Source organism: Myxocyprinus asiaticus, chromosome 12, assembly GCF_019703515.2.
Source record: "Myxocyprinus asiaticus isolate MX2 ecotype Aquarium Trade chromosome 12, UBuf_Myxa_2, whole genome shotgun sequence".
Classification (NCBI taxonomy): domain Eukaryota; kingdom Metazoa; phylum Chordata; class Actinopteri; order Cypriniformes; family Catostomidae; genus Myxocyprinus; species Myxocyprinus asiaticus.
Genome location: NC_059355.1, coordinates 4,587,063 through 4,731,241, shown reverse-complemented (window position 1 = coordinate 4,731,241; position 144,179 = coordinate 4,587,063). Strand labels below are relative to the sequence as shown.

Sequence of the window (144,179 nt, the reverse complement as noted above, 5' to 3'; positions counted from 1 at the left end):
GTGGCCCTTTTAAGAACCAGAGTTTTGCGACACCTGCTTTTCGGCACTCCTCGTATTGCGCATGTGTGCTGGTTAGAGACGTGAGAACATACTTTGTGCAAGAGAGCTCCCAGTTTTATTAAGTGGTTGAGAATTCTAGGGAAAATATTTTTTACACAAAATGCTGATAAATTGCATTAAATATGTGTTCTGAAGAGTTGTATGTTAAAATTGAATGTTTGTTATAGATCGTTTTTGAAGGATGCATATGAATTGCATGTGTGGAGTTTGACCACGTTTTGCATACATGCAAGGATGGGTATGTAAATTTAGTATTAATCATATTTTATTTACTGATTTATAGCCCAGAGTGTTTTCCAATTAAGTGAAAATGTGAAATGAGAATTTTATTGTTTTAAACTGTTATGCATGTCCTTAAAGCCTGGTTAAAAATGCATAAAATGCTTTGAGTGACTTAAGAATGTGTTAAATGCATAAAAAGCTTTAAGTGATTTAAGCAAGTACTTAAATGTATGAAATGTTGTGAATGATATAAAGATGTATTTTTTGCACATTAGGCTAGCATAGGAGAAAGCATATTGACATTGAAAAAATACACACTGTCAAAAAAATGGTTATTTCATACTTCCCATACTTCCATTTGTGTTATTTCATACTGTAGTTTTGATGGTTTAATATTATTCTAAAATATGGAAAATGGTAATGAAAAAGAATTAGTAGGTGTGTTCAAACTTTTCACTGATATAATAAGCTTTAGAGTGTATACAGATGGGTCATGGATACTGTAACATGATTCTTTTGAATTATATTGGGATAACAAAGAAGTGGGATAGGTCATGCCTTGATTCTTGAATTGTAGCAGTTACTGTTTATGTCAATGTCAAAAAGGAATATAGAGTGGAACAGATTTTACATTTGGATAAAGAAACTTATTGTTCATGATGGATGTCCTGGTGCCTCCAATCAAAGGGAAAATTCTCCTTTCATTGTAAAATCACATGACAAGACATGAAATACTGTAATTCATGTGACAAGGCACTTTTTATATACCGACTGTGTTCTGGGAACAAATGCTTGGCAGATTGTCCTTTAAATCCTGAAAGTGCATCTCTGTTGAGAGAAAATTAAAGTTGAGTGATATACATGTGATGAGACCACCTGGAGGATTTGTCACAATCACAGTATGTCAGGCCCGTTGAAGCACAAATTACTCCTAGTTTTTTTTTTTTTTTTACGCTGACACAGTCTGATTATAGCTCTTCCACATCTGGGATACTGACAGACACAGGTGTTTGCACTCATCAAACTGGCTTTAACTTCTTTAATTATTGCCCTTGAGCTCTGACCGCAGTCCAGAGCTGGGTTTTGTGAAACATAAAAACTAAATTTTAAGCATTTTAACAGCACGTAGTGTATGAATATTCAATGTACAAGAAATATACATGAGGATGTTAAGAAGAACTGTTTGTGTTTCAATCATTGCCAACATTTTCACCTATTTTGCTTGTGAAATAGCTACTAGATAGCCAGCTAGCTAGCATATGGAAGGTTTTGCTGTGTTTATGCGTTTGGCATGTGTACATGTGACCATGATTGACTGGAATGCACTGAGGTCTGAAGTGGGAAATTTCAGCTCGGTTATTCCCACCTCCGACTTCGTCTAGAACGCAGCATAAGTCAGATGGAATTTATGTCTCAGGTGACAGGCTAAAAAAATTTGCTCCAGATATTACAGACCTATTTGGCATACAGGGCCATGACACTTTTATTTACTCTGGTGCAGCAGATGGTTTTGCAATATTTTCCAAACTTTATTTGGCACTGAAATCCGTACCAACTGTTGGCCAGAATTCAGTTAGATTATGCACGTTACCTATTTGCCAATGACTAACAAAGACAAGATATCCTTGAATATTCTTGAATGTTTTTATGTCATCTTTTTAATTTTTCCAACAGTCCTTCTGTAGTATTTTGAAAAAAAAAAAAAGCTTATTATGTGTGGGTGAGAAAAGCATGTGGCTCTTTTGAATTTGGTATTGATTCCATGAAATGTCCAAAAACACTTGAATCGAATGATCTGGTGCATCCCTATGTTGAGAGTAAAAATGCTCTCTCATGTTTGAGAGTGGAGTGATTGCTTTGCTTCAGTCCTTTTGATTCTCTCCTGGCCTCCTCTTTCCTCCCTTGAGTGATGATTAGCATGCTCGCTAATGCCTGCTAATGCACTTCTCTTCACTCAAGCCCCTTATCCTTCTCGCTCCTGCGTGGCTCTAAATAAAGACGTATTATTGAGCTCACAATATCACCCTGACAATCATTGGCCAGCGCTATCGTTCCATTAGCGTCGACAACAATAGGCAGGAGCCGTCTAATTCACCGATCACAAGGCATCAGGGCACTCGTCAATGGATCATAGCCCTAATGGTGATCTCAGCCTCTGAGCTCAATATCAAGTTGGCATTTGTGATTCAGAGCTAATGGAAACTTTGCTCGATCTGACCGAGGAAAGACTGCAAGGTGATTAGGCTGACCTCAGGAAGCAAGCAAGCAGGCTACAACCAAGGAGGTCTGAATGCCTGAAGAGAGCTGTCCGTTAGCATTCACCTCAATGGTAGTTGATCGGCTGAAACATGTCCCCACGGAAGTATGCGACCAGCATGCTGACATCTTTGCTCATAGTCAGTCAGTTCTGGCCCAATGTTTCTAAACCACACATAAGCCAACAATGCCATGTGACCAAATACTTTTGAGATGCAGGAAAATAGCATCCTAACAGTGCTGTTTGGCTGATGGCACATCTTCACAAGTGACTTTTGGCTACTGCCGGTGCATGAGCGGTGATGCCACAGGCAGCAGACAGGGAAAAGTCAGTTTAATGCTTTGTGTTATTTCCTATTTTCCTATTAAGTATTTCCTGTTGAAACAGAAAGTTTTGGCAGGACATTTCAAAGTGCTCATCCCTGTTTTTTTAAATAAGCTAATAGGCTATAGTTTGACAAAATATGTGTAGGCAAGATGAGTCATCAATATATATATATATATATATATATATATATATATATATATATATATATATATATATATATATATTAAATGTGAATGTATGCTAAATGTTGTTTTGTCTATTTTTGGAAGTAAACTAGCATACACGTAGATGGCTTCAAAGCCAAAGACATGGCCTGAAAGACAGAAAACTAGTATTTTGATTTCATGGGGTGTTTAAGAGCATTCCAAAAATCAGTCAGTAGTAAAACATCTAGGGGTCTATTTTCATGTATGCGCAACGACCGTGCACAGCGTCTTATCCAATTGCCGTGAGAGCACTAATTCTAATTGCAGTTTTTGTGCCAGCATAAAGGGCAAGTCGGCATGGGTGGGTGAGTTTGTGCTATTGTGGGTGTATGCGTGCAAACTGTGGGTGTATTGTATGGTAATGAAGTGCCGCAAATCGCAATTTGCTATTTTCCTGAGAAATAGGTCGTTGCATTAAGATGTTTGAAAACCCCGTCTTAACTCAGAGCAAAGTTTAAACTCAGTTCCTGCATTTGAAGTTTGGAAATTACACCAGCAGGTGACAATAAATTTCATGTCCAAACTCTGAAAATATAGTGGAACATCAAATTATGTCCCTGACGAACAGAGTTATAGCCATCTTATATGAAACAAAAACCTGAGATTTGTGTTAAACAATCTATAGGTCATAGTTTATTTTTCAATTACATTTATGCATTTGGCAGACACTTTTATCCAAAGCAACTTACAGTGCACTTATTACAGGGACAGTCCCCCTGGAACAACCTGGAGTTAAGTGCCTTGCTCAAGGACACAAGGCTGTGGGAATTGAACCAACAACCTTCTGATTACCATTTATGTGCTTTAGCCCACTACACCACCACCACTCAATTATTGATATTATATTTAAATTTACAATTGTATTTATGGTCTAATTTGTAGACCTAAAGGTATTTTTCCACCTGTTGTCATAGAGTTGTTTTTAAGTCACTGCAAAATGGGCCAGTGGAAGAAGTTGGAGAGAGTAAAATGTTTGGAATTGGTAGGCTATGATTTTTTTGACCACTTCATTATTTTGATTCTATTTTCGTTTTGTTTGTAGTGTAATTTTAATTTAGAAATATTTTTGGTTTAATTGTTTTGTGTTTAATAAATAAATTTTTCAAAATCAAAATCGACCAGAAGATGTGAAGTGTGTGCAGATACAATCACTGATAATACTAGCCATGATTTGTGTGTCAGTACATGAAAATGATTAATAATACTTACACCCAACACTAATGCAAATGCTCAAATTATATGGCATCAACAGTGGTTCACTTTAAGATTTAGGACGATTGCATTCATATCAGCAGTGAACCACCGTACTATACCTGTATTACATCATTTACAACTAAAAACAACTCACTTTACAACTCACTTTTAGCACCCCTCTTTGTACATGGCTCCCACCAGAAAACTGGAGCTCACACATGCCCATACATTCAAAAACATTTTGTGCTTCAGGCACTGGGGACAGTGGTACCAATTTCGGTAAACACAGACAGAGTTTAGCTGAAAAACGTTCAACTTATTGTTGCTAAATTCAGTCTAATCAGTCTGGGCATCAACCGGCAGTTGACACTAGGTTGTAACAAAGGAGGGTTATAGGTCATGTAAACTTTCATCATATCATTACCACAAAACACCTATACTGGGGCTTTGATTCTTCCAAACCATACTTGAAAAGAAAATAGCTAAGTAGCCAAGTGATGTCTTAAAGCTGAAGTCTGCAACTTTTCTGTGTTAATATACTTTCTCTGATCCCAGTTTAATATGCAGAGAAAACTGCAAATCAGCCATTTTGTTGGTTAAACTGTAAACACTGTGTCTCTGTGGCACAATAAAAATTGAGCGACCCATCCATACTGACACAATAACATTGATTCAACCAATGGCATGAGCTGGGGGCTGGACTTTCTGTTTGTTCGATCAGATAGTGGTTTGAAAAAAAAGAAAGAAAAAAAAATATATATAAATATTTGCAATTCCATTCAGTGGTGCTAGTGGCACAGAAATTACACACTTCAGTTTTAATTCCATTAAGTGTGGACTTTTGGCTGATGACTAAGCTATTCTATGTAGAGTAAATTAGTTTTAAGGTAATAATGGGAAGCGGAAGAGGAAACACTTTTGAAGCTTGGGTTTCCATTGAGGTTATCCTACCAAGTACAACCTAGATAAAATCAATTTAATGTACACTCGGCCATTTCTCACCATAATACAAGTCATTGAGCAAAAGCCAAAGGCGACTTCATCGTCGTCCAGTGAGCCCTGCTGGTAAGTGAAGCAAGCTAATGCAATTATGAACTCAATTAAGTCGCAGTAATAGAGTTTCCATGAACAGACCTGTTAATCTCCTGAGTGAAGTGTCTGACAGTGAGAGAGAATGGAGGGGAGTAGTGCCAAATTGGAGTTAATGGTGACATTAGTTTATAGTGATCATAGCGATTGAGATGTAGAAGAAGGAGAGTTTTCTTTGAGGAAGAAAGGAGCAAGAAGAAAGTCAGAAGTCTGTGTCTAAAAAAATTAAAAATGAAAACCTAAAAAGGAAAAAAAAATCAATAGTAAAAAAAAAAAAAAAAAAAATACATATATATATATATTACAAAACATGAGATCAAATAGTGTACAAAGCACTATTTTTCACATTTTTCTTGCCAGAGATTGGGCAAATTAATAAATGTGAAAATGTAAAAAAATATTTTACAATAAGGTTCCAATTGTTAACATTAGTTAACAACATTATTCAACATGAACTAACAATGAACAATACTGTAACAAGTTCTTAGTTCGGGCAAATGGAGGAGTCAGGAGACAGCGAAGCAGATTCAAGGTCAGTCTTTTAATCTTCAGCTTCACACACAATCAACGGTAACCGTCGATACAGATTAAATAATAACAATGTTCATGACTGTCTCTGGACTTGTCGGTCACTCTCTCTCTCTCTCTCTCTCTGATGCTCTGGCGTGCCTTTTAAGTCTCCCTCCGCCATCACTATAATGAGAGACAGGTTAGTGATAATTATGAGCCAGGTGACGAGCCTTACCGCTCTCCCTCTCCCGCAGACCAACACATGACCACGCCCCCCATGCCACATATACTTTTACAGCATTTATTAATCTCAGTGGTGGAAAGAGTACTGATTTTTTTTTTTCATTAGTAAAAGTACTGCTACTGAAGAAATAATTCACTTGAGTACAAGTACTGAGAAATATTATGACTCAAGTAAGAGTAAATAAGTAGTTTGCCAAAAAACTACTTTATGAAAATTATATTATGTATAGTATATACGCTTCTATTTTTAGAACATGAAGACATTTTTGTTCTTGAAAGAAATTGATACTTCCTTTCACCAAGGATGCATTAAATTGATCAAAAATACTGCCAAACTCATTAATTGTAAATTATTATTATGATTTGAAATAATTGTTTTAAGTGGTATTTATTAAAAAAAAATTTTTTTATCCATGATGGCAAACATATACTGTGTCACCTATTCCTTACAAAAACATTCTAAGGTGCTAATTTGGTACTCAAGAACATTTTCTTATTATTAGAACAATTGAAAATGGTTGTGCCACCATGTGGAAATCACAATACAGTGGGATTTTACCCATTTGCTGAGGTATTGAGTTCTTACAAGCTGCTTTACACTTGCAAGTCAAATTTTGGTTTTAAAAATAGGCAAAAAGAAACACATTTCTCCTGAAATTCTATTATCTTCTTAAGTCTGTTGTTTTAGAGAGATGAAGGCTATTCCATGCATTACTGTTTTGAAAAAATAATCTCTAACCAAGATAGAGAGGGAAGTGGACGGCCAGATGCACAATAAAAATACAAGTAAATCACAGTCTCTAGTTTGAGAAACAGACTCCTCACAGGTCCTAAACTAGCAGCTTCTAAATGCCAAAGACCTGCATTGCTGCAAGAGGATTCTTAGACAAACAGAACATTTTAAGAATACAACATTTATTTAAATAGAAATAGCCATTTGTAACATTATAAATGTCTCTAAATAATCTCTAAACTACATAATGTGCATTGTGACTGAAACACATTCCTATTTCAGGTTTATTCTCATTCATATATGTCCAAGTATTTTGGCTATTAAGTTAACATACTGTACAAAACTAATTTAATGCAATATCATAGAGGAGGAAATGTATCCTCTATGATATTTCAGCAATTATCTAGATATGGTATGAGATTATTAAGCAAACTGTTATCAACTCCTACATGCCAACTGAATAATATAAGGCAAAAATAAAATTTCACACAGTGTTTAGTGAGAGATATGATTGATTCAAACATTAAAAGTGGTTGTTCTGTATATGTATTATTGTATTACAGTTGTAATAATAAAATCTTACTAAACATTATGGTTATTTAACATATTGAGTTATTATTATTAAGTACATTTTAGCATTTGGTTACATTATGTTTTGTGATTATTCATACCTTCTTTATATAATATCCATCCTTTGCACACTTTTGGCCTCTAGCGGTGAGGCTTTTCAGACAGATAAACAGGCAGTTAAGGTAAGTACAGTACAGCACCGTGAGCAAGAGTGTTACCTGCTAGAACAGTTTATTTTGAAAAAGAGGGGCGAACGGTTACAGAATTTAACACGAGATTACAATACCGAACTGATGCGGATTGAAAGAAGCAGAGAGCCCATCTGTGCACGCGATGGTGCAAGGAACCGGATGGCAGGAAAAAAAATTATGTTCAGTGAAAAGTCAAAAGAAGATTGCAATGTATGTAATTGTAACTATATCAGATATTATTAATAAAACATGGGAACTCGCGTGGGCATTTTTTGCCTCCATATTTTGAATTTTTTTTTCATTTCGGTGGCATTTTTGCCCCGAGTCCCTGTTAATTAACGACACTATCGGTATTGTATCTTTCTAAGGTATTTAAAAAGTTTGTTTTAGACATATAGTAGCAAGTAAACAAGATATCCCCTCATATATATTAAACTACATTGTTTTAATGTTTGACATAGTTAAATGTGTTCAGACGGTTCCCTCGTACCTGAATTAACGGCTCCTTTCCAGAATTAAATGAAATATGCAGAAAATTACAGTATTACAGTTCTTGTAAAGTGACAGGGCAGCAAGTCTTGAAGAAGCTAGAGAAGAGAGGACACCGGCGGCAGTTTATGCAAGCTGTTCTGCTCATGATGCTGTGTCCTGCAGACTTCCGTCATGCTGCGCACAGCACGTTTTAGTTTATGAACAGATTTAGTGCTTAGAACTTTCTTCTTCCCAAATATTCAGATATATATATATATATATATATATATATATATATATATATATATATTATTTTATTTTTTTACTTTGTAATTGTGGTGAAATAAAACTGTAGTGAAGATGAATACTTCGTTTTTAATCAACTCAAGTAAAAGTACTATTATTCATTTAGACTTAAAGTAGAAACATGAGAAAAATTTACTCAAGTACTGTAACGAGAGTAGTTGTAATTCATTACTTTCCACTTCTGATTAATCTTAGTTATTACACTGCTCTCTGGAATACTTTATTCTGACTGATCAATGGCGCCATCCAGCGGTCACATATTGCTCTGCAACAACCACACATCGGGGGATTTTGACGTATCAGACTGCTCATCTGGGTTCTGCAAGCCGTCTCGGATCACTGTGCGATCTCTACAAGTAAGCTAATAAAATAATTTCATCTCAAATCAAAGTTTCATGTGCATTTATTTGTTTATTTGGCAAGTAGTCTTGTAACAGGCTGAATAATGAGCAGTCGGACGGTCATTTTCAGAATCAGAATCAGAATCAGCTTTATTGCCAAGTATGCTTACACATACAAGGAATTTGTCTGGGTGACAGAAGCTTCCAGTGCACAAACAATACAAAACAGCAACAAGACAGAGATAATAAAAATAAATAAAAATGTAATAGAAAATAAAGTGTGTATAGAATACACAATAAGACAAAATATATATATATATATATATATATATATATATATATATATATATATATATATATATATATACACTGCATGCCCAATTATTAGGCAAGTGAGTGTTCTGATCTTATCATTATTTCCATGCACATTTTCCAACTCCAAACCATATAAACTTGAATGCTTATTGGATTCAATCATTTTCAGGTGGTATGTATTTGTGTAATGAGGGAGGGTGTGGCGAAAGTGACTAACACGTGTGCATATCAAGGTGTGCATAATTATTAGGCAGCTTCTTTACCTCAGGTAAAATGGGCCAAAAAAGAGATTTAACTGACACTGAAAAGTCAAATATTGTAAAATGCCTTTCAGACGGATGCAACACTCTTGAAATAGCTAAATTATTGAGGCGTGACTACCGGACAATCAAACGTTTTGTTGCGAACAGTCAACTGGGGCGCAAAAAATGCATGGAGAAGAAAAAGTGCAAATTAACTGCAAAAGACTTGAGAAGAATTAAACGTGAAGCTACCAGGAACCCATTATCCTCCATTGCTACCATATTCCAGAACTGCAACCTACCTGGAGTGTCCAGAAGTACAAGGTGTCAAGTGCTTGGAGACATGGACAAGGTCAAGAAGGCTGAAACACGAATACATGAAGACAGATTTTTCAAAGGTTTTATGGACAGATGAAATGAGAGTGACTCTTGATGGACCAGATGGATGGGCCCATGGCTGGATCACTAATGGACACAGGGCACCACTTCGAGTCAGGTGCCAGCAAGGTGGAGAAGGGGTACTGGTATGGGCTGCTATCATTAAGGATGAGGTAGTTGGACCTTTTCGATTTGAAGATGGTCTGAAACTCAACTCTCAAACCTACTGCCAGTTTCTGGAAAATACTTTCTCCAAGTAGTGGTACAGGAAGAAGTCCTCAGCATTCAAGAAGGCCATGATCTTTATGCAGGACAATATTCCATTACATGCATCCAAGTACTCCACTGCTTGGCTAGCCAGCAAGGGCCTCAAAGATGCCCAAATAATGACTTGGCCCCCTTCCTCACCTTACTTAAATCCTCCTGAGAACTTGTGGGCCCTTCTCAAATGTGAGATTTACAGTGAGGGAAGACAATACACCTCTTTGAACAGCATTTGGGAGGCTGTGGTTGCTGCTTCAGCAAAAGTTGATCATGAACAGATCAAGAAACTGACAGACTCCATGGATGGAAGGCTCATGCCAGTTACTGAAAAGAAGGGTGGCTATATTGGTCACTGAATATTTTTGAAAGGCCAAAAACTTTATTTAATTGTCTTTTTGTGTTACTTATTTGTAGCGCCTACTCTAAAAATTGAGAATAAACAATTGAGTTGGAAGAAATTATTTTTGTAATTTAGTTGCCTAATAATTGTGCACACTTATATATTCCCCTGAGAAAGACAAAACTAATTTTTTCTTTGTTAAGCATTCAGGTTTGAGGTTCAATAACATTTTAGATTGACTGAGAGCATTGTGTTTGTTGAACAATAAAATGAATCCTGAGGAATACAATTTGCCTAATAATTGGACACGCAGTGTACATATATATATATATATATATATATATATATATATATATATATATATGTATATATACTCAGCAAAAAAAGAAACGTCCTCTCACTTTCAACTGCTTTTATTTTCAGCAAATTTAACAAGTGTAAATATTTGTATGAACATAAAAAGATTCAACAACTAAGACATAAACTGAACAAGTGTCATATTCATGTGACTAACAGAAATGGAATAATGTGTCCCTGAAAAAAGGGGGGGGTCAAAATCAAAAGTAACAGTCAGTATCTGGTGTGGCCACCAGCTGCATTAAGTACTGCAGTGCATCTCCTTCTCATGGACTGCACCAGATTTGCCAGTTCTTGCTGTGAGATGTTACCCCACTCTTCCACCAAGGCACTTGCAAGTTCCCAGATATTTCTGGGGGGAATGGTCCTAGCCCTCACCCTCCGATCCAACAGGTCCCAGACGTGCTCAATGGGACTGAGATCCGGGCTCTTCGCTGGCAATGGCAGAACACTGACATTTCCCATCTTGCAGGAAATCATGCAAAAAACGAGCAGTATGGATGGAGGCATTGTCATGCTGGAGGGTCATGTCAGGATGAGCCTGCAGGAAGGGTACCACATGAGGGAGGAGGATGTCTTCCCTGTAACACACAGCATTGAGATTGCCTGCAATGACAACAAGCTCAGTCCGATGATGCTGTGACACACCGCCCCAGACCATAACGGACCCTCCACCTCCAAATCGATCCCGATCCAGAGTACAGGCCTCGGTGTAATGCTCATTCCTTCAACGATAAACACGAGTCCGACCATCACCCCTGGTGAGATAAAACCATGACTCGTCAGTGAAGAGCACTTTTTGCCAGTCCTGTCTGGTCCAGCGAAGGTTTGTGCCCATAGGTGACGTTGTTGTCTGGTAAGGACCTGCCTTACAACAGGCCTACAAGCTCTCAGTCCAGCCTCTCTCAGCCTATTGCGGACAGGCTGAGAACTGATGGAGGGATTGTGAATTCCTGGTGTAACTTGGGCAGTTGTTGCCATTCTGTACCTGTCCCGCAGGTGTGATATTCGGATGTACCGATCCTGTGCAGGTGTTGTTACACGTGGTCTGCCACTGCGAGGACGATCAGCTGTCCTTCCTGTCTCCCTGTAGCGCTGTGTTAGGCGTCTCACAGTACGGACATTGCAATTTATTACCCTGGCCACATCTGCAGTTCTCATGCCTCCATGCAGAATGCCTAAGGCACGTTTACGCAAATGAGCAGGGACCCTGGGCATCTTTGGTGTTTTTCAGAGTCAGTAGAAGGGTCTCTTTAGTGTCCGAAGTTTTTATAACTGTGACCTTAATTGCCTACCGTCTGTAAGCTGTTAGTGTCTTAACGACCATTCCACAAGTGCATGTTCATTAATTGTTCATGGTTCGTTGAACAAGCATGGAAAACATTGTTTAAACCCTTTATAATAAAGATCTGTAAAGTTATTTGGATTTTTACAAAATTATCTTTAAAATACAGTGTCCTGAAAAAGGGACGTTTCTTTTTTAGTTGAGTTTACATACACATACACACATATATACATACACACATACACATACATAGCGCAAATCTAAATACAAATCTGTTATATACAGTGCAAGGGAATGTAATGGCAGAAGAGGTTGGATGTGTTGGATAAGTATAGAAAAGATTAGACTGTGAATTGCACATAATTATTGCTCAATGGGGCAGTTTTAACTGTTCATGAGATGGATAGCCTGAGGGAAAAAACTGTTCCTGTGCCTGATGGTTCTGGTGCTCAGAGCTCTGAAGCGTCGGCCAGAAGGCAACAGTTCAAAAAGGTAGTGGGCAGTGTAAGTGGGATTCAGAGTGATTTTTCCAGCCTTTGTCCTCATTCTGGAAGTGTATAGTTCTTGAAGGGAGGGCAGGGGGCAACCAATAATCCTCTCAGCAGTCCGAACTGTCCTTTGTAGTCTTCTGATATCCGATTTCGTAGCTGAACCAAACCAGACAGTTATTGAAATGCAGAGAACAGACTCAATGACTGCTGAGTAGAACTGTATCAGCAGCCTGTGGCAGGTTGAATTTCCTCAGCTGGTGAAGGAAGTACAACCTCTGCTGGGCCTTTTTCACAGCGGAGTCAATGTGGGTCTCCCACTTCAGGTCCTGTGAGATGGTAGTGCCCAGGAACCTGAATAACTCCACTGCTGCCACAGTGCTGTTTAGAATGGTGAGGGGGGTCAGTGTTGGGGTGTTCCTCCAAAAGTCCACAATCATCTCCACCGTTTTGAGCGTGTTCAGCTCCAGGTTGTTTTGACTGCACCAGACAGCCAGCTGTTCAACCTCCCTTCTGTATGCAGACTCATCTTCATCTTGGATGAGGCTGTTGACAGTGGTGTCATCTGCAAACTTCAGGAGCTTGACAGAGGGGTCCTTGGCGATGCAGTCATTGGTGTAGAGGGAGAAGAGTAGTGGGGAGAGCACACATCACTGGGGGGCACCACTGCTGATTGTACAGGTGTTGGAAGTGAATTTCCCCTGTCTCACAAGCTGCTGCCTGTCCATCAGAAAGCTGGTAATCCACTGACAGAGAGATGTGGGAACAGAGAGTTTGTGTAATTTTGTCTGGAATTACACCAAATCTCCAAAAACTCTTTTATCTTTTACAAAATAACACCAACAGAACTCCAATGCAAACAGGAGGTTGTTTTCAGCTGCTGAGCGATTTATTTCATCTCACATAATTACACTATTTCAGAGCAAATCAATGTTTCATGTCCATTTGTTTATTTTTTTATTTGGCAAGTAGTCTTGTAATAGGCTGAATATTGAGGAGTCAGATTTCACAAAATAAATACCAACTGAAGGTTGATTCCAGCTGTTTAGTGATTAATTTCTTCTCATATTACATAATTTCAACGCAAATCAATATTTTATGGCCATGTATTTGTTTATTTGGTTAGTAGCCCTGTACTTAATGTTATGAACTAACATGGACTAAAAATGAACAATTGTATTTTTATTAACTAACATTAACAAAGATTAATAAAAGCTGTAAAAAAATATATTGTTCATTGTTTGTTCATGATACATAATGTATTAACTAATGTTTACGAATGGAACCTTATTGTAAAGTGTTACCAATATTTCTAAATTATGTGAGTTTAAAGCTTTGTTTGGATTGGTTAGCAGAATAAATGATCTGCAAATTCGATTAAACCACATGGAGGGCCAGATTCGGCCCATGGGCTGTAGTGTGTCCACAATTCCAGTATATCTGCACATCTGCACAAGTGTTCATGACACCTTGGTTTTTTCAACAGTCCTTCGGTAGTATTTGGTTAGGAAAAAAAATGCTTATTATGAGTGGGTGAGAAAAGCATGTAGCTCTTTTAAATTTTATTTTGATTAGATGAAAAGACCCCAAACACTCGAATCTGGTCGAATCTAAAAGTTCCTAATTTCAGAACTCCACCACACGCCACTGTATATATTTTGTCTTTTAAATATGAAAAAGTAGGAAACAGAGTTGGGCAGAACAAAGACTGAAAATGATTTATTTAGACTTTCCATTATATGTGCATCTAGACAAAAAAATATATAAAATTGATGTGAAAAATGCAACAAGAAACCTAGATGAGGCATTTAGCAAACAGACAGCTATTGCTTTTGTTTATCTGTTCCTTTTCATAAACCGAGCTTTGTAAAACCACAGTTTAGGCAATGGGAGACTTATAACAAATAAAAAACAACAGCTTCCTCTTAAACCCCAATAGATGTCTAAGAATAGAGCAAAGCCAGAAGACACAGACCAGATCCTTATACGCAATTTCTTGAAGTGAATGAGACTACCAGTGCTTTTACAGACTGGAACAAATAGGTTACTCCATAGCCCAAAGAAATGTCCCATCAGACACCTCTCCCTTGGAGCGGATCACATGATTGGCCACATCTATCACAATGGCTATTCACAGAAATAGCAGTTTGGGTTAATAAAATTCAGACCCTACAGTGATGGAACAGAGGACTTACACAAATACAAAAGCTCACATAATTCTAAACCAGTCCAAAAGACAGTCATGGGACTGACATTTCTCAAGTTAAAAGTGACAAGATGGCTTTTTCCCTTTCTCTCTTTGACTATTGAAATACTATTCTTAGTTGTCATCCTGTTTTCATTCCATACACAAACTGCTCCCCAAGTGTTCCCAAAGACATGCTTGGGGAGCTGTTGCATCAGTAAACTGGATAAGTCATCCTTTTATCTTTTTTTAAATGAAATCTCATGGCAACAGGGGATGCATAGAGAGCATCAATACATTTATGCCAAAACATACATGCACACACACATTTTCTTAGACATCTAAATAAATACATACCACAGACTTATAAAAAAGCTAATAATAAATGCTATAGACTAAACCTAACCACAAACCCCAAGCCTCTAAAAGAAAACTTTAGCATTTTGTGAAAAATAAATAAATAAATAAAATAGAAAACATAATTTAAACATAAGCCTAAAGTTTCCAGAGTATTTCTACATTTCTGCAAATTAAAAAGCAAAAAGCCCATGCTTAAAAAAAAAGATTTAAATAATAAAAATTTCATCACTAAATAAATAAATAGTTTGTTTTTGAAATATTAAGTTATCTCAAGGGAGGCCATTTATTTTACATTATGAGGCACAGATCTCAAGAGGCACAGAGATCTGTCACAACCATCAAAACAATAAGTGACTTTCTCCAGAAAGACGTTAAAGGCAACGGGAGGGAAAAGAGAGTGAATCTGGAAGCCATGGCAACAAAAAATATGATTTAGGTTCCCTGTCATTTTCCCTTCTTATTGAAACATTTTTCAGTGATTCTTATTGGAAATTATGTTTGGAAGGACCCTAAAGGATGGTTACCATGATTTTTCTCCCTTTGAAGGCATCATTTACATTGTCTGGAATGCAGCCATGTCAGTCAAGCGATTACAATAAATAATCAAAATGGAAAATCACTATATTTCAGATGTCATCTGAGGGAATGAATATATCCAATTAGAGAGAATGATTTCAGCTGTTGGTTTAAACTCCTTCCCATCAACACACAGCCTGTACCTCTGGCTCACTGACCATAGTGAGGATAGGCATCATGTTCAATTTGACGTCAATTAAAAAAACAAGGCTGTGAGTGGTGTCTTAAGGTCATAGGTCATGTTTAATTTTCACAACTCATGTTTCCATAGCTTTTGTCCACTGAAAATGTTTGGGAAAGAATTGTTTTTGTTTGTTTTGTTGGCTGAATAATTGACACTAAGGAATACAACCATTGTTCAAAAATTAACACTCACCAGGTGCCAAATGTCAGTAAAACTTGGCTTGAAAGGAAATAAAATGTTAATAAGAGTTACCTGCCAGTGGTCAGTAACTTTATAAGGAACATCAACATAAAACATGTTTAAAAGCTGATGTGTGTGATTTTTATAATATTAAAATCCATTCTTGTGACCCCGCTAAATGCAGAATCAACTATTAGTAAGCTATTTGTAATCACGATTTTCCTCAATGGACAAATTACCACCATAAATTTACCCTCAGGATGCCTAAAGTTTTCCTCTTGAGAATAACGTTTAGAGACGCAAATGTGGAATATTGGAATGTTTTTCTCAATCGCTTTGGCTCAGTTCTCGAATGAGAAGAATTATTTTTTTCAAAACAATAAGTTCAAATCTCTGAACAATTAGTTTCTTGTTCACACCAGATTGGAATTTCTTATTCATTTAAGCAAATTGCACATGTTTTGGCACATGTGTGCGAAAGAGTAAGTACAACTGTCCACAGCTTGCACAATAACTAAATGTACATGGCTTACTGATCGAAACTGCTGAGTTGATTCTCAGTGAAATTGTCATACTCTTCACAACTTCTAAACATTCATTCATTGTGTGAGCCATCACATGCAAAATGATCCATTCAGTTATCAAAATCTGTTAGACATACATGTATATTCCATAAATATCTATGACATGGAATGTTTGTGATGTCTGCTAAATCTCTGGCCAGACCAACAAGAGCGACAGGATGTCCACCAAGAAGATGGGAACTTGTAGTGTTACGTACTGTGAGGAAGTACAATGTATTGTGTTTTTTACAGAACTACCGCAGGTTTTTTCATTGTTGCGGGTTTTTTTTTTTTTTTTTTTTTTTTTGCATGGATGTCATTTTGTGGCAATTTTCTGTTCACTATAGATGACTTTACATGTAAGAAATGTGTAAAAATGGACATGCAAATGTGAATTTTCTGTTTACATGTAACACATTGCTACAAAAATAAATGTGCATATCCTTTTTCTGTGTACTACAGTATTGTACAGTGTTGGCTTTTCCCATTAAACTTTAACCTACTGTTGAAATCAGTTTCTAAAAAGCTCAGTGCGATACACAATAGCATTCAGCTAGACAAAACTGACATTCTTGTATAGTACAGTAAGCAGTCAGTGTCAACAAAAAAGTAGAACAAAAATGAAATTTGTATATAATAAACATTTCCAGGGTTGACTGCCATGGTGAAAAAATATCTAAGCATTTTGACCAGTACGGCTCACACGATGACAAAAAACCCCCAAAAAAACATTTAATTTACTGACACAATAACTAGGTTTTGAAGCATGAATTGTTCACCATGCTTTGGGTGAGTTACTACATTTTGCAGACATGCAATAGAGTTGTGATGTCCCATAAAACAGTTGTGACAATTGCACTTATAGTTTAGATAATGTTAAGACTGTTTCAAAAAATGAGCCAAAGCGACTGAGAGAAACTGTAATATTATTTGCATTCAGCCACCAAAACTAATATATTAGGTATAAAATTAACCCCTCTACAGTCTTCGTTACAGGCTAACACTTTGACCAATTTGACAAATTTGACCAGATATAGAGAAATCATTATTTTTTAAAGGGGTCATGACATGAGGAATCAAATTTTCCTTGATCTTTTGACATATAAGAGGTCATTCTATTAGTTTCAGAACTGAAAACTTCCTCAGTAAAAAGAGAATTTATTCAAACCAAGCTCCAGAAACAGCTCGTTTGGAATTAGAGGAACTTGTGGCATCACAAGGACCAAATACATCTGCATATCACTGTCTCTTCAGCAAGACGTCAACGCCTATTTTTGTCATTGAACCCTTGGCCCCGCCTCAGATCAGCGTGGATTGCTTTTGAACCAGTAAATACATGATTCAAACTTTGCAAAGGAACCGTTATTGAATGAGCATTATTAAAGATGGGGCAGTTTAAAACTTTATTGGACCTGATGCAAATCCATAAGTAAACAGTTTCATTCACAAATATTTCAAATGTCATGACTAGTTAAGGTGCCACTGTGCTTAATGTATTCAGATGCAATGTATTAGGTGTACGTTATGTGTAAACCCTGAAATTTAATTTTATAATGTTGTGGAGCTTGTTGTTCATTTTCTTCCAATTGAGTTTAAAATATGGCTGTATTGGAGGGGCTGTATGATGTTAGCCAATCAGAACAGTGGGCGTTTACATTGAAATCTTAAAGGGCCAGAGAGCTTAATCTGAGAGCTTCAGACAGAGGGACAAAAACAGGGTGGAAAATTATTATATACTATTAAATTATGACTGGTTTGATGGGGAAAAAACTAACATCATAAGTGATAATAAAATGATAAAAAAAAAAAAAAAAAAAAAGAGTATGACTCCTTTAAAGAAAGGTAATAAAACTAGCTTCACTAAAGTAAAAACACAAAACGTATTGATTTATTTTGGAATTTTAAGGTATTTAGAACCTAATTTACCTAAATGACTAAATTATAAAATCCACAAAAAGAAAAAAAAAAAAAAGAAAAAAGACAATTATAACCAGTAGATGGCTGCAGCGAACCACACATGCTGTCTGGTCGCTATAAATGAATATTGTAACAAAGTTAATTTCTAGATATTATCACAAGTTATGAATTTGGATATATATTTATTAAAGATTATTGTCAGTTTAGGTTGTTTTTTTATATTTGCAGTCAAATTTGACCATGGTGTTACAAAGAGAAGACTTAGAGTAAGCATTTTGTTAAAAACCATTTACTTTGCAAACACCAAAATTATATTTAAATTCAGTCAATGAAGTAAATGAAGTATAAAATAAGATAACGAACAGCAAGGTAATGAACAGTAATAAATAAATTGTTTATATAAAAAAAACAGTAATAAACAATAAAGAAGAAGAAAGTCTTGTTTGTAATAAAGTCTTACAATAAATAAAGTCTTGAAAATGACACAGATGCATAAAATGTAGTTAGCATTTTTTTTTTTTTTTTTTTTTTTTTTTTGTGGTTTGAGATGGCAAGTGTAGGAAAAGTCACCAAGCCTTGTACCACTCCGATGAAGGAAACCATTTTTTATAAATAATAAATAAGAAAAATCAAATTGGTCAAAAATCACCAAAGTTAATAAATGTGTTAAATGTGTCTTCTTCAGGTTTTTATGGCAGGTGCAGTTTTCTGGAGAGATGAACACCAGCACTGTTTGTCTTCAATATGGAAGGAAAGAACAGCCATATTATCCCATTGTCATGAGAACAAAATAAAGCCTTGTTTTCATTCATGCCAAATTAAACATAGCATTTACCCTGAATAAAGTGCATTGTAAGGTGTCAGGGTCAAGGGTTAAATATGTTATTTATCCTGTAATAGATGGCTCTTTAAACGTCTTTGCATCTACTGGTGCTAGCCAAAGTGTAAGTTTTCCTCATATCAGTCAGGAGAAATCAGGGTTCATACACACATTTTTACAAACACCTCAGTAACTTTGTCTATTAAATCCCAAAAACTAAATGGACCTACCCCTGTTCTAGTTCTCTTTGATTTAATGTATAATCAATCATTGTTGTACTGTTGTTGTGATATGTTAGGACATCTCAAGGACTGTAATATAAAAATATATATATATATATTAATATATTCAACTGTATTTACATTGTAAACTGTATTTAATTAAAAAAAAAAATGCAAATTAGAAGCATTTTCACAAGTAGACTTTTTTAACTCCATTGTACAGGCCTGTGTCATGTTTTCTTTGCATTTTGTGGTTGCTCTTATCTCTATACTACTATAATGTTGCATCTTATCTCACTATCACTGTGTAATCCCAAATACCAAGTATTGGTATCATTGTAACTCTTTGGCAAACCGTGGCTAATAAACCATCAGAAACTCATGAATACTTTTGGAATTAACACAAACACTCACCAATAAATTGTTTTTTCCAGGGAAAAAGTTCTACAGACACAGCAGGCACTCAAATGTGACTCAGCAAAGCCACTTAAAATCTAATAACCAAGACTCCAACTTCTACACAAAAAGAACTTTATACTTTTCATGCTGCGGTAACATATTATTTTATTTTATTTTCTCTGAGCCAATCAATAAATCTAGGCTATATTTCATGAAACACAATGAAAAATATTTATCCATTACAGATTTTAAACTATTATTCTCTGATTCAAGGCATCTACAGTATATAAAACTAAGTGACGACTCTGACTCTGACACTCTGACACACACACACGCACGCGCACACACACACACACACACACACACACACACACACACACACACACTCTCTCTCTCTCTGTTCCTTAGACAGATAAGCTTTTTATTTATAAGGTCCAAAAAATAAATAAAAAAAATATGCCCTTGTCTATGAATGACTGATATTATTTTCTCATGGTCTGCAGCTTGCATGCTCTAATCTGCCTTGCCTCCCCGAATTGATTTACTCATATTTTTATTTTATTTTTTTTATGAATGTACAGCACTTTGAGCTACCATGTAGTTGGAAAGTGCTTTATAAATAAATGAAATGAATGAATGAAATGAGATGTGTATCCAGTTGAGCCATCTTTGAACACTTCAGTATTATTTTCATGTACCTTCCCCTCCCTCTGCATTTCTGTTGTATTTTTCTTTGTTTTAATTATGGGCAAAATCAGCAGCAGTCATGATCTCAGCATAAATGCCAAGCTTATTCATTCACCTGCCATCAGATGAGTTTTTTTTTTTTCCTTGTACCTTCACTTTATGCCTGACCTGCTTTCATGCAAGAGCTCCACAGATCAGAAGTTGCATTCAGCTTCGACAAGTACCTGTGAAATCCACTGTGGCCTTCAAAATCTTCTCATCTCCCTCAATACTGATGCATCGGCATGAAGAGTTGAAAGCGCTGATAAAGAAAGAGCTCTGTTCCGTGTTTGAATGCAAAAGGCAACTGCTGGTTGGGACTCATTTCACTGAGTAGAGCCCTTTGGAACCTCTAAGCACCCTTTCTAAAAGGTCAACTTTCTGATGAGCAAACAAAATGGAAACCATAAGTTCCTGCGATAACTCTAAATAGTGTCAATGGTTCCTCCAGTAACCTCATTATTATGAAAGGCTTTGAAACACTAATTGAACCTATTGCCCCTGTGTCAATATGGCGGCATTGCTTCCGGAGTGCCGATCTCCCTAGTCAATAAGTATGTGTTCAATCTGTATCGAACAAAATGCGCCCTGTGTTCCGATGATGTGTGCCGTACTACCATACTACTATTTCTGTTATACCTGTGTTTGGCAAAAAAACAAAAAAAAAAAAAACAGCGAGAGTAGTATGGATAGTATGCCATTGTGAACACAGCCATAGCCTCATGAGAGCGGGGCTCATGAATCAAAGTGGTGCCCGATGCATGAATTAATCAGTCTTTTGAGTCGGTTATTCTCAATTAATGTGTCTAACGTGTGCGCTGAATCATTTGAAGCTCTTTGTCACGCAGTAAGAGTAACGAGACCCTTTAGAAGATGAAGATAAAAAACAATGATGAATGAAGTGAATTTTACTTACAATTCATTGAAACAAAACCTGCAACTGCATTCAATTGTTTGTCAGTGATGAAGATCATGTGTGAGTGCAGCCCATGAACGATTGTCTACTGCAGATAGAGATACTTTCTAAATAAGTGTATCAAAACACTCACATGAAAGCACTTAAAAGTATCAAAACCAAACCAATACCAGGTTTTTTGGACATATTCTTTGGCGTAGCCTTCCATACAAATACCATGATATAGGCCTACTGTATATAATAAAAATACCAATGTTTTACCATATTGTACCATTACACTGCCACAGCAGGCTTTTGTGAAAGTTACCTTTGATAAATTTCATCTTGTGCTGTGTAATGAGAAAAGGTGACTAGATGCTTTTTGTCCATTCATTAATGCTACACAATATTATAAGCTACTAAAGAAAATGTTCAAATGATGCTCCTAAAAACAAATCACCAGAAATTGTGGCCCCAGACTCTCTAGTAATGATGAAAGCCTATAAATGTGCCTGCTGTGAAATATACTATAATGGGCATAGATCTTCAGGGCACTGTGCCTTTTTTAAAAAAACATATTAGACCACTTGTCTTGGTTTACGTGCACTTTACATTATAGTTATTCCTATATATAGTGATACCCATTTATAATGCCTACTTAAGAAGCCATAACATGCACTTGCATATTTCTTCCCAACATTGTTATAATTAATGTTTTGCTAGATTGGGCTTATACACATTAGGATGTGTTGTGTAAAATTATTAAAAAAAAAAAACTCTCCAATAATTGTAACTTGGGGGGGGGGGGGGGGTCCTCACCTAGGGTGCCAAATTGGGTAGGACCAGCACTTTTAGGCATAATTCTCCAGCTTCCACCATTTGAGTGCAATGTTTTATGCATGTAAGATTCAGTCATGTATTCTTTAAGCTAATGGTGCTAACGATATCATTGTAAAATTGTCAGCTACAGAGAGTGTAGGAGAAACCACATGTCAAACAAATAATGAGCCAACAACATCTGGAGATAAGGTAGAAGTTCAGCATTAGTTTTGCATTTTTGGACCTGCCAGCTCCAGTTCTACTTACTGTGGATTGTACATGCTGGTGTAAATGCAAGTGCAAGTAAAGTCATTATAGCACAATTTCCCACGTTATCATGAAACCCGATCTGGACCTGATTTTCTGCCTTTTTGAAGGCACCAGAGCCCAACACATTAGAGATTGCTCTTAGTTGGCAAGCATTCATTATACCATATTTTCTTTTTTTTTTTATGTATCTGTTGGGTTCTCATTTCTGGAACAATATACAATACACTTGTTATTTGTAATGGGTCCCCCCCCCCCATCTTTAAGTTAATGTTTTACACTGTAGAAGACAAATGTAGTGCAACAAGTTTTGCAAAAACAATGAAGTGACTGATGAAATAGCACACAGGAACAGATGTAAAGAAACAGGTGCGAAGAAACCACAGCTAGCGTTATACAGGGCCACACTGCACTTGCAATGGCAAATTATGAATACACTTACGAACATAAAATTGGAACCCTTATAAAACCACCCCACTAAATCCCAAATAAATGCCTTACCTTCAGTGAGAAGAACTCTTATACACCAAGCTCACCACATCAACTCACTTCAACTTAATAATATATACAGATTAAGATTGGTACTGTTGAGTTCAGGCACAAGACTAAAAAAAAAGCAAACACGCAGCACAACTCACCAGGGGCCGGTTACACCAGCAAGTTAAAACTTTGCCTAGTTGTGGCGTAAATGGCTACCAAGTCACAATTTACACACTACTAAATATTTGAGCGTTGCACCATTAAACTTAGGTAGGACGTAACCCTACGTATGAACTAAATATTTACGGAAGCCTCTGACCAGGGAGTAACGAATGGAAAAAGCAGACTAATATTTGATGACATCAATGAGCTCATGTTTTGCATGACAGGCTTCAAGCCTTTTGACATACAGTATGATGTTGACAGTTACACATTTACGAGAAAAAAAAAAAAAAACATCTCTTCAGCATGAAACCAATTCTAAAGGTGCAGTTTTCAGGATGCATCACCCAGTGTCAAGTTTCAACACATTCCAAATATGTAGGATATTAAAATGAATAAGTATCTATTTTTCCAGCCTGTTGTATTAGTATTCATTTATCACCCCTTATTTTAGATACAGTTCCTAAGATAGATATATATTATTTATTTCATTATTTACACAGGGCAAATATTTATCAGTCTACTTTTATTATGTATTGTATTTTAATGGGGGATGTAATTTTATTACAGCTGACAGCTACGGGAGCAAACAAGATTTGAAAATCAACCGTAACTAGATCAAATTGAAATTCACAGCTTTTTAACAGTTCAGTGTACAAATTTGAAGGCTGCTTATTGGATAAATACAGGCAAACATCAGATTATGCAACTATGCACCACTTCACAGAGAGCTTATGACCCGCTAGTTAAGTCTTGCCTTAAGAACAGGTGGTGAAACCAAATTAAGCACTGACTTAGTTACAAACTAACTAGTAGTTACTAAGCCCTTAGTGTGAACTTTACGTCCCAACTTAAGTAAAAACTTACGCACAGCTGGTGCAACCCTACCCAGAAGAGAGAGTGAACAAAGTTGAAGCCACGATCCTGCTGCTTCTCTTGCAAACTAAATGCAAGAGAAGCACTGGAAAGTTTACAGGGAAGATGACAAACACAACGTCCTCTTTACGAACACCATTTATCAATCAAATACTTAACGCGCACCAATCACAAGGGAGAGGCACAGGTGTGCTCAATAACAGAGAATTGAGCTTAATATTAGCAACAGCATTTTCTAATAAGAGGCACACACCAAGCGCGCTCAGTAAGGAATGTGCATAGACACTGACAGACATAATAATGATAAAAAAATAAAATAAAAACATATTAAAGCCATCTTATTGGTCACTTATAATTACAATGCATGCAACCTTTCTAACTCATAGTAGCTGAGATAGATACATTTAAAAAATCACTTGTTACATTGGACCATTTAAAATGAACTTGTGAATTTAAAAATGTGCTTAAAAAATCTGACTGGTATCTTAAAGGATATGGTGACCATTTACAAGACCTGCACATGCTGATTGTAGCCTACAGATTAAATTCTAACCTAAAACCTTGATGTAGCCTATCATTCATTTTACCCAAGAATATTACTGCATTAGTCTTTCTAAAGAACAGCATGGCAACATCACTTAAAGTTTGTGGGTAAACCCAGAATGTTCGTGATTATTGACTAATTGAAACATTTGTCATGAGCCTGTTTGTTTATATATTTTAAAATTGCAATTTAAAATGTTGTACTCAAATTTGGTAAATCTTTGGTTGTCTTTAAAAAATTGCATGTCCGCAAAAATTAAAACAGCAAATTATGTTTTATATGTGTGATTATAAGTTATGATACAGTTGCCCCCCTACAAGCACTCCTAGTTTTGTTTATTACATGCAACAAAACCATACAGAGGACACTGGGGCTAGTTGTCACATGGGTAAGATGTCACAAGGACTATAACTACACTCCCTACCACCAAGCAGTCCCATCTCAAAGTCACCCCACTGATTGAGACAATGTTGATGTGTCAGGCTGCCAAGGGTGTAGATTTGGCACGAACATTGGGGGGGTTACATTGTGAAGAATTTACATGTTTCCATTGATCATGGTATAAATATTGGGGGGGGGTTGTACTTGCTTGTTTTGATTATTGGGGGGGGTTACCTCCCCCCCCATCCCCCTGGAATCTATGACCCTGCAGGCAGCTCAAACATACAGGGCCACAGTGTTTACACTTTTCATCCATACTGTCTTGTGAGTTTGTGTGTGAGCAGGTGAATGTGTGGGAAGTTTGAGACACACTCTGTCCGATTTGTCTTTGCCTCAGTCCATCCCTCCTTATAATCATTCATATTTTGTCCTAAAGAGAGAAAGGAAGGGAGAGATAGACAGATAAAGACAAACCCTGAGGTCTACAATCATGATGAAGTCAAGAGTTATAGCTGTACATGAGCTATATAAAACTCAATAGTCACAGTCGGGTCAAGTTGACAGATGAGAACACACACACACAGAAAGAGAATCAGGTTAGATATACCTTGAGGGAGTCATCAGATCGGTTTGTCTTTTATTGCTGCCCTGAATGCATACAGAGCTGGGACAAACCACAGATGCACTCTTGTGGTTTGGAGGTGCATGGCCTGTCTGCAATACAATTTAAAGGGGTCACATCATGAAAAATGTAAATTTCCTTGATTTCTTGAGCTAAAATAGCTTGATGTACAATAAAAACATCCTGTATCTTGCTGCAAAAACATGGATCACAGATGAATGCATCAACACATGACTGTCCATGGGTACATTGGGTAATGCTTATTGGGTAATCAGAAACCTGGCCACCCAGTCACCATGAGGTAATACGGAGAAAGCAGGTGCTAATCTAAAACTATATCAGGAAAAATTCTTGTAATTGATGTTTATAATGTTGTGTGTATAAAAAATTATTTAAGAAGAAATGTGCCTGCTCAGAGTCAGTATGTCATACAATGTATACTCAATACTGGCAAACATTCCATTGATTTTCTCTAGCTAAAGTTAATCATTCTGTGTTGCCATCACTTTCTTAGCAGCTTTACAAAAGTTTTCAATTAAAGCTACATGGCCCTCAATAAGTACTTCAAAGGTCAATTTCAGCCCAATCAAACTCATTCCAGCAATGAAAGAGAATATCTTTACAATTAAATTAAACAAATCTACAGAAAAGCTCAATTAAAGCAGCTTGTCTGAAGTGCACAATAGCAGTGCTGGCAGTGTGAGATGAGAATACCGGGGCTTTGTATGCCAAAAGATGGTAAAACCAAGGCCTCTTTGGCCACATTTAGGACTTGGCCTTCATGAGAATCTTTTAACACTGTACATTCTCCTGTTGGCAGTCATATTAGTGCAATAACAAAGACAGCCTTGGGAGCTCTATTTTCAGTTTGGTAATTGAATTGTGTGGGAACTGTTGCATTGAAATTGGTGGCTTGCTGTGTTAGACAGTAACACACATGTGAGTTGACACTGTGGATTACACAATAAAAGACAAGGAAAAACACGCAAGTAGTCTTATAAACAGGTTAAATTTGAATTTTGGAGGTGGGGGAACCCTGAAATCATGTGGTGACTCTGGTGCCCCAGGCAAGATATACAGTACAACATGACATTACAGCATTCGAAATAGCATTAGTAGAATGGACTAATTTATGGTGCTTTAGTCATTTTAGGATCCTGACTGTAAAAATCTGCAAAAATCATCACTGTATCGAAAAGAGCACCTCAGACTAGAGGTAGACTGATATATTGGTTTTACAGATTAATCGGTGCCGATAGTTGCTTTTAGGAACTATCGTTACTGGCAAAAATCTGTGCCAATAGTTAACGAAAGTTTTTCATCATTTCGTCATTTCAAAATAAGAGTCCCTTGTGTGTTTTGGGATTGTTTATTCATAAAAGTCCAGCGTTATGCACCTAATCTTCATTTTTTTTCTGGTTATTTTGGGGATTTTGGTTGAACAATAAACTGCCTATAGGATTGTATTCATTTAGGACTCTTTGTCTGTGCCTGTCATAGTAAGGAAACATTAAGAAAAGTTTTTGACATTCTATAAATCAATTTTTAAAACTACCGCCCGATGAGTTCCCACCACCTTAGTTATCGTATCGGCAAAATCCACTATCGGTCGACCTCTAGCTCAGACATTTTGCAAGAAAAAAACAACAACTTAATTTGTGTTTCATGGGTTTTGAATGACATGAGGATGAGTAAATGAGGACAGAATTTTAACCCTAGAAGTGTAGCCTTGGTTAAAGTAATGGAATATTCTGAAACAAGTTGAATACAGCACCAAAGTGACATTTGAATGTTGAATGACTATAAAAATTACATTTTGGTGGTCCAGTATAAAAGTCGCTATAGTGATGTTTCCTAATGAGAATGTTTTGCTCAACACTTCTCACCTTCGAGCTGTCTCACAGCACAGCAGATGCCAGTGCTTGCTGAGATCCTTGTAAAAACCCAGAAAATCCTTTTGCTCTTGAGTATAGCTTCAGTCCGATCCCGCCAGCTCAGAACAGCTATAATAGAGCATTACAGCACAGCTGGATGGAGAGTTGGGCACATTGAGTGCTGTCAGAGGGCAGGCGAGTGACCCAGTCTGAGCTGTATGTCAGTCAAAACATCTACAAAGAAAAATAAAGAGAGAATGAGGAAGAGGATTAGTCTGAGCATTAATGTTGATGAAAGATTAAATCTGTTGGCTGCTGTTAAAATAATTACAAAAAAAGTCAAATAGAATATAAAACTGCAGCAGTAATCTGATAAAACAATACCAGCTGTTCTCTCTATGAGTGTGGCCTGTCCTATAGGTGATATTCAGTAGGTGTTCAACTAGGGCCCTGACTTGCCTGGGGGAGGGGTTCATAATAAATGAAAAAACCTTAATTTGCAATGTAAAGACATTTAATGCCCAATCCACACTTATAGTGAAAGGCTTGCATGATATAATAAGACTGGTTCCAATTAATTCACTGAATGAGACCAATCTAGTTTTATCACGTTGCAATGCTATGACAGAGCTCAATTGCAAAATTAGGATTTGGAAATTAAATCATTTTGAAATTAAAGGAATAGTTCACCCACAAAGTACAATTCTGTCATCATTTACTCATTTTTCATGTTGACTTTTTAATACAATGAAAGTGGACAGTGATTTATACTACCAAGCAAGGGCGGGGCCAGAAGGGTGGCACGGGGTGGCAGCTGCCACCCAAAAAATGAGCTTTGCCCCCCCAACTTGGACCCCGCTCGTGTGCTGGAGATGGTGCGCAACAGCTTAACCCGTCTGCGGGTCGCGCATGGTCCATAATAATGTTCCGCCCATGTCTGGCAGGACACAGCATTCCGCCTCAGTAGAAATCAGACAAAATTAATGGATGCCACCCCTTACTTGACTCTTGCCACCCCTTTGCCACCCCTGGCAAAAACAAAATCTGGACACGCCCCTGCTCCCAAGCTCCAAAAACAACACACACATACACACTCACACAAAAGGAAAAAAAAATCAGTATTGTGGTATATATAAATCCTATAGAAAAGCAGTGTATGTATATGACTTGTGCTGAATTTATCAAGTCTTTTAAAGCCATTTGATGCCTATGTTTGAGGAAATTATCATCTTTCCCCCCACTGGAAGTCTCAAAAAAATTAATAAATAAATAAATCCATTCAAACGTGCTTTGACCTTAACATTTAACACAAAAACAACTATAAGGTTGAATACCAAATAAGTATACATTAAATAAAACAATTGGAAAATATATCAATCTAATTCAATCATATTTTACTTTATGTTGTTCCAAACCCGTATAACTATTCTATGGAACACCAAAGGAAAAGTTTAGCTCTCTTCCATTCAATGAAAGTGGATGGTGACCAGGGGCTCCAAAAAAGCATCATAAAAGTATTACTACAGTAGTCCTTGCAACTTATGCACTAAATTCCTAGTGTTTTGAAGCCATATGATAGCTTTTTGTGAAGAACAGGCTGAAATGTAAGTCCTTATTCACTAAAAAACTTGCCTTGAAAATCTTGCATGAGTGCAATGGTCACCATTCACTAAAAAGAGCATCTTAGACATTCTCCAATAAATAACTTGAATAAAAGGAAGAAATCATACAGGTTTCAAAAGAAATAAGCATGACAGAGTTTTCATTTTCATCTACTCCTTTAAGGATGATCTCTTGCATTCATGATACTGTTATAAATATTAGCTGAGATTCAAAACAGCCAAAGTACTTGACAAATTACTTCTGACATTGCAACACTGCATGCAGCTTTGTTTGTTATTTTTGTTCAGAGTTTGAAGAGCAAAGTGTAGTCTGACTACGGCTTTACCTCAAGAAAAGAAAAGGTTTAGTTTATGAATTTAGTTAATTCTATATGAACACCAGAGTTAAGTGAACTTAATTACACATGTTTTGGAGATGCCATTACTCAGTTTAGATGAGGGAAAGAATTTACTCAATAAATCGAGTAGAGTCAACTTATTAGGGTTTTCAGCATGAATAGATTGAATGTTAAATATTAAAACAAAAACTCAAAGTAATCCCTTCAGTAATCTACACTTTTTTACATATCTAATCACAGTTACAGTAACTCTGCTTTTGCATTTTAATTTAACACTGTCATGTATTCCGTTAAGCCTAGTCCCCAACCCTGATAATGATGGAAGGAAATTGGTATTGATCATAATATTTAAATTATGAATGTTGATTGTATTGTGAGCACTATTGGTGAAAAGCGCTAAAGCTTGTCAAAAAAATAAAAAAATAAACATTTCCTACAACTACATTTGTTGCAGCTTGAGAATGATGCAATGCATATATAAAGCATCAATTACACACATCCTTTGCTCCACTGGAACTAAAAAGCCCAGTCTTTATCAGAAAGTAAAGAAAGACAGTTTTATTCTGACCAAAAAGATTTTCATCATAAAATGTAGGCTTAGTCAATGCAAATTAAACTATACTGTGTTGAGTGAGCAGACTTAAGACCAAACATACAGTATGCAAGTACGTGAACGTAGACGCATCTTGCTACGCAAACTCGATTTCACGTGTTGCTGCATTGTGAAATGTGTCATAACCTAACGCAAGTACGCACTGTATTCTCAGCGTTGCCGCAAGGGGCTCCACTGCGGATTTTCTTTTTTCAATCAACAACTGTCATGGCGGAGAACCAAATTAAGGAGAGTCTTGCCGAACAAGTTAGATTAAACAAAACATTTTTCATTGGCCATGCGTTGGTGAAGTGCTCGCGTCTGCGTTTGTGTACTTGCGTGAAGTATGTTTGGGCCCTTAAATTAGTCAGATTTGGCCTAATCATTGCAACAAGACAAAACTCTTTATGACTTTATGCTTTACCTGATTATAACCAGGCTATGTTAAACAGGCGTTAAACAATGTATGTTTCTCTCTCTTTCTCTTGTCTTGCTGTATTTTATTTGTGATGCTGTTTGTGATATTTGTTGTATTCAGTACATTATTTTGTTGATTGCTGCTGTATGTGCAATGTGATAATAATAATAATAATAAAATATAGCCTATATATAATTTCCTCAGTGGCCATCAAATGATGCATCATCAGAGTAGGGCTGTCATGCCTAAGGGATGTTAACGGGAATCATGTGTGTGCCCTTAACTTGAGCAAACACCAATTGGGTGTGACAGGAGAGTTGTGATTAGCGTGAGCTCTGCTTATGAAGTGTTCTCACGCTGACGGTCAGATAATAATTCATGACGCATCGCTTCACTCTCCACGAGCTCCTAAAATTAAACGCAGCGAAGCGCGCGAGCGGTTATTAATTTAAATGTTAGAGGCTTGAAAGTTTGTGTGACGCAGATCGGAATGCAACAAGAGACAGTCTGTTCGCCGCAGACACCCGCTGCACATAGGGTACACGGGGTGGAAAAACAAAACGCGTGTATGCATCATTACTTTTTGAGACTGGAACCGGTGCTGTCTGATGATCGTCAGGAATCAAGCTTCACTTTCAAGTCTGATTCAGTTGCAGCCTATTTTTGTGACAAAACTGATACTGACTAGCCTTTTTTTATTTTTTATTTATTTTTTTGATTGCGCCTTTACGAGGGTAGGAAGTCTCACTTGCACTATTGATCTCTGCCTGCGATGCTGTAATCCATGGCTCTGTACCCGGCATAGGGTATGTTGACAGCGCACCCTCTACAGCCAATCCGCGCCGTTAGAGAAGTGTGTACCCACCTCTTACCTTCATCATCACCATCATCCTCACAGTAAGAGTCAGAGACCAGCGGAACAAGACACTCTCAGACGGAGCTGAGAGAGAGAGAGAGAGAGAGAGATACTTAAGCCTGCGTTTTAGCATTATTTTACCAGAATGGAGTGAGAAGATGATCAACTAGTAGATCCGGACAGCCTTTTTAGGTCCATGCTTGGATATGCATATCTTTTCATCTCCGCGTTGAGTTTCATTACTGACACTTCACTTGTCAAGACAGTCCAACCGCATCGGTGTCAGAGCACATATACATGGGGCTCATCGCAGCATTGGCCGGAAGATGTGTATCACTGCTCCGCGGCTGAGATCTGTGTCGCCTGAGCCCATCGTGGGATCGAATCCCTCGGTTCATGTCTGCGCTCTGCGCCCCGTGTCATTCCCAGTGAACTGAGATGGCTCTTTGCGCGGAGGTGCGACAGACACGGAGACCGCTGCAGGGGAAATGGACACATCTAGTTTTAATTACGACCTATTGCTTTTTTTGTGTATTACCACTGAAACAACTTTGCGCTTTCCCCTCTTCGCTGAGCGACTGTCAAACACCCACCGGGTGGAACTGCTCCGGTAAGAGACGTGAATGCGCTGCTCCTTAACTCTCCTTAACGCCCGTGCCTTTGCGCGTCTTATGTTGTGGCAAGCTTTTCCGTTATGGATCAGGTTACTAATTAGTAATTGAGTAATTTGAATAAAAGCCCTAGAGCAACCTGGGGTTAAGGGTCTTTATCAAGGGCACAATGTTGATAAGCCATGGATCACCCCATGTGGCATCTGAACCTGCACCATTGAAGTTCCCAGATCTATAACCACTTATGCATATCTGGCCCAAAAGAACTACATCTGGTGCTCTGGTGCTGCTTTACAATGTATCAGTGGGATAAATGTAGCACTGAGAGGGAGCGCTTGTCAGAGACACTTTGGTAACAAAGGACCCCGCTGTGTAATTATGTTGTTTCTTTAAATAGCTTTAAGGTACAATCGTATGCAAGAAATGTACTGTATCTGTTGCGCAGACCTACGTGGGTCCTGCGAGTTGATTCAGCGTTGAATGTCCTTCCTAAAACAGCTTATTCCGTATTAGGACAAGTCAGTAAGGTAATAGAGGCTAATTAAATAAAGAAAATCGTATATCGTTAGACTGTACAGCTATTGACCTGTTGTGCTTCGTCTTATCGATTCCCCCCATCGTGTTACCCCTCTACAGTGCTGTCACACGTGTTGAAAGCAAGGCTTGATAAAATAAGCTGTCAGATAGATAAGGTGCCAGATGGCTGGTTTGACTATATTTCAATATTGGAGTGGACTATTTCTCTCATTGGCAACCTGACACAGTCATGCACCCAGGTTTAGGATAGTATGCCAGCTGGTCAACTACTGAGAGCCACAGGGAGGTAATACATTGATGGTTTGAATGTATATAATGACCAATAAATGCTTGCTTGACTCTCCCAGACCACGTTTACATGCATGTCATTTTCCGATTAAGGTCCATTTTCTTGATTTATTTTGAAAAAGATGTTTACATGCTCCAGAGCTATTGGAGCATTGGTGTGTAATCAGCATATTCCGATTAAATTAAAAATAAGCATTCTTTTCCTGCTATTCTTTTCTGGAAATATTGGGATGCTCGGTGTTGCCATTTGTTACACTGCTTTTTAGTAATTTTGGGAGGTAATTTAACCACCTCGCAATTAATTCTCATTCATATCCATTGCAATAACACACACGAGTGCAATGAATTGCAAAATGTCATTCATGAGACTTTTACAAATTTACGCCATGACATGTATTTGAATATTTGTAAAATGTTCATAAAAAGTCTCCTCGCTTTAAAAATTGGTTTCTTTTCTGTAACTTGACATTTTTAATAACTGTCTGTATCTAATATCATCCAGAATTACCTTTGTTTGAACATGCGCAGATATAAATGAATGTTCAGTTATGGTGGATATTCTGAATAAGGTGTTTACATGACTTAATATTCAGATTAATACAGGCATATGCCAGCTGTTTTATTCAGATTTGTATTTTTGGTTTAATCTATTGCAATCAGATGATGCTTGCATAACTGGAATATGACCAAATTCTGACTGATATTGGAACTTTTGTGCATATAAATGTGGTCTGAGAGTGATGCTAGCAGCTTCATTTTAATGCAGGCAGAGAGCATCCACCTCTCAAGATTTTCTCTCCTTCAGACTGTGAAAGACCACAGGGGTTAGTCTAATCCACCTCAGCTCTTTTTTTTTTATTCCTCAGATATTCTGTACACCAGAGCCTATTTTGAGTGTAGTGTGTGTGTGTGTGTGTGTGAGAGAGAGAGAGAGAGAGAGAGAGAAAAAAAAATATGTGAGAAGGAAAGGTCTTCTGGGAAAGCTTGTCTGAGCTCCTGGGCTAATGAGGAAGTTGTGGTGCCCTATTTTGGGTTTCCGTTCAGTTCTCTCTGTTTTATCCCGACTTTAATGCCATCATTGAGATTTAATCCAATAAAGTACAGGAAGAATGCCACTACTTAATCAAGAAAAACAAGGTAGAAGACAATTGGCACTTTCCACAAATACACTTGAGGCACAAATCCCATGTTTTTTTTTTTTTGTTGTGAGAACAATTAGATATGTTAGATAAGTTAGATTCAATTTATTGCAGGAAAAAAAAAAACCTATTTACTAATTTTAATTTGCAAAACTTAATATTTAGCTATGTCCTCAACCATTCAACCCTGCTATCAAAGTTTTTTTAAATTTTTTTACAGTAGGACATATAAGTTTATAAATAGCTTCAAATCCACCTTTGGTCCCAAACTATCTTGCCCCTAATGAGTGATAGCTTAATTTAGGCTAAATATGCAACCCTGTTTTCCCATAGTTTTTTCCCTCCCAGATTTAGCCTATTTGCCTAAATCATTGTTTTAAACTGTATTTTCTTTAGACATGTCCCAAATTCTGGTAACAGTGTTGTAAAAGTTGCAAACCTCACATTAAATAAATAGAAAATAAAATAGTGCATATAAGAGTTGACGATCAACATTTTTTGAAGGTTAAAAAAGATTTTTTAAAAGCGTTTTAGACTGTATTTTGTGCCCTATTTTGTGGAAAGTGCCAGTTCTCTTGTCTTTTTTTCTCTTTCCTGCCATCATTAATAGGCTCAGAGGAGGCATGACTAATATTTGCCACCAGGACGATGTTGCAGGGCTAATTGAATGGCTAACGCAAGAGTGTTGGTGATAATTATTATGCCATTGAGGGAGAATGAACGAGTTGGTATTGAATGGTAAAGTGTGAGTTGTGTACCTGGAGGTGAGCAGGAGAAATAAAGGACAGTAATCTGAGACATAGCCCTGAGTGCACACTCATAAAGCTGAGTGGTTAGGAAGAGCACTGTGTTTAAATATGCATGATGGCAGATGTTTCTGTTTTTCATTCAGAACATTATTTCCTCTGTTCTTCAGTTGCTGAACATTGAAGGAGGGCAGTGGTAACATGCTCACACATTTGAACATACAAACCCAACACACAAATGTAAATGTAAACGGGCACATAGAAATATATTAACAATATATATTAACGATACACATGTATAAACACAAGCTTCAGACTTCAAGAGCATTGATTTAAAAAAGAATAATAATACCATCTTCATACAGTGGGGTCCAAAAGTTTGATACCATTAATGAAAATGCTTCTATTTTTTATTTTATTTTATTTTTTTTTATTGCAAATTAACCTATATTATCAGCTCAACAATTTGAGTGAAAAGTTGAATTGAAATATTTACAAGAATTTCAAAATTTCTTAGTATGTGGTATGCACCATTTAGCTTTAATGACAGCATGCTCGAGCTGGCATGGACTCTGGTTTGTGCAAAACCTAATGAGCCATGTTATCCCAGCATGATTTGAGAATGTTAAAGAGCATCTTGTGTACTTCAGTGGAAGCAAGGAAACATGACCTTTTGTACAGTGGAGTTAACATGGTTAATCTCACAAATGTGCTTATTACATTAGAGACCTAGAAATAGCTCAGAATATTTCATATTTCTTCTTAATTTAATTCATAACTGTTTTGTTTTTATATTAAATTGTTTAAAATCCTAAAATTTTCCGTTCATTTCCTGGTTGAAATGAAAGAAAAAAAAGAATCCTAGATTTTCAATGTGGTCACAGACTTTTGGAGCATCAGTGTGCTATATGATACTCACTTTGACCTAAACCTATTTAGGCCCAAAACCACTCTTGTTTTACAAATGCAATAGAAATATTTGACGTATATCCATGATTTGACAACAGAATGCATTATGCGGTTTTACCCTAAGGGTGCAAAAGATATACAGTAGAACACTGAGCAGAAATTTGGATGGAGCTGGCATGGCCAGCTGCACAGAAACAAACATCAAATTGAATGTTTGAAGAATGATCCCCATGCACAACAAACAACTTTTTCCAGATGGAATGCAGGATGTTGTTGTTGTTATTGATTAGCCAGACAAATAGTAAAGTAAGGAAGCTTTTAATTTCTTAAAAAATTTATATTTGAATCACACATTCCTTTGCATGCTTAAAGTTAAAAGAGAACATAAATTTGGTTAATAAAACAGAAACAATTGTGAACTGCATACAGACAGAACTGAATATTTAGAGATCCACATTGAATTAAAAATGCCGTCTAATCTGACTAACGCTGTGTTCCATTCAAGTCGGATGTGGGATATTCCTGCTTGATATCTCCGATCTCAGCCCATAAAGGCATTCCTTTGCCAGATGCACGGAAGGTGACGTGTAAGGAAACAAAACTACAACACTCCCGTTAGCTTAGCAGGTGTTTGACTGTAACCAGAAACGTCTCCTAGCAACCCAACTGATAAACAATTCTGCAATGCCAGCATTTGTGCTACAGGTGTACGATTATCAAAAAAGAGCATAATATACCATGTTTTATACACATGTTTCTGTGGGCGTTTGTTAAACACGCTTAATATCATGTAATGTAGGAACTTTGACTCATTTATCAATATTTCTTAATAAATGTTTCACTTATATGTATGTCTCCCTGAGTGCCGACATGTCTGTGTGACATCACACATCTGCATCTCAGCGAAATCAAAGTTGAACATTTCCGCACGAGTTTCCTAGTTGGAATTCCCACTTCAAGTGGCGTTCCATTGCACTTTTCCTAGTAGATGGAAAATCTGACATTTTACGAGTTGAATGGAACGCAGCATAAGGTCTATTGCTGTGGCATGTTTAATGCATGCACTTTTTCCAAGTTAAAACTGAGTTTGCACTCAAAAATGCAAATGCACAAGTAGCCATTGGCCATTAAGACACTATATTGTATGTTAAAGATTGTCCTCAGAAGCCAAGAGTGAATGTATTGGGCATTCACTTCAGTAAGAATTTTGTTATTTGGACAAAAGTCTTTATTCGATAAGATGGAATTTTTTTAAGCTTTAAAAAAAAACAAAAAAACATACTTATCACTTAAATTGTGTAACATTATCCTCAACAGCTCATGCTATGCATAGTAAAAAGGCTATTTGACATAAGCGCTCGGAAAAGCTTTAAAAATAAGAAAATAAACAACTGTGATCTTCAGCATATTTTGAATATGAAGAAATATCTTATGAAAGGTTTTTTTTTTTTTTTCAGTCATTGATTTAGCTGTACTTTATGACAGTCACACTTTGTGAGGGGACATCGCTGTGTGGCTTTTGTGCAGTTGAAAGGACTTTTTTTTTGCTGGAGATTTCTGTGCTGATTGGATTTAAATATGGTAAAATGTGTTAAACTTAGTTGAGAATACAGCACTCTGTTGATAGCTGAGAGCATGATAATATGTAAGAAATTAACATTCAAGGGGTTAGAGATGTGTAAAGCATTTTGCGCACAGGCAGCTGACATATAACATGTCCATGAACTTTATTTTTATCAACATTGAGATTTTATCTTAAAGTATGAGAATGTATAAGGGAAGTTTATATTTCAAGGATGTCAATTTAACGCACTAATTCAGTGTGATTAAGTGAAAGAAATAACGCGTAAAAATTACCGCAATTAATCACATCCTTAAATAATTTTCTTACCAAGTAAGCAATTCAAGCTTGAAGGACCACTTTTGCGAGTCTCAGTCAACAGGGGGCAGTAATTAAGGGGACAGGGGGCAGTAAGGGTGTACAGGCAACGCTCAACAGCTGTACAGGCAACAAGCAATTGTACAGTCAACAAATTGACAGTTGATCAAAGACAGCTTGACTGAGCAGAATGCAGCGGTATCAAGTTTTAAAGTCTTCAATGTTTCAGACCAATTTAACTTGATATTTTTCATTAAAAATAAATAAATAAATAAATAAAACATTTAATCGAGCAACAGTCCTAGTATATTTTATATTTTATTATTTATTTGAAGCTTATCACCATTTATAAACACATTTTGCTTTCACCTTTAGTTCATTTTAAAATTACACTGTGGTGTGACAAATTAATTTTTAAAAGTACAAATATTTCAAGTAGTTTTGAAGTAGTTTTGAGTCATAAAACTCCATGTATAATAATTATACAAGAATTTAAAAAAAACAAATTGTGTAGAACAGTTTTAGATGGAGTATAGCATGACGTCAACTTCCCTAAAATATTTCATGTCAACTACCTGTGTGTAGATTCTGACCATTGTACCACATAGGTAGATTCAGGGTTTGGACAAGATTTGTTTTACTTTTGTTTTCAACAGAGACTTTTTAAAGCAGAAATGAGTGAAACAACATGAATAAGATGTGGCAAAATACCTCAGTTCCATCTTAGTCAATTTCTCAAGCAATGTTTTCCCCCATTCCATGCATTCCCAAAAGGGTAAAAGGTTGTTCTACTCTTAAATTTATGGTATTTGTGTGGGCTCCCTAATTTGTTAAATTGGCAGATGCAATAGAATTTATTTTACATTCCAGGAAAGGAGGCATGTCCTTGAAATGTTTCAGATATTAATATGTGGATCTTTGTCAGCACGTGCACTCTACCGTCCAGACTCACATTGTGACGTGATTCTCCAGATAAAATCTTGAGTGAATGTGATTCGTCTGGCTACATGAGACAGACAGGAAACACTGTGCATTTGATCAGTACTTTGGCAACTGCCACATGCTGCCATATGGCAGTGAAAGTGAGCTCGTCTCCCAGGGGCTTTGGGTCGGTCCTCCACAGGTGTGCCAGAAGGTGTGAGGTTCAGTCCTTATTAACCTTGTGCACACAAACATACAGATATTCCAAGGGTACCTCCAAAATGCCCAAGTCACAGACAAAGCCTGCATCCTTCATTTAACTTGAGTTCTGTTCCTACTTGTCTATTTTTGAAAATGAAAGCCAAAGCACTCTTAGATTAATGATGAGTATATAAATACTGCACTAATGGCCAGGCTATTCTTACTGGACCATCTGTTATGAGAGACAGGGCAGAGCTCACTTACATGCTAGCCATGTTGGTAACAAATGCATCAACAGGAAAACCTGTAGTGACTGAGCCTAGGAGGTGTGTGACAGCTACTGAAATACTGAGATTTCACTGTATGGGAAACTGTATTGCAGGTACTATTTGTAGCAGAGCTAAAAAGTTGTACTGCAAAAAAATAAAAAATAAAAAAAATAAACAGATTAGAGCTAAGTCGTAGCATCTGCTCGTCACCGACGCTCTTCATGTGCGCACTTGTGAGACATGCTCCAACTAGTTGCTGATACTAATTTAAATTTCAAATTTGTTTGATATCCAGCCGACCAGTCTACAGAGGTACGCAATTCTCTGACAAGCAAAAGAACAGCAATAAACAACAGCCAATTAAATGTCAAAAAGAAAGTGTGGAGCAGTGGACTAGACATATTTGATGTGAAGCAGGAGCCCATCTAGCAAGCTTTTAAAAAGTTAATCGAATTGTTTAACTCCAACTTTGTCTGCAGAATTGATTGGAGCCCAAGTTTCCCCAGGTACTGTGCAATCCATTTATTTTTGTTGTTGTTGATGGTGGTGTTGTCAAACTTTGACCTACCGATGTGTTTGAGTTTGTTTGAGAAAGGAATTTAAGGATTGTGGAGATAAGAATGATCTTGTAATTGACATACATAACTTACCCTGACTATGTGTTGCACAAAAGCGAGTTGTTTTTAGCTGTATATTATGTAATACGTTGAAGAGGAATGCATATTTTTTTAAGCCTACCCCAAATTTATAACAGTCCATGGAGTAAAATGTAATCTTAGAGGAAAAATGGAACTGCTCAGAATCACACTCATCATTTATTATGCAAACCTTCCTGGTTCAACGCAAAATGAAAACCCAGGTCACCCACACTGCAGACACAACGTTCTATCAGTCATGCCACAGGAAAAGGTAAATATAGTTGAACTGATGCAAAAATGTCTAATGGGAAGTGGCACTTGTCAGCAACTCAATGGGGCCCATGCCCACTAGTACTTTCAGTAGCAACATGCCAACTTCACATGTAATCATGTAAATGCATTTGTGAGAGAAAGGAATTTCAAGATCAGTTGGGGAGGAGAATTTTCTTATAATTGACGCACATAGTCTTGATTAGTTGTGTAAAGTGCATACCTGTAACGTGCACAGGCTGGCTGAAGACAGGACGAGACGATGATGAAGTGTAGAACCCAAGTGCAGCTTTATTTCCAGTGCTGGTTTCCAAACATGAAACACTATATCCAAAGTAAAACAAAACCTTGACTTGACAATAATATTACAAACAACAGCACGATGTTACACCTACAATACTCAACTAAGGACTAGAGAGAACATGAGGGCTTAAATACAAGGACATGGGCAAACACATGACAATGACAACCAATAACAAGACTAAACTAGTAACAAGACTAATAAAACATGAACCAATGAAAAGACAAGACTGATAACAAGTAAACAAGACAATAAACCAATGAGAACAAGACACATGAACATGAGGGAAACAGGATATCACATGACTAGACAAGGAATTGAACTAATTTCACAATAAAAGACTTGAAAACATGAACACTAGCATATCCCCCCCCTACAAGGGGTGGCTCCCGATGCCCAACAACAAATGCCCAACAAAACATGACAAGAGTTCAACAGGGAGCTATCAGCCAAGGCAGGCCTGGGGGCAGTGGTGGACCTGGACCTTGGGGCAGGGGCAGACATGGGCTGTGAGGCAAGGAAATCAGGAGACCTGAAGGGGCTAGAGACCGCGGGGGCCAGAGGGTGCTGGAGACCATGGCGGAGCAGAGGGCGGAGCCGGCGGTTGGTTTGGGGAGGCATGGTTTGGCGAGAAAGGGCGTGGAGCATGGCCTGCCGAGAAAGGGCGTGGAGCATGGCCTGCCGAGAAAGGGCGTGGAGCCACTGGACAGGGGTCATACTGGAAGTGGGTGGCCGTTGGGTACTGAACAGACTGGTAGCTTGTGTCTGACAGGTGCTGACTACTGGACTGAGCTACGGACTGGTCGACAGTTGCTGGGGACTGGACAGGATTGTCGATGGTCACAGGGGACCAGACAGTCTCGGGGAACTGGACAGGCTTAGGGAACTGGACAGGCTCGTCGACAGCCTCCATGGCCAGAAGCTGGCAGCAACTGGGGAACGGCCTCCATGGCCGTGAGCGCAGGCAGCGACTGGGGAACTGGAGCCCTTCTCCTCCTCTTCTGGACGGTCGAGGAGGCTTCAGGCACTGGCTCGTCGACCATGGCAGGCGTGGGTGCTGGCTTTTTGACCGTGGTGACCATGGCGGGGAACTCAGGTGTGGCGGCCATGGCGGGGAACTCAGGCGTGGCGGCCATGGCGGGGAACTCAGGCGTGGCGGCCATGGCGGGGATCTTTGAGGTGGCCACTGTAGGAGCACGGGGTTCCTCACCAGCTACTCCTACAGTGAAAGACAATCCGCTCAATTGTAGAGCAAAATCAATGTATTGAATCAGAGTTAAATTAATAAAGCCTCCAGGCAATAAAGAATATAGTGGCTCATCCAAGCTACTATGGAAAGAGTGTTTAACAGAAGCCTCACCCAAGTCCACCAACTGACAATGCTCACAAAAGTCCTGAACATAGTCCTCAATGGGTTTATTTTCCAGACAAAGACGCATCAGTTTAACTGCTGGGTTCATAGTTGCGGTTCGAGTATTCTGTAACATTCGGGCAGGCTGGCTGAAGACAGGACAAGACAAAGAAAATGATGAAGTGTTGAACCCAAGTGCAGTTTTATTTCCAGTGCTGGTATCCAAACATGAAACAGTTTATCCAAAGTGACGTGACTTGACTTGACTTGACTTGACTTGACTTGACTTGACCACAATGTTACACCTACAATACTCAACCAAGGACTAGAGAAAACATGAGGGCTTAAATACAAGGACATGGTCAAACACATGACAATGACAACCAATAACAAGACAAGACTGATAACAAGTTAACAAGACAATAAACTAGTGAGAACAAGACACATGAACATGAGAGAAACAGGATATCACATGACTAGGCAAGGAAGTGAACTAATTTCACAATTAAAGACCTGAAAACACGAACATGAATCTAAACATGAAACAAGAACACACAAATACGTTACAATACCCTATTGCAATATTTTGTGCACATTTTATGAGATTTTAATCTTTGACAAACAAGATGTACTTTAGATAAATGTTAAAAAATATTTACTAGCATCCAAAATAACTAAAAACTATTTATGAATAATAAGGTATTTTTCCCCATTTTTCAGCTGTAGATACCCTGCAGTTTACTTAAGCCAAGCGTACACTACACGACTTGCCTTCAGCACTCTGCTACTCACAGTCTTGTTTTTCGTTGTGCTGGTGCGCACAATGCAGGACTGTAGTGTCTCAACCACACGACCACGCGTCCCGACTGAGGCCACGTGTACACTGGTATTAATACGTGCTTTGGGTGATCCAATCACAAATGTACAAGCGAGATACATCACCACTACACCTGGTCGTCTCTTTTGACCACTTGTGTTCGGATTTCAAGGAGAGAGTCTCTGATTTCATGAGGACATACAGCAATCATTACATCTATGTATTACAAAATGACAATAAAGCAGAAAAAAGTAAACGACATGAAAGCACTAAAAACCAGCACACAATTTCTCTTAATTATTTGCAAACATGACGTTTAGAGCATAATTCTGAGTTATTTTAGTGTAGTACCTGTAACTGAGCTCTAATGTGCATGCTCCTCATATCTGTGTCCCTATTGTACACGTTCATGCATTCGCTTTTTTAAATTTTCTGATCTAACGCTAATTTCCCTTTAAATCCGCACATAACCGGCAAAAAACCGGCCATTACAGCTGCCCTTTGCATAGTCCTGTTTCAAACAGATCACTCAAAATGCATCTTAAAATGAAGATAATGAAATTCATTCACAAACTCACGCAGTTTATTCTTGATAACATCAACAAACATGAAAGAAGGGTTCTCACCCGTTTTTGCGCTTATTGGCACCATTTGCAAAGGAACAATTATTTTTTTAAAAGCTGCAAATAATAAATACAGTGAGTAGGGAGATGTAGGTCATGTTTTATTTTATTATATTATTATTTTTGTCTCCTGATACCCAATACCTTACTCTACTATTTCAACAAACATGAAAGAACGGCTCACCCCCATTTGTACACTTATTTGCGCTAATTTGCAAAGGAAATAAATAATAACAACAGCTGAAAATAATAAAGACAGCGGTTAGGGAGAATAATTTATAATATATATTTCTAAAATATTTTAGGTCTCTGCTTCCTAATACCTTGCCCTTCTCTTGCGCTCAATCTATATTTAATTGTTTTTTGGCTCATAACGGTCTCTCACATGTCAGGACAGTGCTCACACCTGATGAAAAGACGTCTAGATTTCAAGCTGTTTTGAAAACTGTTCTAGCTTGTGGGACTAGTCACAGCATGTCGCAGAAGTGCGCACACAACAAGACCACTCATTGTGAGATCTAAGACTTCTTGTCGCAGACCAGTCGCCGACTCAAAACATCAAAGGAGATGAGCTTGAGTCGTGTGTAGCCACTTGGCATTATCTTTTTAAATCTCCCATCTGATTCTGTAAAACGTTCTCTTAAAGACCCCTTGAAATTGCTCAAGGAGAAGTTTTCTTTCATGTGTTGCTGGTAAACAGGAAGTTTGGTTGAGGCATATTGAAGAGCTCATATCTTTTTAGATGATAGCTTTGGTACTGCCACAGCCATAATCCATGATTTACTATTTGCAAGTCGGTTTCAGGTGGTATTATGGGGAGGGCCATTCTATTCTAGAAAGTATTTGATCGGACAAAAATCGGTGTAGTGCAAGATGAGTCTGTTTTCCTGGAAAAGAAAGACTGTAAATTGTAAATGCATATATCTGCTAAAGATTAATTTGGTGAACTTTGAGAAGTATACTAGCATATAGATGGCTTCAAAGCCAATAGACATGGACTAAATAGCCACAAAAGACCATTTGCATGGCATTTCACACTTATTGTATGTTTTAAAGTGATGTTGAAGTACAACAGAAATATTTGATTGCATTCCCACCCCCACCCAAACTATTGCTCATTACACTGTGTAATGTACTAGTTCAAGAATACAAGAACCGTCTGGCAGTAATAACACATTAGTGTGAGCTTTATGAAATACTGCTGCAGATGCTTGGTAGCTTTTGCACCCTGTGGGGTATGATGCTCATCAATTTGCATATTCATGTATTAATTTAGCAGATGTTTTAGTTCAAAGGAACTTTGCCCGCAGTTCATTAGCTCAACATAGGCAAGTGTAGATTTCTTGTTATGTGTTGTTTGTTAGCAAATGTTCTGATGTGTCTAGTGTCACCTTTGGTATGTTTTCAGATCTGTTTCATGTCACCATACTTCCTGTGCCACTTCCTGTGTGATGTGTTGTTACCATTTCCCTACAGTAAATTCAGTTATACAGCTCACGGAACAAATTCAGCCTCACATAGCTGAGAACCGTTTTTTTAGGTGTAGCATTGAATTCCCTGACTGTGATGAATGGAAATGGAAGTGACTCCAGCACTGGAGTGTTGAGTTCCACAGCTCCTGCACTGCGAAAAAATCATTTTCTTCATTGTTATTTTTGTTTTGCTTTCCAGTAAAAATATCTAAACATCATTACAACAAGATAAATATAGCTGAGAAGCAAAATCGTGCAAGATAATATGACTCTTAAAACAACATCACGCACAAATTTGTGCTGTTGTAATATCAGTACAACACCTTCTTGCTCGTGTGTTATTGCTACATTTAATTTTCTTATCATTTGTGTTTTTGTTTGTAACTTACATTCATTGTAGACACAATATGGCTAGCTGTTGCATGCCACCAAGCAACGCACAAACGTACAGCCTGTCTGGGACACCGCAAACACAGACAAGTGGAGTCAAACAGTAAAAAGAGTGAAGCATCCCAGTGCTGTAATTCCAAGGCCACATCCACACTAATATGTTTTCATTTGAATGTGACGGTTTAACATTTTCACACGACGATAATTGTTGAAGCTTTTATCATGGTATACAGTATTATCATGGTATTGAATTACATTACAAAATGGGTTGAAAGATAAACAAACTTTATTGTTGTTCTCTTAATAAACACATTTAATTACTTTTTTAAATCCCACATTTTTTTAAATTAACAGATGACAAAGAACTTTGAAAAGAACCCTGAACATTTGAAAAACTAATTGAACAACTAATTGGCTACAACAGTAGTATGCATGTTTGTTTGTTTTTTTTCTCTGGATAGCAAGACAGTTGCTAATATATGTGCTTATAGCTACAAATTTAATAACCTCAAATTCACTCACACTGTATGAACACATACGTTTGCGTTGCGTTCTAACTTGAGCTTAATATTAAAATCATCATGGTACCACATTGACATTATTATTTACAGGACTTAGCATTAGCTGTTTACAACTGTATTTTAGTTGTTCGCTGTCAAGTCCCAAACGTTACTGTGTGGCTAGTGGAGTTTTAGCGAACTACTCTTTGGCCACTTGAAAGCAAGCTACACATTATCTGCAAATGGCAACAACAGTTCTTTTTTTAGTCTTCTTAGTTGTCACTTAGCTAGTTGTCTCTTAGAGTGATGTCTGACAGTTTTCAAAAACAGCTTGGAAAAATGAGCAGAACTGGCACAACTTACCTTTATCTCGCTGAATTACACAGGATGATTGTCCCGCAGATCAGTAAACATGTAGGAGGTGTTCCCATGTTTCGCTGACACTTTTCTGCCACATGTTTTATACTAAGAGAAACCATCTTCGACCAATAATGACTCTGCATTTTTATGAAACCCAAATACTTCCACATTTTTGACTTAAACCTTTTAGAAGGCAGATAAAGGGTCGGCTATGTTCCTCCTTCAGCCAAGCTTCTTGTCCATGTTAATTTTGTTTACATCAGAGTGTGCATGTGTCATTTATGCCGCATACACGCAGTGTTGCAAATCTTGATTTGTTGAGGGATCAGAAAAATCAAAACAATTTGGCTGAAATGTTATCTAGAATTATTTACGGTATAATGTCCACGATAACAATATCGTGCATGTTAATTACTGTGATATACCGTATTGCCGAATACCGTCACATGCCTATTTGAAACTTTCTGTTTCCTAACGTCAGAGTTTTCGAATGTATGCACTAAATGTCTGTGTTTTCTGGGGAGGAAAATGCTGTTCTAGTGTGGAAGAGAGGCGTAAACAAAGCAACGTCAATGGATTTTCAAGCAAAAACATATTAGTGTGGATGTGGTCTAAAAATCAGCATTCTTGGAATGCTGCATGTCCACTCAGAATAAAGGACTGAAACTACTTGTTTTACAATTCAAGAATGCATTTTTGCTTCTCAAGGAAAGTTATCTTGTTAATGATATTTTTACGGGAGACAATATATATATATATATTGCAGTTCACTAAAATTCTCTATTGTGTTTGCATTGGAGTGTCATATGTTGTGGGTTATCTATCTTCCTTTTTTACTGCTCTCTCTGTCTACTTCTGTCTGTCATTATCATTCCATACAGAATGACTTATCCTCAGACTTTGGCTGCTTGTCTTGTTTCAGCACTGCTGTATATCACTCTGGGCCACCTCACTCTCTCTGTCACTCTCTCTTCTCTGTTTACAGCATTCACACACACATGGATACACACTTGTCTCAGCTAACTAGTCTGCACCATTGTGGAAGATGAACCTCGCGGAAAGACACAACTGATCGGACAATATTTAAATTGTATGCATGTCCCATCTCAGCAAGAGAAATCATACTGTCCATCTGTGCTCTTCCTAACTCTCTCCCTTCCTGTCTCTTTTTTCTCTTTCCTCTTCTCATTAAGTGAGGCACATTTAATTTGTCTTTATGTGAGTCATATCTTAATTGACAAGCGTTTACGTTCATTTTTTATTTTTATAGTGGTGATTTCTTGTCTTACAAATGCGAAATTGCTGTGGATCATAAAAGTTTAAAAGTTGACAGGTTTTTATTCCAGCTGTAGTTTATTGCTTCTCTAAAGCAGAATCATCCCAACAATCCTGCCCAACCTACCAGACAAAGACTCCATATTCCAAGTTCTTTGCTGGATTTATGTAATAGTGACACTCATTTGTCAATCTTGGTTAATGTTAATTTATACATCTACATATATTATATTAGAAATTGTATAAGTTAACATTAATTAACTTATACAATTATTTGCTCATGTTTAGTTCATGAATACCTAATGCACTGATTACAAATAGAACTTTATTTTTAAGTGCGAATAAAAGAACACAGTCTCCAACTCTCCTCTTTAAATGTCACACAAAACTGGTTTCATTGAAGTATATAAGTTCATAACTAGTGAAATCTGATCTCATTGGTGAAATGAGAACTAATTTTTAAGTTCACTTAAGATTGTTATGAAATACTGTCCTGCAAGTGTATTTCTCGAAAGGGAAGAACATCATATGCATTGACTTTAAATACAATTTCTATTAACAAACTACATGACATAACAATCAAGGATAATTATATATACTTTAGTTTGTTAGGCAGTGAATTCATTTGATTGCACTTCTTTTAAGTATCCTAAAGTATTATTAAAAATACATCGATTTAAAATGTACTTTAAAAATAATATTCCTAAACTGACATTTCTAATTTGTACTTTTTTAAAGGTGTACTGTTAATGAAAGTGTATTCCTTTATATGATACTTATATCCTATTCATTTATTTGAATCATCTGAAGATATACTTTATAAAAATGTAATTAAGGATTTTAAGTATATGATCAGTACACTTACTGTAGGTGCACTTTTTACACAAGGGTAGGAAAACTGAATATACTTAAAAAAAATACACAAAAAAAAACAAAAAAAAAAAAAAAACAGTGGGAACCCAAAGACATCATCTCACACAAGCTGAGGTTCCATGTTGTAACGTTACACTGTGTGACATGGGTCCTCGGCCCATCCTGCTCTTTGACTTGAAGATGGGGGAGCTTATGAAATATGCATTCATCCTGTACTGCATGAAGTCCTTGTACATAATGGTCAGAGGGTTTCATAGTGTGTATTTTTATTTAATTTATTTTGTTTGCTGAAAATTTGCTTATTCATTGTAACAGTTCTTGGTTGATTACGAGCTGGTCATGACAGAAGTTATAACTTACAGGTCAGGTAGTCTAATTCAGTAACTGCTCCTGAGTGTTTTTGATTCACCAGCTCATTAAAGACAACTGTTCAAAACTCACTCGGTTGTGATGCGTTTCGCACTGTACAGTAGATTTAAAAGAACTGTTTCACACTGTAGGTTCAGTAGCAAGGCTATATAGCAGCAAGAAGCACTATCAGTGTATTTTAGTACAGTGTTTAATCTAAAAAAAGGACGTTCAAGAATTGTTAATGGAATTTTCTTTTTCTTTTTTTTTTCATGGAATCAGTTCCATATAAGAACCGGTTCTCGTTTCCCATCCCTATTCGATGCGCTCCTGTAAACGGTTGTATGAAAAGAACTATCAGAAAGTCACACCTGTGAGTAAATACGGTTGTCAATCCCAAACACTGACTGTATGAACGATACCATAGTGTGGTTGTTGTCTACCGTCTGTCTACATGAACTCGCCATTATTGATGACAGACCAGGAGAAAACCTCAGTGCATTAAAAGACATCCTGCACTCACTCTCAACAGAGGTCTGTAAGCTTCATACCCCAGGCTGTTGTGACCCCAAACCAGGGACATAATCTACTTTTTTTAAAGCAGCTTTTGTAAACAGAGTGTCCGTTGTTCGCTGTGCAGTCATCCAGAGTTTGGAACCAAAAGACCTTTTGTCCTTAGGAAGTAATTATGTGAGGCTGTTTCACACTGATGATGTGTTTACTCAGTTATAATAAAACAGAGTGGCCAGATCTGACCACTGGTGCATTTAAGGAAAAATTGTTTTTGAAATGCTGAACCCATAGCGTAAGATAGTGAGACAGTTTGTTCCATTTTAGAGGTCTGAACGAGCATTATGGTCTAAAACGAGAGCCTCTGAACCAACTGGTACTGTGAAATTTTAAGACCAAACCTGAAATTGTGTCCCCAAAACGAGTTATGTTAACATTACAATATATATATATATATATATATATATATATATATATATATATATATGAAAAAAAAATAATAATTTTCATTGTTTACAAACCCATATTTTATTAAGTGGAGGTTTGAGTAGCACACCTCCAGTCCATTTGGATAACAGTGAGGTTATGCATATAAATGGACATTTTAACCATTTGAAATGTTGATTACTATATTCTTAGCAGATCTGTTCTGATAGGGTGGGTGACAGTAGTGAAAAATAATGATAAATGCAAATAATAAAATGCAACTTACCATTTAATTGTGCATTTGTATTAGCAGAATAAATAGGCACACAGTATTAACTTTTGTTGTTTGCATCAAAAGACTTACTGTATATCCAATCAGACTCTACAGTATTTTAGTGCATATTTTTCTGTCACTTGGTAGAAGCTAGCCAAATCAGGGCAGATGCCAACAAGGGAAGTTTGCATGACATGCCATTATTCTCAAAAAACATTAACAAAACTACTCAAGTTAAAAGAAAATTAGAGCCTACATTAAATATAGGTTTGGCATTGTGTTGGCTCACTACCTGATGTGCTGTGTAAAAACTAGGTACTGAAGCAAAACCATTTGATAACCACTGCTGTACAATATGTATTCATGTATGTCTATATCTATTTGTGTATGTTTCCTGACAGGGTTTGAAGAGCAGGATACAGATCTTTTTCTTTGTGACACAAACACGTGCAAGTTCGACGGAGAGTGTCTGCGAATCGGGGACACGGTGACATGCATCTGTGATTTCAAGGTAGGAATCAGTGCACTGCAAATATTGACATTTTATTTATTAGTGCCAAATGTTGAATGTGTGATGGTGTCAAAGGCATTACTACATGCAGAGTAAGCCAACTGTTGCAAATTGACATGCCTTCTCACATAAAACTCAAATTTTTTCATTGGTCAAAGTGCTCCCCACTTTTTTACAGGACATTTTTATTTGCTCCGAGGTTGCTCTTTCCTAGCTCACGAGGCTTAAAGTGTTGGTTTATACAAAAATGAAAATTCTGTCATAATGTACTCACCCTCATGTTGTTCCAAACCCATATGATATTCATTCATCTGTGGCACACAGAAGTGAATGGGGCCAATTTTTGGAGGGTTTAAAAGCAGAAATTTTAAGCTTCTAATTTTATAAAAGCACTTACATTAATTAATCTGTTAAAACTCATGTTATCTGAGCTGTAAAGTTGTTTACATTTTCATTTTTACAGTCATTTGAGGGTTGTAGGGGTTGTTGACTTTTATGCTTCAATACCAGATGTTTCGCTAAAATATAGGACAGTAGTCGTCCTGTATGGGATAAAATACAGGGTGTCTGGCAAAAACGGCACAGTTGTAAACCATAGCAGCAGTAAACATTGTATATGCCACCTCTCCCATTTTCTGTGGAGAATATGTTAATATTTGGATACTTCCAAATATTAAACTCTCACGCATGGTGTATATATGCAAGTTTGCATCATTACTATGACAACTAATGTGGGCGTGCTAGCTAAAGCGACTACAGCCTGAACAGAAAAAAATCAGATCTCTCCACATATAACCTGAAGCTTGAAGTCAGTCTAAAAAAATCGGATTTGAGAACATTTTTTGATTTTTCCTGCAGTGTGAACAAAGCCTAAGAGTTTAGAGTTATAAAATTCCAATTGGATAGCATAACTCAGAAATTTGGTCTTGGAAGAATTTCATGAGAAATGTTTTCATGAGTTATTAACAAATTAAACTTTGATATCTCTGCAAATCTTTGATATCTCAACAAAGAGATTGTTTAGATCGCTTCTGAAACTCTGAAGCAGGAGGCATAAGCAAAATCTTAATTTGCTCTTCTTGTAATCCCATTGCTGTCTAGGAGAAACAATTGAGATATTAAACAGATCTCATTTGTGATTATCCTTTCCTACGTGTACACCTCCACATGCCTTCTCACAGAAAACACACACACATTCTCTCACTTGGCCTGAGTGCTTCACTCCACTCAGACATTGTGCATCTTTGTCTTGTTGCTGGGCGAGCTCCATCACTCAGGTAAATAGCATTATCTGTCTGCTCACGCCATGCACAAGGGGGATTTGCCTTTGATGCATCTGCTCGATCGCTTGGCCTCGCTCGGCACAAAGCTGCCTTGTGCACTTAAGAAGGGTCACGCTGCTTTCATTTCTGCTCTTAATACAATTGAGCGGCACTAACACTAGTCTGGGGCCATGTGAGTGCCTCTAGCACTGGTGGGGAGGGTTACTGGTTAAGAATCATGCGCAATGAGAGACGCTGCCCGCCGCTGTAAGGGCGTGTGTGGGGATGCCCTGTTCCTATGGTCTGATGCTGCTGCCCAGATCCCTGCCCTGCAGCCAGCCTCCATTTCCAGATGGAGAGCAGGATGGAAAGTGTGTGTGTAAGAGAGGGAGAAAGATGAATGGATGTGATTCGAACAAGTTCACTTACTGAGATGCTATTGATCCAACTGTCTGACTGACCGCCTTCCATTTTTGTTCTTCGCTTATTGTCTCTTATTCCAGACAAACAGTGTGAATTGTTTCTGAGCAGAAACAGTCACATGGCTACAAGGTGCCAGAGCCCACACTTGAAGGTGAAGTGTGTAATTTTTGTTCCACTAGTGGCATAAAACGGAATTGGAATTTGTTTGTTTGTGTGGCCTAACTGGGCTAAACGTCATTACTTTGGCCCAACCAATGGCGTGAGTTTGGGACTATCTGTTTGTTCTAACATTGGAAGATGGAGAGAACGTTTTAAACTTGTTTGAACACAGTCATTAGGTTGGATGGACAAAGCCTACAGACAGACAGACTATACTTGAGCATATATATTATAATCACTCATACAATGGTAGATCTGACAGAGGAACCAGTGCAAGAGTAGCAGCCTTACACAGAGCTCAGGAAAGGAAATTTATAGATTTGAACATTTTAATCTCCAATTTCAAGAAGTTAGAGAAAATAACATAAACATACAATCCACAGACAAAAGATTATTGGTTTGTTCAGATCAGATGAGGAAGAAAGAGAATTTGTTGTCTACTGTACAGGATATACTGTATGAGTGTGTGTACGTGCGTGTGTGGGTCTGTGTGGGTGTGGCAGCATGAACATGTGTACATCTCAGACACACTGACCCTTCCATCACCTGCTTGTATATATGGCCACATGGGGCCTGCCAGCCACAAGACAAACAGCACACATACACACACATGCGTGCCTGTGAGGAAGAGTACATTTCCCCCTCTACTCCTTTTCACAGACGTACACACTCACGCACACTAATGCCTGTTTCACACCACACACATACAGCATAGCGCACTGCAAATATGGCAAAAAAATGGTCTGTAGCATTATGTATCAACACAATCTTTAGACATACGTATTAACATTAGTAATATAAAGTAATGGGAAAACTACTGACCCAATGTTTGAAAAAGACGTCTGTCTTGGTCTGAGGGTGTTTTGGGCCCTGGAGAAGTTTTGACATGCCTTGACATTTGTGCTTTTTTCAGTTGCTTAAAAACATATTAATGGCTAAAGTCTGATAACACTGTATTCAGCAAAAACTGGACTACAATAATATGTGAACAACATGTATGTACATGTTTGTATTTCTGAGAAAATAACATTTATGCATGGTTTTTGAAATAAGGCCATATATCACATACTAAACATTTGTTCACAAGACTTTTGAGAACTGGATCTTGTAGCCTAGAGTTTTTGCTACAAAAATGATGTGAAACCATCCTGATCACTCATTCATACAAAACAATATAGTCATTTAACTTTTGTAAGACACTTTTAGTGTTAGAAAGGCCATATGCGAGGAGGTGTGGATGATCATGAATATTGATGTGATTCACACCTGAGGAGACAAAGACCCCTCCCCTGAGAGAGAATGAATGTGAGGAGACTTAATGATTGAATGTATTATCTGACTATACATTTTCTTTATGTAGGGCTTTACTGGTTGTTTAGATCAGTGTTACTATCAGAAACAATTAATAATTATTTCTGTAGTTATTAATCAATATTTAAATTAATCAATTGAATCTAACTCATTAAAACCTCATATGGGACTCCAGTAAATGTAGTGTGCTACGTTTAGGAGCAAGTTTGGTTATTAGCAATAATTAATAATTATCAAAGATAATTATTAATTACAAAAATCAATAGAACATTGATGAGAATCATTGTTAGCTTTTTTTTAATCCTTTAAAATCAACACTTATCAAAGATAATCGTTAATTGTTAACATCGATGAAACATTAATTACAATTAACACTAGCTTATTGATCATTCAAATTGAATCAAAGATAATTATCAATTATCAAAAATCAGTAGAATATTAATAAGGATTAACATTGACGGGGCACCACTCTGAAATCAGGGACTAATAACCGAATATTAAAACAGTCTCAATATTAGATTGTTTTCTTAGGAAAATCGACATCCAAAGAATATCGATTTTCAGGAAAAAAGCAATGAATGAAGGTTTGAATCCGAGCACTGACATCCCGTCAGCATGACACAGGCATATGCAAAACAAACCAAAACACTTCTCTTTGTAATATAAACAAAAGTTTATTTATGCAGTAATATCAATTAATAGTTAATACAATGCAGTCAATAAACTTCCGACTTACAACTACAAACTAAACAGTGATATGATTAGATATGGAAATAAAATAATCCTATAACACATAAGGTGTGTGTGTGACAGTGTGTGTGTGTGTGTGTGTGTCAGTGTGGTTAGTGAGAGAGAGAGAGAGATGATTAAGTGACAGCCCGAAAGCCGATTTCGCGATAGCTGGAGATAAAGCAGCCGTGTTCATCACTCAGAGACGCGGTTTTACGAGCGGGGCTCGTAAAAGTCCCTTGTTATTTGACTCTTTAATGGATGAACTCAGTTGCTGTCTCACCCGCGATGGCGAAAATGCACAACAGTCCAATTTGGTTGGACCACAATACAGCAAAACAAATTCGTGATAATTAATACCCTGAGTATTAATAATAAGCGGACAAGGCGGTCCGTAAACTGTACAAGCAAAAACCTTTAAACACAAGAATAACACACTATAATATTCTATCTCTGCCCAGACGTAAACCTCTTACTTGAATCGCATGAGGACACAGGTAGAATGTGTTTTCCTCCGTCATTTAACTCTGACCCGGTTCCTTGAGGCTCGTGTGATGACGAGAGGTCATTTCCTCGCGCTGTCGGCGGGCGGTACGGCTGTTGATTGTCGGCGGGCGGTACGGCTGTTGATTCTCGGCGGGCTGGCGGAGAACTCAGAAATGTCAACTTGATTGAAGATGGAAGAGAAATCTTTAATCTCTTCACTTCTGTAGGCCAACGGATGAAGATGCGAATTGCTCGGCGGTCTCCTTCGGATCCGTTAGAGTGTTCGGTTGAACACAGAGTAATCTCAACTCGTCCAGCGAGATGGAGATTGTATGGCTACAGTTTCAAGTCGGACATTACTTCCTTATGCCACGAGGCTGCACCGGAGAGCAGCAAAAAGCTACGTCCGTATTCGGTGAATTAAGTCGCTGGAAGCCACTTTGGAAGCATTTCAGAATTATTTGAAGTCCTGATGATGTCATGTTTGAGGGACGTTCTGTGGTGTGCCTCATTCAATAGGAGTTGAGAGCTCGATCCTTTAGAGGGCAAGGCTTCATGGATCTGTAGTCTGTTTTGGACTCCCTTTGTTTGATTTTGGTGCGATTTTTATCAGTACAACATCTGATTTAGAAGGAGGGGGCTTGAGGAATGTTTTTTATGACTGTTAGGCCTGCCTTTGTTTTCTATCTGAATACATGAGGCCCAACATTTACATAAAGACTTTACTTAAAAACTTTAGACCTACACTACCGTTTAAAAGTTTATGATCTGTAAGATTTTTTAATGTTTTAAAAGAAGTCTCTTCTGCTCACCAAGGCTGCATTTATTTGATCCAAAATACAGCAAAAACAGTGATATTGTGAAATATTTTTACAATTTAAAATAACTGTTTTGTATTTTAATATATTGTCAAATGCAATTTATTCCTGTGATCAAAGCTGAATTTTCAGCATCATTACTGCAGTCTTCAGTGTCACATGATCCTTCAGAAATCATTCTAATATGCTGATTTTCTAATATGGGCATATTTACAGCACATTTTACACATTTACACCCGAACAGATATTTGCAAGCATAAGCTTTGTTGATGATAATGAGGCAGCATAAACTCTAGTTAAAATATAATCTAAACATTCATATTATTTTTATATCATATTACAAATCATATTTATATCATACAGCATACAATTTAAATACCTGCTTTAGCCGAAACAACATTTAAATGTAACAAAAACTTGCCTATTAGGACATATTTCAAATGTCAATACTCTGAATCCTGGCTGGCAAGTCTGGAAATAGTCCAGCTAGTAAAATATGTACATGTTTATATAAAATAGCATGTCAACAAATGTAAGTAAAACTAAATGACTTACTAATCCGGAATTGTATCCTCGGCTGGATCAAGTCGCTCTTCAAAATTTAAACGTTCATCGTCGGAGTCCCACTCTTCTTCTGAGGAAAATGTGAACTCTTCGTCACTATCCAGGACCATCTGTAGAGCTTCCTCACCTGTGTAGCATGCCATCTTCCAAATGCGCATTAAAGTGAATGAATCTGATGATGAAACTTGATGTTTTTTAAGGCATTGTTGTGGGGGCGTTTACCATTTTCATATTTGCATAGACTGCCTCAACACATTACCGTATGAATAGCGCGCTCTGTTGGTGGGTGGGATCACATTAGTCATAATGAGCTGAGCCAGGAGAAACTGAACATCGCTTTGTTTCATACAGATTACATTGCAGGAGAATATTTGTTTTAAATTTGAATTGTTTTAAAAGAAGACATATTAAGCTTTCTTTAGACATATGTTTCATGTTTGTGTGATAAGTATTCGCGGAGTTTCATTTCATTTTTGTGACGTGTTTCAGAAAGATGCTCGCGGAGACAGAGACGGCTGAAAACGCACCCTGTTTATTTTCTTTATTTTACAAAAGCACAAGGTTTTGTTGTTATTGTGAGTGTACACAAATAAAAGTAGACCCTTTATAGTTTCTAATGATGTCTTACACTTATCTGTATGCCCAAAAATGACGGAGTATTTAAAGTTGTTTCCACTGTTGTGCAGAAAATATCCAGCAGGACGCGCCGGCGCGTCCGTCGACCCCAGAGGGTTAAGTTCCTCACGCAGTGACAGACACACAAAAAGCACTTTCTATTCAGTAAATCTGACTCAATCTAGATGACTAAGCAGTTAATAGTTTAACTTTGGGGTTCAGGGTTTTCGTCGCCATGTTGATTGATTAACATTTGGATGTAATGCCCCTCCTCATGTAAGCAGTGGCAACTCCAGGATTTTTTTGTTAGGGGTGCTAAGGGAGGGGGGCTTAATGGTTCAGAGTGGGTGCTAATAAAATAGTAAAATTGTGTAATGAATGCATGAACTGCAGCTATAAACTCAACATGCAGTTTCAACCACCTAGCACTGTCCTAAAAAAGATGTGCTGTGCATTATTTTTTATCAGTGGTATTCCACTCTGCCCAGCTGAGGACATAGCCTCAAATTGTTTCCTGATGTTAGTAATATAGCTCATCTACTGCCAACTATGACACACCCAAATTTGTATTAAAACACACACATACACACACACACACACACACACAATAAATGCAGACATATGCACAACTGAAATAGGAAATTTTTTCCCATTTGATTACCTTTACCTGTAGTGTACGGCACTATTATCATCCATTCCTTCCCATTTTTTGGGCTTCTAACAGGTGTAGAGACTTTTTTTATGGGCAGACAGACAGCAGCAGAGGTGGGAGGGGACAGCAAGGGGGAAAGTTTTGCACAGGCTCAGAGCTGTGCGGAGAAAGTATGGCTGATTTTGACTGCGGAAATTAAAAATGATCTTGGTACTAGCTGCTTGTTTTTCATGACAGAAGAAGCACGAAGCACAGCTATGTCAGTTTCGCAAAACATTTAAGCTAAAACTGATAACTGGGACAAAAGGCATCCCGACTGTACCTCCATCAGGACGGGGGACTTGGCTCATAAAATTGGGACTGTCCTGGTTTTATCGGGATGTCTGGTCACAGCAATTAAACATATCATAGTTTAGATGCTAATAATAATTTCCTTAGGAAAAAGAGCTGGTATATTTGAATGCTTCCATTATGATAAGGTGACCAGATTTCTGAAATGAAAAACGGGGACATTTCAAGTTGAGTTGTCAATAGGTCATTGAAATTTCAGGTTACTAATTAAACAAATTGGATTTTATGTATTTTGACCATGGTGAATGTGGTTATGTGCTGAACTATGCACAGTAAGAAATTATTTTGGTTTAACTTAAAAAAGAAAGCAACATTGTTGCCTTAAAATTTTGAGTTCATTTAAAATACAATTTTATAATAAAATAAAAAAATAATAATTTGAATAAAAAGGTATAGTAAATAACAATTAGTGGGATTTTTTTAATTATTTTGTGGTGGACCAACAACTGGCTGATGACCTGAATGTGTTCTACTGTAGATTTGAAAGGCCCAATCTCATACCCCACACCTGCCCTGACCATCACTTCACACAAACACCAACACCTCCTGCATCCCCCCTCCTCCCCCCTCCTGCTACTCAACCTGCACTTAAGATCTGTGAAGATGATGTGTGCCGTGGCTTTCGAAAACAAAAGATAAGGAAAGCACAGGGTCCATATGGTGTTCACCTGCATGTCTTAGATCCTGTGCTAACCAGCTGGCCCCCCATCTTCACACTGATTTTCAATAGATCACTGGAGCAGTGTGAAGTTCTCTGCTGCTTCAAACGCTCAATCATCATTCCTGTCCCAAAAAAACAAAAATCACAAGACTTAATGACTATAGACTTGTCACCCTGACATCTGTGGTCATGAAGTCATTTGAGAGACTGGTGTTTGCCCACCTGAAGGACATCACTGGACCCTTTCTAGATCCCCTTCAATTTGCTTATCGAGCAAACAGGTCTGTGGATGACGCGGTCAACATGGGATTGCATCATATCTTGCAACATCTGGACAGACCAGGTACATATGCAAGGATCCTTTTTGTGGATTCAGTTTGGCTTACAACACCATCATCCCAGCTATACTCCGGAATAAATTACACCAACTCTCTGTTCCCACGTCTATCTGTCAGTGGATTACCAGCTTTCAGACGGACAGGCAGCAGCTTGTGAGACAGGGGAAATTCACTTCCAGCACCTGTATAATCAGCACTGGTGCCCCCCAGGGATGTGTGCTCTCCCCACTACTCTTCTCCCTCTACACCAGTGACTGCATCACCAAGGACACCACTGTCATCGGCCTCATCCTGCTCCTTGAAACAACCACACCGTCTTTTTCCAGAGCAGCCTGTATTTCTTCTGAGGTTACCTGTGGGTTTTTCTTTGTATCCCGAACAATTCTTCTGGCAGTTGTGGCTGAAAACTTTCTTGGTCTACCTGACCGTGGCTTGGTATCAAGAGATCCCCGAATTTTTCACTTCTTAAACAGTACTGACTGGCATTTTCAAGGCTTTGGATATCTTTTTATATCCTTTTCCATCTTTATAAAGTTCAATTACCTTGCTACGCAGGTCTTTTGACAGTTCTTTTCTGCTCCCCATGGCTCAGTATCTAGCCTGCTCAGTGCATCCATGTGAGAGCTAACAAACACATTGACTATTTATACACAGACACTAATTGCAATTTAAAAAGCCACAGGTGTGGTAAATTAACCCTTAATTGCCATTTAAACCTGTGTGTGTCACCTTGTGTGTCTGTAACAAGGCCAAACATTCAAGGGTATGTAAACTTTTGATCAGGGCCATTTGGGTGATTTCTGTTATCATTATGATTTAAAAAGGAGCCAAACAACTATGTGATAATAAATGGCTTCATATGATCACTATCCTTAAATAAAAGACAGTTTTTTTGCATGATCAGTCATATTTTCAAAAACAATGCACAACTGTATATGTATGTATACGTATATATGTATACATATATGTATATGTGTGTATGTATATATATGTGTGTATATATATATATATATATATATATATATATATATATATATATATATATGCGTGTGTATGTATGTGTGTGTGTGTGTGTGTGTGTGTGTGTATATATATTGTCTATTGTGTATTCTATATATACTTTTTTCTTTTCAATATTTATTTATTTTTTATTCAATTTTTAATTATTTTTTAAAAGTCTTGTTGCTGTTTTGTATTGTTGTGTACTGGAAGCTCCTGTCACCAAGACAAATTCCTTGTATGTGTAAGCATACTTGGCAATAAAGCTCATTCTGATTCTGATTCTTTGTCTCAATGAAATTCAAACACGGAGGTAAAGTTGACCATTTTAGTGGTCTAATAATAATAATAATAATAATAATAATAATAATAATAATAATTATTATTATTATTATTATTATTATTATTATTATTATTATACTGTTTTACCTAACTGTTTGTGTATCTCACATGGACCTGTTTTTCTTAATTACCAACTTTTATTTTGATCAAGTTTTATGCATTATGGTGTTCCTTTTCTCTCACTTGTTTCCCTGCCAGGTGCAATGCAATCTATGCTGTGATGTACTGACTTACTGTACATTTCTTTGCAGATATTTTATTATACATTTTTATTTATTTTTCCATGTTATTGATGTCATATTCTTCTTTGAAATTTATTTCGGGTATATGATAAAACTACAAATGAACAAATATGTGAGAAGGCACTTTCTTTATTCAGTGTGTGATATTACTAGTGCGGGAGGGAGGGAGGGAGGGAGAGGGGATGGTGGGCCGATAGCACTAATATACACAACACACACTGATTAAAGATGTTCATTTGCAGGGATTTATTTGACTACTTTTAACCAGCATGTTATAGTTTGTGTGGTCTGTGCAGGAATTCCAGCATTATGAAGGCCAAATTTTCAATACAATCCCGCGCCGAATTCAGAACCTGTTATAAAATACATAACAATATCATTTTATAAAATAAATAGCCAGTGTGTGCCTTACCTTGAAGTTTATAACAATGATGATAATTCTCTTCAATTGCCTGGCCCGACCAAGTAATCAGTGAAGGAAGATGAATGAATTGAAACTGCTATAGCGAGCAGCCCCCTCTGTTGATCAAAATAAACAACACATGATAGGCTTTGCTGCTCAGGCTAAGTTTCTTGCCATGTAATATAATTCACTATGCGGGCTGTTTTGAACGCTCTGGAAAAACAGGGACATTTCCGGGGACAGCTCCAGTCGGGGACAGACCAGAATACGGGGATGTCTGGTCACCCTACATTATAATCAATGAAGTTGATCATGCTGCAAGCGCGTGACTTGTGCAGCTTCTTCTTTATAATGGGAGCAATCTATAAGGCCAATTTTTAAGCACCTAAAGAAATATTCTGACTTAACTAGCCAGCTAGACTCTTCCTAGCAAACTTTCATGTAGTTAACACAAATTTTGTTCAGTGATAAAATGCGTGCTACATATCCTACAGTTGTTAGACTGCACATATCCAGCCGTCTCACTTCACTACTTCGCTTCCTAAACATCAGGCTCAAACGGGGGCTGTCAACTTGTGTTAATGTCCTCCTCTATTTTGAGGTGTGTATGAAGTCCGTGGTCTTTTGCTTCATATTAGATGTCATTATTTTGTGATCGATGTTGGTGATAAACTACCTGAGTACATAACCTAAATGACTCCACCCCCCTAACAAATATAACCAAGACCATAGAGTTTGTTTTATACATATACACTCACATTCTAATCTTATTAATATTTTTCAGGTTTTTAATAATTTATTTAAAAAATGTTTGATGAAGTGAGAGTAAAATCCATCTTTTTGAAATTCACCCACACACACATTCATCGTAAAGCATGGACAGAGGTCATCACCCTAATGAAGCGATATGAAAGACTGAGTGCTTTAGATCAGTAGTGCTGGTGATAGTTTCCATTACAAGCCACTAACATAGTAACAAAACACACTCGCACACACACACACACACACACACACACACACGGTGGTGCAGCTATCCTTATGAGGACTCTCCATAGACATAATGATTTTTATACTGTATGAACTATAGATTCTATCCCCTAACCCTAACCCTACCCCTAAACCTAACCCTCACAAAAAACTCTCTGCATTTTTACATTTTCAACAAAACATTGTTTAGTGTGTTTTTTTAAGCGATTTGAATTATGGGGACACTAGAAATGTCCTCATAAACCACATTTATAGCATAATACCCTTGTAATTACCAGTTTGTATCCTAAAACAATTTCCTCGTAAACCACCCAAACCCGACCACACACACACACACACACACACACACACACATGCTAACCAGTGTTTGCCTATCCCCTATACTTCCCCCCTCTCTTTCTCTTTCTCTCTCTCTCTCTCTCTGTCTCTCTCCCTTTTTCAACCCGTCGTTTACTGTGAGTAAATAGCTATGATTAATTCAGACGTCCTCTTCAAATGCATTTCTCACTGTATCTCAGTATACAGTGAGTTAGTGTGTGTGATTTGGGTTTGTATTGTGATATTTCTCTGGAGGTGTGTGGACACAGATATTTTCTCATACTCATTTAAAGTCTATTAAAGGTAGACAACATGCTCGGTTGTCATAAAGTACTGTTTTAATGGTACAAGAGGTTTCTTTCTCTTTTATTTAGGAGGTACAGTGTCCTCTTTAGGTACCCATTGGAACTGCATTTGTTTAACATTTTGAGTCCCCAACAAACACTCTTTGAAAGAATTTAATTGATAGTAAACCTATGATGAAACAGATGAGAGGTCTTTCTATATGTCCAGGATGTTTAGAGATTGTTTGGTGATTGAATTATGGTGGTACTAGATCCCCATTCATAGTCCCCACCAATTCAATTCAATGTTTCATTTAAATAGCTCTACTGATAATATAATTTGTAATAATGAGAAGAAAAAAAAAAGATGCATAAGCCCAGACTTTTGAACCCCGCTGTATATTTTGACTTGTCACCTCAGTGTGACTGAAAGTACATTGTTTCTGCAAAAATTACAGCATCTATAGATTTGGGCCTGAAACTGCTTGGAGATGAGACCATAGAAGATGCTTGGATTTGCCATTCTTTAGTACAGGAACAAAATATATGAGATATATGATTTTTGAGAGCAGTGACAGTAAATGGAAGAACAGGAAGACAGATTTTCTCTTAATGACATGTTTTAATATCCACGTCAAAAGAGGCTACTGGTTGAAAATACAGTATATAGTAAAACAGAAGTTACCATCTTTCCTTCCTCCTTATTCATCTTTCACCTTTTTTGTTTCTCGTCTTGTTTGAATGTGTCAAATTTACATCTCTCTCTCTCTGTGATCTCTTTTTCACTCATCACTCCATTCTGTCAGTCACTGCTCCTCTATAAGATGGATAGGAGCCAACACAGTGGAGAAAGTTTGATTTTTTGCATGAAACAGTTGCTGAGATTTCTTATTAGAATCAACACACAGTGGGTAAAAAAAAAATAAAATAAATTTAAACAACTAAACATGTCTGAAAGTCATTTGACATAATGTATTCGATAACTAGATTCAAAACCAAGTGGCATCAGCAAACTAATGTGAGACCTTTCTAAAAATTAACTTGTATGAAGTCAGTTCCCCTTAAAGTTCACACAGGTGTCTTAGCTGTAATGTACTGTTTATTGTGTCTTTTATGTTTACAAACTCTTATTTTGAATAGTACTGTTTATGGACTTTTATTTAGATTGTCTTGTGTTTCCTGTTTCCTGTGTTCCTGTCATTCCCTTGCCCAGGTGTTTCTAGTTTGTCATTAGTTTCATGTGTATTTAAGCCCTCATGTTTCCTGTGTTCCTTGTCTGGTCTTATCCTTCTCAGCTGTATCATCAGTGATTGTTCTTTAGTTGTTGTTTTTGTTATACTTCAGTTAATAAACACTGCTTTTGGATCCTGTCCTCTTCACTCTTTTCCCTAGTTTCACAGCTTGTTGCTCATCACTTGCCATCTCTGATTACACAAGACTCTTTACTCTTAGGTCATCCTTGACTCCTTGACAATTGCCCTGGAATCCTGGAAGTTTGGTTTCCCAGATTGTTACTCATCACTCTGTTATCTCCATTCCTGGGTCATCGCTTCTAATCCTTGACACTTACCCTGGACTCCTGGCAGTTTGTCTGCCTTCTGAGTCCCCATCGGTTCCACCCTCTGAGTCCCCGGGCCGTCTTGACCTCGCCTCTGAGTGCCTGGGCCACCTTGACCTCGCCCTCTGAGTCCCCAGCCACCTAGACATCGCCCTCTGAGTTTCCGGGCTGCCTTGACCTCACCCTCTGAGTCTCCTGGCCACCTTGACCTCGTCCTCTGAGTCCTCGTCCTGCCGACCAGTTCTTTCCCCAGCAGCAGCCGACGATCAACCCTTCTCCCCATTAGCCGAGCCTATTCCTTTCCCAGCGGCAGCCACCGTTCCTGTCCTTCCCTCTGTAGCCACCACCAAACCGTTCCTTTCCTTAGTGGTCGTCCCTTCAGCCCTTGGTCTCATGACTTGTCCAGTACCTCTGTCCATCTGGCCTGTTCTCTTTGGTCCTGCTACCCTGCCAAACTCCAAGTCCCCACCTGCTCCACCAGGCTTTGCTCCCTCGTCAGTCCCACCTGGCCTCGCTCTCCTGTCTGTAACATCCACGTCTGGCTACACTCCACCAGGGTCTCCTGCTACCTCATTGTCGCCAGGGTCTCCTGCTGCCTCGCTGTCATCAGGGTCTCCTGCTGCCTTGCTGTCTCCAGGGTGTCTTGCTGCCTCGCCATCGTCAAGGTCTCCTGGCTGTCCACCGGATCCCCCCTGGTCTCCAGCCTGCTCACCGGATCCCCCATGGTCTCTACCTTCTCCTGAACCCCCATTGTCTCCACCCTCTCCTGGTCCCTCATGTTGTCTTGCTCTGCCGGAACCCCCCCAGCCCCCGCACAGCAAGCCACCCTTAAGGGGGGTTAGAGTTAGGGTCAGCTCTGTAATGTATATAGTGTCTTTTTTGTTTACGAACTCTTATTTTGAATAGTACTCTCCATGGACTGTTATTTTGATTTTTCTGTGTTGCTGTCATTCCCTTTACCAGATGTTTCTAGGTTTTTCATTAGTTTTTAAATTAGTTATTGTTAGTAGATTTTTTTATGTTTTCACATGTTGTCTATCAAGTAAGTTAATGTTTCTTTTTTTTTTTTTTTTTTTTTTTTGCATGCTGATATCTTTGGTCTTTGGTCACCTGTAGATTCACCCATATGCTATATACACAAGTGTGTGTGTGCATGTAACCATATAACACATACTGTATGTCCATATCTATGGACAGTGCAGACAGTTTCACATCATCATATTCATTGTGTTTAAGTCACATTATAGCATTCAAACTTTTAAAGAGCCCCCCCACCCCATCCTGTGTTTCTGTCTGTTTCTCTCTCTCTCTCTCTCTCTCTCTCTCTCTCTCTCTCTCTCTCTCTCTCCATCGTTTTTCTTTGTCCTTCTCACTTTTTCTCTCTTTTGCCCTCCGGCCATTAGTCAGCATTTTTGTGTTTTCTTTGCTTGATTTTACAGTGTGTTTGCTGTGTGTCAGTTGTGTGTGTATGTGTGTGTATGGCCTCTTCTTTAATGGCTGATGTAAATAACCTCTCTGCTTCTGTGGGTTTGATATATGAGTGTGAAACTGGTTCACCTTCTCTGCTCTTGCCTCTGGGTCACCTGCTTCTTCTGGGCAAAACACCACAACTGGCAACAATGACACCAGTGGTCATGTGTTCTTCCCCCCTCGGCATTTGTGTGTGTGTGTGTGTGTGTGTGTGTGTGTGTGTGTGTGTGTGTGTGTGTGTGTGTGTGTGTGTGTGTGTGTGTGTGTGTGTGTGTGTGTGTGTGTGTGTGTGTGTGTGTGCGCGTGTGTTTGTGTGTGTTTTAGGTGTCATGGTCAGCTGTAATACCAGCCACTCTTTCACTCTTTGCTACCTGCATGCAGGTACATCTGAACCAGTGTCTCATCTTTCTGATTGCTGATGTAATTAAAGTTTGTCCTTATCTGATCTTGGCTATTAAACATTTACAACAGAAACATGCATCTGTGACACCTGTGACTCTCTCTCTCTTTACAGTGCAGCAGTGACTATGCTCCAGTGTGTGGATCTAATGGAGAAAGCTATGAGAACCACTGTCTCCTGCGCAAAGATGCCTGTAAACTCCAGACAGAGGTGCTGGTGGTGTCAGAGGGCGCCTGTCCTGTCGGTATGTCCAGGTCTTTTTAAGCCAAACGAACACTCTGAACTTCTCCAAAGCGCCAATTCAGCATGAATCTCACATTGATGACTTCCTTAAATATTGGCTCGACTCAATAAGTGATTTGTCATGAATAAAATCAATTTGAAATAAAAAATTTAAAAAGTGGAAACTTATTGTTTTAAAACCTTAATAATGTAAAGACTGTGTAAATATTAGCATAAAAATGGAAATTAATATTTACAAAATCTTTGGCTAATGAAATCTAAAGGTTGTGTAAATGTTAGGAAGAATTGTCTGAAAATAATGTTAATGGAAAATACTAATCTTATTAATATTTGAAAAGGGTTCTCACAGTGTTTCAAACTATTCTTAGGGGTTCACTCAGTATGCGTTTTTGCATTAAAAGTGTTAGAGTGCAACGGAATTCAACAGATGGCATGTTTATAGCCACATTAACTCAATATACTCAGAATGTATATCCCACCCCCAGAGTCATCCGATTGGTCAATTATTTTGAAAACTGACTGCTGTGCATCAAAAGTTAAACTATTTTTACATAGATCAACAATTGAAAAATGGTCTGTTCTTATGCTAAATGCAAATAATAAAATGCAGTTCATTTTTTTAATCACGCATAATTAAGATGCACAATTCCCATATATTTTGTTGATGTCAAAGGCTGTGATAAAATGTTAAACAATTTAACAATTAAACTGTAATTCGCTGCAAATTCATCTGTCACTTGGTAGAATCTAGCTAAATTAGGCAGATGCCAACATGGAGAGATTGCGTGACATACCATCATCGAAAACCATGAACAAGACAATAAATAAATAAATAAATAAAATATGACCCAGACTACCTCAAAATCAGGTTCACCTGCAGTGAGGATAAACATGGTTTGTGCCATAGTTTATTTTGTGCTGTGAATTGGGCATATGCTGTTTATTGTATTATTAATAAATTTCAATGTTTAATTTTAAGGACATTTTTACTACAATATTTAAAATAAACAATTTTGGTACTGTGCTGGGTCCCCACTTGATATCCAATGTACAATCTGGACATCAGTACAATAGCAAATCAGTTGAGAACCACGGTGCAAGTCCACCAGTTAACCAGTATCAGACCTGCAATGACCAGCCTAAACAAACAAGGACCAATATGAAAATTCAGCTGGGATTTTCAACAAAACTACTCAACATTGAAACATTACAAATCAACGTTCCTAAACGTACGTAAACTGATAACTTTACGTAACGTAAAACATAACTTTACGTAACGTTAATAAGTCCAGTTCACTCAACCAAAATTTTATGTTTGGAAAATTTTTAAAAACATTTATTTGTTTGCTGGGAACATTTGTGTCCCTTAGCTTTATAGGTCAATAGCCAATATCTGCCATTCCTAAGAATTTGTAGTAACATTATTAGTCATATTTTCCATTATGATTGTAATTTATCAGTGGTTAGGATTAAAACAAGCCATTCATATGTGCTAAATCTTTGCCAGTAAGCTGCAACACATTCAAAGATAAATATAATTGTGAACTCCTATTAGCAGGGAGCAGTGATATGACCACGTGCCCCAACGCCCACAGGCGCAACATTCCACAGCATAACACCCAGCGGGTCTCTATTTAGCATGTTCAATCTGAAAGATGCCGGCCACCTAAGTGCTGACTTGTGGTGGTACTCGGGTTTCTAGAGCCACACCACGGAGGTGTTAATGGTGGTTATGAACTAAAGTAATGGTCATTCACTAACAGCTTATGACTGTGAGAGTGATGACTGCACCTGGTGCTGGGTGAAATACAGGGTGGACACAGTTGGTTTTGAATGTTAAAGCTGACAGTTGTTGAACTGGCGATGTAGCAACGACGCATAGCAACATTAGAATGTTAGAATTACGGATAAAATTACCAGATATTGTTATTGAATAGTCATAAATCTGAAAGGTTTATATTTAAACAAAAACAAAAAAATATTTTACACCATGACCCAACACGTGTGATCGTGACAACAAAATGAGTTTTTGTCAAAACGAGCTAACTGCCTGCTTTCATGAAGTATTGCGAAACACTGTATGTATGCAGTAGGGATGCCGCAGTGTGAGTTTTTGACAGTTAGATTACCGCCTGAGAAAAAAAATCACGGTTAATCGGTTTTACAATTATTTGCAAATTTTCCAAATATACGTACAACAGCACAAAATGCATATATCACAATTAAACATGTTAGTGGATGTATTTCTGAGGGATATATGGACACTAAGAGCAGCCCTACTAAAGAAAAACGGATAAATACACAAAAAATAAATAGGTGGTATATAGAGATGCTCCAATCTAGGGCACGGCACTGCTTACAGTAGTTGCATCCCGTGCTCAGTGATGTGCTTCAATGTAACCAGAGTGCTTCAGAAGTGCATAAATGTAAGATTATTGTGGGTACGCAACATAGTTCACGGCATCCAAAAGTTTTTTTCTTCTGTCACCAACAGTTTACTATTGCAATCCATTGTCTGTCAGACACCCCAACATAAAGAATCAGCAACAGACTTCATAAAAATACTGTCCACAACACCTCACGAATAAACCTTTTGACTATGAATTATAACGAGAGCATTGCTTACAGCAGGCGATTTAAAGTTCTATAATAACTAAGTTGACATTTGTTAAATGCGGTGAATTTGTACACAAGCAATGCTTTAAATAATGACGATGATTTAAGATGCAATTTTTCAAAGTTTACTCGCTGATAGTAACTGCACGTAAATACACTGCATGCTGTCACCACGAATAAACATTTTAAAAGTTGCATCTTTTAATTCATCACTTTAAAATTACCACAGCTAAAATATTAAACTTACTAGTTTGTTGTTGGATGACTATTGGAGATCCTGTTCCATTTGTAGGATGTGTTTCTTTCTATGACTTTTGTCTACATGTTTCACATCCGTCATCTTCAGTCAGTCATTTAAATGCTCCCAAACAGCTGATTTAACATTTTGGTGGATTTGAGTCTGGATCGAATTCCTCTGTTAAATTTTGGAGTTTGTAATTAGTAGCCCCAGTTTCACGTGAATTGAAAGTTCACGTTCAGTCTGCAGCACCTGGCCCAGCACCACGCAGACACCGTCCGTAACCATAGTAACAGATCCAGTACCCACACATGCACAAGAGTTTTTCACATTTAGGCTTACAAAACCTAATGAAAAACTCTTTTATATTCTATATTATTTATGCATTATATAATATTTCGGCACGTGTAAATTAAGCATTTCACGGTTTTAACTGTGGATTCTAAATCTTTACGTTTAAATTAACCGTGACATTTTTAATCGCATTTAATAGTAAAACCGTATGATGTGGAGCTAGATTAATGACAGAAAGATTTGAATTTCGTAAATCTGAATTCTAGTCATGTGGCATTTAACAAAATATAACTGTTTTTGTGGCGTATTTTATAGATTTGTATTTTTTAACATCAGATTTTGTTCTGAATTTTTAGAAGTAAATTTAGCTGTAAATATTCATACTATAAAGGGTTTCAGAAAAGTCGAACAGAGCATTTTGGCCATTCACAGAGCAACTACAATTTTCTGGCATGGGTGAGGCTGCAATAGGTCACAATTCGAGGCTAACGGAGAAGATTAACTGCACCAAGGTAAGTGTATCTAAAACTTTATTTAGATTTATACAAATTATATTTATGTTAGGTTAGCATTCTCCTCATGTGAGACATTTGTCTATGTTCTTTAAGTGGTCTCTGGTATTTTTATTAGAATAAAATATATTTATTATGGAAATGGTTATCATGCGTAGCATTTAGCATCACATATAAAGCTATAAGTAACATTTTCCAGAATCCACATCAGATTGCAACTGGGTGTTATTTCAAACACTGAAAAAATGCTCTTAAATGTCATACATGGTCGTTTAGCTTATATGCTGAAATAAGCTGTGTAGCCCTTGCATGCATCCGTAACTAGGTGCGATTACATGTGATGAATTTTGTCAAGAGACTAAAAATTGTATTTTTTATAGAAAGGCTTTTGATTCAAAGGCAAAAAGTGAGAAAAGAACATAGGCAAATGTCTCATGCGAAGAGAACCCACTACTTTTCCTTGGAACCTAACGTCACTTCTAAAAAATTAAAAACACAAAATCTGCTGTTTAAAAATATGCAAAAAATTAAATTAAATTAAAAAATGTAAATGCCACATGTCCACAATTCAAATGTATGAAATTAAATTTTGTTAAACGTCATGTTTAGAATTCAAATTTACAAATTTCTAATTCAAAACTATAAAATACGCCATGGTAAATTCAATTTTGTTAAATGCCATGTCTAAAATTCTAATTCAAAACTTTTTGCCATTAATCTAGCTCTATACTCTCCCTACACTTCTAAATTACTTATTTCTACATATGTCTGAATATTTTGCAATAAACTTCTTAATTTGAATTCAATTATTTGATTATATTGCTTCAAAGTTTGTAATGTTGCGATTCATCTTGGAGCTGGTTTGTTTGGTTCATAGCTTATGGAGAAAATGAAAGAAAAAATCTCCTAAAACCTAGACTGCTGCAAAAAGTGAGTGGTTACTTGTGTGCTCGATATTTGTGCTAGATAGCCCGGCCCAAATTTAAATTTTATTCGTCCACAATGCTAAAACATCAATTCTGTTCTGATTGGCTGTGTTGCATCCCACAGCATTTTCGCTTTCAGTGTGAACAGATAACTTTTCAGTGGAAATGTGTTGCATCCAGAAGTGTACAGTATTTGAGTTCACCCAAAAAAAGTTCTGTTATCATTTAGTCACCTTCGTGTTGTTCCAAACCCATAAGAATTTCTTTCTTCCTTGAAACACAAAAACAAATGTTAGGCAGAATGTTAGCCTCAGGCACCATTCACATTCATTGTATGGAAAAAGATTTTCCAAGTGTTTCAAGGAATGGCTTGAGTCAAGTGCGATTTAGTTGTCAAGCAACATAAGAATATAAGATGTGTAAATGGCCTGTACGCAAGACATTAGAAGGCAAAAGAAATATAGACCATTTGTGTCTTACGGTATGTTGCTCAGTAACTGTGTCCTTCTTGAATGTCAGGTATACTTCTATGACACGCTCTTTGAAATACGTGTGGTAATTTGGATGTAGGCGCCATTAAATTAGAAAGAATGGAAGTGTAATTCATCATATTCATCTACTGACACACAGCAGCATGGCAAGCATTAGCTGCAATGGTCAGAGTCATAATTTTATCAATATAATTCCAGAGTTTAGAAATGCACTTTGATAGCACCTGAAGGTGGAACCCCAAAACTAAAAGTTTAGACTGAGTTTAAACTTTGCACCAGAAATAGATTTGGTTTTCAGATGTCTTAAGGTCATGTCTTAAATGACCTGTTTATCATAAAAGTACTAAATTTCAACTATCTTATACAGACCCATTGTTGATGGGTCTGTATAAGATAGATGTATCTTATACATTGTTGAACTCTATATACTGGAATATGCAGCTTACGATGACTGGAATTTTCATCATACTCTCTTTTAAAGAGCACCTATTATGGTTTTTCAAATATTACCTTTCATGTAGTGTGTTATATAGCTGTTTGTGAACATAAAAAAGTCTGCAAAGTTTCAAAAATCAAAGTGCACGACAAATGTAGTTATTGACTCCCAAAAGAAAGAACCAATTCTGAACACCTGAAACGAGTCGTTAGTAATTCCAGACTTACTTCCTGTACTAACCTACGTAATTTGGTAATAAAAAACCTGCCTCTGGTCTTCATTGGCTGCTCGCGAACAGTTTTGACCTGCCCTCAAACACTACACTAAGCGGTAGACCAATCACAACAGACTGGGACATCTAACCAGTCAGAGCAGAGTAGGATCTCTGAAAGGAGTTTAGAATGAATCCTTTAGAACAGATCATTGAACGAGTCGTTTTTGACACGAGTCGTTTGGGAAAAAAAGGTAATGTTGCAATTTAAATTATGAGCAAATTAAAGTGTTGTTTGACCTTGGATGCATGTAAATCTATTGTATGAGACCTTTAAAACAAAATTAGGCATGTATAGGTGCTCTTTAATAATGTTAGGCCTCATGTATTCAGATAGAAGACAAAGGCAGGCCTAACACAGTCGTAAAACCTGACTGAGGCCCACACACTCCATCATAAATCTTATTGATAAAAACCATGCCAAAATCAAACAAAGGGAGTCCAAAACAGACTACAAATCCCATGAAGCCTTGCTCACTAAAGGATCGAACTCTCAACTCCTGTTGGATCGGGAGTAGAAATAACTCTGAGATCCTTCCGGGCATTGCTTCCAGTAACTTTCCTCGCTGTGTGTAGACGCAGCTCATCGCTGCTCTCAGGTGTAGCCTCGTGGCACAAGGAAGTAACATCCAACTTGAAACTGTGGCCATACAATCTCCATCTCTCTGGACGAGTTGAAATTACTCTGTGATCCACCGAACACTCTAACGGATCCAAAGGAGACCGCCGAGCAATCCGTATCTTCATCCGTTTGCCTGCAGAAGTGAAGAGAAAAAGATTTCTCTTCCCTCTTCAATCAAGTCGACGTCGCTGATTTCTTCGCCAACCCGCCGAGAATCAGCAGCCGTACCGCCCACCGGACAGAGTGAGGAAATGGCCTCCCGTCATCACCCGAGCCTCGAGGGACCAAGTCGGAGTTAAAGGACGGATGAACACACATTCTGCCTGTGTCCTCATACAATTCAAGAGGTTTACGTCTGGGCAGAGATAGAATATTATAGTGTGTTATTCTTGTGTATCAACGTTATTGCTTGTACAGTTTACGGACCGCCAAGTCCGCTCATTGCTGCTAATAATACTCAAGTTATTTCTGTAATGTACTGTAATCACGAATGAGATCTGCTGTGTTGTAGTCCAACCACATTGGACTGTTGTGTATTTCCGCCATCGCGAGTGAGACCGGCATACTGAGTTTATCCATTATAGAACCAAAGACCGTGGGATGGTTTACAAGCCGTCCACCGCGTCTCTGAGTGATAAACTAACAGCTGCTTTCTCTCCAACGATCATGAAACCGGCTTTGGTGCCACCACTTTATTCTCTCTCTCTCTCTCTCTCTCGTACTAACCACACACACACACGCGACCCCTCACAAACATTCTCGCACACACTTTTGGCTAGTAGATAACTTCGTGACAAAGCTTAGCTTTATCCCTAAGTTATTGTACAAGCGGAGACACGCGGTAAACGGGCAGAAGCCATTAACCGGCTTCTCTCTGCCCACATTCGCGGCCATATTCTCTGGCCGGAAATCTCGCGTGACGTACTCTCCATGAGAGTCACGTCCGCCATTTTGCGTGCGTCACTCCTTTCACACACACACACACACACACCTTCCTCTCATGTGTTATAGGATTATTTTGGTTACCATATCTAATCATGTCACTGTTTAGTTTGTAGTTGTAAGTCGGAAGTTTATTGACTGCATTGTATTTGAATATTAATTGATATTACTGCATAAATAAACTTTGTTATATTTCAAAGAGAAGTGTTTTGGTTTGTTTTGCATACACCTGTGTCAAATGCTGGCAGGAGATGTCAGTGCTCAGATTCAAGCCTTCATTGTTTCCTTTTGAATGTCGATTTTCTTAAGAGAACAATCTAATATTGAGACTGTTATACTGTCTGGTTATTAGTCCCTGATTCCAGGGTGGTGCCCCGGTGATATTAATCCTTATTAATATTCTATTGATTTTGATAATTGATAATTATCTTTGATGATTGTTGAATTTGAAGGATCAATAGGCTAGTGTTAATTCTAATCAATGTTCCATTGATTTTAATAATTAATGATTGTCTTTGATAATAATTGATATTCTATTGAATTTGATGGTTATCTTTGATTGTTGATGTGAAGGATTAAAAGAGCTAACATTGATTCAAATCAATGTTCTATTGATTTTAATAATTTATAATTATATTTGATAATTATTAATTATTGCTAATAACCAAATCCGCTCCTGAACGTAGCGCACTACATTTACTGGAGCCCCGTATGAGGTTTTAATGAGTTAGATTCTATTAATTAATTTAAATATTAATTAATAACTAAAGGAATAATTATTAATTATTTCTGATAGTAATACTGATCTAAACAATCAGTAGAACCTACAATAACTAGATTTCATAATGTTGATCTCTTGCCAAGATGATTAGCTAATTCTAACTAACCTATATCCAATCAGAATAAAGTAAACAAGTATCAGGAAAGATCATGTAATATCATCTATAAAAGCTTGTGTTTTTCTTGGGTGAGTTCCATAGCCGCGTATTCATAAATGAGCAAAGCAGAAACTGGAGTCTGGGTAGAGTTATTATGCTGCAGCATAAGTCTAGATATGAGATAGGTATTATGGTGAAATTGCTTGCGTGTAGTGACAGAATACAAGATTCTCAGATTGAGTGAGTATTGTCTGTGGGCAAGATGCTGCCAACCTCTCAGTGGACTCTGAGTTGTAATGCGCTGAAGAAAAAGGCACCAGCAGGCTGGGAAACTAAGAGACCAGCAGGTTAGTCAGGTAATTTAGGGAGTTAGGTTTACTTGGGTCAGTATTTAGGATTTCCATGACAACCTGATGGAACATATTATAATAATAAAAAAGGCATGTCATGACCCCTTTAAAGGTGCACTCAGAAATGTTTATGTACAGTATTTCTTCTTTGACTTACACTGACAAATAGGCACATGGATGCAGTACAATTCAAACACAATAGTTTTCATTTACCAATGCCATTGTAGAAATTTGATTAATTTAATCCATGAATTGAAGTGTCCAATAACGGTCATGAATTGAAGTGTCCAAAAAATTACTGAGTGCACCTTTAACTGAGTAAAATGTTGCTATAGTACCCATACTTAAACCAATATAATCAGGCTATAGTATCATTTATTGGTTGCATCATGCCCAGTTAGGATACAGTGTTACTTTTACAAAGACATTTAGTGCAGGTTATACTGTAAATTGTTCACAATCCCTCCTTTTTCTGTTCTTTTATGCCATTGATTATTTTCTCTCTCTCTAATCTCAGTCTGTTCCTTTCTTATTTTCTACATTATCTGGTAAATTATCTGAAGTAAAAAGAGACACAGCTTTAGGAGGACTATTCAGAAAATCTCAGGGGAATCACAATCTGGGTTGTGTAACGCTATAATGGCAAATTAATTTGTGCCACCATCTCTCCCTCTCTCTCACACACATTCACAAAGACACACTTGCTTCTACTTATTAGAGGTGACTTTTTGTGAGGGCACGCACACAAACCTTTTTGCTTCAGTTACTATGTCCTCTTTTAGTCCTCTGTCTCTGGATTAGCCAACTTTTGGTCATCTTTTATCAGAGAAATGAGGAACAAAGGTATATGGGCGTTTCTTAGACAACGGGCACTTTTATGTCCCAGGGGCTGCTTTTTATTCAAACTAACAGATAAAAAAAATTATATATATATACATTTTTAAAGAAAATATGAGTGAGCAGGCAAAACACATTTCTTTTATTTCTCATGGGATTCATATTCAACTGTAGGTTATAACAGAATGGCACAATCATAAAACAAAACATGGCAACAAAGAAAAAAATGAAATGACCCCTGTTCAAAAGTCTGCATACCCTTAGTTCTTAATACTGTGTATTGCCCCCTTTAGCATCGATGACAGCGTGCAGTCTTTTGTAATAGTTGTCTATGAGGCCCCAAATTCTTGCAGGTGGTATTGCTGCCCATTTGTCTTGGAAAAATGACTCGAGGTCATGCAAAGTCTTTGGTCGTCTTGCATGAACCGCACGTTTGAGATCTCTGCAGAGTGGCTCGATGATATTAAGGTCAGGAGACTGTGATGGCCACTCCAGAACCTTCACCTTTTTCTGCTGTAACCACTGGAGGGTCAACCTGGCCTTATGCTTAGGGTCATTGTCGTGCTGGAAAGTCCAAGAGCGTCCCATGCGCAGCTTTCGTGCAGAAGAATGCAAATTGTCTGCCAGTATTTTCTGATAACATGCTGCATTCATCTTGCCATCAATTTTCACAAGCTTCCCCATGCCTTTAGAGCTCACACACCCCCAAAACATCAGTGAGCCACCACCATGCTTCACAGTGGGGATGGTATTCTTTTCACTATAGGCCTTGTTGACCCCTCTCCAAACATAGCGCTTATGGTTGTGACCATAAAGCTCTATTTTGGTCTCGTCACTCCAAATTACAGTGTGCCAGAAGCTGTGAGGCGTGTCAAGGTGTTGTCGGGCATATTGTAACCGGGCTTTTTTGTGGCATTGGCGCAGTAAAGGCTTCTTTCTGGCAACTCAACCATGCATCTAATTTTTGTTCAAGTATCGTCGTATTGTGCTCCTTGAAACAACCACACCGTCTTTTTCTAGAGCAGCCTGTATTTCTTCTGAGGTTACCTGTGGGTTTTTCTTTGTATCCCAAACAATTCTTCTGGCAGTTGTGGCTGAAATATTTCTTGTTCTACCTGACCTTGGCTTGGTATCAAGAGATCCCCGAATTATTCACTTCTTATTAAGTGATTGAACAGTACTGATTGGCATTTTCAAGGCTTTGGATATCTTTTTATATCCTTTTCCATCTTTATAAAGTTCCATTACCAAGTTACGCAGGTCTTTTGACAGTTCTTTTCTGCTCCCCATGGCTCAGTATCTAGCCTGCTGAGTGCATCCACGTGAAAGCTAACAAACTCATTGACTATTTATACACAGACACTAATTGCAATTTTAAAACCACAGGTGTGGGAAATTAACCTTAAATTGCCATTTAAACCTGTGTGTGTCACCTTGTGTGTCTGTAACAAGGCCAAACATTCAAGTTATGTAAACTTTTGATCAGGGCTATGCACAAGCAGGTAAGTCTGGGACAGCTGGCCGGGTGTATCGCTTGCGCATAGCGACTTTCACCTCCCTTGAGCTGAAGACGTGCGCTATTGACTCACAGAAGTGTTCACAAACTGTGTTCCCTGGATGACTTCCTCCGAGCCCTGTGGCAGATGAGTTCGCGGAGAAACTCGCTGCCGGCTCAGTACATGTGCTAACTAAACCCTGTACTGGGGTAGGTGCTCCGCATGTGTTGGCTCCCCATAGGTAACACCATGCGACGTATATCTTCCGCTAATTCGTATCCCTGTTGGTAAACTGCATCTTCCTTGGGCAGAGGCCCCTCTTCCCCAGTCACCATGTTTGTAGAAACTCCTCCCCCGTAGGACAGGACCTACCATGGGAATTCTCCACATGACATACTTCTGACAAAGTTCGGCAAGACCATGTGACGTATTTCCACTCAAAATACCCCCCCCCCCTCTGGTTGGGGTGTGGGCTCCGTGGTGTCTTCCTCTTGGGAGTGACCCCCCCCCCCCGCCCCGACGTAGACCTGGTGGCCCCAGTCGGTTAACAAATTTCACTCTTTTTTTGGGGAGAGAAAAAAAGAGAGGATAAGAGGCCACGACTGGGCTCGCCTGTCTCTATCTTTTGAGCAGTTGACCTGTCCCCGAAGGGCTGTTCAACACTCATGACAGTGTTGGGGGAGGTTACGTGTCGGCTTGGTGCGCTGGCTATGAGGCACACAGTGGTCTGCCCGTCACACACCGAGAGTTCATGTAACACAGTTCAGCCAGTTGTGGCATTTCGTATAGGGACCCCCAGTGTCACTACATCGACACAACGTCGAGTGAGTGACAAATAGGGAACGTCCTGGTTACTTGTGTAACCTCCGTTCCCTGATGGAGGGAATGAGATGTTGTGTCCCTCCTGCCACAATGCTGGACTACCCGCTGAAATGGCCGGGACCTTGTCTCTGCTCCTCAGCACAAAACCTGAATGAGTGGTTGCATATCAGCTCCTTTTATACCCGTATGTACGGGGGAGTGGTATGCAAATACCACTCGGCAATTTTCATTGGCCTTTTCTCAAAGACCAGAGGTGTTTCGGGCTCCCAAGTGTGACCCCTAGTGTCACTACATCGACACAACGTCTCGTTCCCTCCATCATGGAACGGAGGTTACGCAAGTAACCAGGACGTTCTGTGTCTGTGATTTGATCAGCCAGCTGTTGCAGCGCAGCATTCAAACACGCGTTTGGCACGATGTAAACACTCACCAGAATAAACAAGGTAAACTCCCTTTGCGAGTAGAATGGCTTACAGTTAATAAAGAGCACTTCCAAATTAGGACAGCACATCTTCTTTAATGTTGTTACATCTGTACACCAACTTTCATTGATGTAAAAGCATGTTCCACCGCCTCTTGTTTTCCCCATTAACTCCGCGATGCGATCCGCTCTGAACAGCTGAAAGCCCGGCAGATGTAACGCACTGTTCAGAATGGCTTCACTCAGCCAGGTTTCTGTGAAGCACAAGGCAGCAGAGGTTGAAAAGTCCTTGTTTGTTCAGGTGAGGAGATGTAGTTCGTCCGTTTTGTTAGGGAGAGAGCGGAGATTCGCAAGATGAATGCTCGGCAGCGCTGTTCGAAATCCATGCCGACGGATCCTGACCAGTGCGCCTGCTCATCTCCCTCACCTGCGTCTCAAAGTGCGTTTAAACAACACAGCCACGCCTCCGACTAAAATGTCCAGCAAAACATCTGAATATTCCAAATCCGGGAAAAGATTGACTGGTATATGCTGTCAAATGTTCAGCAGTTCGTCTCTGGTAAAACTGACTGGAAAAAGATTACTAAACACAGGACAAACAAACAAAAACAACAAAACAATAGGAGCGCTCCACACCGAGGTGGCCATCCATGGCGCCTTCATGATGTGTACTGCTATTTACAGCTTTACAGTGTTAGTGTTAAATTAAAATATTGAATATTGAATATTGAATATTCTCCTTTTATAAGTCCATGGCCAGAATTTGCCATAGTTGAACACCCATATAACAACTGAACAAGATTTCATCTTTATCAGTCAGTCTAATAAATGTTTTCAGATTGTGTGTGTGTGTGTGTATATGTGTGTGTGTTATGCAGAGATATGGGGTTATTCAGAGGCAAAGGCAGTAATCAGTGTCAAGTAAAGTGGGATACATTTCCTCACAGGCCACAAATCATTGTGTGTGTTCAGTGTATTTTATATGTGTTCTCACAGATCTGTGTGTGTGTTCAGAGACAGAATAAACACAGGTCACGCCGTTCTCCAATTGATCTCCTATTAATAATAAAGGGGAGAAAGAAAGGGGGAAGTAGTTATAAATCAGTGTGTCTGTAAGCTGGGGAAGGGACAAAGCTGGTGGAAGATTGAATCAGGAAAGTCATCATTAGAATAATCCATCAGAACATCTTCTAGACGGTACCCACAGAGCAGTTTGAGAGAAAGAGACAAGCAGAGATTGAGACATGCAGAGAGAGAGAGAGAGAGAGAGAGAGAGAGATGGCTGGAGAGAGAGACAGGCAGAGAGAAAGAGAGAGAGAGACAGTCTGATGTAATGCCAGCATGACAGACCCAGACAAATAATTTGGCTAATTATGGAAGAACATGACTGCAGCAGCGATTGGTCTGATCAGCGGGGGGTAAAAAAGGAAAGATCATGAGAATGAAAAGGCTGATTGAAGATGAGGAAATGAGACTCTGAATACATAGCACCCCTGTCTTTCTCTCTTTCTATTTCAGACATGCGAAGACAGAGTCACAGGTACAGAGTAATGCAAACCTGTAATTGAGTCCCTCATTAAAATCACAGCCTCATGAATATGAACGACCTCACCCTCATCTGCATATCTCAGACTATTTGTGTTACTCGTGACCCAGCAGGGGACACAGAAGTTTGGAAAAGAGAGGAAGAGAAAGTGTGAAACTGAAAGGTTGAGGAGGAGGAGAGAGGAGCGGTTCGGAATTAAGGGAATAACACATTAAGGCCTCGCCTTCCTGTGGCCATCTCAAACGAAGATTTATAGTTGTTCTGGGCGGGGAATAATTGGTGGGGAGATTGATGGGAGGGTTTTGAATGAGGGCAGAGAGCTATAAGCTGCTCCTCTCCATCATAACAAATTGATGAATGTCAGATTTTCCCAAAGCTGCCGTCGAGCCCAGGGGCGAATGGCGAGAAAGTCGGAGAACGAACGAGAGAGCGCAAAGAGCTACAGTACAGTTTAGTCATAATGGCTGTGCCCTTGAACTATAGTGAGAGAGAGAGAAAGTGTGGTTATCTGGGGCTACTTTTTGTTTCCCCCACAAATGAAACCACTGGAACTCCATTATTTATGTTTTGAGAATAACAGATGCAGCCAAAGGGCAGATTTATAAGTGTTAAAAATGTTAAATGAGGTGACAGCCAGACTCGATCTCCTTTTTTGTCCTCCCCCTCCCATTTCTGTTTTATGTATACATTTCCCTCCATAGTTCTTGTCCTTTTCGCCCACTAGTTCCCAGTGCTATGGATCAAACATGCTTGGCTCATAAAAGCTCAATTTAAGTCTTAATTTTCTTACTTAACTTTTCTCATAGGTCATTTCAGTATTTTATTTTTTGTCTCTACTGAGATGAAAGCTTTCCACCTCACTCCAGAGGCCTGGAAAGTTTTAGAATTAGAAGCCACTGGTTGTACTTTTGCGTTCCAGAAATGCTGCTCATGTTGTCATGTTGTTCACCACCAAAAATTAGCTGGTGGAAAAATCATGGAAATAAAAAAAAAAGAAAAAGGTAACATTTTACAAAAAGGTTCTATTCATTAGGTATTATACAATATACAGAATTTCAGTACTTATTAATCTTGGTTGACGTTAATTTCAACATATACTAAAACATTTTAAAATGGAATTGCAAAAATAAAAATTTGTTTATTAACAGATTTCTGAATGCTCCATTGTACCCTACCACCAAAGGTGTGACGTTGATCAAACAAACAGATACTCCCGCCCCCAACTCACGGCATTGGTTGAATCAGTGTTATTGTGTCGGTATGGACAGGTTACTTAAAACAAAAAGAGGAATTTTTATAGTGCCACAGAGACACAGGGGTGAACTCACTAATCAGTTGCGACACTTTTGTGTGTGGTATTTTAGCACAAAAACCTGCATCTTATTGCCTGACCACCTTATTGCCTAAGCAGGCGCAATCAGCACTGAAATTGCACTGCGTCTTGAGTAATTAAATTAAGTCATTGTCATTCCTTTCTGTGCAAACACGCCTCCTTTCTATAAAAATCAGGCTTATTATAGATTGTGCTTCATTCACAAAAAATGCCCGGCACAATTAACATCACACTACTAGGGTACAATGGGGCTAAAGGCACCCCTTAAGGAAATTTTGCTTTTTTTCTGGTCACAGAATCTATCAATGTCAAAAAAATTCTTTATTTTTAATAATAATTTAAAGTGATATCATGTAGATACTGGGGCAATAGTTATAGGGCACAATTTGTCAACTAATGCAAATAATTTTGAGACAGCAAGATGCTTTTTTTGAGTAAAAAATTAAAATGATGCTTACTCAAAATAACTACTTTAGAAAAACTCATTTCCTGTCAATTTCAAACACATTTGACATTTTATTACATCTCAAGTATACTTAGGAAAGTGCTGTGGTAATTTTTGTTGCTATTTAGTGCTTTGGGAGAAAATAAAATCAAAGGAGCCTTTTACCCTGTGGAGCCTTTAGCCCCATTGTACCCTACCACCAAATAAAAGCAAGCTGTAAAATGAATTTTATTTAAAAGAGATGTTTGTGTATTTTCTATCAATCATATCAGCAGTAATTCATCATATAACGATGAAATGATGGAGAAGAGCATTATTATAACATTGTAGGCAGGCTGAAGACAGGAGCAGATGAAGATGAGGTGTGAGAAACCAAGTGCAGTTTATTTACAAAGTGAATCCCAAATCCATGAAAGAAACACAACAGAAAATAAACCTTGGTTTATAGTTATAACCTAGCATATATCCAGATGTGCAGTCAAGCTCAATTTCAGCATGTTAAAGAGATGATTCATGTGTCTGGATCATAGTGATGCTCTATTGTCTCGACAGAGTGTGTCATATCACGGTGGTCTGTTGAATCATCCGCTATATAGCAGGATAGCAAGATATACAGTATATATTCAGAATCGGCCCGCAAGATCAGAAATGTGCATGCAAATTGCACCCAGCAGCGATTTTGTGGGTGTGTTTGTGGCATTGCCTGATCTGCATAATTCCATTAGGAAATTGGGCACTAAACCATCGCAGACAGTGCGTGCAAAAAAATTAAAAATAAATGCCGTTTTTAAAATGGCTTTCTTACTTTCAGTTGTCCCTGCATATTAAGCTGGGATAAGAGAGTGTTTTAACATAGTAAAAGTTGCATTCTTCAACTTTAACAAATAGAACCTTACTGGAAAATTCATGGAAATTTGTATAGCGAAAAAAAAAAAAAAAAAAAATTTGTAGTTACACTCTGCTCTAAAATATTGAATCACCTAAACTGTTGGTTAGAGCTTGTGTCGAGCAGAACTTGCTCACAAGTCATACTGATGTCCAAGTTCTAAGTGAATCCTTTTGAGTTGGTTCTTTTTAGATAATTGGTCAAAATGGTTCACAAATTGATCTGATTGATTCATCAGCGAATTGGCCTGAATCAAAATTTATTGGTAAAAAACGATTTCCAAAAATCAAAATGACTGGAAAAAGTCATGAAAATGCATTGTTCAAAAAGGGTGGGGACTTGACAGCTGGTCAAGTTGGTCAAACCAGCGTAGTCTTTCTGTTAAAGCTTGTTGACCAAAGAAGTCTTGCTGGTTAATCTCGTAAGAACCTTTCTTGTGGACTCAGCAACACTTGGACACCATCATGCAAAGCATAATATTGGTGACCAGCTCTAAAAAAGCTTTAAAGATTCATATTATAGATGGTGGTATAGGGAAGATGGCAAAAACAAGTGAATATGTATTTTTAATCAAAGCATACAGCAAACAGTGATGAGACCGCACAACAGGCAAAAGGTTTCTTTAGTCTGTGATCAATATAGTTTTGTGTAGCCAGATTTTTGGCATGAAGTCTGGTGACTTTGCACCATATTGTGGTCATGAACTGCCCAAGTAAACTGGAAGGAACCATCTATTCATTTTATGTCAAAATGTGTTTAAAACATCTTGTTTTTTGACGGTTAAATCTGAAATTTAAGAACAAATCAGAGAATACAGATTAAAGGGATAGTTCAACCAAAAATTAATTTACTCACCCTCATGATATCCCAGGTGTGTATGACTTTCTTTCTAAACCAGTACACATTTGAAGAAAAAAAGAAAAATGTCTTAGCTCTGTAGGTCCTTAAAATGCAAGTGAATGGAGATTTCTCTTTTGAAGCTCCAAAAATCACAGACAGTCAGCATAAACACCATCGATACGACACCAGCTCTTTGGTGTGAAAAGATAAATATTTAAGTTCTTTTTTTAACTCTAAATCATGTTTCCGGTCAGCAGCGGCATGCGCGTGACGTAATCACATTGACATTTGAAACACGCAAGAACTGACATACGTGTGTCACAGTAGGAAGTGCAGCGCTACAATTGAGAAGGAGGAATGCTGAACAGTAGCTTGGTTGGTTTTGGTTTAGAACTGTATTTATCTGTTTCTTTACTCACAATAATGGTGTGTTTGTGTGCTTATCCTGGATGTCTCAACCGAGTGGAGAATGTGAGATTACGTTTGTAACATGGCAACGGAATACATCACTGGAGAGACCGCTTGGACTCCATCCTCTTGTGAAGCTTACCGGAAGCATTTGATTATAGTTAAAAGTACTTAAATATCGATCTTGTTTTCACACCAAAAGTGACTGAATCGCTTTAGAAGACAATAAAGGGATAGTTCACCCAAAAAAGAAAATTCTGTCATTGTTTACTCACCCCTGTGTTGTTATAACCCCATATGACTTTCTTTCTTTTTCTTAACACAAAGGGAGAGATTGTGAAAAATAATTTGTGCTCAGTGATGTCAGACAATGGCAGTTTATGGTGACCACCTCTTCAAGCTTCAAAAGCATGCAAAAGTATAATTCAGAAGTCTAATAAATTATTCCATGAGACTCATGATTGTTATGAAAGCATATGATGAGCTTTGGTAAGAAACAAACAGAAATCGAATGGATTATTTAGTGAAACTGTTGACCAACCGTTACTCTCCTCTGCGCGTTCATGAGACTGCACGAGACCAGTAGTTCACGCAGCCCACTGGCGAAATGGGCCATTCAAGCAACATTTTGTTTTGTTTATCTAGAAACTGATCCACCACAGTGATAGAAACAACAGCACACAACACAGCTGCACACAATCTAGAGAACCAAATTTACTAAATACTGTGTCTGATGAGTATGTAGTCGGAGAATAGATGCATTTCTATGCCCAGCCTCATTTGTTTGAAACAGAGTACTCAATCAAACTGAGAGATAGAGGAAGTGGGAATTTCCACTCCATTCTGAACTGGTGAGCATTTATGACAGAACTCTGACTGAAGAGATCGATACCTCAGCGAAAACATAAATTAGGTGTAACATTCTCTGCTAAAATCAAGTAGTTTTTAACCGGCTTGTGAGATGCTGGCTTCAATAAACTGTTATGAGAAAGTGTTTGGATAGTGCCAGTTCATAGCGGGCGGGGTTTCCCGCCACAATGCCGAAAATAGAAACAAAGCGATGACAGAATGTATTGTCGCTTGTCACGGCTGGTTAGCACCAAAACTCTGATTAACATGGAAAATATACTGTACCTTTTATCATGTGTCATTTGCCATCAGGTTAGGACAAGGTGTGACTGTAGCTGCCTTCAGCCTCCTCTGTCTATCTCTCTCCGTTTGATTGAGTACTCATTAAACAAATGAGGCTGGGTATTCTCCGATTACAAACCCATCAGACATATTTAGTAAGTTCGGTTCTCTGGTTTGTGTGCAGCTGTGTTGTGTTCTGTTGTTTCTATCACTGTGGTGGACCTCTTTTTAGATAAACAAAACATGTTTTCTCTTGAACGCCCCAAGTCATGAGGGGGGCTGCATGAATTGTTTCTCTTGTGCAGTCTCATGAACGCGCAGAGTAATGGTTGGTCAACAGTTTCACTAAATAATACATTAGATTTCGGTTTGTTTTTCACCAAAGTCCATCATATGCTTTCATAACAATCATGAGGCTCATGGAATAATTTATTAAACTTCTGAATTATACTTCTGCATTCTTTTGAAGCTTGAAGAGGTGGTTACCATTAACTGCCATTGTGTGACATCACTGAGCACAATTTTTTTTCACAATTAAGAACAAGAAAGAAAGTCAAATGGGGTTATAACAACACAGGGGTGAGTAAACAATGACTGAATTTTCATTTTGGGGTGAACTATCCCTTTAATCAAACAGCTGGTGTCATATCAATGACGTCTGAGACCAGCATGGAAATTCATACTGGTCTAAGCTGGCCTTTTCAGCAGTGAACAGTGTCATTCTTTAAAAATAAATGTTTCTTATTGCAGTATCTAATGTAATTACATTTTTAAGTGTGACTTACGTGTCTAAATACTTTCTGGGGCCTGTGTATGTGCCAAGCGACATCATAAAATCCATTACCATAATCCATTAACTGGGCGATTTTACAAGATGCATTGCTAGAGACAGTGTGGAGGAAAAGATCCTTACAGAGAGTCTTACTGATACTTTGTTTTCCTGATCATCTGTTTCTTTCTGTTTTGTAGATACTGGCTCTGGATCAGGAGATGATGGTGAGTATTTTCAACTCATCTCTAATTAATACAGATTATTACAGTGATCTCATCTGTCACTTGAGAGGCACAAATACACATTGATGCTCAGACTGTGTTCAGATGACAGCAGCTTCTGTCTGCCTATCCTGATAGATGTGAATATGTCAGTGGTGCTTATGAACTGAATCCAGGATGAAGAATTTCACTCTAGAGCTGGGCTAATTAAAAAGAGATACAGGATGGGGTGATGGGGACATCAAGAGAGAAAGAGTTAGAGAGAGAGAGAGACAAAAGAGAGCGGGAGGGAAACAAATCGGAGAAAAGGCTCTGAAGTGAGGGATAAGTGATCTGCTCTGAAAGGGGAATGGTGGAGAAACAAGAAATGGAGAGAGAGAAGAGAGAGACTCAGATGATGAGATAAATGCCGGAAGCCAACAGCTCAGATCAGGAGATGATAAACATAAGAAGAAAAGGGAAGAGGATAGAAAACAGTCAAGAATAGGAAACAGAGAGTGAGGAGAAAAGGAAAGAACGAGGAGAGGACACAAAGACAAAAGCAGATAAATGGAGGGTGGGCAATAAATGCAGTCCCAAATTCAGAAAGTTAAGACCTTATGAAATCGAAATTGGAGTTTTGCAGCTTTAGTCCATGTCTGTTTGCTTTGAGGTCAACTATATGCTAGAGTTTTCCTAAAAGTTGACAAAAGTAACAGATAATGGATTATTTTAACAGATATATGCATCTAAAATTGACAGTCTTTCTGTTCCCAATCTGTCACTCACTCGACATTGTGTCGATGTAGTGACACTAAGGGTCACTCTTGGGAGCCCCAAACACCTCTGCTTTTTGAAAAAAGGCCAATGGGAATTGGCAAGTGGAATTTGCATGCCACTCCCCCAGACATACTGGTATAAAAGGAGCTGGTATGCAACCACTCATTCAGATTTTCTCTTCAGAGCTGAGAGGTTGTGTTCAGCGAGCTGAAGTACTCTGCCGATCCATTCACCTCGAAAAGCTGTTGGATTTACGGCGCATTACAATGGCTTCTCCCCCTCTTGCACTGGTGAAGTGCAGAGAACGACCCTGGGCGCTTCAGCAGCTAAAAGAGTATATTCTTCCTACTAAAAGAGTATATTTTCCCTTCTTAAAAGAGTGGCATTAACGGAGAGCGTCTTTTTAAAGATGCCTCTCCGTTTGTGTGTATTTCCTGGTTGCGGTCGTTACCTCTCCACTTCCGATGGCCACGATTGCTGTCTTACGTGCTAGGGTGCTGCACACGTGGAGACAGCGTTCATGGGCGGGTCATGTTCTCACTGTGAGAGCGTGACCATGGCAAGTGTTGCGGTCGTGGTTTTTCCTTCGTTAGAGGGAAAGACCACCCCAGTGGCTCCCTGCCTCGGTTCTTCTACCTACAGGTTTGAGGCCGCGTCGGCTAGCACTGGGGGGCGATTTGGGGACACCAATGGGAGCCACTCCGCCGGGTAACTCCCCACAGACCTCCCATTCACTAGTACACTCGTTTGCCCCGTTGGGATGAGACCACCGGCTCATCTCAGGGCGAGCTCGCGATCTCATTTCGGCACTCGTGAAGTGGATGAGCTCTCGATTGCAGCATCGGAGTTCAGGCTGTCCAGTCTGACACTGAGGACTCAACTGGGTGACCACACCCAAAGCTGGCAGCCATGCTTGCCCGGGCGGCTGCATGTGTCGGGCTGGAGTGGAACCCTCCACCCCCCCTGAACCCTCGCAGCCTGACGATTGGTTCCTGGGCCCGGAGCGCCGCTCATGGCTGGGCCCTGCCCTGGTCCCTTTGTTCCCGGAGGTGCATGAGGAGCTCACGAGGTCAAGGCGGGCACCTTTCACTGCCTGGACCCAGTCTCTGAGCTCCTCCGCTCTCACTACCCTCAATGGTGGGGCTACCAGGGGGTACTCAGTGATTCCCCAGGTGGATAAGGCGGTTGCGGTGCACCTGTGCCTGCAAAGCGCTGCCACCTGGCAATGCCACCTGAGACCCCCGTCCAGCACCTGTAGGGTTATGTTGTCTCTGGCGACTGAGGTCTGCGGTGCTGCTGGACAGACCGCCTCCGCCCTGCATGCCATGGCTCTCCTGCAAGTGCACCAAGCCAAAGGGCTAAGAGAACTGCACGAGGGTAGTTCTAACCTGGGATTGATGTAGGCGCTGCACTCTGTGACCGACCTCGCTCTCCGGGCGACGAAGGTCAGGGCGCGGTCTCTCGGGCAGGCGATGTCCACCCTGGTGGTCCAGGAGCACCACCTATGGCTCGACTTGGTCGAGATGAGAGAGGCTGACAAGGCACGGTTCCTTGACACCCCCATTTCCCAGGTCAGCCTGTTCGGCGACACCGACGAGGACTTCGCCCAGCAGTTCTCGGCGGTGAAGAAGCAGATGGAGGCTATACAGCACATCCTGCCCCGGCGCGGCTTAAGACCTCACACCCCAAAACATCAACAAAATAGTGGTTTTCTTGTTCCCTGGGTCACATGTCAGGTGTGCACGGCCGTCGTCACGACCACCATCCACCGTCCCATTTTGGCAGGTTTGGCGCTCCAGTGGCGGACCCCCCGCCCCTGTGCGCCCAGCTGTAGCACAAACATGCCCACACCGGGTTGGTTCCGACGGACTGCGGGAACGATATTCCTCCTCCCCCCTCCTCAACCAATCTTATGGTGGGTGTCAGGAGCCAGGTAAGTGCTTCGATGTCTCTGGACTCAGCACGGCCATAACATGGTGTGGCACCTTGAGGAGGCACATCATGATGCAGTGGATGGTAAGTATTTGAGGAAGCACGACTTGATCATCAGGTTCCTGAGAGGCGCTAGGAGGTTGAATCCCTCCAGACCGTGCCTCATCCCCTCGTGGGACCTCTCTGTAGTCCTTCAGGGTCTACAGGGAACTCCCTTTGAGCCAATGGAGTCAGTTGAGCTAAAGGCACTCTCTTTGAAGACTGCCCTCCTGACTGCGCACGGTAGGGGACCTGCAGGTGTTCTCTGTCAGTGAATCGTGATCCTGAGACCCCGACCGGGATATGTGCCCAAGGTTCCCACAACCCCTTTTAGGAATCAGGTGGTGAACCTGCAAGTGCTGCCCCAGGAGGAGGCAGACCCAGCCTTGGCATTGCTGTGTCCGGTGCATGCCTTACGCATCTATTTGGATCGCATGCAGAGCTTTAGAAGCTCAGAGCAGCTCTTTGTCTGCTTTGGTGGACAGCGGAAAGGAAGCACTGTCTCCAAACAGAGGATCGCCCACTGGGTCGTTGACGCCATTGTGATGGCATATCACGCTCAGGATGCGCCGCCCCCTGTGAGGTTACGAGCCCACTCTACTAGGAGTGTAGCGGCCTCCTGGGCCCTGACCAGTGGTGCCTCTTTGGCAGACATCTGCAGAGCAGCGGGCTGGGCAGCACCCAACATCTTTGCGAGGTTCTACAATCTCCGGGTTAAGCCAGTTTCGTCCCATGTATTGTCAGGTACGAGCAGATAAGTTCCGGGACAGCTGGCCAGGTGTATCAGTTGCACGTGCGCTTTTGACTCCCAGTCGTGTTCACAAGCTGTGATCCCTGGATGACTTTCCTCCTTAGCCCTGTAGCAGATGAGTTTGCAGAGAAACTCACTGCCAGCCCAGTACGTGTGCTAATTAGGCCCTGTACTGGGGTAGGTGCTCCACATGTGCTGGTTCCCCGTAGGTGACCCCATGTGATATCTTCCGCTAAATCGTTTCTCTGTCGGTAAACTGCATCTTCTTTGGGCACTCTGCACCCAGTCACCATGTTTGTAGAAACTCCTCCCCCCTCAGGTAGGACCTACCATGCGACTTCTCCACTTCTCCATGTGACGTATTTCCACTCAAAATACCCCCCCCCCCTTCTCTGGGCAGGGTGTGGTATCCGCGGTGTCTTCCCCTTGGGAGTGACACCCCCCGACGTAGACATTTATGGCCCCCAGTCGGTTAACAAATTCCACTCTTTTTGCGGAGAAAAAAGAGGAAAAGAGGCCACGGCAGGGCTAGCCTGTCCCTATTTGTTGGGCAGTCGACTTGTTCCCGAAGGACCATTCGACGCTCATAAGAGCGTTGGGGGAGGTTACGTGACGGCCTGGTGCGCTGACTACGAGGCATACAGCGGTCTGCCTGTCTCGCACCGCCAGTCCACGTAACACAGTTCAGCTAGTTGTGGCGTTTTGTATAGGGACCCCTAGTGTCACTACATCGACACAACGTCGAGTGAGTGACAGATAGGGAATGTCCTGATTACTTTTGTAACCTCTTGCAAGTTCATGAGTCTTTCTGAGCAATTTATTAAAAGAAGCAGTTCATGAATCAGACCACACTAGTCCTTCTGTATATGTTTTTGCAAGCAGCCAGCAAGACAACACATTAGAAAGATTTTTTGTCTTGACATTATTTTGTGGGTAGACCTTGTACAATACACTACAAAAACACTGAATATTTCCCTTCTCATGCAAGTTTGAACTGTCATTATCAGTGTGCACATTTTTGTGTGTACAAATTGTACATTTTTTGACTCCTCTTTCTTTGTGATTAAAACATTATTCCTGACTGACCATGAAAGGAAACTTTTCTTGTAATTGTTGTCTACTGAAAATTAACATAATTTGAGGCATACTAGGATGCAAGGTGACTGACAAAATCAGGCAAACATGCAAGGTGGTCAGCGGGGGACAGATGTAACACGGTTACAGCTGTACTCATGCCATAATAAACATGGTATAAAATGCTCCTTCTAGAGTTTGTTAGCTTTTATTCAGTAAAGCTGGCGCAACACTAGCCGATTTTTACAAAGATTTTTGGGTGTGAGCTTCATTAGCATAATCACCAGCAAGATGGAGGGGGATAAAGCGGGCATTAGCGTCTGTCAGTGGGATGTCGTTAATCACTTGACCGTCGGGGCACCCTGATGAGTTAATGGTTCCAGCAATGGAAAAGCACATCAAAACTGTTAGAAAAAAATCGCTCTGTTGCCGAGGCTGGGTCTTGTCGTTTTCTCCCTTGGTTCTGTTTGTATAGGCATATATGGACATGGAAATTGCACCCGGATCAGCACCAAAACAGTCCTAGATGGAGAAAAATGTGTAGGTCAGCTCGTCACTGTAATACATCATCAAAACGCTGATATAGCCTTTTGGCAGCTGTATTAGATAAAGGTAGATCTTCTCGATCGCTTCTCTCTTTGGAGCTATCTCTCTCTCCCTCTCGCATCCTTAAGCAAACACACACACTTGCACACAGACATTCACACAGAAAGAGTGAAGCCACATTTTTGTGTGTCAAGCTACAGGTCTGAAAATGCCCTAAATCATTTTCAAAATCAGAGTCTGCAAGTGTGGCGCTGATTTTACACTGCATCTTCCGAGCATCTGGCAAGAGAATGCCTTTATTGTCGGAGATCAGAGATATCAAGTACTGTAGGAATATCCCACATCCGACTTTGAATGGAACGGGGCATAAGCTTTTTTCCTAGTTTTAAACTATAAACTTAATTGAATTTAGAGAAGAAGAAGAAAAAAAAAAGGGATTTTCTTTTTTTTTTTGTAGACAGGCAGGAACAGCACATGATTTTACAGACATTCCCATATTTTACTCTTATACTGTAGTTAGTTCCTCTTGTGTTGGAATAGTAGTAGGTTATCATATGCTCTCCTTATTACTTCACCATGTTTGGACAGGCCATTATTGAAGTTTTCATCTGTCTGACATCAGAATGTTTTGCAAGTATGACATTTTCAATGGGGAGAATGTTTTGAGTTCTGAAAGTTCCAGTACTATATGTTTTCATTGAAAAAGTTCAATGAACTCTTAGCTCAAAAGATAAAGGTAAAAGTGATTTTATCATGATACAACCCCTTTAAACACAGCTCTCAATTTCTATAATCTAATTTATTTTTCTCTCTCTTTTTTCTAGTTAATGAAGGTTCTGCAGAGATCAGTCAGAAGGAGACATCGACGTGCGACATTTGTCAGTTCGGGGCTGAGTGTGACGAGGATTCAGAAGACGTGTGGTGAGTCACAAACACGTGACAGCTTTCCAGGGTCCTGATATCAGGTGTGTTCGACTTGAAATGGGTCTCGATTTACGATTGACAAGATTTGCCAATTGCAGTTTGGGGAGGAGTTGCCGGACACTTTGCGATTCTTGTCCTGTGCTGAACCTACACCAGTCATGGCAGATCCCACAAAAGGAAAGTCGTTACAGAGGTTATAACAAATAATAAAAGATTAGAAAGACAAAAAAACAGGAATAACATTCATTGATAAATTTTGCACAATAAGACCAGGCCTTTGTATTAAAGAACTAGTTAACCCAAAAAGGAAAGTTATGTCATTATTTATTCAACCTCATGTCATTCCAAGCCTGTATGCTGTATTTTTATTTTTTTTTTCTTCTGTTGAACAAAAAAAAGGAGAATTTTGAAGCAGCTGCTTTCCAATACAGTGGCATTTCATAGTGATCACGTCTGTTGAGCTCAAAAAAAGACAAAAAATAAATAAATAAATAAAAAATACCACCAATAAAGCCCCATACAAACAGAATGTTTTAAATTCCGGGTCTGTTCTTCATACAAAGCTGTTGTATGGCTTCTAAAGACTTATAGCACTTATAGATTGGACTACTTTTATGCTTCTTTCATAGTAGGTTCAATAGATTATTTTGCCTTTGGAGCTTGACAGGCATGGTCACTTTGTATGGAAAATAGTTGTGTGGGGCAAATCTACTTTTTTGCCCCACAGAAAAAAATAACAGCATACGAGTTTGGAATGACATGAGGGTGAGTAAATAATAACAGAATTTTCATTTTTGGGTGAAGTATTGCTTTAAGAATGCAAATTTTGTCAATACAAACTACCAAACATATTTAAACTATCAACCTCCCATATGGCTATATGTATTGAGTTAATTGAAGTACCCAATTCCAGGCTCTGACCCTTTGATAATCACTCTGACTTGGATGTGAATTGTGTAGTCTCAAAAATGTGACAGCTTACTGACAGGACCCACAATTCCCTTTCCTTACCTTGTTCACTTGGACTTCCTATCTTCTCTTTTTCCCCTTTTCTGTTTTGGTTCAGCCTTGTAATTTATTCAGCCCATTGCCTAACATATTAACATATTTTTCCATGGCATTCAATGGTGTGCCTAGCAGGTTGTAAATGTTAATTGTGTTGTCACTAGACTGTATGGGTCAGTTCTCTGTCACTCTCGAAGGATGATGGATTATTTCCTTGTACGAGGACCGCCGTTCAGGACAATGGACAGACGACCCTATATATGGAGGGGCAAAAGCTCTCCTCTGCTATTCTATCTTCATTTAATAGAGTTCCTCTTCCATAGAAGACAGATTAAACCCTTAGGACCATGGGCGGGCAATTACTATTCTAATATCTCTCACAGTAATACACTAACCTGACAGATCAGAGGGAGACAGAGCAATGCAGAGTGCTAGACATATCAAAAGGGACGGCAAGCATACGAGGGAGAAAATGTCAGAAAAAGACAAGGTTGAAAAGAGAGAGGGAAATTAGACAATCCAAGCAGTTAATGTGAAGGAATATGTCTATGTTAAGTTTCATAGGGTCAGGTAAAAATGGGTGTGCGGATTACAAAACCATTGCACAGGAAAAAAAAATATTATTTGCACTTCCTGAAGAAAATACCAGTGCTTGCAAGAAGAATATTGTCAATGTTTTGCGTTTAAGTTTTAGGTTTGGTTATTTGAAAATAAATTGAGGACACATTGAGCATAAATCTTGTTTCCAGTCCACTGTACACAAGAATCAATACAAGTACAGTGTAAATACTTTGTAAACGATTAAATATATGCAAGGAAATAAGATCACAATTCAATGTCAAACCATTAAAATGTCATTAAAATGCTAAAAAATCATGGGAAACAGAATTTTTCTTGCTCTCTGAAATTAAAGAGTTTGATGCACTCTGTAGGCATGGGTATCTGACAAATAACATGAACATTGACCTTTTTTTCAACATCAAGATTGTATGTTAAAATGTTGTTCTCCATTTTTATCACTTTATAGCTTTTTTGCAGTTCACTTAAAGGTAAAGTGTGTTTTTTTACATGAAATACTATACCCCTCATTAATATGCATACAACCATATGTAATGTTGGTTGATTTTCACAGAAACATTGTGGTTCTTTGGTGCAAAACATCAAAACGTTGCAATGTTTGTTTGAGTATCCTGACCAGCCCAACAATATAGCAATATTGGCTCAACCAATGCCAGTTTGGGGCAGGACTATCTGTTTGACGATCCAATGGCAGACTGGGGGAGTGTTTGGGAAACCTGTTCAAATTCTGTTCCCTATCTGTCAATCACTCAACGTTGTGTCGATGTAGTGACACTAGGGGTCACTCTTGGGAGCCCGAAACACCTCTGGTCTTTGATAAAAGGCCATTGAAAATTGGCGAGTGGTATTTGCATGCCACTCCCCCAGACATACGGGTATAAAAGGAGCTGGTATGCAACCACTCATTCAGATTTTCTCTTCTGAGCCGAACAGTCATGCTCATTGAGCTGAATTCTCACGACTGTTCATTCACCTCTGCTGGATCTGACGGCGCATTTCAGCGGCTTCTCCCTCCGCCGGCTCGTCTCACGGCGAGTTTGACCTCTTGTTCGGAGCCCGTGAAGCTGATGAGCTCTCGAGCGTAGCATCGGAGAGCGGGCTTGTCCAGTCGGACGCAGAAGCCTCAGATGGGCTCCCCCCTTTGGGGTCGATTGCCCAGTCACAGGCTGATGCAGAGATGACGGACATGCTTTCCCAGGCGGCCACGAGTGTCGGGTTAGAGTGGAACCCTACACTCTCCCCTGAACCCTCGTGGCTCGATGATTGGTTCCTGGGCTCGCGGCACCACTCAAAGCAGCCACGCCCCGCTCCAGTGCCTTTCTTCCCAGAAGTGCACGAGGAGCTGACAAAATTGTGGGAGGCACCTTTTACTGCCCGGTCCCGATTTTTCAGTTCCCCCGCCCTCACTACCCTCGATGGCAGGGCGGGCAAAACGCATTTGCTGACGCAAAAACGCATTCTGGCGAGCGTCCGGCATCAAGATTGGTTTGCGGCGGTAGACCTGAAGGACGCGTATTTTCACGTCTCGATTCTACCTCGACACAGACCCTTCCTGCGGTTTGCATTCGAGGGTCAGGCGTATCAGTACAAGAACCTCCCTTTCGGCCTGTCCTTGTCCCCTCGCGTCTTCACGAAGGTCGCAGTGGGCATTCGTATTCTTGAATATCTCGAAGATTGGCTAATCATAGCTCACTCTCAGGACATGCTGTACGCACACAGGGACTTGGTGCTCTCGCACCTCAGCCAATTAGGGTTTCAGGTCAACTGGGAAAAGAGCAAGCTCCTTCCGGTTCAGAGCATCTCTTTTCTTGGTTTGGAGTTGGACTCTTTGACAGCGCGCCTCACGAACGAGCGCGCACAGTCGGTGCTGGCCTATTTGAAGGCATTCAAACAGAAAACAGCGGTTCCACTGAAACTCTTTCAGAGGCTCCTGGGGCATATGGCATCCTTGGTTGATGCATATGAGACTGTTTCAGCACTGGCTTCAGACTCGAGTCCCGAGATGGGCATGGTGCTGTGGGACACATCGCGTGGTCATCACGCCGGTCTGTCACCGTCTCCTCAGCCCTTGGACCGATCTCGTTTCTACGGGCAGGTGTACCCCTAGAGCAGGTCTCCAGGTGTGTCGTGGTCACAACAGATGCCTCCAAAATGGGCTGGGATGCTGTTTGCAATGGGCACGCAGCCGCCGGCTTATGGAAAGGCCTGCGGCTGCGTTGGCACATCAACTGCCTCGAGTTATTGGCAGTTCTACTCGCCTTGCGGAGGTTCCGGCCATTGATCCAGGGCAAGCACGTGTTAGTTCGGACAGACAACACGGCAACGGTAGCATATGTCAACCGCCAAGGTGGTCTGCGCTCTCGTTGTATATCACAACTCACCCGCCGTCTCCTCCTCTGGAGTCGGCAGCACTTCAAGTCGCTGCGATCCACTCACATCCCGGGTGACCTCAACACTACAGCAGATGCACTGTCACGGCAGGTTACCCTCAGGGGAGAGTGGAGACTCCACCCTCAGGTGGTCCAGCTGATTTGGAGTCAATTCGGACAGCCACAGGTAGACCTGTTCACCTCCCAAGAATCTGGTACGCCCTGACCGAGGCACCCCTCGGCATAGACGCGCTGGCACACAGCTGGCCTCCTGGCCTACGCAAATATGCATTTCCCCCAGTGAGCCTACTTGCACAGACTCTGTGCATGTTCAGGGAGGACAAGGAGCAGGTCATCCTGGTAGCACCCTACTGGCCCACCCAGACATGGTTCTCGGACCTCACGCTCCTCGCGACAGGGGCCCTGAGGAAGGCCCTTCTTTCTCAGAGATGGGCACCATCTGGCACCCGCGACCAGACCTCTGGAATTTCCATGTCTGGCCCCTGGACGGGACACGTAAGACCTAAGCGGTCTACCACCCTAGGCGCCTGTATGCCTTTTAAGTGGTGTCTGTTCACTAAGTCGTGTTCTTCCCGACGGGAAGACCCCCAGAGATGCGCAGTCGGATCGGTGCTTTTTTTCCTGCAGGAGAGGTTGGAAGGGCGGCTGTCCCCTTCCACCTTGAAGGTGTACATTGCTGCTATAGCAGCACACCACGACACAGTGGACGATAAGTCCTTAGGGAAGCACGACCTGATCATCAGGTTCCTGAAAGGCGCCAGGAGGCTGAACCCCTCCAGACTGCGCCTCGCTCCCTCATGAGACCTCTCTGTAGTTCTTCAGGGTCTACAGAGAGCCCCCTTTGAGCCTTTGCAGTCAGCTGAACTTAAGGCACTCTCCTTGAAGACTGCCCTCCTGACTGCGCTCACTTCCATCAAGAGGGTAGGAGACCTGCAAGTGTTCTTTGTCAGTGAAACGTGCCTGGAGTTCAGTCCGGGCTACTCTCACGTGATCTTGAGACACCCGACCGGGCTATGTGCCCAAGGTTCCCACAACTCCTTTTAGGGACCAGGTGGTTAACCTGCGAGCGCTGCCCCAGGAGGAGGCAGACCCAGCCCTGTCGTTGCTGTGTCCGGTGCGCTCTTTACGCATCTATTTGGATCGCACACAGAGCTTTAGGATCTCTGAGCAGCTCTTTGTCTGCTTTGGCGCACAGCAGAAAGGAAGCGCTGTCTCCAAGCAGAGGATTGCCCACTGGCTCATTGACGCAATTGCTATGGCATATCACACCCAGGACAAACCACCCCCCGGTTGGGCTGCGAGCCCATTCTACCAGGGGTGTAGCGGCCTCCTGGACCCTGGCCAGGGGTGCCTCTCTAACAGACATTTGCAGAGCAGCGGGCTGGGCAACACCCAACACATTTGCAAGGTTCTACAACCTCCGGGTGGAACCGGTTTCATCCCAGGTAGTGGCACGCAATACAAGCGGATAAGCCTGGGATAGCCGGCCAGGTGTATCGCTTGCACATAGTGCCTTTCACCTCCTCTGAGCTGAAGACGTGTGCCATTAATTCCCAGGAGTGTTCACAAACTATGTTTCCTGGTTGACTTCCTCTGAGCCCTGTGGCAGTCGAGTTTTCGGAGTGACTCGCTGCTGGCCCAGTACACGTGCTAACTAAGAGCCCTGTTCTGGGGTAGGTGCTCCACATGTGGTGGTTCCCTGTAAGGTAACCCCATGCGATTGTATATCTTCCGCTAATTCATTTCCCTGTTGGCAAACTGCGTCTTCCTTGGGCACAGCCCCCTCTGCCACAGTCTCCATGTTTGTAGTAACTCCTCCCCCGTTGGGTAGGATCTACCATGAGACTCTCCACATGGTCGGCAAGACCATGTGACGTATTTTTCCATTTAAATATCCCTCCCTCTCTTTGGGCGAGGTGTGGTCTCCATGGTGTCCTCCCCTTGGGAGGGACACCCCCCGACTAGACCTGGCGGCCCAGTCGGATAATCCCCCTTGTTTTTTAGTGGAAAAAAAGAAGGGGAAAAGAGGCCATGACTGAGTTAGCCTGTCTCTATCTTTTGGGTAGTCGACTTGTCCCCAAAGGGCCGTTCGACACTCATAACTATGTTGGGGGAGGTTACGTGTCGGCCTGGTGCGCTGGCTATGAGGCACACAGTCGTCTGCCTGTCACACACCGCCAGTTCACATAACACAGTTCAGCCAGTTGCGGTGTTTTGTATAGGGACCCCTAGTGTCACTACACTGACACAACATCAAGTGAGTGACAGATAGGGAACGTCCTGGTTACTTGCGTAACCTCCATTCCCTGATGGAGGGAATGAGACATTGTGTCCCTCCTGCCACAACACTGAACTACCCGCTGAAATGGCCGGACCTTGTCTCGGCTCCTCAGCATAAAACCTGAATGAGTGGTTGCATACCAGCTCCTTTTATACCCGTATGTCCGTGTGTGTGGCATGCAAATACCACTCTCCAATTTTCATTGGCCTTTTCTCAAAGACCAGAGGTGTTTCGGGCTCCCAAGAGTGACCCCTAGTGTCACTACATCGACACAACGTCTCGTTCCCTCCATCAGGGAATGGAGGTTACGCAAGTAACCAGGACGTTTTGTGACACTAGTGGCATAGAAAATTACACACTTCAGTTGTAAAGAAAAAAGTAGAATATGGCCCCTTTAAGAGAAGCAGTTTGTGTGTGACAGTCTGTAAGTAGCTCTATCTGTGACCCTTCTCTCTGCTGGCCAAGACCCAACACACCCTCATGCTAACAGTTTTGTTGTTTAATATGCAGGGAATCTTTAAACCAAATATAGCTGCTTCAATTCCTGTAAGATTATCTTTTTCTTTGAGAATGTTGAAATCCCTACTGATCCTTTATAAGTTGCTTTCATCAATATTTCTTTGGAAAGCTATAAAAAATGAGAAATATATAGTTTTCATCAGCTACAATGAACAGTGAGTGTGATAGATTGATTTGCAGAGTTGTAATTATAGACATTATAGGAGTTCTCTCTCTTTCATTTGCCTTGGAATCTATTTGTGTGTGTGTGTGCAGTGTCTGATAACCAATTAGCAGCTACATCTGCAAGCATTGATACATCCTGGCCCTGTAGCATAGAAATTCAGCTCAAACGAGTTCAAACAGTAATCAATTCATACTCTTCTAATGACATTTACTGCAGCTCAGTATAAATGGAATGAATATGCTTCAAAGCATGTCACTTTTCCGCTATAATAATCACATCTGTGTGCGTGTCTCCATATGTGTATGTGTGTGCCAAATGGTTGTGTGAGGCAACGATGTCTGAATCAGTCAGTCAAGCGGGGTTGCATTAGTTTTTTTCTTTGCCTATGTCTTGCCCAGTTCTGCATTATCCTCTGAGCCTCCTCATCTCCGTATGCAGCATTTTCGCCCGTTGAGTATGCCCATGACAACCTGTGCCCCACTGTCAACATGGTGCGATCGTGTTTGCCGATTACGAGGAGAAGGGTGATGCAATATCACTTGCATCAAGTGGTCGGAAGGCGAGGACCGGTCTCACTCGGTTCAAAATATTTGTGCATTTCTCTTGGATCGAGTGCTCTCCCAGGCTGTCTAGAAACTCTGGCTTGAATGGCCTGCGCCTGATGAGCCAGAGCATTCTAGTCTCAATTAGTGTTTTTTTTTTTTTTTTTGTATGAGGAGGCTGTGACAGCCCATCTATGCCCCTCTTCAGCGCTGCTTTGGAAGACCTGACTGGCCCTTCTGTCCAAACCGTGTCTTCCGTCTTGCACCATGGCAGTGTTGCAGGCATACTAGGCTGACCTGCCTTAAGAAATAGACAGAAGTGGTCCGGACCCTGAGATGTTGAAAGAGCTGCGTCACGCTTCCAATCTAGTGTTCCGGGCTAAAAGTGACCAAAGTGACCACCCAGTCTATCGGCAGGTCCATGGGTAGCCTGACATCCTTGGAGCATCATCTTTGGCTGAATTTGACCTATATACGTAAAAAGTACAAAGCTGTCTTGCTTGAAGCATCACACCAGGATTTCCTTCTGAAGGGAGGAGAGTAAATCTCTCAGTCCCTGAATAGCAAGGAAATCAGTAGTGTGGCAAGCGTATGCAGCATCTTGTTCCTTTCTTTCAGGGAACCGGGATTACAGTCGTAACCTGAAGGTTCCCTTTCAAGTCTGTCACATTGATGCTGCTTCAGTAGCTGAAGCTAGGGGGACCCTATACCATCACCCTGTGCTACTGATTGCACACACTTATTGCATCGTTAGCCAGAACAGCGTAGAAAAGTGCAACCCAAGTCTCTGCTTCATATAGAAAATAGGTAGGAGGGAGAGAAATATGGACACACAGAATGGTCACAGACCGGCAATGTACCGTGAATGACACTAGCCAACTGCGTAGTGGAGCATAAGCATCTCACAGTGCCCGACAGCACTAAACTCTACTTCACAGCCAAAACCTGGGAAGAAAGAGAAGAAACGTATTCGGGATAGCCCAGCCCGCAGTCAGGCAAATATCCTGTAAGGTCACACCATTCACCCAAGCCCAGGAGGAAACAATGCCCCTAGTAGAATGGGCTAGCACCCCTACAGGGCATTGAACACCTTGCATATCATAAGAGAGTGCAATGGCGTCAACCACCCAATGGCAAAGTCTTTGTTTGGAGATGGTCTCCAAAACAAACAAAAAGCTGATCTATCAGCAGAAACTGCTGTGTATGCTCAATGTACAAATGCAGTGCCCACACAGAGCAGAGCAAATGCAGTCTACGCACCTCATCCAACTCAAAAGGGGGAGGGGAGAAAGCATTTAAAGATACCACCTCAGCCCTAAAGGGGGTGGTCAAAATTTTAGGCACTTAACAGTGCCTTGGCTTAACCCTTTCATACGTACCGTCACACATATGTGACATTAATAACTGGGCCCCGCAGATTAGCGTCACACATATGTGTTTCTGCAACAGCTAGTTACGTTACAAGATGCCAGATTAAAATCAGCTTTCGCACCGACACAATTTACGCTGTAGTTTATATATGCTCAAACAGTTACTCATACAGTCTTTTGAGTTTGAGTTTACTTTATTGTTCAGCCATGGTAGAAAATTTGTCTTTGGTCTCATCACACACACAAAATATTGCGTATACTTCACTCCAGCAACAGTATGAAGAATACAGTGTTACACTCGCAGCATGAAATAATCAAACATAATAGCATAAAAAAAAAAAAAAAACATTATACTGTAGCATAAATACATTCAAACATGATACATAAATGTACATTAAAGCCAGTATGATTTAACATATATATAAAAATATATATAAAAATAAAATAATAATAGTGATGTATTTGTTAAAAAGACCTATTGCATATACAAAAAAAAAAATAAATAAATTGCTTTTATGCCGTTTTGTGACCTATAATGTTGTCCTTATGGAAGGAGCTGGAATTTACCATTGAAAAGGTGTGTTGTGTCATTTTTAATTAACAAGGCCTTCCTGTATATTGCCCTTTTATAAATATCATCTAGTGATCTTTGTTTGACACCCGCAATTTTCCATGCTGTTTTTACAGTTCTGTCCAGTTTAATTTTATTCTTCAAAGTTAACTGTCCGTACCAAACTGTTATATTAAAAACCAGAATACTTTCAATTAAATTGGTATAAACCCTTTGCAGAACACTTTGGCTGACATCAAACCCTCTCAACTTCCGCAGCAAAAATAACCTCTGGTTTGCTTTTTTACAAATGAGGTCCACATTTCCCAAAAAAGTTAGCTTGCTGTCAATCAAGGTCCCCAGGTACTTGAAACAGTCAACAGTATCCACCACTTGACTAATTGCCGAAAGGGGTTCTGGATGACCTGAAATCAAATCCTTTGTTTTTTCAGCATTTATTTGCAGTAAACTCGACTCACTCAATTGTACCAACTTAGAGACGAGCTTATAGTACTTATTATCAAGAGAGTTAAAAGTGCAACTAGTGCCATATCATCTGCATATTTAAATAATTTAAAATTCCTGCTATTCAAATTCATTTCATATGTGTAGATAGAAAATAAGAGCGGTGATAAAACGCAGCCTTGGGGTACCCCCGTTTTCAAAATAATTGTGTCTGACATAACTCCATTCAGATGAACTCGCTGTGGGCGATCAATTAAAAAATTCTTAATCCAAAGAACTATTGACCCACTTACACCCAAATCTAGAAGACGCTTTAAAAGAAGATGTATTTGTATTGTATTAAAAGCGGAACTGTAATCAATAAATAAAATTCGGGCATAGGCTTTTGACTGTTCTAAAACTAGTGATTGTATCTACCATGGTAAGTGAAGCATCCTCTGTCCCTCTATGAGACTTGTAGGTAAATTGCAATGGGTCTAGTTGCTCAGAAATATTTAAGCTAAGATGCTGCCTTATGGTCCTTTTCATGCATTTTGCCATAATTGATGTTAAGGCCACAGCAATCTTTTAGAGCTTTCGAACCAGTTTTTTGGGAATTAGTTGTATCACAGACATCTTCCATGAAAAAGGCACAGTGTGAGTATTTATTCAAAACTGAAAAGTTTTGTAACAACTCCCGACAGTTCACAAGAACACACAGAATACGTTTATTTTATATACAAACATCCAACTCGTGACCAAAGTACCATGATAAAAAGTTTACCGCTCGTATACGCACAGTCAATACATCAAATGCAATCTTCCTCCGATGCGTGCTGCCATTTGTTTACATTAGTAGCAGTTGTCATTCATCAAACAAACAGCTACTCAAAGAGTCTCTTAAAGCACTTAATGTTTATTTTATGTAACAAATTGGGATGCACCGATCTAATACCTGGATCGGAATCGGCTCCGATACTGATGTTTTTAGACGGATCGGGTATCGGTCCGACAAGCCCAATCCAAATCCGATACTGTATGTTAGTCATGTTCGTTACTGTCAAGCTCCAAAACTGACATAAAAGAACCATAAAAGCACCATTAAAGTAGTCCATATGACTCATGCATTTTATTCAAAGCCACATGAAGACATGCGATAGCATCGTGAATCACAAAAGGCTGTATTTAATAAGTAAATATACACAGGTAGTATGCTGTGCAGCGCATTAGTGAATGGTGCTGCTCTGTTGATACACACACAAACATAACATGCAGGCAGCTGGTAAGGCGGTCGCATCTATTTTCAGCCCTCAGAGCTCGTGGTTATTTTATGTGAGCACTACTCATGAACAACATCTCAGATGTAGATAGTTCGGTTCACTTATAATAGGGTGACCATACATCCTCTTTTTCCCGGACATGTCCTCTTTTTCTGACCTTAAAAAAGCGTCCGGCCGAGAGTTCTAAATTTGCAAAAATGTCCGGGATTCGGCTTTAGTTGCATTATGATGTGCATCTGGTCTAATACATCATTGTGTGTGCGTGCCTATTTGCATTGCTTTAACCCCTCTTTGTAAGTCCCGCCTTCTCGCACACCAATTGGTCAATTATAAGAGGCTTGCAGCAACTATTGGCCAAATTCCTGCCTGTCAATCTCTCTGCGAACGCGCGAAGCGCTGTTGTGTTCGGCATCAAACAGTTGCTTGACAGCAGCAAATGACAGCTGAGTGGAAACAATGCCCAAATGAAAGTGCAAATTTACAGAAGATTTGCGCAAAAAAATCCCATGCTTTCGTCCAGGTTTAGATCCGTGGGAAGCAGAATGTATGACATGTAAAGCTGGCACTTATGTGTCAGTTGCTAATAAAGGTGCAAGTGATTTAGAAGCACACAATAACTCTGCCAAGCATAAAGGATCAGCAAAAGGTAATCAGGTAAATTAACGGACTACTTTTTGCGACCAGGTAAAATTGTTATCACATTGCTTCATTTTCCATGGCCATTCAAAATAATAGTAATAGTAAATGAAGGTACACTCATGGCATCAAATATTTTATTTTAGTACATGGACATTCAACAGAATGTTTGAAATTTTTATTTATTTATATATATATTTATGTTATGCTAATAGTGTGTCTTTCACTGTATTAAAGTTTGCACTCATAGTAACACTGTTTTGAACCCTATCATTCCACCCCACCCCCCGGCAAAAAAAAAAAAGGTGTCCTCTTTTTGGAAAACCAGAATATGGTCACCCTACGTATAATATGCATTTAGAAGGAGCACCGAAGGAGCATTTTACCAGAATTAAACTACTGTGAAGTAGCCCACAAACAGGCACTTACAGGACTTCCTGGAGATCATCAAAATAAAAGTGTGAGGGTTTTAAAGTTAAAGGTGCTCGATTGAAATATAATGATGATTTATTTTAAAATTATAAAAGTCAATAATAATAATAATTTATTATTATTTGTTTACAAATTATAACAATATTTAAGTTGAATGGGTTTAAAAAAAATAACTGTGTGGGGCCTGGGTAGCTCAGTGGTAAAAGACGCTGGCTACCACCCCTGGAGTTCACTAGTTTGCTAGTTTGAATCCCAGGGTGTGCTGAGTGACTCCAGCCTCCAGACATGGGGTAACCTCCTCGTGGTCGCTATAATGTGGTTCATTCTCGGTGGGGTGTGTGGTGAGTTGAGCACAGATGCTGCGGTGGATGGCGTGAAGCCTCCACACGTGCTGTGTCTCCGTGGCAATGCGCTCAACAAGCCATGTGATAAGATGTGCAGGTTGACGGTCTCAGATGCGGAGGCAGCTGGGATTCGTCCTCAGCCACCCAGATTGAGGCGAATCATTACGTGACCACGAGGACTTAAAAAGCACATTGGGAATTGGGCATTCCAAATTGGGTGAAAAAGGGGGAAAACAAATAAATTAAAAAAATAACTGTGAATGAAAAGTGGACTGATATCTTACAACTAAACTGAACATAAAATAAATCTGAATCCTTTAAAGTACCGATACAAGTTGAAAATATATGCAAAGAAAACATCATGGTTACTTGTGTAACCTCCGTTTCCTGATGGAGGGAATGAGACGTTGTGTCGATGTAGTAACACTAGGGGTCACTCTTGGGAGCCCGAGACACCTCTGGTCTTTGATAAAAGGCCAATGAAAATTGGCGAATGGTATTTGCATGCCACTCTCCCGGACATACAGGTATAAAAGGAGCTGGTATGCAACCACTCATTCAGGTTTTATGCTGAGGAGCCGATATAAGGTCCGGCCATTTCAGCGGGTAGTTCAGCATTGTGGCAGGAGGGACACTACATCTCGTTCCCTCCATCAGGGAACGGAGGTTACACAAGTAACAATGACATTCCCTATCTGTTACTCCCTCGACGTTGTGTCAATGTAGTGACACTAGGGGTCCTTATACGAAACGCCACAATTGGCTGAACTGTGTTACGTGAACTGGCGGTGTGTGGTGGGCAGACTATTGTGTGCCTCATAGCCAGCACACCAGGTCGACACGTAACCTCCCCCAACATAGTTATGAGTGTCGAACGGCCCTTTGGGGACAAGTCGACTACCCAAGAGATAGAGACAGGCTTAACCCAGTCGTGGCCTCTTTTCCCCTTCTCTTTTTTCCACTCCCTAAAAAACAAGGGGGATTATCCGACTGGGCAGCCAGGTCTAGTCGGAGGGTGTCCCTCCTAAGGGGAAGACACCACGGAGACCACACCTCACCCAAAGAGAGGGGGGGATATTTAAGTTGAAGAATACGTCACATGGTCTTTCCAACCATGTGGAGAGTCTTCAAGGTAGATCCTACCCAATGGGGGAGGAGTTACTACAAACACGGAGACTGGGGCAGAGGGGCTTTGCCCAAGGAAGACACAGTTTGCCAACAGGGAAGATATATATTGCATGGGGTTGGCCTTACAGGGAACCGCCATATGCGGAACACCTACCCCAGAACAGGACTCTTAGTTAGTACATGTACTGGGCCGGCAGCGAGTCTCTCCGAAAACTCGACTGCCACAGGGCTCAGAGGAAGTCAATCAGGGAACAAAACTTGTGAACACTACTGGGAATTAATGGCACACGTCTTCAGCTCAAAAGGAGGTGGAAGGCGCTATGTGCAAGCGATATACCCGGCCGGCTATCCCGGGCTTATCCGCTTGTGTTGCGTGCCACTACCTGGGACGAAACCGGTTCCACCTGGTGGTTGTAGAACCTTGCAAAGGTGTTGGGTGTTGCCCAGCCCGCTGCTCTGCAAATGTCTGTTAGAGAGGCACCCCTGGCCAGGGCCCAGGAAGCCGCTACACCCCTGGAAGAATGGGCTCGTAGCCCTACCAGGGGCGGCATGTCCTGGGCGTGATATGCCATAGTTATGGTGTCAATGAGCCAGTGGGCGATCCTCTGCTTGGAGACAGCGCTTCTTTTCCGCTGTGCACCAAAGCAGACAAAGAGCTGCTCAGAGATTCTAAAGCTCTGTGTGCGATCCAAATAGAAGCGTAAAGCGCTCACTCAGGATCACATGATAGTAACCCGGACCGAACACCAGGCACGTTTTGCTGACAGAGAACATTTGCAGGTCTCCCACCCTCTTGATGGAAGTGAGCGCAGTCAGGAGGGCAGTCTTCAAGGAGAGTGCCTTAAGCTCAGCTGACTGCAAAGGCTCAAAGGGGGCTCTCTATAGACCCTGAAGAACTACAGAGAGGCGCGGTCTGGAGGGATTCAGCCTCTTGGTGCCTCTTAGGAACCTGATGATCAGGTCATGCCACCGCGAGTGCCTTATCCACCGGGGGAATCACCGAATAGCCCCTGGCCGCCCCGCCATCGAGGGTAGTGAGAGCGGGGGAACTGCAGAATCGGGGCCGGGCAGTAAAAGGTTCCTCCCACGATTTCGTCAGCTCCTCGTGCACTTCCAGGAAGAATGGCACTGGAGCGGGGCGTGGCTGCTTTGAGCGGCGCCGCAAGCCCAGGAACCAATCATCAAGCCGCGAGGGTTCAGGGGGGGTTCTTACGAAAGCAAGCTGTGACCGCAACGTTGCCATGGTCTCGCAATGAGAACATGAACCATCCACAAATGCTGCCTCCATGTGGGTCGCGCCCAGACATGAAAGACAGCGATCATGACCATCCGAAGTTGAGAGATAACGACCACAGCCAGGAATAACACACAATCGGAAAGGCATCTTTAAAAAGACGTTCCGTGTGTGCTGCTCTTTTAGAGAAATATATACTCTTTTAGAGGAAAAAAGCTCTTTCAGAAAATATACTCTCTTGTTTTCTGCCGAAGTGCCCAGGGGTGTTCTCTGCAGTGCACCAGTGCAGAGGAGGGAGAAGCCGCTGAAATGCGCAGTCAGATCCAGCAGAGGTGAGTGAACAGTAGAATTCAGCTCAATGAGCATGACCGTTCAGCTCCGAAGAGAAAATCTGAATGAGTGGTTGCATACCAGCTCCTTTTATACCGGTATGTTCGGGGGAGTGGCATGCAAATACCACTCGCCATTTTTCATTGGCCTTTTATCAAAGACCAGAGGTGTCTCGGGCTCCCAAGAGTGATCCCTAGTGTCACTACATCGACACAACGTCAAGTGATTGACAGATAGGGAACTGGCTTCTTTTCTACTGAAGACTGGAAGTACTGTTAATTTTGCTGCTACATTATCTAGTAGACTAGTTAACAATAAAGCTTTTCTTAATAGACTATACATTTATATTTAAATAATGTGTAGTTAGAGGTTAGTTTCTTTACATATTAAAGAGTACCCCCAGTTATTTTTATACAATGAGGTAAAGATATTCTAATCTGATTATGCAAAAAAACAACAACACTGGTATTGGATCGAGATTGGTATCAGCCGATACTAAGATTTCAGATATCAGAATCGGATCGGAAGAGAAAAAGTGATATCGGTGAATCCCTAGTAACAAACAGCCTAATTGTCACCAAACTACCACAACAACAGTTCACAACTTGTATATGCACAGCCATCATATCTAAATGCAATCTTCCCATGCACGTAGCCATGTCTACTTATTAGGTGCAGATGTGGTTTTCATTCACACAAACAGTAACTCATGCAGTCTTTAAGGCATATAATACGTTTGTTTTCCAAAACAGACAGCCAAACTATCACAAAAGCACCACAATAACAGTTTAAAACTCATATATTCACATTGAAAACATGCTGATTCAGCGTGATTATCCGATGCACGCAGCCAAGTCTGTTTACATTAGCGCTTGTCACACACAAACACACACACATGCTCTGAGAAGTCAAACAGTGCATATACTAGGTAAAACGGACTTCTGATATTATTTGTTCATTCATTTTTTACAGCTATAAAAATAAAATAAATAAAACAAATACAGTACAGCAGACATAACCCATTTGTTCATATGTTTACTATATTATGTACAGTATTTTGTTTTATTTTTTTATGACAAGAAATCAAAAATTAAAATAAAATAAACTCTCGTCTACACTCTGCCCCCCTCTGCTGGCTATGCAGTGTCATGTGTAAAAATAACTCAGTCCAGGGGGCACTGCAGGGGAATTTAGACCCTACTCATGAAAATGTTAAGGACAACTTTTGAAAAGCCAAGTCCGAACTCCAGACAGGAGTCATGGACTGAAATGTTCCATGAGGGGGCATCCACCAGCTCCAGAAACCAAGGGCTGTTGGGCCATCCCAGCACAACCAGCAACACAGTTTCCTTGTCCTCCCTCACTTTGCACAACACCTGGTGCATTAAATTAATAGAAGGGAATGCATATTTGTGCTTCACCAGCCACTTGTGAGCAAGGGTGTCCAAGCCCAGCACAGCCTGAATCAAACCACAGTTGACCACAGGTGACAATGTGTTGTCTCCAGGGAGGTGAACAGGTCAACCTCGGCTTCCCCGAACACCTCCCAGATCCTCAGAACCGTCTTAGGGTGTAATGTCTATTCCCCTTGGTTGATGCCCTGACGCAAGAGTAGATCCACTCCACGGTTCATGCGACCAGGGACGTGCACTGCATGAATCATCAGGAGGTTTGAACAGGCTGAGCTTGGAAGGCATAGGAGGTTGTAAACAGTGTGGTTTCAAGACTGAAACAACAAGAGATTGTTGGAAGAAACCAGTCAGGAAGAGCAGGCCTTGAATGGGGGATGGTTCCCAAACTGTGGTCAGCAGCCTCTAGAAAACAGAAGAAAGCAAATGTATTGACAGAAGTATCAAGGATAGAAGAGGAGGTTTATATGATTAGAGCAGTCAACCAGCAAGGGCGTTGGACAGTGTGGGATGGAACATCTGATAGAGTTTTAGGATGGGCTGACTTGTGGAAGGTACCCCTATAATATTCATTCAAGCCCTGGAAATTTGTCGCTGTGATATGGCAAAGAGGAAAGTTGTCCCCTCTGTGGGGTTCCAAGAGCAAATCTGCAGCACATGTTGGCTGGGTGCAAGACCACCTTGGTACAAGGATGGGACAAGCGGTGGCATGATCAGGTCCTGCAAAACTGGGGAGATCCTAGAGGTTTGTAGAGTAAATGCAAGTTTATTGACTTTGTCAAAAAGGAAGGCGCCACACAAGGCACTGCAGAGAGGGAAGCAAGATCAATCCTGGTGCCTGGGAGTTATTGGTCAATGGTGGTCGACCTTGGCCAGCAGCTGAAATTTCCTTCTTAGGTCGCTATTACTGTATCTCTTTGAGGCCGGACATAGTGTTATGGTCGGCATCGGCTAGAAAAGTCGAAATTTTTGTGTTTTCTGTACCATGGGAAATGAGATGGAGGCAGCCTATGAAGAAGTTAAAATATGCCGATCTGGCCACAGAGTGCAGGGAAAATGGATGGAGGGCTGTCACTTACCCTGTGGAGGTTGGTTCGAGGACTTATGGGAAGATCAGTGCAGAACGTATTGAAAGACACTGGTGTCATTAGATCAGCCTTGAAGAAGTCTCTGAGGGAAATGGCAGAGGAAGCTGAGAAAGAGAGCTTCTGATTATGGTTAAGAAGGAAGGACAAAAATATATATCCGCTGATCCACTCAGTCCTTATCTGGGGGTTTCTGGAGAGGGATTTAGTGGGGGAGTGAAACAGTGCCAAGCTAGGCATTGCAGGGGCGGCTGACGCAGTCTTGTGGCTTACCTTTCACGTCCAAGGCCTCTTCTATGTTAGCCAGAAGCTCCCTTTTTCTGCTTTCTCTGCCATTTCCTTCAGAGACTTCTTCAATGCTGATCCAAAGATATTAATGTTTTTCAACAGGTGCTGCATTGATGTTCCAATAAACCCTTGACACCCAACCTCCACAGGGTAAGTGGCAGCCCTCCATCAATTTTCCCTGCACTCAGCAGCCAGATCAGCATATTTTAGCTGCTTTCTCTTATAGGCTGCCTTCAGTCCCTCTTCCCATGGGACAGTAATTTCAATCATTATGACTTTCCTAGCTGATGCTGACAATAACACTATGTCCGGCCTTAAGGAGGTGATGACGATCTCAGAAGAAAATGTTATATTGTATTATATTGTTATTCTGTCTGTTGCAGTGCATTCAGAAAGTATTCAGACCCCTTCATTTTTTTCACAATTCGTTACATTGCAGCCTTATGCTAAAATGCTTTAAATTATTATTATTATTTCCAAATCAATCTGCATGCCATACCCCATAATGACAAAGCAAAAACAGATTTTTGATAACTTTGCAAATTTATTAAAAAGAAAAAAATTAAATATCACTTTGACATAAGTATTCAGACCCTTAACTCAGTACTTAGTTGAAGCACCTTTGGCAGTGATTACAGCCTCAAGTTTTTTGGGTATAATGCGACAAGATTTACACACCTGGATTTGGCGATATTCTGCCATTCTTCCCTGCAGATCCTCTCAAGCTGTCAGGTTGGATGGGGACCATTGGTGGACAGCCATTTTCAGGTCTCTCCAGAGATGATCGATTGGGTTCAAGTCTGGGCTCTGGCTGGGCCACTCAAGGACATTCACAGAGTTGTCCCTAAGCCACTCTTGCATTGTCTTGGCTGTGTGCTTAGGGTCATTGTCCTGTTGGAAGGTGAACCTTTGGCCCAGTCTGAGGTCCTGAGCGCTCTAGACCAGGTTTTTTTAAGGATACTGTATCTCTGTATTTTTCTGCATTCAGCTTTCCTTCAACCCTGACCAGTCCCCCAGTCCCTGCCACTGAAAAACACCCCCACAGCATGATGCTACCACCACCATGTTTCACCTTTGGGATGGTATTGCGCTGGTGATGAGTGGTGCCTGGTTTCCTTCAGACATGACACTTGGAATTGAGGCCAATCTTCATTTCATCAGACCAGAGAATCTTGTTTTTCACAGTCTGAGAGTCCTTTAGGTGCTTTTTTGAAAATTACAAGCGGGCTTTCATGTGTCTTGCACTGAAGAGAGGCTTCCGTCTGGACACTCTGCCATAAAGCCCAGATCGGTGGAGTGTTGCAGTGATGGTTGTCCTTCTGCAAGTTTCTCCCATCTCCACACATGATCTCTGGAGCTCAACCAGATTGAACATCGGGTTCTTGGTCACTTCTCTTACCAAGGCCCTCCTCCCCCGATTGCTCGGTTTGGCCAGGCAGCCAGCTCTAGGAAGAGTCCTGGTTGTTCCAAACTTTTTCCATTTAAGAATGATGGAGGCCACTGTGCTCTTGGGAACCTTCAATGCAGCTGAATTTTTTTTTTTTTTTTCAGCCTTCACCAGATCTGTGCCTTGACACAATCCTGTCTCTGAGCTCTGCAGGCAGTTCCTTTGACCTCATGGCTTGTTTTGTTTTTTCCCTCTGATATGCATTTTCAACTGTGAGATTTTATATAGACAGGTGTGTGCCTTACCAAATCATGTCCAATCAATTGAATTTGCCACAGGTGGAGTCCAGACAAAGTGTAGAAACATCTCAAAGATGATCCAGAGAAATGGGATGCACCTGAGCTAAATTTCAAGTGTCATAGCAAAAGATCTGAATACTTATGACAATGTGATATTTAAGTTTTTTTCTTTTAATAAATTTGCAAAGTTATCAAAAATCAGTTTTTTGCTTTGCCATTATGGGGTATGGAGTGTAGATTGATGTGGAAAAAAATAATAATAATTTAAAGCATTTTAGTGTAAGGCTGCAACATAAACAAAACTTTAAAAAAATGAAGGGTCTGAATACTTTCTGAATGCACTGTATATACAGTACATATATTTCTAATAAAGAATTAAATGCAGCAGTGATATCATCCTTAGCCCTACAATATATGCTAATCTAGTAACTCTTTTAGCCACAGGGACATCCTACATCATCAACATTTTAGCCAGTGTTACTCATTATCTCAGATTCTCCTCTTAGAAAATACAGGTGAAGGAGACATTTTCTCCCTTAACAGGGGTGGAATAATGCTACTCGTCTTAATACAGCAGTGCACATGTTACTTAAATAAAACTAAATTTTAACTTGTGTAAAAGTGAGGAATCAAATTGCCCATATAATATTGACACATAATGTGTTGTTTTACCCAGCAAACAGATGCAGATTTCGCCAACATATGCGGAAGGATCCCAACTGCTTTTTACAAGCATCTGTCTTTCAACTTTAAGAGCCAAATCAACATATGTCCTAGTTGGAAGCGTGTGTCTGCATACACTAATCAAACCATATTTCTTTCTCAATTTCTTTGTCTCAAAACCGATCAGCCACAACATTAAAATCACCTGCCTAGTATTGTGTCGGTCCCCCTCGTGCCGCCAAAACAGCGCCAACCCGCATCTCAGAATAGCATTCTCTATTCTCACCACAATTGTAGAGAACGGTTATCTAAGTTACCGTAGACTTTGTCAGTTCGAACCAGTCTGGCCATTTTCTGTTGACCTCTCTCATCAACAAGGCATTTCTATCCACAGAACTGCCGCTCACTGGATGTTTTTGGTTTTTGGCACCATTTTGAGTAAATTCTAGAGACTATTTTGCATGAAATTCCCAGGAGATCAGCAGTTACAGAAATACTCAAACCAGCCCATCTGGCACCAACAATCATGCCACGGTCCAAATCACTGAGATCACATTTTTCCCTCATTCTGATGGTTGATGTGAACATTAAATGAAGCTCCTGACCCGTATCTGCATGATTTTATGCACTGCACTGCTGCCACATGATTGGCTGATTAGATAATCACATGGATGATTGTTGGTGCCAGACGTGCTGGTTTCAGTATTTCTGTAACTGCTGGTCTCCTGGAAGTGTCACGCACAGCAATCTTAAGAATTTACTCAGAATGGTGCCAAAAACAAAAAAACATCCAGTGAGCGGCAGTTCTGCAGATGGAAATGCCTTGTTAAAGAGAGAGGTCAGCAGAGAATGGCCAGACTGGTTCGAACTGACAAAGTCTACAGTAACTCAGATAACCGCTCTGTACAATTGTGGTGAGAAGAATATAATCTCAGAATGCTATTCTGAGATGCGGGTTGGCGCTGTTTTGGTGGCACGAGGAGGACCTACACAATATTAGGCAGGTGGTTTTAATGTTGTGGCTGATTGGTATATCTCTTGCTATGAAGCTTTGTTAGCTTCTTAATTTGTTAAAATTTAATTTGCTGTGATTTGATTGTGTAAATGGCTTTCTCTTCTCGTTGTATATTTTTTTATATACAGCATTTTTGTCTTAAACTTCTTTCTATGACAGAACTCAGACATAAATCTCGATCTAGTACGGACTGAAAAGTTCACTCTGTTCTAAGCTCTCTCTCTCTCTCTCTCTCTCTCTCTCTCTCTCTCTTTCTCTTTCTTTCCATAGGTGTGTGTGCAACATTGATTGCTCCCACATCAGTTTTAATCCGGTTTGTGCATCAGATGGCCGTTCCTATGACAACCCCTGCCAGGTGAAAGAGGTGTCATGTCAGAAACAGGAAAGGATTGAGGTCAGATACCTCGGACATTGTAAGGGTCAGTCTCAAGTCTCAATTTATTTAACCCAACTCTCAATTTATTTAACCCAAATGTGTTCACCTCTGCTTAAGTCCCTGGGAATCTAATTTTCTTTTATTCTTTTCAAATTATGAGGACATTATGAGGAAAGTTACCCCTCACACACCCTCTTTTCTCTGTTTCTCTTTCTCTCACACACAAAAAAGAACAATGTATCAGAATCTTGAAGTCTTCAGCAAATAAGATTTCCTTATATATATAAACTATGTGGGAAAGCAAAGAGTATAAGACAAATTATAGTAAGGCTGTAAATATATTAAAATAATCATGATTAATCTAATGATTTTATGCTGTAAATGCAATTAATCTTAAATTCTGATTTTGCTGAAGAGTAAAAGACCTCTAATTAAGCATTTGTATTTTTATTTTTTTTTATTTTATTTTTTAATTTTTTTAAATTACAAACTATAATAGCAGCATACCAATTCAAGTGAAAAGTTGTACACAAAAATGTACACAAATTTGAGAATTTCCTAGAATGATGGCATGTCCCGATTTGCCTTAATGACCACATGTACTCAAGCTGGCATGTACTTCACAAGTTTGTCCAAAGCCTTATGATGCATGTTATCCCAGCTTGTTATGAGAATTTTCCTTGTGTGCTTCAGTGGAGGCAAAGAATTCAGAGCTTTTGTAAAACGTAGTTAATAAGGATTTTTTTAATATCATTAGTTACCTAGAAATAGTGGAGGATTTCTCCTTAAATAAAAATGTTGTCATAATTTATTTACGCTCATGTCATTCCAAACCTGTATAACTTTTTTTGCAGAACAGAAAAAAGTTTGAAGAAAATCCTGGTCCATCTTTTCAGTACAATGGCAGTTGAAAGTCACTAATTTTCATGCAAAGGTATCAGAAAAGTAGTCACTGTGGCTTGTGCATCATATTCCAGATCCTCTGAAGTACAATAGGTTTTTGTGAGAAACAACTTGAAATTAAAGTCATTTTTCTGTAAACATCTTGACGTATGTTGTGTTTCATGAGCGCTATAATAAACTCTCACAATTTAGCACTGAAAACAACTCAAGTTCTCATGTGAACACATCATTCTTTTGTATCCCACGGTATATATAGGTATTTATTATTATTATTTATTATTACATTAAACCTTTATTTAGCCAGGTTGGTCTCCTAGAAAATTTGTATCTGTATTACAAGAGAAAACTGACCAAGAAAAGGCAGCAATGCAGACAGTATTAAAATACTGACATAAATACATAAAATTATAAAACATATAACTACATTTATATATGAGTAGGAAAGAAAGAAACAATGATTTATAACAATTACAATGAAATCATACTAATTCATTGGATGTAACAATTTTAAACTCACTTAGAGCAATTAGATCATGAAGTTTCAGGATAGTTTGCAAATTATTCCAAGATGATGGCTGAAAAACTAAAAGCCTTTATTTTATAACGTCATGGTTACTGGTGTAACCTCTGTTCCCTGATGGAGGGAACGAGACGTTGGTGTCGATGTAGTGACACTAGGGGTCACTCTTGGGAGCCCGAGACACCTCTGGTCTTTGATAAAAGGCCAATGAAAATTGGCGAGTGGTATTTGCATGCCACTCCCCCGGACATACAGGTATAAGGAGCTGGTATGCAACCACTCATTCAGGTTTTACGCTGAGGAGCCGATATAAGGTCCGGCCATTTCAGCGGATAGTTCAGCGTTGTGGCAGGAGGGACCAACGTCTCGTTCCCTCCATCAGGGAACGGAGTTTACACCAGTAACCATGACGTTCCCTATCTGTCACTCACTCAACTTGGTGTCGATGTAGTGACACTAGGGGTCCCTATACAAAACGCCACAAGGCTGAACGGTGTTACGTGAACTGACGGTGTGTGGTGGGCAGACTTGCTGTGTGCCTCATAGCCAGCACACCAGGTCAACACGTAACCTCCCCCAACACAGTTATGAGTGTCGAACGGCCCTTTTTGGGGACAAGTCGACTACCCAAAGATAGAGACAGGCTTAACCCAGTCATGGCCTCTTTTCCCCTTCTCTTTTTCCACTCCCTAAAAAAGAAGGGGGATTATCCGACTGGGCCACCAGGTCTAGTCGGGGGTGTCCCTCCCAAGGGGAGGACACCGCGGAGACCATACCTCGCCCCAAGAGAGGGGGGGATATTTTTAAGTGGAAAAATACGTCACATGGTCTTTCCAGGAGTTACTGCAAACATGGAGACTGGGGCAGAGGGGCTCTGCCCAATGAAGACGCAGTTTGCCAGCAGGGAAACGAACTAGCGGAAGGTATAGATCGCATGGGGTTTAGCCTTACAGGGAACCACCACATGCGGAGCACCTACCCCAGAACAGGGCTCTTAGTTAGCGCGTGTACTGGGCCGGCAGTGAGTCTCTCCGAAAAGTCGACTGCCACAGGGCTCGGAGGAAGTCAACCAGGGAACAAATTTTTTGAACACTACTGGGAATTAACAGCGCACATCTTCAGCTCAAAAGGAGGTGGAAAGTGCAATGTGCAAGCGATACACCTGGCCGGCTATCCCGGGCTTATCCGCTTGTGTTGCGTGCCACTACCTGGGACGAAACCGGTTCCACCCGGAGGTTGGAAAGGTGTTGGGTGTTGCCCAGCCTGCTGCTCTGCAAATGTCTGTTAGAGAGGCACCTCTGGCCAGGGCCCAAGAAGCCACTACACCATGGGTAGAGATGGGCTCGTAGCCCTACCGGGGGTGGCATGTTTTGGGTGAGATATGCCATGGTTATGGCATCAACGAGCCAGTGGGCGATCCTCTGCTTGGAGACAGCGCTTCCTTTCCGCTGTGCACCAAAGCAGACAAAGAGCTGCTCAGAGACTCTAAAGCTCTGTGTGCGATCCAAATAGATGCGTAAAGCGTGCACCGGACACAGCAACGACAGGGCTGGGTCTGCCTCCTCCTGGGGCAGCGCTTGCAGGTTCACCACCTTGTCCCTAAAAGGAGTGGTGGGAACCTTGGGCACATAGCCCAGTCGGGGTCTCAGGATCACGTGAGAATAACCCGGACCGAACTCCAGGCATGTTTCGCTGACAGAGAACACTTGCAGGTCACCTACCGTCTTGATGGAAGTGAGCGCAGTCAGGAGGGCAGTCTTCAAGGAGAGTGCCTTAAGCTCGGCTGACTGCAAAGGCTCAAAGGGGGCTCTCTGTAGACCCTGAAGAACTACGGAGAGATCCCATGAGGGAACGAGGGGCGGTCTGGAGGGATTCAGACTCCTGGCGCCTCTTAGGAACCTGATGATCAGGTCGTGCTTCTCTAAGGACTTACCATCAACTGCGTCGTGGTGTGCTGCTATGGCAGCAACGTACACCTTCAAGGTGGAAGGGGACAGCCTCCCTTCCAGACTCTCCTGCAGGAAGGGAAGCACTGATCCGACTGCGCATCTCTGGGGGTCTTCGTGTCGAGAAGAACACCACTTAGCGAATAGACGCCACTTAAAGGCATACAGGCACCTCATAGAGGGGGCCCTAGCCTGAGTGATCGTGTCTACCACCGCGGGTGGTAGGCCACTTAGGTCTTCCAGGTGCCAGAGAGTGCCCCGTCCCTGAGAAAGAAGGTCCTTCCTCAGGGGAATTTGCCAGGGGGGAGCTCTCGCGAGGAGCGTGAGGTCCGAGAACCACATCTGGGTGGGCCTGTAGGGTGCTACCAGGACGACCTGCTCCTCGTCCTCCCTGACCTTGCACAGGGTCTGTGCGAGCAGGCTCACTGGGGGAAACGCATATTTGTGAATGCCAGGGGGCCAGATGTGTGCCAGCGCGTCTATGCCGAGGGGAGCCTCGGTGAGGGCGTACCAGAGTGGGCAGTGGGAGGATTCTTGGGAGGCGAACAGGTCCACCTGTGCCCGACCGAATCAACTCCAAATCAGCTGGACCACCTGAGGGTGGAGTCTCCACTCTCCTCTGAGGGAAACCTGCTGTGACAGCGCGTCCGCTGTAGTGTTGAGGTTGCCTGGGATGTGAGTGGCTCGTAGCGACTTGAGGTGCTGCCGACTCCGGAGGAGACGGCGGGCGAGTTGTGACATACAGCGAGAGCGCAGACCGCCTTGGCGGTTGACATATGCTACCGCTGCCGTGCTTTCCGTCCGAACTAGCACGTGCTTGCCCTAGATCAACGGCCGGAACTTCCGCAGGGCGAGCAGAATTGCCAGTAACTCGAGGCAGTTGATGTGCCAACGCAGTCACGGACCCATCCAGAGGCCGGCGGTTGCGTGCCAGTTGCAAACAGTGCCCCAGCCCGTTTTGGAGGCGTCTGTCATGACCACGACGTGCCTGGAGACCAGTTCTAGGGGAACACCTGCTCGTAGAAACGAGAGGTCGGTCAAAGGGCTGAAAAGATGGTGACAGACCAATGTAATGGCCACGCTGTGTGTCCCGTGGCGCCATGCCCGTCTCGGGACTCGAGTCTGGAGCCAGTGCTGAAGCAGCCTCATATACATCAACCTGAGTGGGGTGGCCTCCACCTAGGATGCCATATGCCCCAGGAGCCTCTGAAAAAGTTTCAGTGGAACCGCTGTTTTCTATTTGAACGCCTTCAAACAGGCCAGCACCGACTGGGCGCGCTCGTTCGTAAGGCATGCCGTCAAGGAGACTGAGTCCAACTCCAAACCGAGAAAAGAGATGCTCTGAACCGGGAGGAGCTTGCTCTTTTCTCAGTTGACCCGAAGCCCTAGTTGGCTGAGGTGTGAGAGCACCAGGTCCCTGTGTGCGCATAACCCGTCTCGAGAGTGAGCTAAGATTAGCCAGTCGTCGAGATAGTTGAGAATGCAAATGCCCACCTCCCTTAACGGGGCAAGGGCAGCCTCTGCGATCTTTGTAAAGACGTGAGGAGACAGGGACAGGCCGAACGGGAGGACTTTGTACTGATACACCTGACCCTCAAACGCGAACCGCAGGAAGGGTCTGTGTCAAGGAAGGATCGAGACGTGAAAGTACGCATCCTTCAGGTCTACCACTGTGAACCAATCTTGATGCCGGACGCTGGCTAGAATGCGTCTTTGCGTCAGCATCTTGAACGGGAGTCTGTGTAAAGCCCGGTTCAGTACTCACAGGTCCAAGATTGGCCGCAACCCACCGCCTTTTTTCGGTACGATGAAGTAGGGGATGTAAAACCCTTTCTTCATCTCAGCTGGAGGGACAGGTTCTATCGCACCCTTCCGTAGGAGGGTAGCGATCTCCGCGCACAGGGTAACAGCATTGTCGCCCTTGACCAAGGTGAAGTGAATACCGCTGAACCTGGGCGGGCACCTGGCGAACTGAATCGCGTAGCCGAGTCGGACGGTCCGGACCAGCCACCACGATGGATTGGGAAGCGCAAGCCATGCATACAAATTCCGCGCGAGGGGGACCAAGGGGACAACGTCGTAGGACGTACCGGCAGGTGGGGCCTCGCAGCGGGGCGGAGCACGAGGTGCCACAGCTCGTCGTGGCCGTGCTGAGTCTAGGGACATCGAAGCACTTACCTGGCTCCTTGTGACCACCCCCGGAACAGCCTGAGATGGGGGAGGAAGAGGCCTGTCCTCGTAACCCGTGGAGGCTGCCACATCGGGGGCGGCTGTGTGCCACAGCTGGGCGCTGAGGGGCGGAAAGGGCACTGAGTCTAGGGACATCGAAGCACTTACCTGGCTCCTTGTTACCACCCCCGGAACAGCCTGAGACGGGGGAGGAAGAGGCCTGTCCTCGTAACCCGTGGAGGCTGCCACATTGGGGGCGGCTGTGTGCCACAGCTGGGCGCTCAGGGGCGGAAAGGGCACCGCTGGAGCGCCAATCCTGCAAGAAAAAGCCCGTGGACGGTAGTCGTGGTGACGACCGTACACACCGGGTATGTGACCCAGGGAGGAAGGAAGCCGCTCTTTTGCTGAACTGTTGGGTACCGCAGCCACGCAGGTGAAATCAAACAAAAAGGCAACAAAAGATTTTCCACCCGGCCCTCCACCGGGGGATGGAGTGGTCTTTCTACCAGCTCCACATGAGTGGGTTCTCTCGTCCCTGGGTTGCCCGTCTCAGGGGCGCTTCGAGGACCTCCGTGGGTTCTTTGGCACTGGCTGTGAGACGGTGGGCGGTGGGCTCCATGCCGGGGCCTGCGGTGGGCTCCCACGACTTCGTCAGCTCCTCATGCACCTCCGGGAAGAATGGCACTGGAGCGGGGCGCGGCTGTTTTGAGCGGCGCCGCGAGCCCAGAAACCAATCATCAAGCCGCGAGGGTTCAGGGGAGAGCGGAGGGTTCCACTCTAGCCCAACGCTCGCGGCTGCCCGGGAAAGCATGTCCGTCATTTCGGCATCGGCCTGTAACTGGGCAACCGTCCCCGAAGGGGGAAGCTCAGCTGAGGCTTCTGCGTCCGACTGGACAAGCCCGCTCTCCGATGCTGCGCTCGAGAGCTCATCATCTTCGCGGGCCCCGAACAAGAAGCCAGACTCGCTGTGCGACGAGCCGGCAAACTCATCCGGAAGCCCGATTGGGGCAGACGAGCGTGCTGGGGAATGGGAGGTCCGCGGGGGGATACCCGGCGGAGGCGATCCCATTGAGGTCCCCAAATCGTCCCCAGTGCTAGCCGCGCTGACCTCATACCCGTAGGTAGGAGGACCGAGGCGGGGAGCCGCTGGGGTGGCTTGCTTTCTTACGAAAGCAAGCCGCGACCGCAACGTTGCCATGGTCATGTTCTTGCAGTGAGAACATGAACCATTCATAAATGCTGCCTCCGTGTGGGTCGCGCCCAGACACGAAAGACAGCGATCATGACCATCCGGAGTTGAGAGAAAAGGACCGCAACCAGGAATAACACACGATCGGAAAGGCATCTTTAGAAAGACGCGTCTTTAAAAATACGTTCCGTGTGTGCGCTCTTTTTGAGAAATATACTCTTTTAGAGGGGAAAAACACTCTTTCAGAAGATATACTCTCTAGTTTTTCTGCCGAAGCGCCCAGGGGTGTTCTCTGCAGTGCACCAGTGCAGAGGAGGGAGAAGCCGCTGAAATGCGCCGTCAGATCCAGCAGAGGTGAATGAACAGTGTTATACAGCTCAATGAGCATGACCGTTCGGCTCCGAAGAGAAAATCTGAATGAGTGGTTGCATACCAGCTCCTTTTATACTCGTATGTCCGGGGGAGTGGCATGCAAATACCACTCACTAATTTTCATTGGCCTTTTATCAAAGACCAGAGGTGTCTCGGGCTCCCAAGAGTGACCCCTAGTGTCACTACATTGACACCAACGTCGAGTGAGTGACAGATAGGGAAACAATTTTAGATTTAGGAACAGTCATAAGCACAATGTCCAGAGACTTTTCTAAAATAGCCATATAAATAAATATGTACCAATGACTAAGTCGGCATATAAACAGGGGGCCAAAAGAATTTAGAATGCAATGTACAGGTATAATGAACAATGCAAATATGTATATTAATTCAGTTATTCTTTTAAGGAAAAAAATTATAATTATGTGTAAAAAAAGATTTTTGCCAGTAGCCCTCAGCAGTCCTCCGGCGGCCTTCTCATTTATGGTGTATACTGCTCAAAGGTGATATTTCATTTTGTTTAGCTTGTTAATTAAATTCTACCACAAAAAGACAAATATTCATACATATGCCATTATACAGGTTTTTTAACGAAATGTTCGGCATAATTTACTTTTAAATATGAGTCAAACTAAGCAAATGCGTTCATTGCTTTAAATTTAACAGTGGTAGACAAACTTTCACAACCTTTAAATTCAGAGCAGAGTAAAGAAGCATATTAAAACAAGTAAGTCTCTGGAGAACTAGCCTCCTTCATGTGTCCTCAACAGGCCACCATAACATGTACCTCCCAGTGTCTGTGACAGTTTGATTGAGCGGTGTGACCTGCTTCACAGACAGTATCAGGAGAGAGTTTGAGAGCCAAAGAGGAAAAAAGAAAAGAAAGAGAGAAAGATTGTGATTAATTGAGTAAACAGTGGAGGGTGGGGTGTCACTGCTGTAGCATTGATTCCCCTATTGACACAGATACCTTTCAAATGCTTCCTTCCACACAAACACACACAAACTCCCACACACGCACACTTTCTTCTCACTATTTCTATTTAGAAACAAAATGCTGTGCTCTCTCCTGAACACAGCCTTAAAGGAATAGTTCAAACCAAAATAGAAAATTTTGTGATAATTTACTCACCTTCATATCATTCCAAACCCATATGACGCTATTTGTTTGAAAGCCTTTCCCTTCACCACAGCTCTCAAAGTTCATTTGCATTAGTGTGAAGAAGTGTCGTGTCAGGTTTGACATCAGTAATGCCAGACACCATTGGTTCTTCCATGTCACATGACCAATTGTGATAGGATAAATGTTAAATATGCAGAAGTGCCAATGAGATATGAGAGCTGTGGTGGAGGGAATGATTTTCAGTAAATGAAGACTTTTTGTGTTCCTCACACAAAACTATTGTATTACTTTGATATAACTTATGATATTGTATGGCAAAAGACTTAAAAGAATATAGCACACAAGTCATATGGACTACTTTATGGTACGTTTTGTCCTATTCATTGATTACATTTAACAAGATACATGTAAAACAGCAAGAAACCCCTTTATAACAACTAATTCATTTTAGAATTACAGTGTCTCTCTCTCTGTCTGCCTTTCTCTTTCCGTGTATGTGTTTGTATAGAGGAGAAAGACCAGGTGAGTGAGGTACCATGGGGTCTTTACATCCCGTGTCCGGAGCGTTACAAGAACTACTGTGTCCATGGAGAATGCGAGTATCCTAGCAACCTCTCGCCCCCAACCTGCAGGTAATTTCACCACACAACATATCAAACTTTTCTTTGTCTCTGACCCATACACCCACAGATACTCTGGAGAGGACAGGTGGAGGGAACGAGAGATTGATATCAGACATATGGGGGAAGAAGTGAGAAGGCGAGAGGATAAGACAAGAAATGAGAGAAGATGAGAAGTGATGAAAGACAAAGAAAAGTGTGAAGGAGATGGAAAAAAAGAGAACAGAAATTGTGTGTGTGCCACCCCCTGAAAGATGAGTCATTCCTATCAGGTGTTGATGTATGCGTGTGTGTATATGTGTCGGCTGGCAGGTGTCCCTTTAACCACCTCCTCTGAGAGGTCGAGGCTCTAATTAAACAAGAGTATGTTTTATCTCTCTCTCTCTCACACACACACACACACACACACAGACAGATAGAAAGGGAATGATGAAAGCGAACATGTGCCTGACAGCGAGAGCACTCTCTGTACCGATAACGAAAACGACAGAGGGGGAGGTGCTTTGCACTGCGTAAGATCCAAGTTACGGCACTGGGCGGGACTATTTGTTTGGGCAACCAATGCCAAACGGGGGAGTGTAAAGTAAATCTTTTTGCTATTCTGTTTGGTGACGCTACTGGTGCAGAAATTACACAGCTTTAAGGTCTGTTACATCCCTCTTTCTTTTGTGTGATTGTATTTTTTACCAGTTGTCATTCAGGCTTCATTGGGCCTCAGTGTGACACGAAGGACTATAATGTGATGTATGTGGTTCCTGGTTCTGGAAAACTTCGCTACATTCTGATTGCATCTATCATCGGAGCTCTGCAAGTGGCCATCATCTGCCTCGTAGTGCTTTGCATCGCACGGTAAGTTTGAAACACACACATAAGCTCGTACAGTAGATACCAGACCAAAATGACCCTTACCACGGCATTTACTGCAGTTGAAAAGCTGTCAATTCAAGTCACAACTAAGATTAGTTCAGAAAATCACTGCCTTTTTGCATCTTAAGTGTAAAGAAAGTGAGAGTTGTTACTATTATTAAAATTGTTGATTTTATTATTATTAACATTTGATTTGTAATTGGAGATTATTAAGCAATTAAAGTTGGAAGAATTTCACATACTGTATATGCATAATAAGCTTGGCGGTGTGGGCAGAGTTGTTTACACTTATTGCAAATAGTAATTTATTATTGCAAATAACACATTTATAAAATTGCATATAAATAAGCTCCTTAACTCACACTGCATGAACCAGGACATTCACAAACACTTCCTTTTCTGTCACCTTCTTTAAAAGCAACAACCTCACGGAAAATTTGCTCCGCGCGAGAATGAGTTTTGAAATGTTCAGCTCCCACCTACAAACAGTATGGTTATAGCACCTTGTAGTGGTTTAAAGCAGCAAGTGCACATATACTGCCGTATTCACAGCGGTAAACAGGCCATTCTAGACTGGTAACATTTGTATGTATAAATATATGGTCTGAGACCCCATTTACACCTGGTATTAAGATGCGTCTCAGGTGATCTGATCACATGTGGTCAGGTGAGACACATCACTGTTTACACCTGGTCGCTTAAATGCGTCTCCTGTGACCGCTTGTCTTCGGATTTAGGGGAAGGATCTCTGTTTTATGACAGCATACATCAATGACTATGTCAGTGTGTTACTGCATGACATTAAAGTGCGACAATGTCAGAAAAGACGGAAAAAAAAACTGCGCTGTTTCTCCCAGATGCATATGAAATTTAATCTATGCACAAATGCAACATTTTGAGCAAAATTGTCAGTTATATTAGTGAATTACCTGTATTAAAGGAGCTTTAGATGTTAGTGTTTCTCATTTGTGTTTAGGCTATATCAAACACACTGAAGAAGATCCGTGAAGCTGTCATGCTTGTGTATGTATCCGCTTTTTTACATTTTCAGATCTGACGGTTATTTCCATTTTAAGCCGTTTGAAACCGGCAAAGTTAACACTGTTTTAGCACAGCCATTGATTGACAGGTTAAGGTTGGAGTTTCACTGCTGTCTGGGATGCATACTGTTTATACCTCAAAAGCGATGTGGTCACATGCTTTTTTGACCACATTCACATGTGGTTTTTGAGATCCGATCACAAAATGTTTTAGACCCCGTTTAGACCTGTACTTAGCGCAGACCACATGTGATCGGTTCACCAAAAAAGCATCTTAATACCAGGTCTAAATAGGGGTCTCCAAGGCTACATTCACACCGCAGATGAATGTGACCTAAATCTGATTTTCTGCTCAAATCAGATTTTTTTTTAAGGTTTAATAAGGACATTTTAAATGTAACCCATATCAGATACTGGTCTGAACAGCCGAAGCTCATTAACTGACCCGAATGCGTATAACACTCCCTGAGCATGTGTATCAAACTCTGGCATGTTCAATATTATAATATGTACAATCTAATAAATTGCATTAAAAAATGTAATTAGCTGGGGGTTTTTTAAGCAGATAAAGTATTTTTAAATAAAGTAATTTGCTTTCATATGGTGCAGTTTAATTATCAGAGTGTAATATTACTTTAGAGCAAAACACAAAATCAAATCAAAGGACAGCAGGAAAAAAGACCAGCATATATGTAAGGTAAGAAGAGTTGTTGTCTATAATTATTTCAGATTTCCACTTGCTTGAATTCACATTTTGATGTAGTTTGAGAAATATAGCAACTGTTTTTTCTGCTCGAGTTACATGAGTAGAGCACTTACATAAATCTATCTCTGCACCTTTTCATACACATATTTTACGTGGAGTCCAAACAAATCATTAAACCCAACTGTTGAGCCTTTCATTTTATTTTATTTCTTAAAAAAGAAATGAATGCACTAACTAAAAAAAAAAAAAATATGACTCCCAATTAAAAGTTTTAAACCATAACACATCTGTATATGCAGGAAATCAAGTGCACAAATGACGAATGTTGAGTTAGATTGATGTAAAAATCACATTAAATCTGACCTGGGTGTTCACACTTAGGGCACATAAAAAAAAATGTTTTAAATCTGATACGTATCCCATTCATTTCCATATATGAAAGTGGCAGATCGGTTTTGAAAATGTCAGATTCAAAGTGCTTTATGCTATTGGTCATCCAATTAACAGATCTGTGTCATCTGTGTTTTTATGAAAATATACAACATTTGAAAACTATTTTTGCCATATAATGAGTATACTTATGGTATTAGCTAATTTTTAAGTGACAGTGTTCATTTTTCATGCTTTAGAGACAATTCCTTTTTAAACAGTTTAGGATATTTTTGAAGTATAGCGCATTTTTACGGAAACTGCATATTCACAAAGGAACACTGATTAGCACGTTAGTTATGAACTATTTACTTTGTTCAAGTTCACCTGTGCATTTGCTTCATTATAAGTCATAATATTAAGTTTATGTTGTGGATATAGCTGATTAATCGCATCCATGTCTTTTATATAGAACGTGTTTGAGTAGGGTTATTAATCCGTTTATGAAGTAGTTCGGTTTACTGGCGATTAGCTTTTTCACCTCATTCAGCTCCCAAAATACTCTGACAGGTTTATTTGAATAAATTCTTTAAGATATTTCTTCTTCAAATAACATTTTAAGCGCATTGTTAACATCTTGTAGTATTATTTTTTCTTGTCACATTTTGTCAGCAGTGTTATAAACAACAGTGTTTTAATTAAAAATCAATTAAATATCATTGTGATGCTTTCTTTTTTGTGTCGTCTTCATTGCCGTTGACAAAATTAAAATATCCTAAATCAACTAAAAGTTTCATTAGTAATATCATTGATTAGATTAACACTGATTGAAAGGTTAGAACTACTTAAAATCTCAATTGCAGTCATTTAGGTCAGTGTTGCCCAGTCCTCGTCCTTGAGTACCCCCAACACTGCACATTATGGCCTGCTCTCTTATTTTACACACCCAGTTCAGGTTATGGAGCCTCAACTGACAAGTTGATAAAGTTGATGAAGATGAGCTGAATTAGGTGAGTTCGATTAGAGAGACACCCAAAATATGTCGTGTTGGGGATACTAAGGACAAGGATTGAGTACACAAATTTAGGGGTCGTAGGGGTTCAGCTGACAAAAAAAGTTGAAACCCCTGCCTTACAGCTTTAAATGTGTCCTTACCCACACACATACTGTAGGTGTATATTCATGCACAAACATACTGTTGGTGTCAGGGTGTTTTGTGGGTTTGGGAGTGCACCATGAAAGAATGTCACTCCGCAGTGCCCTCCTTCACCTTACAGCCCACAACCCGTTTCTATAGCAACACTGACTGCAGGAGTGTCTTAGGAACGTCTCTTTCTTATCTGTCTCTTACTTTCTCTCTCTTTAATTTTCTCAGCTCCTGTCTCTCTCTTCTGTTTCACGCTAGCTTCTGTCGGTCTGTTTCTCTTTCTTGCTGTCTTTCTGTCGAGCTAATCAAAGATGCTCAAACTGAAGCATATAACTAATCAAACACACTCCTGCAAGGCTGTAGTGATTATGGGATTGTACTGATTCTCTGATGTCATATTGCATGCAGAGTGAGAGAGCTGCAGGGAGGGAGTGAGAGTAATGGTTAGGAGATAACATATTTGGCAGAAAAGGGAATGAGATAAAAAAAAAATAAATACAATGAGGGAGAAAGGAAAATCAGTCTCTGATGAGCGATCATTTGCACTCTTTGACCTTTTTAAAAGTTTACAACCCACACTAGTGATCCTCCCCCGTTTCCTCTGCTGTGCCTGAGTAGGTTGCGTTACAAATAATAATTATCCGTCACTTTGACAGACTAGGTTGTAAATTTTCATCCATGCTCTATCTAGCCATATATATGTATATGTGTATATACGAAACACTTGACTGAAATGTTTCTCATGATCTGAAAAATCTTTTGATCTGTAGGCGTATGCTTAAATGTTTGAAATTATTTTTGTAGACAAAAATATAATTGTGCCACCATATTAATTTATTTCATTATAAAACTAAAATTTAATAAAAATAAATAAAAAGTTTTTGAAATTGATGACTTGGACCAAATAATAGAGAAAAGCAGCCAATAAGTGCCCAACATAGATGGGAACTCCTTCAATACTGTTTAAAAAGCATCTCAGGGTGATACCTCAAGAAGTTGGTTGAGAAAATGTCAAGAGTACATGTTTGCAAAATCTAGGCAAAGGGTGACTACTTTGAAGATGCTAAAATATAACACAGTTTTGATTTATTTTGGATTTTGTTTAGTCACAACACAATTCCCATAGTTCCATTTATGTTATTCCATAGTTTTGATGACTTTACTATTATTCTAAAATGTGAAAAATAATAATAATAATAATAATAAAGAATGAGTAAGTGTTTCAAAACTTTTGACCGGTAGTGTGTGTGTGTGTATATATATATATATATATGTATGTATTTATATGTATGTATGTACATAGCCATATGTAGTGACCAAGCAGACTTGTGAGTGGGCTCTTTTCACTTTGGGCTGGTAAGCAGCCTAGTAACCACTCAGAACATCTTAGCAACTATGACCACTGCTGGGCAAGCACCACTCACATTTTCCTTCATGCTCTATTTTTATTCATTTTTTTATTTTCATTTTTATTATTCTTACCTCTGTAATGACTTTTGGCTACAATAGAAGTTCATAAAGATTTAAAGAACTAAACTCGAATTTGGCAAAAATGGTTGTGGTTTATTAATTCAGTCACAAAGACATTTTATTTGAAAAGTTTAAATCCTTCAAAGCTTTTGTCAAAGCATCGTAAAGCATTCAAGTTATCATCATTTTTAGTCAAATATGATATCACAAGAACTTGAAAAATCACCAAAACTTGTAAAAGACAATGCAGCCTTGCAATCTGGTCACTTGATTTGATGAACAATATCCCATGAATTATTCCACTGCAATACAATTTTAATCTCTCTTCACACCCCCACTTCCACCTGTAAGCAGCCTTTCTATAGCCCCTAATGTGTTATGGTTGTGTTTTGATATTTGCTTTGTCCCATAACGAGGCTCCCAGGGACGAGCGGGGCAGTGGAATGGACCATGACGTCATAATAGCTCGGTTACCCTCAGTGTTTCCTCCCCAGGGGGAAATTGCCACCTCACTTTCGTACAATCAGCACAAATGGCCTATGACGGCAATACATTTAATACATTTTTCCAAGAGTGGCCCTGTAGGGTCCCAAAGGAGAGTGTTTATTGATTAAAAGACAATGAAAAGATTTGCCAAACAGACACAGCAATTCAGCAAAACTGTTTTGCTGTGATTTAATGTCTCACTTTTTGGGGATAACTTTTGTCATTAGAATTTCAGAGATTACATTACACAGTTGGGGTAAATAACAACACAACTCTTATTAGTGGCGCTTGCTAAGACAGGGATCACTATTACTACTGCTTATACACAGAACTTTATGGCAGCAGTTTGGGGGCTGGTCCTTTTCTTTTATGACAATGCCCCTGTGTACAAAGCAAGGTCCATAAAGATATAGTTTATTGAGTCTGGTAAGGAAGAACTTGACTACCTTGCACAAAGCCCAGGCCTGAACCCCACTGAACACTTTTGGAATTAAATGGAACGCTGACTGCTAACCAGGTATGACCTCACTGATGCTCTTGTGTCTAAATGAGAGCAAATCCCTGCAGATGTTCACAAATATCTAGTGGAAAGCCTTCCCAGAAGAGCAGAAGCTGTAAGGGAGAACCATCTCCTTTTTAATACCATTATTTTTTTATAGCCATATAGTGGCTATATAGTATAACTCAAGTCATGTGGCTTGTGTAAGAAAGAAATGCTGTTACTAAAGGGCTCTCCCAAAACTGTTGCCACAAAGTTGAAAGCAATGCCCTGGAATGCCACTGGACAAAGTAGCATTTTGATTTGTCTTCACTGGAACTAATAGTGTGCCCAAACACGTTAATTAAAAGGAGTTGTCCTCACAGTTTTGGCCATATAGTGTAGCAATGCGCTAAGGGTCACTCAGAATATCTTTGCAATTGCATACAGTAGCAATACCCTGGCGAATACACACAACACTTGAGCATTGTGGCGCAACAAAGAGCATTGGCGCAACGTTTCTTTTTTTTTTTTTTTTTTTTATGTCAAGCCAGAGCATCTGCAGATACATTTGTAATTGCAGTTAATAAATGTGAGACTCTAGGAGTTGGTAGGTGATTGGTTTCCATATCCAGTGAAGCCAGTAAGTTAAAGGTTCTCTTCACTGTGTAAAATTTGACGTTTGCAAGTGACAGGATGGAACTAATTAAAACAGAGACTGCATTTGGTCTGTTCAGGAATCAGTGTCCCCCACGTACCCTGTTGCCTCTGAGCTGATTTAAGAGCCAGGGGCACACTCTGCCCTATGCAAAATATGACATTTAATAAAGCAACGAGAAAAATATAATAAAGATTCCCTGTGGCTGGAGGTTTCCCCCGTCGAGCTCTGTGGAAGAGAGAAGCTGTAATGAGAAAATTTAAACCACAGCAAGTGCCTGTCTGTCGATATCTGATCTCCAGCTGTCTGTCTGTCTCTCTGCCTCCCTCTTTCTGTGTATTTGAGACATTCATATACCCCTGCATTCATTCTTTCCTTCTGTGGAACTGCAAATTAAGTTAGCAGTAGTTAGTCTGAACCCAAGCAGGCACACGCAGATATAATATCTCTCAGGCAGATATAATGTATGGAAATGTACAGGGGTGTAGGAATTATCCGAAAAGTGGGGGAGACATATTATAAATCTCATCAGCCTCTCTTCACAAGTATGACATGCCTAGTTGCCATAGATTCACTTATGAGATACCATTTGAAAACTTAAAAACTTTCCAGTTACTCTTGCATTTTTTGTCATAAAAGTTTAACAATTAGTAGGGCTGTAAATAAAAAAAAATCTTTTTTAAATTGCATGAATTAGATATGCTGATTATTTAATCAAATTATTTGCATACTGTATATCTATATTTGCTTAAAAAGTCCCCCAAATAAAGAAAATTCAATATATAACTATTTAAATTATTATAAATATATAATAAATATAATAATTCACATAAAAGGCATAACACAGTTCCAATTTGTTCTTCAATTTCTCACAGAAATGTGCAGGGTCGTCTGCGCATGTGCATGCCATCGACTGTACTAAAGAATATCACAAAGCAGTCATAATGCACTGAACCTGTATGTGTCAAACATGTCCGTATGCAATCGTGGTCAAAAGAGTATTCTTTGAGAGGCTGAGCACCCAACCATGTGTGAGACAGAACAGCACACACACACACACACACACACACACACACACACAAAAAACTAAATATACAAAAGCTTTCAGACAGACAGTTTTGGTGTGTCTCAGTGTTGTTGTGTTGCGTTTGAGTCTTATTGTATTTTCTAAACTTTTTACTACATTAGCATATAGATGGCTTCGAAGCTTACAAACATGGAATTAAAGTAATCCTATTTAAAATATAATGATTATCTCCCAAAAAGTGGGGGAGGGAACAAATTTAGTCATTTGAAACACTGATTTTATTGCTGTGCCCCTGGACATAAGCAATATAATTTGAGATTACAATGAATATAAACTTCAGTCATCTCTGTTTACAGAAGGTGTCCACGTGGGAATCGGATAGCACGGCAAAAACAAAATGTTCCAAACTTCAACTCGGAAAACACCCTGCGGGCCTCAACCAGACTCATCTGACGAACCCTGAAACCTTCAGAGTGACATGTGCTAAAGAAAGCAGAGAAAGGCCCCAGGGATTTAGGGAACACACCCCTCAAGACAAGTGATGGTGTATAAGAACTGAAGTGGGACTCCAAGCCATGTGCAAACGTTACCGCCTCATGTTTTCCATAGGGCATAAACGGGACAGACCGCACAGAACAGGCGTACTCCAGTTTTGCCACTAGTCTGCAGGCTTGAATAAGGCTTACTGGGAAAGATAAGAGGCAGTCAACTTTGTTTAGGTGTCAGAACATACAGCCACAGCAAGGGTATATCAGAAACACCCTATCCCTGGGGCTGCAACAATCTGGAAAAAAGGAGCGCTTGTCGATGGATGGATGGACGGATAGAAGGACATTTAATCTGGAGAGGTGTGCCACATGTTGCCTTGTATTTGTTGTCAATGACATCATTGAAGAAAAGAGTCCTCCAAGGCTCTCTTTGGTTATGTATTAAATATATTTCCAATAGGTCAACATTCTTGTGATGTTTTTTCCATTGTTTTTATTCGCTGTAATGTAAATAAATAATTTATATCACGTGATCTAATGTGTCATTGTATATAAATTACACTGTATATTGTATATTTTCAAAATTTCTAAAATGTTTCAGTTTAGTGGCCCAAAAAGTATTTGGATACTTTTGGACACTTAAATATATATGTTTATTTGCGTTAGACAAGAAAATATTAAACCAAGTGGCATCTGCAGACAAATGAGGACCTAACATTAACAAGGTGATTTTAGTGGACGTATGAAGTCAGTTCCCCTCAAGTTCACACAGGTGTCATAGGAGAGTAATCACAGAAATCAGTCTGGGTCATATTCCATTGCCTCTCTCTCTTCCTCCACTTTCCTGTCAGTTCTCCCCTTCCCTTATCTAATGAAGGCAAAACTCAATAAATTATTTTTAAAAATGCCACTTGGTTTGATATTTCGTTATACAATGCAAAGACACTCGTACATTATTAAGTGTGGCTTAAGAGCCCAGGTACTTTTTTGGGCCACTTTTATATTGAAATCTCTTCAACAAATTATTTGTACTCAAATGTCCTAAACTTTCCTGCAACAAAGTTTGAAGGTCTTTTCAATTGTCCAAAATGTCAATACTATCACAGATTAAGAAACACCCTGTACTTCGTTGATTAGCTTTAGAACCAGGTACATCCTTTCTCATCACCTTTTTTTCTCGTAGCACAATCTGACATGCACAGGAAAGGAAAGTCTGTCTGTCTGCCTCTCTCGGCCCAGAAGGAGTTGTAGGCGGATGAGGGCCAGCAGCCGGTCGATGGCTGCGAGCCGCACCCATTACCCAGCAATCAATGCTGCCACAAGATCCGACAGCAGGGAGGCTGTCACGACCTCTGTCCTGCTCTCTCCAATGCCTCTGAGCTGTCAAATACAATCACCGCCAACAAGTAGTGTGTGTGTGTGTGTGTGTTAGGGAGCTGAGATATATAAAACTACAAATGATGCATGAAAGAGATTATGTCTATGAGTTCTATGACAGTGGTTCTCAACTGGTTGGTCACGACCCAGAAATGGTTGCAAGTCTGTTCTGATGAGGTGGCAGATAGCAGAGACAAAACAAAGTTAAACCAGTTGAGAACCACTGGTCTACAGTATGAGTTCTAAAACAGGGTTCCCACAGATCCTTAAAAAGTCTTAAATTCAGTTTTCCCAAATTTAAGGTCATAAAAAGTCTTAAATATCTTAAATGATACAACAAAAGTCTTAATTTGTATTTAAAGAGGTCTTAAATTTGAGGGAGGAAAGACAGGAATCGTGATATGACCTAATGTGATTATCAAACTTCAAAAGAATACGATGTAATTAAATAATGCATGTGCTGTCTCATTTAAAGTGAAAACGCAGCACTGTTGTATTTTCTCAAAGCAGGTTGGGGCTTGTGTTTGTTTCCAGCTGTTGCAGATCAGTTCACAATGGTTAAGACATCTCGGAAATTTATGACAAGCGATCACTAATGATCATCTGTTGATGATGATGCTACAGTGTTAATGAAATATGACAATGTTTACTTTTAATTGTTTATATTGTAATACGTTGTAGATCATTGTAGGAGTGCATGTTTTATATCCCTTATTTGTTTGAATGAGCAGCTGGAAGCAGTGAAGCGTAAACATTTCAAAATAAGAGTCCCCGTTGTATTTCAAAGTTAAAGTACCTTTAAAGTGAAAAGTTCCACACTATGAATCAAATCTGCCTTACACAAAATAAATGTAAAACTGAAAAAAAAAAAGAGAGCGGTATGTCTGTTATTCCTTTTACATTTAAATCCTCTCCTTCAATAAGGGGAAAATTACCCTTTTCTTGTCCTGCACAAATTGTGATATTGCACAGAAGAGCCAGATACTTGTGCAGATAATCATTAGAAATGGTGAACAAACTGATATGATGATGTTCAGGATTGTGAACGCTGACTAGGGTTGCGTGGTTTACCGCTACTAACGAAGTATCACAATACCAAAAAAAAAAAAATTTTAAATTAAAACGGCAGATATCATCTTGTTGCTAATTTCGGTACCATATTACAGTATGCTGTCAATAGCAAAATGAAATGAGATGTGACAGTTGAGATGAAATCAATGACAATTTTAAAATAAAATAAAAATAAAAACTCTGGATATGGCCAAGTGTGTTCATTAAACAGCAGAAGGATGTAATTTAATTCAATATTATACAGTCACATGAGCTGCATGGTACAGAATGAACAAGAGGTGCTGCTCTGTTCTGTCCTCTGCTTCACATACACATGCACACACTCACACAAACGCAACACACACTACTAGTGCTTATATTTCATGCAGTGTGTTTAAACGGCTGTTAACACTTAAATGCACAGCTTCAGCTCAAGAGTCGCGATGGAAGTATCCCAGCATTTCTGGGAAGCTTGATATAACTAACCCGTCAAAAACAGGAAGAACTCAAATCTCTGTCAAAATAAAAGTCCCGCTTAAATGAAAGCTCTATTCGACAGGATGCATGAAATTGAAGACAGAAAAATATAACTACTGTATAAAAATGTAATATTCAAAAAGTAGCAATAATACTCATAACAACAATTCTATAATATTAAATGGTTGTTTTATTATTATTATTATTATTATTATTATTATTATTATTATTATTATTATAGCAATATCACAAATGCAAGTGTTTTATCAGCATGTTGTGATTCAGCCATAGCAGCCTTGTGCCACAGGTAATCAGATTTTTGTTTCATTAATGTTTTTATTAATACTGTGAAGCTAGCTCTGTTGTGCAGCATTTTAATTTACCATATATATATATATATATATATATATATATATATATATATATATATTATAAAATATATATACAGTACTGTGCAAAAGTTTTAGGCACTTGTGAAAAATGTTGCATAGTGAGGATGTCTTCAAAAATAATGCCATAAATAGTTTTAATTTATCACTTAATGTCATACAAAGTCCAGTAAACATAAAAAAAAAAAAAAAAAGCTAAATCAATATTCCGTGTGACCACCTTTGCATTCAAAACAGCACCATTTCTCCTAGGTACACCTGGACACAGTTTTTCTTGGTTGTTGGCAGACAGGATGTTCCAAGCTTCTTGGAGAATTCGCCACAGTTCTTCTATCTATTTAGGCTGTCTCAGTTGCTTCTGTCTCTTTATGTAATCTCAGACAGACACAATGTTCAGTGGGGGGCATTTTGGGGGCCATGACATCTGTTGCAGGGCTCCCTGTTCTTCTATTCTAATCATTTCTATTTGCAAAAGTAATGTCTGGGAGTCTAACATTTATATTTCCTATTTACACACTAAAGCTGAAGATATAAATAACCATCTTAAGACAAATGCTTTTGTGAAACATCCTATGTGCCTAAGACTAAGAAAAGCTAACTGCACCACAGAACGCTTGATGACTGCCGCTGCTGTTGTTGCACATATTGAGTGTTATTAAACTCACTGCTAGTTTTGCGCAGAGAGCGCTTGGGTATTTACCACGATTTTATCCAAATAATTTGGAAGTTCAGATAAAAGTGATTGGCGGGCCTCATCAAATCACTGACTTACATTAAATAAAAACATTATATCATACCGGGATACTCTGAGAAGAGATGGTACGCAAGAAAAACTGCCGGTACTCTGTTGACTTATTGATAAGCAATGTTAAGGCCAAACTGAATGTGTGCCCCTGCCTGTTTAAGTAAGAGTCTGTGATACATTATTTATTTTGAGATTGTGTCGGTTTCAGTATGGGGATACGGTATTAATTTTATTTGTTCAGGTCTTGAAAAGGGTCTTAAGAAGTCTTAAATTTTATTTTAAAAACTCTGCAGCAACCCTGGTCTTTAAGACTCAGGTGTCCCTGTTTCCATGACAATCAGTGGCCACAAGATGGCAGTGTTGATTCAAGGGATTGTTTCTCATATGGATCATACAAGGCTTCAATCATAATGCCAAAGACATTATTGTCTTGACATGTCCTTGGCCAGTGCAAGATTATGGGATCAAAATCCCGTCAAAAGTATTGTGGTCACGGATCCAAAAATAATAAGCGTGAATCAAAATAATAAGCGTGAATCAAAAAATAATAAGCGCAGATTAAAAAAATAAGAAGCGCAAAATTAAATAAAAAGCGCAGATCAAAATAATTAGCGCAGCTCAAAAAATAACAAGCATGAATCAAAAATATATAAACACATTTAAAATATGCTGCTGCTGCTGCAAAAAAAAAAAAAAAACTACAAAAAAAGTCATCAGAATTGCAAACAAAATCATGTTTTCCATGATTATATTACTGTACTTCTTTTATTTTTTTTTTATATTTATTTATTTATTTATTTTTGTTATTTTTTGTACGCTTATGCTGTATTTTTTTAAAAATTCTTTTAAAAAAAAAAATGTTTTTTTGCTTTTGTTTCCAAGTTCTGCGCTTGGTTTTCCAAAACTTGTGATTAGAGTTTCATGTAAATCAGGGGGCTTTTGCATCCCCATTGGTCCACTAGTTCTTGATCGACAGCTCCTCCTCTAGCCAATCATTCGAAGAGGGGATGTGACGTCACTCCAATGTGACTCCGACGGCTGCTGCACAATCGCAGGATGGTAGATGAAGATTTATTTATTTATTTTTTACAAATTTATAGTATCAATATAGAAACTATAAAGAAAAAACAATACAAATAGTTAGGGGTTTCAATACAAACAGCATTATGTTAAATTATCAAAAATAGGTTAATATTGGGTTTGTTTTCTGACCATTTCAACTTGTGTAAAAAGAAGCTTCCATAAATAATGATAAAATTTACAATAAAAGAAAAGTTAACATCTTTGTTATTGTGATGAAAATAAAGTAAAACATTGTTTTCTTCAGTGGAAAATGTATAATTCGTTTTTCTACACATAAACTGAGCGACATCCTTCCAGAATCTTTTGACAAGATGGCAATTCCAAAAAAGGTGGGATACTGTTTCTGGTTCAACTTTACAGAATGCACATTCATTATTAATTTCAATTTGACATCTTTTAGTAATATAATCTCTGACAGGATATATTCTATGAATAATTTTAAAAGTTACCCCTTTAATTTGATTAGTTATAAGGTATTTATTACATTGATTCCATGTATTTTTCCAATGTATATATATTCCAAATTAATATTCCAATATATGACACTAGGGGGAGTATTATTGCTTCTGCACATAGATCTGATATTGCTATTATTACATTTTCTAATATCTACACCTTCTAGAAGAATAAAATAAATAAAATCTTGTTTTTTTCAGATTGGAAAACCTGATAAATTCCTTAACAGCAATCTTACTCCTCCAGGGATGGATCTCAATACTTTTTCAAACTCTTTGTGACTAATGGAATTATCAAAATAGATCAAAAACTTTATATAATTTTAAAAAGAACCATCCTCCTTAATTAACTGTATAACCCATATTATGTCTTTTTCAAACCAATCTTTTAGGAAAACTGTTTTTCTATTATGTTTTATATCTCTATTATAACAAGTATAAGTAGGCCATTATCATAGTCCGTTAACACATGTATCAAGTCAGCTGAATTTAGTTAGCAGAGTCTTTAGTTTAGGCATTATTTAAGACTTCCTTGTTTGTAGGTTATTGGCTGCATATCTAGAAAAAACAAGGCTGGATTGGTGTGGATGTTTGATGCATGTTTCTACAAGCTGTACCAATGTAGTCGTGAGTTCAGAACCCAACTTGATCCGTTTTCCATGTTGCTGAATGTTCTGTTATGTACTGATCCTATGTACGTTGGCATCGTTGGCACGGCTACATTTAGTTTCTTTTTCCACGATACTGCAGCAAAATTAGAAACAAGTGACCAAGCTTCCCCACGTCAATAAATAATGCAATAAAGTTGGCTTGATGTTGGATGTTCCTTAATTCACAAATAGTCGCAAATTTAGGGACTGTCTCTAAAGATACAGGCAACATTGGAGTATACATATCCAAAACATTTACCAAAATATCCATAACATAGAGTATACAACTTCAATAACATTTGAAGCAAATGACTTACAGTCATACAACCAACTCCAAAGTGTGCATGTAGGTGTCAGCAATAATGCACACCTTTTATATTTTTGATATAATTTAAAAGAAAAAATTTCCAATTATATGTAAGCATTTCTATATTCATCAGATTTGTAAAAGGCGACCCGCTTCCTTCGCATGAAAATCAGCCTACAGTCTTTAAGAGGCAACCTAGGAAGTCCGGGAAGGGCTCATTTTTTAAGTTGCATTACAAGCCGTTCACACATTGGCCAAAAAATGACCAATATTAAATGAAATGTTTTACATATTGCACCTTTAACATGCATGCTGAAAGACACAAGCAGACAAGCGCTTGTCACAAGGCTCGTTCAAACAAGAGGGATCAGTGCCTTGTTGAGGTAATGATGGAAAATCAGAGAAACAGCTTCTGGACAGTAGTGTAGTATAGGGCATAAGCAGGCCCACCTATCTTTCTTAGGATTTTGCCAACACACTCTCATGGCGAAATCGTTAGGATGCGTACGACTTTTCTAAATTTGGCTAATTCATATGATATTGTGCGACTGCACTGAATTCCTACGACTTTCACTACAGCCAATGACGTCGCTGGACATCGTTTCCACCTAATACACGACAATTACTTGCTTCTGTCACACACAACAGCTTCCTATCATGTTTATACACTCTACTGATTGGTTAAGTTTAGATAAGTGGTTTGGGTAAGGGCATAATATTAATAAGTATGTCCTTAACTTTTTTGTTTGATTTTGCGTATGCCCACCTGAAATAAGTGATGATACGTATGGCCGCAAGAACAACGTGTAGGTTTTTGACCCGGAATTTTTTCAATCTGCTAACGCGATGCCGCTGCACTGTTGAGTGAATTGTGTGTGTGTGTGTGTGTGTGTGTGTGTATATTTAAAGTGTGTACAGTGAGTCTCTATAAATGCGCACGGAGCTGCGGGAGCACAACTGATGGCACACGCAAGACAGACAGTCTGACTAAGCTGATCCACCAATCAGAACGTTAATTTCAGACATGACTGGATATTTGCTAACCAATAATACTTTCCATTTCAGTAAAGAGTGGGACATTTCCAGCATCTGATACACAAGCATCCCTGGAGTAACCATAATTTGAACTGTATATTTATGTCCCTGCTAAACTTAAATATATGTATATAAATTTAAATTTAACTTATGCAATTAAACTTTGTGAAATGTTATTGCACCGCTGATAGTTTTTCATTCTTTTTTTGCCTTTTACTGCTGTCGGTGGTGCCTTTTTCTCGTGATATCAAATCATTTCAATTTATAATTTTAAGCAGGAAAACAATTTCACTATATAAAGAAAATCACATAATAGTACACAAATAAAACAAATAACGATTAATTTATGTAGGCTATATATGGTAATACAAGATAACGTGTTAACGTGAACATTACTACACTCACATTAGCTACAATGCTTAACAGTTTATTGCGTATTATGAATTAGTTTATTAGTTAGAGTAATAATAAAGTATTAACAATTTTCAAAGTAGCCTAATAAAAGCAACATTAATGACACCTATTCATTTAAATACATATTTAACATAAAGCTAACATCAAGTTCTTAGTAGTGTACTCTACATCATGCCAGCAACTTACCCTGATATACATTTTGTAAGTTTTTGTGGGACTATAATTTATTTATTTTTTTATGTAAAAAATACATTTCTTACACTTTTTTTTTAACATATGTACTGTATATAAATGTAAATTAATTTTAGAGATCAGGTGTATGTGTTTATTTTATTATTTAATTTTTTTTTTTTTTTTTTATGGGGGGTCTTTCATAAATTCACAGTATGCCCACCTCTTCAGACACTACTACAACACTGCTTCTGGAATAAATTCACGCTAAAATAACAACATATCTAAAGGTGACATTTCTTATTGCTTATAATTGTGTGTAATTGTTGATAATAAGTGTAAAGGTTCAATGAAATGAGGAAGTGGGGAACAGCGATTCCAACTCAGGTACATCACTTTTATTTATAAATCAAAAACGTCCGCCTCAAGCGTCATAACAGCCGACAGCGACCAACACACACACACACAGCTTGTCAGCTGGGTTCTCTCTCTCTCTCTCCCACTCTGGGGATTGGGCAGCCTTTTATCTCCCTGCCTCCCACTGTGAACATAGAAATCACAATTAGCAGCAATTAATTTCAGGTGAAAACCCTTACTGCTTCCTCTCTCCCCAGACAAACGCTCGGCCATGCCCTCACCCCCACAATAAGTTATTTAAAAAAAAAAGTTAACCATGGTTTTACTAAGGTAATATTGTAGTAACCATGTTTAGATTTTTTGGGCTGAAACCATGGTTTTACTACAGTAATATTGTAGTAGTAACCATGGTTAATTGTGTGGTAACTATGGTTTAACTAAATACCATAGTTAAACTGTAGTTACTGTAGTGAAACCATGGTTAATTTTTGTAAGGGTAAACAAAACAGAAGTCTAATAATTTTCTGTTTAGGTTAAAATAAAAAATGACTTGAATTATGACTAAAAATAATATTTTTAATTACCCATTTTATCTCAAGAAATCGCAAAAAAAGAAGTATCGGTAATGGTGTCGGTATCTGCGATATTGGATTTGAAATTATTGGTATCGGATCAAAAAGAAAATAAGTGGTATCGCCCATCCCTAGTTGGTGCCACTCCACCTTCAGGTTTTCTATGCGTGATTTGATTTGACGGTAACGAGACTCTTCCTAGCCAATCACATTGATGAATAAAAATAAAATCAGAACAGGGAAGTAGCAAACACAGACGTGGGAAAATAGCGCAGTAAAAGTACAGTAACAGCCCTTAAAATGTACTCAAGTAAAAGTAAAAGAATCCCATTTTAAAACTACTTTAAAAAGTACAATTCCTGAGAAAAACTACTTAATTACAGGAATGAGAGTATTTGTAATTCGTTACTTTACACCCCTGTCTGTTACAAGTCATTATGTGTGTGCATTATGCAGTGATTTGAAACAAATGTGCTTAACACAAGTATATATAAAAATGCCTGGTAGTTGCATTTAATCAGCATTGTTCCAAGTGATAACATGTTTTAACCGTTAATATTTTTTTACACTCAATTCTTTCTAATCACCCCTCAGACTGTGTACACATGATAATACTGCCAGCCAACTTGTCCAGCAGGTGAGCATAGTTTGTGAAGTGCCTCAAATGCTTTTTCTCGTTGAGCAAATCAACAACAAACTCTTTGTGGAAAGTTCAGTTCTTCAGGCAATGGAGGAGTCAGGAGACAACGAAGCAGTGCAGGCAAGTCTTTTATTTTCTGCTTTCAGCGACTTGTCTTTAACGACACTCAATGCACGTAGATTCTTCACAACACTCAATAAGATAACATAAACTTTTAATGCACTCAGTACACGTCGGCACCGTGCTCTCGGGCCGCTCTATCCCTCCCAAATTGATGCGTTGGTGCGCCTTTTCAAGCCAGCACTATAACAAGAGACAGGTGTTAAAGATAATTACAACCCAGGTGACAAGTCTTACCACTGTCCCTCTCCCGCAGACAGACACATGACCACACCCCCATCCCCACATACCCCCACCGCCCGACTCAGGCTGGGGCAACCTCCTTTTTGGTCTTAGTTTTTGGACAGACTGCGATCACTGTGGTTTTGTTAACCTGGGGACACACCTGCCCATGGCCCAAGTGGAACCCCAGATACCGAACTTCCACCCGCCCAGCTGCGCACTTCTTCGGGATGGCCATGAGCTCCACCCATCGCAGCGACCTCAGGACAGCTCTCAGATGTTGCATGTGCCACCGCCAGTCATTACTATAGATAAAAATATAATCTAAATATGCAGTGGTATATACTGTATGGGGTCTGAGAATTTTGTCCATGAGACGCTGAAATGTGGCCGGGGCCCCAAACAAACTGACCGGAAGGGTCACAAATTGGTGTAAGCAGAACGGTGTGAAAAACACAGTTTTTTCTCGGGAGATTGGAGTTAAAGGGATCTGCCAATAACCCTTTGTTAAGTCCAGTTTTGAATAAACTTGAGCCGCGCCCAACCGATCGAGCAGCTCGTCAATCCGAGGCATTGGGTATGCGTCAAATTTAGACACCGCGTTCACTTTGTGATAGTCTACACAGAACCGGACTGACCCATCACTCTTAGGTACCAGAACCACCAGGCTGGTCCAATCGCTGTGCAACTCTTCTATTACGCCCATATCAAGCATCACCTCTAATTCTTCCTTAACAACTTTTTTGTGTTCAGGAAGGCAATAGGGGCAGCTACGAATCACCACCCCCGGAGTGGTCTCGATGTGGTGCTCTATGAGGTTTGTGCAATCGGGGAGAGGCGAGAACTCATCTGCAAATTCCGATTGCAACTTGGCCACATGTGTGAGCTGCGATGGTGTGAGGTGGTCTCCACACGGGACCGGGGTGAATTAATTTGTTTTGAGAGTCACCTCTGGCCCGAGCTCCGCCCTCTCGGGGGCTACCGTCACTAAGGCCACAGGGACTGCCTCCCTCCATGATTTTAGGAGGTTGAGATGGTAAACTTGACATGCTCTCCCTATATCCATTCGCTTAACCTCATAATCAAGATCTCCAACTCGCCATGTGACCTCAAAGGGCCCTTGCCACTTGGCGAGTAATTTAGAGATTGAGGTGGGCAGTAATACAAGCACTTTATCTTCCAGTGTGAATTCCCATAGTTGATTTGCCCTGTCATACAGCCGGCTTTGACGTTCCTGAGCTTTGACGTTCTCCTGTGTTAATCGACCCAAAGTGTGGAGTTTTGCTCTAAGATCAAGAATGTACTGAATTTCATTTTTACTGTTTGAAGGTCCCTCCTCCCAAGCTTCCCGTATGACATTGAGCACACCATGTGGCTGACGCCCATACAGCAGCTCGAATGGGGAAAACCCTGTGGAGGCTTGCGGGACCTCTCGCACTGCAAATAACAGGGGTTCAAGCCACTTATCCCAATTCCTAGTGTCCTCGTGTCTGAACTTACAAATCATATTTTTTAAGGTTTTATTAAATCATTCCACCAACCCATCTGTTTGTGGTTGATGAACACTGGTGCAAATCGATTAAATACCTAACAATTCATATAGTTTGCGTAGTGTCGTGACATAAAGGTAGTGCCTTGATCAGTGAGGATTTCCTTTGGAATCCCAACTCGGGAGATTATTTTGAAGAGTGCCTCCACAACACTAAGTGCTGAGATGTTGCGCAGGGGCACTGCTTCTGGATATCGCGTTGCATAGTCCACCAGAACTAATACAAAGCGATGTCCGTGTGCGGCCCGTTCTAATGGCCTGATGAGGTCCATGCCAATTCTTTCGAAGGGGACCTTGATCAGCGGTAGAGGGCGCAATGGCGCTTTTGGGGTTGCCGGTGGATTCACCAACTGACATTCATGGCACGCCGCACACCACTTGCGAACATCCCCGTGAATGCACGGCCAAAAAAAATGGGCCATTATTCGGTTAAGCGTTTATAATATAATATATAATCCATTGGATTATAGTGAGCTGCCTGGAAGAGGGTTTCCCGACGGCTCTTTGGTATTAATAACTGGGTTGTATTTTCTTTTGTTTGAGTGTCCTGCATCACTAGATACAACCGATCTTTAATAATTTAAAAATATGGGTATGTGAGTGCGACGCCAGGCTGGAGCTGTTGACCATCGATGACTCACTTGGTCAAACATGTGTTTGAGGGAGAGAAATCTCAGGGATCCCCCTGAGAACGGGCACTCCATCTCTTGCATCATCTTGACGTGGAGCAGGCATAGACAGCCCCGGCACCACTTCTACAGCCATTGCATCGCACGTCACACACCGAGACAACATTTTACCGGACCCATCCATGCATATTTCCCTCAATAAATTCTTAAAATCAGGCTAATTTGTTCACAAAATTAATGGATGGGTGAGGCAGGAATTAATCGCGGCCTCTACTCTATGCCTTTTCCCCCTGAATAGTATCTCAATGGTAAACACCGGATACATGTGAATAACCCCATGCACACACCGCACCCTCACCCGTTTATCCGTGCCCAATGCCCTGTCTTGCACCAAGCTTTGGTGAAAAGAGGTTTGAGAACAGCCTGAATTCACCAAAGCTTGGTATATATCCCCTTTTAGACTTACCTGCATATGATATGCCCCTGCCCAGTCGGGGGGCGGCCTACGGAGCATCAGGGATCCGGACAAGTGTCCCCACCTCCATCACTGGACATGATCCTGGCAGTGTCTGGCTTCCCCACAAGGGGGGGAGCAGAGGGAGACAGGGGAAGTGTGAGAGAGAGACAAAGGGATAGAGCCCCTAGGTCAGGGAAGGGGTCTGGGCGGGTTTCCTCCCCACTTTTGGGGAGCCGGAAAAGGACGGAAAGAGGAGGGGCAAGGGGGAGGGGTTGGGGGGGGGGTTGAGATGCAGTAGAGAGAGAGAGAGAGAGAGAGAGAGAGAGAGAGAGAAGAAAAAGAGTCTGCTTCGCTGCCTCCCGGAAACGCAGTCATGTAGTCCTCTGCCAGCTGGACGGCCTCTTCCAGCGACGCCGGGCGGTGGCACTGGACTCACTCGGCCATACCACAAGGAAGCTGGGAGATAAAATGCTCCAGTACCACCAGGTCAATGATGTCCACGGCACCGCGGGTCCCCTCAGCCAGCAACCATTTCCGGCAGGCATCCCGGAGCAGTTGGGCAAAATCAAATGGGCGGCCGTGCCTCCCGAACCTCAGGGATCGAAACCGTTGACGGCTCTGCTCTGGACTACGACCAACCCACTGCTGGATGCTTTCTTGAGATGCTGGTAGTTGAAGTGGCCTCCGAGGGGGTCACAGCACCAGCCCCCTCTCTGTCGATCAGGCTCCGGAATGCCTGCCGGTCCTCCGCTTGGGCCTGGAGCAGGAGTAGGAAGTGCTGTTCCTGCTCCAGGCGTAACTCCATGAGGGCTTGATGCTGGGTCTGCTGGATGCTGGCGAGGGACTTGATAACTTCACCAAGCAGTCTAGACTTCATAACGGCACCACTGTGGAAAGTTAGGTTCTTTGGGCAATGGAGGAGTCAGGAGACAACGAAGCAGTGCAGGCAAGTCTTTTATTTTCCGCCACCCATTGTAAAGGCATGAGTGTGCTAACGGCAGTTATTCACGTCGCTTTCTATGTGTAAGGGCCATTCGTTGGTGATTCGCCCCTCATAATTGCATCACCTTT

The 144,179-nt window shown here is 40.2% G+C and overlaps 1 protein-coding gene across 1 annotated transcript; it reads left to right on the top strand.

Moving 5' to 3' along the window:
* Positions 1 to 30,924: 30,924 nt before the first annotated feature.
* LOC127449162 (tomoregulin-2-like) lies at positions 30,925 to 130,941 on the top strand. Its single transcript, XM_051712398.1, has 9 exons — positions 30,925 to 31,876; positions 49,596 to 49,705; positions 65,192 to 65,321; positions 85,031 to 85,057; positions 90,980 to 91,076; positions 112,726 to 112,874; positions 121,562 to 121,685; positions 122,364 to 122,522; positions 130,278 to 130,941. The coding sequence occupies exons 1-9, from the start codon at positions 31,705 to 31,707 to the stop codon at positions 130,372 to 130,374; spliced, it is 1,065 nt and encodes a 354-aa protein (XP_051568358.1). The 5' UTR covers positions 30,925 to 31,704; the 3' UTR covers positions 130,375 to 130,941.
* Positions 130,942 to 144,179: the final 13,238 nt, after the last annotated feature.

Bases quoted from the DNA above. Each gene is read 5' to 3' on its own strand.
- LOC127449162 (XM_051712398.1), top strand. From the start codon at position 31,705: ATGGCTCTTTGCGCGGAGGTGCGACAGACACGGAGACCGCTGCAGGGG. The intron at 85,058-90,979 runs GTGAGTATTTTC...TCTTTTTTCTAG, and splicing joins CTCTGGATCAGGAGATGATG to TTAATGAAGGTTCTGCAGAG. The intron at 91,077-112,725 runs GTGAGTCACAAA...TTCTTTCCATAG, and splicing joins GAGGATTCAGAAGACGTGTG to GTGTGTGTGCAACATTGATT.